Source organism: Prionailurus bengalensis, chromosome D4 (genome assembly GCF_016509475.1).
Source record: "Prionailurus bengalensis isolate Pbe53 chromosome D4, Fcat_Pben_1.1_paternal_pri, whole genome shotgun sequence".
In the NCBI taxonomy this organism is placed as follows: domain Eukaryota; kingdom Metazoa; phylum Chordata; class Mammalia; order Carnivora; family Felidae; genus Prionailurus; species Prionailurus bengalensis.
The window spans coordinates 24,105,294-24,249,472 of NC_057359.1; the positions used below are offsets into that span (position 1 = coordinate 24,105,294).

At 40.7% G+C, this 144,179-nt stretch overlaps 1 protein-coding gene across 2 annotated transcripts; it reads right to left on the reverse strand.

Annotated features, from left to right (window-relative positions):
• Positions 1 to 14,931: 14,931 nt before the first annotated feature.
• RASEF (RAS and EF-hand domain containing) lies at positions 14,932 to 95,120 on the reverse strand. Of its 2 annotated transcripts, XM_043565262.1 has the most exons (17): positions 94,397 to 95,119; positions 61,293 to 61,439; positions 58,042 to 58,132; positions 52,667 to 52,762; positions 48,892 to 48,969; positions 46,228 to 46,343; positions 44,097 to 44,165; positions 41,926 to 42,010; positions 40,435 to 40,523; positions 36,949 to 37,183; positions 36,508 to 36,645; positions 36,244 to 36,391; positions 34,868 to 34,949; positions 32,334 to 32,448; positions 27,410 to 27,529; positions 24,750 to 24,826; positions 14,932 to 18,203 (listed from the first exon to the last, which is right to left on the reverse strand). In XM_043565262.1, exons 1-17 carry the CDS (start codon positions 94,825 to 94,827, stop codon positions 18,098 to 18,100), a joined length of 2,223 nt encoding a protein of 740 aa, XP_043421197.1. In that variant the 5' UTR covers positions 94,828 to 95,119; the 3' UTR covers positions 14,932 to 18,097. The 2 variants fall into 2 exon arrangements, with proteins under 2 accessions (XP_043421197.1, XP_043421198.1); XM_043565263.1 differs by lacking the exon at positions 44,097 to 44,165 and having other exon boundaries at positions 94,397 to 95,120.
• Between the last annotated feature and the right edge of the window lie 49,059 nt (positions 95,121 to 144,179).

The window sequence follows — 144,179 nt, forward strand, 5'->3', positions numbered from 1 at the left end:
CAAGGAAAAGATAATTCAGGCAGGCTTTGGGAAAGAAAATGATTTAGTCAAATTATTAATGATACTTTCAATACAAGAGGAGCAGAAATCTGAGACCAATCATTCAAGAGCTCAGGGATTTTCAGCTGCAACCTCTTGGGGACATTTTAAGCCAATGACGATGGGCTCCTCTTCGAATTTAAGGAGCATATGTACATTCAGTAACACACTCTGGGGACTACAGACCACATGCTATCTTCATTTGCATCATTTGAGATTTAAAAAAAAAAAGGATGTGAAAAGCCCAACAAAGACAAGTGACAAAAAGGGGGAAAATGTATTTTGCAGCACAAAAGTCTTATTACCCTTACAAAAACAAAATTCAAAACTAGGCAAATTAGTAATTCTACTCATTGGAAGACATGGTCATTTTCAGAAGGCTACAATTAAAATAACTCTTTCCATTTTTGAATACTTGCTAGGATTCCTTTACTATCTTAGTAATTTACTCAGTTAGTCCTCAGACAACCCTAATGTGCTGGGTACTATCATATCCCCATTTTATAGATGAAGACAGTGAGGTCTAGAGAGGTTAAGCAAACTTACAGGGAGAGCCTGAATCCAAACCCAGGTAATTAGTCTGCCTTCAGATGCTGTACTCTTAAATACCATGCTATTAAACTATCTCATTAAAGAACACTTTCTAGTGGACAGGCAACTCAAGAAACCTGCTTTTTTGCTGTGGGGTTGTTCAAGATGGTGCCTCCTGAGGACCATTCCTGCTGCCACTCTGTAGATGTCCTTTACTGCTTGGATGACCATTCAGGTCAGAACGCCTCACTGATCACAGGAGCTATAAGCCCTATCAGTATTCTAGAACCTAATGACTTTTTCTCCTGGATCCTTCTCTGGTTGGAGCTGAGCCAGCCCATTCTTCAGTCACCCCACAAAGAATTTCCCTTTCCTGCCCAGTGTTCATGCAAGCCTTCCCCTTCCCAGGCCTTGGGCAAAGGTGACTTTTCTGAAGTCAATCAGTATACCCTGTCTGAGGTAGATGTTCAATAAATATTTGAATAGAATCAATGGAGGTATTTCCGAAGCTTAATCAAGCCAGAGGCATTTTCAATATTGATGGAGTTCCTGGCAGCATTTCTAACCTCACTCAAGATCCCTGGTGGCTGAAGATGGAAAATGGTCAATTGCCTGCAGGCATTCATTGTTCTCCCTAAGATGCCCTCTGGGAGAATTGGAACACTAAAAAGACTCAATAATAAGAATTTTACTGGTTAAAAAAAAAAAGAAATAAAAAAAATCAGCCAAGGGAAATAAGGCTCATCTGCAAATGTCATTAAACTAAATGCCTCTTTGTTGTACCTTTTAGATCCTTTCTGGTGAGGGTGAAAGAGAGGTCATTTGATTGTGATTCCCAGAAGCTGCCACTCTGCGTACAACATGTTCAGTTGGTTTAATTATTAAATCTCATGCTATCAGGACATAATAAAATCTAACTTATCCATGGGGTTGGGGAAAAGGAAAGTAGAGGGCTATGAAATCTCCTGGCACACCCCTCATATTATCTACCTGGTTCAGAAGTACTGAATAAACAAAAGAATGAACAAAAGAACACACAAATCAGCCAATGGAGAAACAAGTTAATGAAGGAACCAAAATATTCTGGGCCAACTAAAGGTGGAATGCCATTAGAGGCAGCCCCACTACTTCCTATATACAATGGACACCCATGTAGACCATTCTCTTTTTGTACCTAGGCAGTGTCTGCAGCCAGGTGCATGCTGTCTAGTGACCTGGCTAGCCTGGCCGGGAGTTGGCAGGCTCCAGCACATTGAGCTGCAGAGAGCAGGAGAGCATCCATGGCATCATGCCCAAGAGAAGAGCCAGAGATGGAAGCCAGAGGAGCCTGTCTAAAGTGGGTTGTCAGAACAAAGGAGGCTGGTGGTGACTATTGGGAGTCAAGAGAGAGCCAAGGTGAGGATCCAAAAGGCCAGCAAGCCAGAGAAGGTGAGCCAAGCAGATTGGAATAGATGGGCAGAAGGGCCATTTTTGCCAGCATCGAGACCACAAGCATTTTGCTTGGCTGGGTTTTCTTCTGCTTTGTGATTTTTTTTAATGGGTAATACATGTACATGAAGCAAACCTCAAAGTGTTCCAAAGGGTATACTGAGTGGTAACTTCATTCTCATCCTTGTCTCCTATTTCCCCAGTTTTCTTCCCCTGATTATCTTCTGGATACTCTCAGAGGTAGCCTGGACCTGATAGATACATAACCATATACAGATCTACAACCTTTACAACCTTTATGTCACAAGCCATATCATATTATATGTATCAGTCTGTATCTTTCTTTTTCACTTAACAATATGTTTTAGAAATGGTTCCATATCAATATATATACAGCTGGGTCATTCTTCTTGATGGCTACATAATATTCCATTGTACAGAAACACCATAATTTATTTAACCCATGTTTAAATGATATTTAATTCCCACTCCAAACTTTGCTATATCAGATAATGTTGTGATGGTATGCATTTTAGATGTGTGTGAATATATCTATAAAAGGGAAACTTCTGGGTGAAAGGATAGATAGGTGTATGTAGGTCTTTGAGAGCTAATGGTCTCTGTACCATATTCCCCTCAAATCCTCACTAGAAGCATTTCAGTCAGAACTTTCCTATCTTCTCCTGTTTTATTTATTCAGCTCTATCCGTCTTTGCTAAGGATCCTAAATAATCCAAAACAGAACCCTAAATATTACCATTGTTCTTTTAACAATTTAAAATTTTTGGTTTTCAGTTCTCTGAAGCCAACCTAAATTATTGCCTGGCTCTAAAGACTTATTCACATTTCCTCTCCTCACAGTTTTGCCTATGATCAATCTCCTTCATTGAAAGTATAACACAGAGATGTCACCATAGATGTCACCTATCCTTGACTGTCATTTAAAGTGAAGGGGCGCCTGGGTGGCGCAGTCGGTTAAGCGTCCGACTTCAGCCAGGTCACGATCTCGCAGTCCGTGAGTTTGAGCCCCGCATCAGGCTCTGGGCTGATGGCTCGGAGCCTGGAGCCTGTTTCCGATTCTGTGTCTCCCTCTCTCTCTGCCCCTCCCCCATTCATCCTCTGTCTCTCTCTGTCCCAAAAATAAATAAAAACATTGAAAAAAAAATTAAATAAATAAATAAATAAATAAATAAATAAAGTGGATATGCCTGTGGGTGGGATGGGGGAAATCACTAAGGTTTCTAACATAACTGCTAGACTGTGATTTCCTAGAGGGTAAAAAATTGTATCATATTCTCCTGTTAGGTTCTCTCCTCCCCACCTCATCCCCTACTCAATGCTCCTGGCTACAGCAGGAATTCTGAAATGTTTAGTGACTACATTATTTTCCTAGGGCAACTGTAACACATTACCATGAAGTAGGTGACTTTAAACAACATGGATTTATTCTTTCACAATTATGGAGTCCTACAAATCAAGGAATTGTAGGGGCATGTTGCCTCTAAAGGCTTAAGAGGGGAATTTGTTCTAGACCTTTCTCTTAGCTTCTGATCCTGCTGGCAATCCTTAGAGTTCCCTGGCTTGTAGACACATCTCTCTAATCTCAGACTCCATCATTACATGAAGTTCTTCCTGAGTGTCTGTCTTCTCTTCTTATAAGGACACCAGTCACAATGGATTAAGGACCATCCTAGCCAAGTATGACCTCATCTTAATCTGAGAACATCTGCAAAGACCTATTTCCAAGTAAGGTCACATTCACTGATGTCAATGTTTATGATTTCAACATATACATTAGGGAGCTACAACTCAATCCACAGTGGTGACTTAATGGGAAAAAATAAGCAATTAACTAATTGCATACTTCACAGGAAGAAGAAAAGAAGGAAGGAAATTAAAAAGGAAGGAAGGAGGGAAAGAAAAAACTGTATTTTTCATAAAACTTGAAGTATCATATCAGGAGAAAAAAGCCATGTCAAGTAGGTTTTCTGAATTGATGTTCTGGTGAGTTACTCTACGATTTGTATTCTTTCATATAACTGGCTCACATGAAGTTCTTTCCCCCTAAGACAAGGGGTTTATTTCCTAAGTCTTTGCCTATTCAAGGCTTTTTTAAAAAATTATCTGATGGTAAGTACTTTGCATTAAATACCCAGAGTATAGTAGGTTAGGATCCTGTTTACTTGTTTGCTTTTGAGGAAAAGAATTTTTTACTTCTATGCCAACAAGGGTGTCACCAGTGACCAGACCACATGCCTCTAGTTGTCATTCTCTCCCACCCCTCGTGACCTCACCTCTGTATGCAACAGAGGAAGGAAGGAAGGAAGGAAGGAAGGAAGGAAGGAAGGAAGGAAGGAAGAAGAGGAGGAGGAGGAGGAGGAGGGAGGGAGGGAGGGAGGAAGGAAGGAAGGAAGGAAGGAAGGAAGGAAGGAAGGAAGGAAGGAATTCTCAGGTTCCATTCCTAAAAAGCAGGAACAAGTGTGGCATCTTGAGCTGTTGGCCTGAAGATGGGAGACCTGGGCTCTGGGTCCAGCTCTGAGACCACACAGATAATCACAGGCTGTCCCTGAACACCAGTTACCTCACCAATTAAAAACAAAGTGTCACCAGCTAGACCCCAAGACCCAACCTCTACTGCTCACCTGCTTGTATTCACTGACCTTCTTCCCACATTTTTCCTTAAGCTCTTCTTTCCAGCTTATCTCTTAACTAAGGCAAGTGGAAAATGAAACCACTGCTTGCGATAGCAACTGCCCTGACAAGAAAGACCTCCAGCCGGCCCAGACCTGCGCAGGTGGACCATGGAGTGACCTCTAGAAGGACCCTACAACTACCTATAAGTCATTATAATACTGAAATCCACCCAAAGAGGAGCACAAGCCTCATTTACATAACATACAATGTGTGTATAGGCTTTGTTTCCCTAAGGCACATGCACCACCTATGCCTGCCTGTACATACAAGGACAAGGCTTCTCTATCTAAATATTCATCATAACTCTAAATAAAAGGAAACCATCCATCCTTGCTTGGGGAATCATGGCTTTGGAAGTCATTTCCCTTTCCCTGTAATCTCCTTACTTGCTGCAAATAAAGTTTTCTTTGTGTGACAGCTCAACTTGGTGCAGTTTCTGACTCACCAAGGAGGGAACTCACAGTGGTTTGGTTACAAAAGTGCATAGAATGGATATTCTTTACACATCTGCTCAGCACTGACATTAATTCTATCCTGGATGTCCACTCACTGGATTAGGTCCACAGAAGGATAGTGTTTATTTTGCTCAGTATCCAGTTGGGAAATCAAGAAACAGTTCTTAGGAGAACTTGAAAGCTTCCAATGCTTGAGACTGAGGGAGAAAAACCCATTACAAACCATCCCCATTCTAAAATAAGAACCCTAAGAGTCCTGGCCTGCCACAGGGAAAAAGCCATTCAATTGGCTTCTTGGATTTGAATTAGAACATTAGCCACAGTACAATGTTATCTAGTCCTTCTGGGCACTTCAACTCAGTAAGTCAAGACAATAGAAAGAAAAGATGTTTCCTGTTCTTTCTCTTTCTTTCTTTCTTTCTTTCTTTCTTTCTTTCTTTCTTTCTTTCTTTCTTCTTTCTCTCTCTCTCTTTCTTTCTTGTGAGATATTTTTTTTCTCCAAGACTTTTTAGACTCAATAAATTTGGGTAACCTTTAAGACTTACACTATCTGAGATAGGGAGCCATACTGGACTCAAACAGACCTGGGTTGGAATCCCAGCTCTGCCACTTAGGCCCTGAACCTGTTTCCGCATCTGTTAAAATAGGAATTACTGCAAGGATAACATAAGAAAACATGAGAAAGCTTGTAGGACACAGTAAACACTTAGAAAATATGAGTTTTCCTATTGACAATAAGGAATATACATTCTCTCTCTAACTTGCCCAAATCTGAGCTGACCACGTGTCTGGTTGATGCTCCATTGGTACCCTCAGGTAGATATCTAGCACTCTTTAGGATAGACCATCTGTACAAGGTCAGTTATACATGCTATGATGTATGTTTTTAGTAATTCATCTGTGGACTTGTTCACTGTTCCCACTGAAATTCCATCAAGTCTACAATCTCAGGAGTTATAAACTCCTCAAAGGGCCATATCTGTTTACACCCATTTGAACAGCCTCTCAAATGGTAACAGGGACATAGTACACATCAACCCAGTGGCTGATGGAGAAACCCACAGGAATGCACATTCTGCCTTTCTACACAGCTGGGATTTTTCAATGGTTCCCTTTTCTCTAGTTGGTGATGAAATGGCCTCTTTTGTGATCTTGTCAACTAAATGATATGTTCTTCAGGAAGAGGGAGTGTACCTTTGTTTTGTTTTTCTTCTGCCAAGGCTTCCAGAGAGTACTCCCCCTAACAGGTGCTGTATCAATGTTTAATTAGCCAACTCTATGTCAAGTTGTGGCCATTTAGACAAACTTAATGTTCAAAGTGATAAATGCTCATTTCCTGTTTTCAAAGAGCAGTTAGGAATCTTTTTTTAAATTGCCAACACACATCATGTTTTTTAAAAAGTGAAAATTTGGGGTTGTGTACTTATTTAGGTTTTCAAAATTAAAAGGTTAAAGGGCAAACTATTCAAGAGTAAAGCATTCTTTTTAAAAATTTACGTCATGTAATAACTTGCAGACTGTGAAAAGAAAAAGATAATACGACAAAATTATTGTGGATGTTGCAATAGACAGAATAATAGCCGATCAAAGCACTAATTCACAGAACCTGTAAATATGTCACCTTATTGACAAAAGGGTCTTTGTAGATGTGATTAGCGATCTTGAGATGGAGAGAGTATCCTGGATTATTCAAGTCATCTCAGTGTAATCACAGGGTTCTTATAAGGGAAAGAGCAGGGGAGGACAGTCAGAACCAGAGAAAAGAAAAAGCTAAAATGATGTCATTGCTGGAGGGGATGGGGGAATGATGTCATTCCATTAGCCAAGGAATGCAAGCAGCCTGTAGGACCTGGAAAAGACAAGGAGTGGATCCTCCCCTACAGCCTCTTGAGGGAATGACATCCCGTGCACACCTTGAGTTTTGCCCATAAAACCCAGTTTTGTAATTCTGGCTTCCAGAACTATAAAATAAGTTAGTATTATTTTAAGTCATAAAGTTAATGGTAGTTTGTCAGGTCAAGTAGAGAAAACCAGACATAATACATATAACAAACTAATTATGTTGGAGTTTGAGATCAAAATTAAGAGATGTCATATGTAAGCAAACTAGAAAGACCGATGGATTAATTGCATTTTATATTCTTTTTTTTTAATTTTTGAACCTTAGCACAAAATGATGTTATCCAAAGGCTATGGGAAACACAGAATTAAGAAGGCACAAGAACCCAGTGTGGGTTATAGATGATAAGCAGAAACCAAGGGAAGCTAGGCCCTGGGAAGTACAGCCATGTCCCAAAGGGTCTAGAGTCCATCACTGTGGTTTCTTAACTGCCTTCAGGTCTGTGTCATTCCTTTACAGCACAATGATGGGTGGGAAGGCAGGGATAAGGTAAGTCTATATTATATACCTAGGTTTTAGGGGATGGTGGGAGGGAATATTTGTTCCTTTCAGCTTCTCTCAGGATCCACAAAGTTTTGCTTCTCACTAACATTCACATGGTGTAGGATAAAGAAGGGTGTTCAGATGGCTGGTAGGAAAGAAAATGGCAAATGTCTACCACTGGTTCTGATCATCTGAATTATCCAGCACAGCATTGAATCAAGAAATTTAAGATACTGTCATGAAGACCCATTCATCTGTAGTTATAAAAAACATAAATAATTTAATCTCAAGTAAATTAGAGAATGTTTGCAAATTCTGTTCCATGTAAAGTGTTCCACTTTCCTCTTTTTGTCCCTCCTTCCTTCTTACCTTCTCTTCCCTGCTTCTGGGTATATGATTTGAAAATCTGGCACGTTAGTCTCTGGAAACAGTATTTACCCAAAATTGGCAATCTGGGAGGATCTAGTGTGAGCTGGGTACTGGATGTCTGCAGCAATATAGGCAGCGAGAGTGTGCAGCTTTCTTCCTCTCTCTCCCTCTCTCTCTCCCCCTGTCCCCCCTCCCTTTTATTTTCTAGTTCCCCATGTCCTCCCACCACCTCCGCGGAAAGGTAAAAACAGAATACTCCTATGGGGTAGAATGAGCAGCTAATCCAAGCAGCAGGGCATGAAGAAGCAAGCAGAAACTTCACCAGCACAGGGCAAGGACAGGAGAGCATAGATGTGGATCAGGGCCAGGCTTACCCTGCCATTCTGTCCTCAGATAAAAAGATGATGTACTTTGTGGTGAACGGCACTTTGTGGTGACAGCTCTCAAGTCACACTGTTCTAATATGGACCAGTATCCTCTGCAACAGGTAAAGTCTCTCGGCCTGGGCTCTTCCTTCACTGTCTGTTGCCCTGGGATTGGACATTCCTGTGCTGAATGTCTTACTTTCTGTATTCCATGTCACTTACTCTTCCTTTGTTGTAGCAAGTCCTCCTCAAGCTTCTTTAGAAAGGGTATATAGAAAGAGTATGAGAGATAAGGTTTTGAGACCCTGACTGTCTTGAAATGTCATTATTATTGACATTTTATCAATGGTTTAGTTAGGTATAGAATTACAGGTTGAAAATAATTTTCCTTTGGAAATTTAAAGGCATTGCTTCATTGTTATTTTGCTTCTGTATTTCTGTTGAAAGATGCATAGCCATTCTAATTCCCGTTTCTTAATTTCTTTTTTCCTCTCTGCAAACTTGGAGAACTTTTTCACTGGGCAATGGGCCCAAATGACAATATGCTTTATTTCCATTCATTCTTCTGAATTTGTTAATGTTTATTTTTGAGAGAGAGAGTATGAGCGGGGGGGGGGGGGTGGTGGTGCAAAGAGAGAGGGGGACAGAGGATCAGAAGCAGGCTCTGTGCTGACAGCAGAGAGCCCAATGCCAGGCTCAAACCCATGACCTGAGCTGAAGCTGGGTGCTTAACTGACTGAACCACCCAAGCTTCTGGGTTTTAGATAAGCTTTTTCAATCTAGCAACTCATGCCTTTCAGTTCTAGAAATTTGTCTTATTTGGCTATGTAGTCCTGTTTTCTCTGATGTCTCCTTGTGGAATAGCTATTTTTGGATGTTGGACTTCCTTCTGATTTCTCTTTATGTGTTCCTGAAAGACTCCTCGAATTTGTCTTCCAAACTCTATGTTGTTTACTTTTTTTATACTTCTCCCATGTTTTTAATTTCTAAGAGCTTACTTTTGCTCTTTAAATGCTCCTTATTGACAGTAACTTGTTCTTGTTTCATGGCTGCAATAGTTTTGTCTATCTCTCTAAATATATTCATGATAATTTTTTTTCTTTTCTCTGCATGAGCTCTATCTCCCCCAACTTGATATTTTTGTTTTAGTTGGTCTCCATCTTCCATGCTAGAGACTTTCCACAAATATCCAGTGATCCTTGGATTATTCAGAGGAGCTAAAATCCTGATGGAAAGTGTGGGGCGTGACTTGCCAACTTTGAACTTTACTGTAGGATGATGGTATGGAGGTTATATTTGTTGGGAAGATGTCTGATGTTAGTGTCTTAAGGTCTTCCCTCTTGGCTGGTCATACTCCAGGGAAAAGTCTTTGAATCTCAGAAAGATAAAGGTGTCCGTGTCCTATAAGCTGAATGAGGAATATTGGCTTTTAGCACCAAGCACCCAGAATGTATATTGTCACTTAATTCCCCCATTTGTTGTTGTTGTTGTTTTTTTGAATAGTACCAACACTCAACTATGCCTGGCACCCATCCCCCAATTTAGCAGCCCTCTGTTTTATTCCAGAAAATACATCTCCAGATGTTGGTCTGGGTAGTAGTGGCATAGCATTGAAGAACAATACTTTAGGATAGAACTGCTTCTCAAACTTTCATCCCACCTTTCATCGAAACACCAGTTACAGAGGTATCTGCTTCCCTAGTTCCTCAGCTTTTTGGGAAATTCACAGTGTAAATCTAGATTATTCTCAGCTTTCTCCCACTACTGGTTTGGGATTCAACTTCCTAGAGTGCCTAGGTGGCTCAGTCGGTTAAGCGTCCAACTCTTGATTTCAGCTCAGGTCATGATTTCATGGTTTGTGGGTTCTAGCCCTGCATCAGGCTCTGGGCTGACAGTGTGGAGCCTGCTTGGGATTCTCTGTCTCCCTCTCTCTCTGCCCTCCCCTGCTCACTCTCTATCCCTATCAAAAATAAATAAACATTAAAAAAAAAAAAAGGATTCAGCTTCCTTAGGTTGTTCATTCAGTTCCCAAATTTCCATCTACTTTGCAGCTTCACAATTTTGTTGTAACTGTCTTCTGTCCTTGTGGGTCTAACTATCTTTAAAAGAAAATCTATAGGACTCTAGTTTTAACGGGATTTTAGAGGAGATAATTTATATGCTCTCTCACCCCTGAAAACATTCAGTATTTCTGATTCCTAACCGAGTCTTATCCTCAGTCTTATGTACCATGTGCCAATTTGTGGAGGTTTTGCTGTCAATTTGCTTTATTTTTGCTTTTATTTTGAGGGCGTTAGGCCTTCCTTACTTCCTTAGCATTCATGGCCAAAAGAGGAATCATGAAAGCAGGCTAGTTTCACAGCTGCAGTTATGAGGCAGAAGGTGGGCTCCAACACACTTCTGCAAGGGGCATATTTTATCCTTCAATGTCAGCACACTGGATGGTCAAGAACGGCAGGCCACGTGCCTTCTTTTTCTTTCATGAGGTCTATCTTGCTAACATGTGAAGCAGTATCCATGTTGTAAGCACCATGCTTCCCTTCCCTGGATCTTACGGGGAGTGATTCTGTGGTAAGTAGTACATCAGGGATGCGGAACAGACAAGGGCCATGGAGCCCCTTCCCATGTCAGGCTTCAGGCTGAAGCAAGCCTGAGCTGGAACAGAGAGAAAACTAACACCACTAAGGCGAACTTAGAGTTCTGATTACGTTAAGGGAATTCTCATCTGGATATACCTTCTCATCAAGGGCCTGAGCTTCCTACTTGGAGCAATGGATCCATTGCCTCCACAGATAGAAACCCATCTAACTTGAATGGGACAAAAATTACACGTTTATTTTCACTAAACTCTAACTGAAATTTAGCATGTCAGTTCATATAAAATGCTGGCAATGAAATGCAGTAGTATTATTGGTACCTGTGACCACCCTGTCCACAAAATCAGATATTCATAATTTACTCTAGATTAATGCAGATGTCTCAACACACGGTTTACTCTCATGACTACATCACAAGTATGGGGACTCTTGGATCCATCACCAGATCTTGCACTAGATCTTGTGCCAATAAAACAGCATAAATACCATATTATCACATTGTTTAAGTATCTTGGTAATAGTCTTTCAATAGCATTAGCTTCCTTTACAATCCTCTGTATTTTGTTTTATTCATTTAAAAACATTATTCCTAGGGGTTCCTGGGCTTCAAAGGAGTCCATGGCATAAGAAAGTTGAGACACTGATCCAGAAGAGCCACGAACCTGCTGAAGTGTACATTCAGGGTGGAGGAAGCTTACTTCCACTCAGTCACGTTTAAAGGGCTGCAGGAGGTAGAAATCATCCAGCGTGCCAGGTGCACAGGTCAGCTGATCATGGCAACCACTGATGAAGGGCTGCGATGGGCACTGCAGGGAGACATCACGGAGAGGAGGCTCTGGCTCAGACCTGAGTGTCAGGCATAGCTGCCAGGAGGAACTGAGACGAGCAGTGCGGACAGGAACTGGGTAGGGCAAATGGACATGAGCATATGGTTCTCCAGGCAGAAAGCAGAGCCTGAGTAAAGGGTGGGGGTGAGAGGGCTGGCATATCTGAGGACAGATGTTTCTGTGCCCAAAGGTAGACTTTGGAGTAGAGAGAGGTGAGGAAGAAGCAGAACATGGATCTTCTTTATTTGTCTGCACATGTTTCATCAAGCCCCACCAGAATGTAATCTGCTTGGGAGTCTATTTTATTCACCCTGTATCTCCAGTGTCTAGAATCGTAGCAAATGTACAGGTAGGAGTCAGATCACAGAGAGCCACAGAGATCATATAAAGTTTTTAGATTTTATCTAAGAGATAAAAACATCTGTTTCTGGAATGACTGATCAAGAAAAGAAGGTAGGTGTGGTGAATTAAAAAAACTCCTGAGGCACCTGAGTGGCTCAGATGGTTAAGTGTCCAATTCTTGATACACACTCAGGTCATGATCTTGTGGTCATAAGATCAAGCCTTGCATCAGGCTCCATGCTGAGTATGAGCCTGTTTGGGATTCTCTCTCTCCGTCTCTCTCTGCCCCTCCTCCATTCACACAGGCTCTGTAAAAAACAAACAAACAAAAAAACAAAACAAAAAAACAAAAACAGAAAACCCCACAAAACTCCTAAACCCACACTGGAATTATTCATAAGATATGCCCTGAAGGGATCTTTGTCCAGCTCTTGAGTTCTGCCTTGCTGCACAGCAATGGGAAGATGTGCCAGAAAACCTGCATGGAAAAATTTCCAGAAAGCCAAAATCCTAAGGACAGTGAGAAACTCTACTAAAGTGTATGTCAAATGCTATGAAATGTGGTTTGTGAACTGCCAGCCTGAAAGGCCACAAGTTAAAGGACCTTGCACCTAAATCCCCATTCTACAGAAATTTAAGAAATATAAATTCACAAATAAACCTGATATGCAGATGCAGAAAAAAATAAAGGAAACTGGGTAACTATTTCTAGGATTTCTCATTTGAAAATTTGCCTTACCCTGCAATTTTAAGTTGAGGCATTTTTGCCTGTTTTCCATTTTCAGCTATGAAAACGAAGCGTAACATCTAGATCTGGAAAGAAAAGATGTTACTTTTACTTTAAAGCTTGTAAAACAATATGCTTTCCTAAGGATTAATTCCCATCTTGTGGACATTTGCATATATCCATCAGAGATCCTTCTCAACAGGCTACCTGTCATGGTATAAACATAAAGGTTACTCTCTAATTAGTTTGAGAACATCATTAACCACCACCATTGTCTACTGTCTTTTATTTATTTATTTATTTATTTATTTATTTATTTATTTTTCAACGTTTATTTATTTTTGGGACAGAGAGAGACAGAGCATGAACGGGGGAGGGGCAGAGAGAGAGAGGGAGACACAGAATCGGAAACAGGCTCCAGGCTCTGAGCCATCAGCCCAGAGCCCGACGCGGGGCTCGAACTCACGGACCGCGAGATCGTGACCTGGCTGAAGTCGGACGCTTAACCGACTGCGCCACCCAGGCGCCCCGTCTACTGTCTTTTAGATTCACACTCTCAATCACAGCTCTGGTTTTCTCCATCCCTTTAACTATTTGATACAATTAGACTTTAATAAATGGAGGTTCCACACCTATAAGGACTCCATTCATAATTTTCCATTTTAATTTTCAGACCTTCGTTTTTCTCTCCATGATTTCCCCCTCTTTTAATTCATCTACACAATAGCCTATCCCCTGTGATACCCAACTTCATGTCCATCGAAATACCAAAAACATATATGGGAAGTAATCAATGAACTTATGTCAAAGTGAGTCCTCTACAATGCCCTATCCCCCAGGTAATCTGGTAAATTTTTTTAAGGTTTAATTTTGAAAGAGAGCGAGAGAAAGGAGAGAGAACACTAGTGGGGGAGGGGCAGAGAGAGAAGGAGACAGAAAATCTCAAACAGTGCGCAGAGCCTGACACGGGGCTCCACCTCATGAACCTGTGAGATCCTGACCTAAGCCAAAATGGAGTCAGACACTTAACCGACTAAGCCACCAAGGCGCCCCTTAAAACTTTCAAAGTGAGGGTGATAAAAGTGCCAGGTAGTATTCCAAGCCCTTTAAATACACTAACTCATTTAGTCTTCATAAACTTTCTGTGAGGATAGTACTTTTATCACTATTTTATCAAAGAAACAGCTCGGGTCCACAGAGGTTAAGCCCCTTGTTCATAGTTACCCCACTAGTAGGTATATGAGGCTGGGTTCATCCCCAAGCAGCCTGGCTGCAGAGCTCAGACCTATGGCCATTGACATATGTTGTCTTGGGGCTCCTAGGTGGCTCCGTAGGATGAGCATATGACTCTTGATTTTGGCTCAGGTCATGATGCCAGGATTGTGGGATGGAGCCCTGCATCCGGCTCCATGCTGAGCGTGGAGCCTGCTTAATATTCTCCCTCTCTCCCTCTGCCCCTCTAGCCAGTTCGTGCTCTCTCTTTCTTGAAATAAATAAAAAATAAAATATGCTGCCTCTTGATTACACTGTCCATGACTATTGTGTACGTGCATCTGTGTATGTCTGCAGAAACCCTTTGCAAAGCCTGCCTTATTTAAAGTTAGTTATTTGCTCCCCTATTTAAGCACTGCATGCAGCAGAAGGGAGGCAGCAGCAAAGGGCTCAGAGCATGTGTCTAGTTAAACAAGTATACGGGCAATAAGGATGCCAATCAGTTCCAACGGATGCTACACAAGTGAGGGCAGGAAGCCTCATCCTATTTTAGGGGGTTGAGAGGGAAGACTCCTGAAGAAAGTGACATTTCTGCTAAAACCCAAGGACAAGCAGGAGTTGGCTAGGCAGTGTGGGGAACGGAAGGAGCAGAATGAGTGTCGGAGAAAGGCACTAACCCCTGAGGTCATGAGGATGGCCAGAACATGCCCTGAAATTTTCCTGCAAAGCCTCCCAATTCCTGGCTGTCACATCCCAAGCTGGTTGACGTGCTGCCCCACTGGCCAAGGTGACATGGCTGTACCGTAGCACCAAATAAACCATGTGTTCATTCGTTTCTCTAGCCAGCTGCTGTCCAGGCCAGATAAGGCAAGTGTTTTAGAGGCATGATTTCATGTAGGCACATCCTAGAATTAAAGTTATTTAGGGATGCCTGCAGGAAAGCTGAAGGAAACACCCCAAAGGCCAACAGAAGCGTGCTTTACTGAATTTACAATGCAGAAAATATTTGTAGTTCCTTAGACATTTGCATTGCTATAAAAATTACACTTTATGGTATAATTATTAATGGTTTGAAGAGAAATAAACAGTATAAACGAAATATGGCCAATACTATGAAAATGTAAACCATATAAATCAAAATCATGAAACAATTATTCAATACCCAGAGGCCTACTTAATATATACATATGAAATTTCTTACACACATATACAATAAAAGCCCACAAAAGCCTTCACTCTGAAGCCGATCACTGTACAAATATGAAAATAAATCTTTATCTTTTAACCTCAATTTTATCTTCAGCAAGAGGGTTGTATGACTTGGGTTTATGCAAATCACATTTGGTATTAAATAATCAAATGTCACATATGTCATATAAAGCAGCAAGTGGAAAAACTAAATTATGAAAATGCATGAGGCTAAAAGTTAACAGTGAAAAATGTCTCCTTATCCAACATTCTTTTCCATGATGAAATTAAAATATTATCCAATGTGTCAGGATGCATAAAAAAAAGGAGCATAATAGAATTGTGATTTTAAAAGCTCTCAAAGGAAAAATTGAGTCAAGATGAGTTAGCTGCACAGGAGTATGCAAATATGTCACAATAAGTCTAAGTTAAAAACATTAAATATTTTTTTCTTACCAAAAATACACTGTAACTTTGAGAACACCTTCATGAAATCATATGTGAGTAATAATTATGATTTCCCACTAATGCAACTGAAAGAACTTTCAAGTAGCTTTTCTTTAAACAAGATTGCTAACCAAAGCTGTAAGTCTCTAATTTGGATTTTATTGCCAAAATATTTATCTAGGTTCAAATAAAGATGATTGCTTTGTCTATTAAAGGTGCCTTTGTAATCTCCGAATCTATGGGTGTACTAACCATACAATTCAGAGGCAAAAGCGAAGATAATACTTCTGTATCAAAGGTATACTCTACGTACAGACCGTCATACAAACACAGAGAGACACTTTGGGGGAAAATAAATAAAGGCAACACAACATGTATATTAACACAGTTTTGTGCAACTGCACCAGACACCTGAACATGTGTCCCCTATGTCAACACGGAAGATCCTTTCTAACCTGGGCTCCAAAAGGTGCCACAGAGACAAACAGCAGTGGCCAAATCTGCATCTCACCATAGTCCCAAAATAACCACCTCCCTGCCCTGTTCCATTTGACAAGCAAGGCATTCTTTTCAGTCAAAAATATAAACTTCTTTTTCTGCAACCAAAACCACACAACAGAAATGCATGGTAGAGTTGCTGGGGGTAGATCAAACTTTCCAGTGGGGGGAGGGGGGAGGGGGGCTAGATGTCAATAGAGAAAAGGCAAGCTTTTCAAAGCTAAAGGATGCTGTGGTTATTTATAACCTGTGTGTGTAACATATCTGGTCAGTTTTCATTTAAAAAAAAAATGAAGCTAGGGAATTTAAGGTTTGATCATAAAAATCATAAACAGGAGAAAACTGCTACATGGGATTCTTTTAATTCAACAAAAAGGAACGTTATTAGCTCACGTAATACCATAAATAACCACTATTCTTTAAGTTTTTTCAGCAGACTGCTTGGAACCTGGACCTAACCTATACGAACCAAGGTAAGTTCAAACGTCTGGTTGGAAATAACTTAATTGGTTCAAGACCACTGAAAACCAAACACCAAAAACCAGGCTTCTCTCTAGGGTCAGGTGTCGACTCTCTCAGCTGCTAGCGACATTTCAGTGGAGAAATCTGGGAGGCACTGCAGGTTCTAGAAGAGCAAGGCCAACCAAGCTGTTGGTGAGCAGGAGTCACTAGTCACATTCAACAAAGGACTTGGACTTCCCATTCCTAAGGACAATTCCTCTTTTGAAGAGTTGAGTTTCCAAAACCACACATTTCTATCACTGTTCATTATTTCAGGAAGCAAATGTTGGCAACTAGGGAGTTGAGGGATTTGCACTGTATTGGAGATTATGTTTGTAAACCATGGGAAGGTAGAAGTCAAGCATGCACATTTTCATTTGGCAAAATGTTAAATTGTTTCTACTGGTAGTGTTTTCTTTTTTTTTTAATGAGGTATAATTCACATGCCATAAACTTCAGCCATTTTAAAGTATATAATTCAGTGTTATTTTGTATATTCACAGTTGTACAACCATTATCACAATGTAATTCCAGAAAATTCTCATCCCCCAAAGAAACCACATACCCATTAGCAGTCACTCCCAGTTCCTGTGTGTCCCCAACCCATGGTCATGACTTACTGGTATATATTTTTAAGTAAAGAGTGACAACTTTCCTGGGCATTGCATTTTTAGTAGTATGTGGCCTCCTAAGTTTTCATTAGAATTTTTAACATTGACTCTAAACCATGGATTTTGTAAGTATTCTGAGATTACAGTACCATTTTTTCCAACTCTTTGTCACAAAAAATGTTTTTTTCTTTATATATATAAAAAAATAGATTTTTCTGTCTCCACTGGAGCCTAACACATTACCATGTTTTTTCTCAAGTTCTGTTGTTTCAGAAATGAGAAAAGTCAATATCCCCAATATTTAAAAAGTACAACCAACCAGAGTCCTTATTAACTGTGGGCCAGCAGGGGCTCCTTACCGCTCCTTACAGCGCACAAAATCTGAGAGGTCAAGGCCCGCAAGGCCAAGATGCTTGTTTCACAGATGAGGAAACAGATCTAATGTGGGTTGCTGACAGATCTCAGGCCACAGGCTAGTTAGCAGTAAAGCTAGGATGGTAACCCCTTTTTACTAATATTCTATTATCCAATATTTGAAATAAAATTTTGTCATGGATTATCTACAAAGTTAGCTACACATGAATCTAATTATGTCAGTTTCTTCTACAGCTTTGATCTGAGCAGGTGACTTTTTCTTTTTTTATCACTTTTTACACATTATCTTGGAGACTCTGCAAGGACAAGTATATTTAACCAGGGGGCCCAAATCATTCACTCAAACATAGCAAAAAGCCAGAGCTACAGAGAGATCTAGAGCACGATTCAGACTCCCACACTGTAACTTCCCACAGGCAGTGTCTGTAGGATGTACCACTCTGCAAGAAGAAAACAGGTCATGGAAACTTAGCACTCTGGGACTTGAGAGGCCAAGGATGTGTGGGATTTAACTACTGCAACAGTTCTTCATCTGGGTTGACTTTTTGGAAATGGTCCCGCTCAGATTGGTAATGGATTTGCTGTCATCCTCATCGGTTCTTTTTTTCACTTCCCTGGGGGAAGGGGGAAAGGGAGGAGGGAGATAGGAAGAGAGAAAGAAAGAGAGAGAGAATGAATTATCGAGGTACAAAACCGAACCACAAATGGCTTTGTGGAAATAAAAACAACACTGCTGAGCATTTGCTGTGTGCCACCCAGACCTTGTGGTAAATGCTTTATAGGTATTGACTGTCTTAATCCTCACCAGGACCATATGAATTTGTTGTGCCCCATTTGATATATGATGAAACCAAGGCAAAAAAAAAAAAGGTTAAGAAATTTCCCTTTGGTCAGGCAGCTGGAGGAGACACAGAGCTGTGCTCTGAGCACCAGGCCACACTCACACGTGCACAAGGCAGGCACACACACATGTGCATAGGTACACACACACACACACACACACACACACACACACGCACAGCCTACTCTTGCTCTCTCTGGTGGTTTCATATACTTTATTGTCTCCTGCATGCACAGCTCACTCCTTAATACTCTGGAACCTGGCTTCCATCCCTGACTCATGCTCGCTGACCTTCATGAAAACAACGATAACTTTATAACCATTCTTTAATTATACATGATCATGGATGTCGTGATGAATGTTTAAGTTAAAATCCAGAAAAAGAAAAATCTTCCTAAATTTCTCTTAGAATTAACAACTAGAGGCAACAATGACAAAAGATCTGTAAAATCTTGCAAAAGTCTCCTAGGGAAAGATCCTTCCATGTGTATTCCTTGGGATGCTCATGAAACATGCAGGGACCCTGAAGTCCCACCTGAAACTACTAAGGACTGGCATATTCCTAGTACAGCAATATATTTCAGCAGAAATAGAATATAATCCACATATGCAATTTTAAATTTATCAGAGACCACATCAAAAAATGTAAAAACAAACATGCAAATTTAATTTTATTAATATATTTGATTTAAATGAGTATAGCAAATATATTGTCATTTCAGCATTTATTATCAATAAAAACAGTAATGAAGTATTTTATAATTTTTATACTGTCTTCAAAATCCAGCATATACTTAATACCTACAGCACATCTTAATTTGGGTTAGCCACACTTCTGGAATGTCCGAATTGGTCAGCACAACTCCAAAAGGTGCTCATTTGTGCTAATAACTTTTGAAAACCACTATACTGTGAATTCGAAAGAAGATGCCACAGTGGAAGAAAAAAAGAGAGAGAAATTAATTCTTGCTGAAGGCCAGCTAATAAATGCTAGGCTTTACGTTTTTATATTTTTCTTATTTAATGCACACTCACATGCACACAACATAAACACACATGCAACCCTGACAGGTTGACAGGTGAGTACTATTATCCTCTCTCCACAGGTAAGGAAACAAAGACTCAGGATAAGAAGGAAGAAACACGAGCCAACCTAGAACAGCCCACGAGACTCATTTCAGACTTCTGACCACCAGAAGCGGAACATGATAAATTTGTACTGCTTAAGGGACTACGTTCGTGGGAGTTCATCACAGCAACAACAGGAAAGTGATACAACTTCCAACTGCATCATCTCAGACATTTGGTCATTCAACAAACTCTGGGACCCTCTCTGTGAGCTTTGAGGGGAAGAAAGTCTAAACAAACCATTACAAGGCCCTGAGAGAGCTGCTAATACCCATACACAGTGTGATGTGGGAATACAAAGGGTATACCACAGTCGTGCTGGCCTGCAGGAAAGGAAGGCTTTATGGAGACAGCTTCATGGAGACTTTGACAATGGAGGGATCTCTTAAAAGGACAGGGATTGAAGGGTTCCTGGGTGGCTCAGTTGGTTAAGCGTCCGACTTCGGCTCAGGTCATGATCTCAGTTTGTGAGTTTGAGCCCCATGTCAGGCTCTGTGCTGACAGCTCGGAGCCTGGAGCCTGCTTCGGATTCTGTGTCTCCTTCTCTCTCTGCGCCACCCGACCTGTGCTCTGTCTCTCTCTCAAAATTAAATAAATGTAAAAAAAATTGTTTTTTAATTAAAAAAAAAAAAGGACAGGGATTGGCCTTCAGTTAATGAGGAAAGGAGAGTCCAGGTGCAGAAAACAGCACGCATAAAGGCAAGGAAACATAAAAGAGCCTGGCCACAACTAGAAATAAAGTTTGACTGTGTCCACAGATTATCACTCCTTTGGGAAGCAAGGTAAGAGATGCCACCAGAAAGGTAGGTGAGGCCAGGCTGTGAGCGTTTAGACATGTTGGATACAGTCATGCCTTCAGAATTTCTACTTGTTGATGGGTTGGGGATGTGGTTTTGGAATTTTAAAAAGAAGTGGAGGTTAAAAATACAGAAAGTGGAAGTCACCAGCTAGAGACAGTTCTAGAAACACTGGGGACAGAAGGCATTAGGTGGAGAGAGAGTAAAGAAGAGAATGTGGAATGCAATCCTGAGACTGCCAACACTGAAGTGACAAGCCTACGCTTCAGATTCACGTGACAAGTCCCAATGATGCCACTTAGTGGCTGTGTCACTTTGAGCAAGTTGATCAAGCACTCTAGTTCTCCATTTTCTGATCTGTAGAATGGGTATAATAATCATAGCACCTTCACAAGACAACTCATGTCTCTCCTTCTGGGGGTTCCAATGGCCTCTATCAGCTACAATCATCTGGCTGCCTGGTCATATGTTTCTTCTTTTCCTCTCATGTTATTATTTTTTTGTTTTCAGAGACAGGGAGAGAGAGAAAGAGAAAGAGAGAGAGAGGGAGAGAGAGAGACAGTGTGAGCAGGGGAGGGGCAAAGAGACAGAGAGACACAGAATCTGAAGCAGGCTCTAGGCTCCGAGCTATCAGCACAGAGCCTGATGTAGGGCTTGAACTCATGAACCGCGGGATCATGACCTGAGCTGAAGTCGGACGCTCAATCGACTGAGCCACCCAGGCGCCCCTCTTCCTCTCATGTTAAATTGCATGGCCTGTCTCATATTTATTTCCTCGGTATCTTTACTGAATCATGTATGGGGCCTCCATGGGCTGAATGCTCACATAATGCAGACATTATAGAACCTGAAAACAAATATTAAGGAGGAAAAACATGTACCCACATTTTTCATCTGGCCTTCGGGTTTCTTTAATCCATCATAAATGCAGGCATGTCCCACTTTAAGGAAATCAACAGTGTTAAGGCTGGGAAAACTAGACTATCCCTCCAAAAACTACCACATGCCTAACAGCTGCATTTTAGGTGAGTCAGTCTCATGGATGGATTTACACCCACAGGCTCAGCTCCTCGGCTGAACTGATAATATCAACCTAAGCATTTTTTGTGTTTTTTGTTTTTTTTTTTCAATTTTCAGGCCATTGATCAATTAAATGCCCCTGGAACTTGAATCTAGTGCAAAATGCTTAAAGCTTGTGGTCCTGGTATGGCAAATTCACCTGCCAAGGGATGATGATTGTGACAGATGTCCCGTCAGCATTACAAGGAAACTGCATTTCTAGGAGAAACTTTTCCTGGGATTGAGAGGTTTCCAGAAAAAGCAGTATTAGTAGTTGCAGGTGTTAACCAGACATTTATGGCCTCCTTTCAAAACAGAATTCTGTCTCAGACAGTGCAAATTCATAAACTCTTATAGTACACGTTTTAAGATGTAACACAGTGTGAAAGGGGCCACAACAGGAATTATCTTGTGAGATCCAAATCGAAAATGTGACATGCTTTGGATGATGCATAGCTTTCTGAAGGATGAAAAACTTTTAAAAATGATAATTTCACCTGTGGTGACTCTGCCATTTCAAGACATAGGTACTTTGACAAGCAAATCTGAAGGCAGGATAGAAAGCAAATTCAAGCATTTACATGTTTGCCCTACTTGTAATTTTCACATTTAACACATCGCTAACGTAACTAAACCAGAGGCCTTGCACCAGGCCACAATGCAATAACAACAATAAAAGAACTCCTTGATAAGTGATTCACGAGAAGTGACCTCGTTATCAAAATGCCTCTGCACACAGGTGTTCTAAGGAAAGAAGCACATGGCTGTGCGGATGCTGCATGGTAAACAGGGCGCCGGGCGGGAGCAGATGGGGAAAAGGCACAGGCGGCTCACAGCCTCTCCCATCTTTACAATACAATAAAGGGAATCGATTCTGTGCTCTGGGTGTGACTGTGGCAATTTGGAGTCATTTAACTTTAATATGACCCCGTGAAGACAATTCAGCATTAAACAGTGATTATGGGATTCAGTGGACTACTGGCTATTATACACAGAACCATGGGCTGTCAGAACCGGAAGGACCTTGGGGGTCGTTTCCTCCAGGCTCCTTCCTCATTTTACAGATTAGAGAGGCCGAGAGGAGACTCCATGGCTGTGCGAGGGCAGCTTTAAGATTGGACTTTGAGCCTCCTGACACTACAGTCTTCCAATAAGCTAGGCAGCAAACGACAGCCTCACAGGGGGCCGGACAAACAGCATCCTTTTCTCCCCACTGCCAAAGCTAAGGCTCCCTCCACCTCCCCTGGGGTTCCAGGTCAGCCTCGGGCCCTGCAATGTTCTGCAGACCTGCAGGCAGGCCCTTCCCACACCCATCGAGCCCAGCAAGTGTATCACCTCCACCCTGGAATCCCCGGGTATACTGCAATGAAACACCGTATGACCACCTGGAAAAGTGTAAACATCTAATAGTTCAGCAATGAATCCATCTTTCGTTCATTTCGCTGAATCTCTCACCACCTCTACTGAGTGAGCCTTCCTTGGTCAAAATGGCTGGAGGCCCCTATGCACACAGAGGTGCACGAAGTCACTTATTTCACCCAACTTAAAAGGTTTTACTTGGGTTCTTGTTTGACAAATACAATACTAGCCCATGATTCTCCCTGCGAATCACAGGCAGAAAACCAAGTAATTCCCCTGAATCTACAAATGTTTAATGTTTACCTTTTTTCTACCTGTTCTAGGTCACACTCAAAGTTAGCACTGCTTTTGCTTTAAACAAAGATGATTTCCAGTGTGGTGGGGAAAGGTGGTTCTCTATCTTGGACTGATAGCAAAGGAGATAATTTTTAAAGACAGGCCATTTAAAGTCCTGGGCTAATTTCCTGGGGCAGCTGAGTGGCTCAGTCAGTTAAGCATCTGACCCTTGATTTTTGGCTCAGGTCATGATCTCATGGTTCATGAGATCGAGCCCCACCAGGCTCTATGCTGACAGTGTGGCACCTGTTTGGAATTCTCTCTCTCTCTGTCTCTCTCTCTCTCTCTGTGTGTCTCTCTCTCCTTTCTCTGCCTCTCCCCACCCCCAACCTCACCCCATGTGTGTGCCTGCGCACTCTCTCTCAAAATAAATAAATAGTCTTTAAAAAAAAGTCCTGGGGCCCATTTCCTGATTCTCTCAATTGAGGGCAAGGATCTTGCCCAAGGCCCCAGTCGAAGCAGCTAGTAAGCACGAGAAACACCAAGTCATCAATATAAAAGCAGCACTTAAAACACTGCAAGGTATTTTATTTGTCAATGTATATTAGCAAGCCAACTATCCTTCTAAAATTAAGATTCTTGTAGGGGTGCCTGGATGGCTCAACCGGTTGGGCATCCGACTTCAGCTCAGGTTATGATTTCACAGTCGGTAGGTTTGAGCCCCACGTCAGGCTCTGAGCTGACAGCTCAGAGCCTGGAGCCTGCTTCAGATTGTGTGTCTCCCTCTCTCTTTGCCCCTCCCTGGCTTTTGCTCTGTCTCTGTGTCTCAAAAATAATAAATAAAAACATTTAAAATTTTTTTAAAAAATATTCTTGTAAAACCTCACAAATGACCAGGAAAAAAAAACCTACACAAATTACAATAAAATTATGGCTTTGTCAGCAATTAAAGATCACTGGCCTGAATCTTGTTAATGTACACTTTCTTTTCTTTTTTCCCTTTCCTTTCCTTCCTATTTTCTTTTGGATATTTAATTCCTTTAGGCCAGTAAAGAATCATCTTTTCATTTGTGGCAGAAAACTAGGCAAAAAAGAGAGATCTAACAGATAATATTGTTATTTCCTAAAAATTAAATTTACTCCAAGGATTAAAACACTCACATTTATATTCAAGTTCCTCAATGATATAATTTTCATTCTAATCTATATCCCAAAGTGTTATTTATTATTAACACCATTACCTTAGCTTAGTAATTACCTGACTAATAATTTTAACAAGGTGCTTCCAACTGGCATGATATACAATTTGCTTTGTTGAGGTTTTTTTTTTCCCTTTACCCAGGAAAATGTCATAATAGATAATTTCATAATAGTCTCTTGTGTTTAAAATCTGGTTCCTGGAAATGATTCATACAAGTCAACTATTAGCTTTGCAGTGACATTTTGCAGAAATGTCAACGACACCTCAGATGCACCTGTTTTGTTTGGCAGTAAAGGTACTTTGCCAACATTCACAGTGCAGAGGCAGCATTACCAGTTTTTATAAAATCTGTGCTCAATTGTTTCGCTCACCACTACTAAATACAAGACTGTGTTTTCGAATGTATATTCATGTTATGGTCAAGAAATTTGATATATGCACCAACTACACGAAAATTCAATCCTACTTCCAGTTTTCCAAATATGAGGCAACACTTTACCGAGCGAGATGGAGAACAGCTTCCACTACATTCGAGCCATCTTTGGCGCTGGTTTCACAGAATAATGCCCCATACGTCTGTAGAAAAGAAATACACACAATTAAATGAAGAATTCTCTCTCTCTCTCTCAGGTCTCTTTCTTAGGTCTCCCGGAATTTTAGCTTTTAAAACCAACAGATAAAATAAAAATACTCTTCTGTTGAGGATGCTAATAGCCAAGAAACTGGATTCAGAGTTTCAATGCTTTAAGAAAGAGTGAATCTGAATCTAGTTATGCCAGAAACAGTTTCTAGTCAGAGGAATTTTATTTTGCCTTAAAAGTAAGCACTGTACACAATTTCATGTTTTAAGGTTCTTCCCACAGTCCTATCGCAGTTGCTACAAATGTTCTCTAAAAGATCATCTGAGAGAAGTAAAAATGATAGCTTAAGGTAACCACTCACGAATTAAACGTCCATCAAAAGTATGTGTCCTTTGGGCCAGCAGCTAACACACATCCCTTCACACTATCATCTTTTCCTATCAAGATTCAGCAACCTCCATGTTGCTAAAACCAATGGACATCTTCTAGGCCTCTATTATTCAACCTCCCAGCAGTTATGTATATGATCACTGATCATATTCTCCTGCTTCAAACCTTTCAATGCTTCTCATTCCTCCTCAAGTAACGCTCAAGTGCTTCACCACGGCTGACAATGCAGTCTCAGCCCACCCCCCAGCTTTACCTGCCATCATCTCCCCTCACTCACAATGCTCCAATTACCCTGACCTTCCCTCCGTTTCTCCAATGTTCTAAATTCCCTCCTACCTCGGGACCTGTGCACCTGCTGTTTCCCTTACCTGGGTCATGCCCTTCCCCCATCAAACCCCTTCTGCAGGCTGACTCCTACCACCCTTTGGGGTTTTCAGGTAATCCTCCCCGGAGGTTAAGATTCAGTGTTGTCTCACCCTGACAAGTTGCTGCACAGCCCTGTGTGGTTTTCCTGCATTGCACTTGCCACAAGTGTAATGGATGAAGTTACTTTTGTGTCTTTGCCTGGAGACAATTTCCCTCAGGAAAGGCCTGGGTGTGGGCAACACTGTCCATGTGGGACAAGGGGAGGATGTAATGACTGCTCTGGAGCATGGAGAGAGAGAACGACACAATGGGGAAAGATTCCACTCCACAGTGGGACCTTCACCCATGAGCCCCTGTGGATTCCACAGAAAATGCATAAAAATCACAAAATTCTAGTGGAAATGGGTAGCGCTGCTGCTGAGTTCTAGAGCTAGGATGTCAGGGGGTGAAACAGAGATTGCCTCCACAGATGCACAGGGGTAGGGGTCACAAGACACACAGGTAAACAAACCTTGGGAACTCAGAAATCGTGAGATGGGAATAAACCTGGCATATGGCCAGGAATGATGTGCTCTCAAGGGGGTGTGTGGGACAATGTGGCATGCGGATTATGTAAGTTTTACATAGATCTCCCCCAGAAATAAACTACATGAAGACAAGGACTGTCTGCTTTGTGCTCTAGTCTCTGCTCAGCACACAATGAAGTGGATACAATGAAGCGTGTGTTGAATGAATCCCCTCTGTATTTCACTGCCTGGTTCTGATGTTTAGCATGTTAGGCTCACAATTCCAAGATTTAAATCAAGAAAGATTTTCCAACTGAAAATAGTGACACTGAAACTCATTGTTCAAGCCCGCATGTCCATGCTACAGGGCAGCCCTTCCATGGTGCTGATGACAGACAACAATGACCACAGTATCAGATCAGACTGTTAGGGCATGAATTTATCCGACCCAAGTACCTCTGATTCCTTGTTGGGGAAGGACAGGTCGTGAGAGGGCCCTGGAGCATTCTCACACACTGGTAATAATGGCAGAATAAACACTTCCCATGGTAATAGGCTGGATAGACATGGGCTTCATCCTCTATTCAAGTGCATAACCAAATTTAGACTATTCAACTAAGCACAAATCTTAGAGAAAACAACAACAACAAGTTTCCCAATGCTCTTCCACCCAAGTGACACACTGCCCTTTGGCACAGTAAACCTCTGGAACTCAACCATGTTTTCTAAACAGGAAACCCTTCTTTTTCCTTGACATTGATTCCAGAACTACAGGAGTCCAGGAACTGGTAGAGAGTGGGGAGGAAGGCAGGATAATTCTGGCTACTCTTTGTCAATGTTCTCCACTGGAGGATGACCAAGTGGTCATTTTACTTCCATGAGAGGTTTAAATCCTTGGTACAACTACATCCATTAAAGGGAGGTGAGCGGAGTTCTGCCTGAATAAGGACAGGAGACCCATCAAAAAGGATGGAGGTTGGGGTGCCTGGGGGGCTCAGTTGGTTAAGCATCTGACTTTGGCTCAGGTCATGATCTCACCTTTCATGGGTTCGAGCTCCACATTGGGCTCCGTGCTGACAGCTCAGAGCCTGGAGCCTGCTTCGGAGTCTGTGTTTCCCTCTCTCTACCTGTCCCCCACTCCCACTCTGTATCTCTCTCTCTCAAAAATAAATAAACGTTTAAAAAAAAGTTTTAAAAAAGGATGGAGGTTTGCCAAAATACCTCTTAAAGTGAATGTAGACAAAAGTAAAGGGCCATAAACTACAAAGCTCATGAACTGCTAAGGTCTATCCCAATAGACCCACTTTTACCCTTACCATGGCTAGCTTTTCTCCAAAGTATCCTGGAACACACTTTTGTCCCTCTGCTGCAGCAGCGTCACGAAGATCAGCCTTGTTTCCCACCAACATGATAGGAATGCTCTCCTGGGTTGCATCCTGCCATAAAGAATAAAATTGTGTGTTCATCAAACACCGAACAAGTTCCACTGACAAGAGCAGCAATACCAACCGCAGCTTCCATTCTCCAAATGCCCCTCGGGTGCCAAGTGACATAGAGGGACGATCTTTAAGCCTCAAAATATCTCTGAAAAGAGTCAGACTTCTTCCCATTGCCAAGTGAGAACACTGAAATTCAGAGAGGCCAAATAAGAACTTGTAAAGGCCCAGGCCACGGTCCAAATGCACTCCATCCCCCCTGCCACCGTACAAACCAATATAAACTCAAGAGGCATGACCACAGAATTATATTTGGCTGTGGTGCCCACAGCATTTTCTGCAGCTTTCACTCCAAAGAGCGGTGATGACCAGTCAACTTCGTTATCTCAGGTACAAAACACACAGGAAATCCCTCAGCCATAATGGGATAAAAACAGAGCCTGAGGGCTCCACATGCACTGCTGTCTGGTTTACAACAAAAGCAAAATACGAAGGTTCTAAAGGGTTCATTTTTCTTACAAGAGTTAATTACCAATCATTCAAAGGAATCAATTGTAAGGATAATGCTCCTAAATCAACTTACACAAACTGTACCACCATCTGGGACCACACGAGCTGGCAGAGCATGAAATGAGAGAAGCACAGCTGAGTTTGAGGCCCCCCCACTCCCATCACCGGGCTGCCGGTGTGGGTGTGTGAAATCAGGCAAATCTCTTCATGTTTCTGCCTCAGTTTCCCCACTTGTAAAATGAACGAGTTAGTAAGAGCACATGTGACCTCAAAAGGTGCTGATGAGAACAGAGGAAGATGACCTGACCAGCACAGAAAAACAGGGTTCTGGTTCCTAAGCACGAGAAGCAGGAGCCCCGACTAAGGCACATGGGACGTGCCCTTTGCGGTGTCTAAGATACAAGGTGTTCTTTCAGTTTGGTGCCCTACCTGTCACGAGATCAAGAAATAAGCATTAAAAATGATGACATTATACCTGACTTCCTTTCTCTTCAGACCATTTTCCTTGCACCAGAGTGCGATAACAGCAAAGGGGGAAAGGAAATAAAAGGCCGTCCCAGAAACCAGGCACTCCATCCACTAACATGTTAATTAATTGTGCTTCTTGGGCAAACTGCTCAGGTTCCAAGGGGGCACCATTTGGAAGCCATTAAACAAATATTCACTTAAGTAAGCCAAGAACCCAAGCATCCAAATGACTTCCCAAAGTCATTCCAGTAAAGACTGGCAGTTCCTTCAGGTCTTGACTCAAACTTCACCTTCCAGGGAGGCCACGCTGACCACACCACCTGCAGTCCAGTGCCTCATCATCAGGCCCCTTCCCCTGCCCTCTTCTTGTTGCTACAAGATTTGTTATTTTCTACCATTCTATTTATTTTACATATTTATTGCTAGTTATGTTTCCCCTACTAGAGCACAAGCTCCATAAGGATAGGGCTCTCCGTTTATTAATGGATACACTGCAGGCTCTAGAATAGTACGTGCACAAAGGAGGCACTCCCAAAACGCTCTTGAACGTGTAAAAGTCAGGAAGAGATCCCACATCTCAAGTGTCTCCTCCCTTCAACTTTCACCCAATTATTCAATCAATACATTATTCACGACAGGTGAGTAAATGGCCAAAATTTAACTTTATCCCTAATTTTGTTGCACGATTTTGTAACCCACTGGTTTTTATCAAAGTGTATTCATTAATAATTCAGAGGGTCTGTTCACCGCTGAAGTTCTACTACAACCCTCTGGCTTACGCCAACAATCATAATCTGAGTTTCTACCCATATTTATAGTGGCCATATACACTGTCCCTACAGGGGATGCCTGGGTGGCTCAGTCAGTTAAGTGGCCAACTTCAGCTCAGGTCACAATCTCATGGTTCCTGAGTTCGAGCCCCACATCAGACACTCTGCTATCAGTGCAGAGGCCGCTTCCTATCCACTTTGGATTCTCTGTCTCTCTCTGCCCCTCCCCGCTCTTGCTCGCTCTCTCTCTCTCCCTCTCAAAAATAAACATTTAAATAAATAAATAAATAAATAAATAAATAAATAAATAAACTGTCCCTGTAGAATTTCCTCAAATTAGAGTGAGCCATGGCAAAGGTTTATCACGCTTTGTTTTTTTCTGAAGGTGAAAGTCTAATGCCAACTGGTATCTAATTTTTCCCGATTGCAAATTCAATCATTCATCTTCAATACAGTTTTCATCCTTTTCAGACCCTGTGAAAGGTGATCCAAAGAGCTAAAAAGGTCACTTATCATGTGTTGGTGATTAGCAAATCACGGCAAATTATGAGGTCCTGGTACATGCTGTGGCTGGTCACTAAGGGCCGTTTCAACATGGGCTGACCTTGCCTTTAGGCCTCCTTTCCTTGAGGATAAATCTAAAGACTTAAAACAAAGACTAAGTCTAAAAACAACAACAACAATTAAAAAACCAAACAAACAAAAAACAAAGACTAAGTCTGATAGTTTTAACATAAAGTTTTGCTATAGATTTTGAATTTCTGTGGGGTATGAGTTTGCTGGGATTATGTCATTCTGGACTCATCGCTCTGTCCCAGGGAGGTCTGTCTGTTCCCTTGAGCACCTGCTTTTCCTCTGTTCACTGATGGTACCTTGGAATTCCTTTCTGGACCTCAAAAGCTTTTCTCAACCCACTGCTTACTCTGGCGCTTTATCCCAGTAGCAACCAGGGTTGAATCAGGAGAGCCAATTCCCCATTCAACTCCTAACCTCTATATAACCACAAGCCATTGTCCTGTTCTTTCTCTACCTCAAGTTTCACATAAAAAAGTGAGAAAAACATTACACTTTTTACTTCTTTTCTCAGATACATTACAGAGATGAATATAACATGTGGAAAGTTTTGTGAAATAAAAATCCTACATAAATGTCAACACACTTTCATCGTTATTTATAACAAATTTAAGCCATGATATTTCAGTAGAACAAAATGCACATTTCTTTGTCATTTCTCACATCACTTCTTTAGTTAGAAAGAGATCACTAATTCTATTTTTGATAGGGTATTAAATAGGCCCAACTGAAGAATCTAGAGGCTAACCTGGTATCACACAGCAATCAGTTCTGTGTTTAGCCACCACTGTACTATTTCATGCCTGTTAAAAATTATAGATAATGGACTTAATTGAAAAATTATATTAGCCACTATTTTTTTTTAATTTTATTTTTTCTAAAAGAGTATATTGAGTGGTGCCTGGGTGGCTCCGTTGGTTGGGCGACCGACTTTGGCTCAGGTCATGATCTCTCGGTTTGTGAGTTCGAGCCCCGTGTCAGGCTCTGTGCTGACAGCTCAGAGCTTGGAGCCTACTTATGATTCTGTGTTTCCCTCTCTCTGCCCCTCCCCTGCTCACGCTCTGTGTTTGTCTCTCAATAATAAATAAACGTTAAAAAAAAATTAAAAGAGTATATTGAACCATAGCTTGTAGTTTTATGTTGATTAATAACTGCTGGGGGCTCCTGGGTGGCTCAGTCAGTTAAGCGACTGACTTTGGCTCAGGTCATGATCTCATGGTTCGTGAATTTGAGCCCCACGTCGGGCTCTGTGCTGACAGCTCAGAGCCTGGAGCCTGCTTTGGATTCTGTGTCTCCCTCTCCCTTTCTGCCCTTTCCCCATTCATGCTCTGTCTCTCAAAAATAATAAATAAACATTAAGAAAAATTAAAAAAAAATAAACGCTGACAGCAAGACACCTGGGTGGCTCAGTCGGTTAAGCATTTCACTTTTGATTTTGTTTCAGGTCATGATCTCGTCATGGTTCTGGGATCGAGCCCCACATGAAGCTCTGTACTGACAGCATGGAGCCTGCTTAGGATTCTCTCTCTCTCAAAATAAATAAACATTTAAAAAAATAAATAAAACTTAAAAAAAATAACCTCTGGCAGCACACTATGGTCAAAATCATTTCCTACTTTCAGAAATTATTCACCATGAAATCAAAGATAAGAAAGGTCCTCAGATGAAAGGCATCATCTCATTTAACAAACAAACAAAAAAGAGCACAGATGTTACCACGTATGTTTAAAATAACAACTGGAGGGGCACCCAGGTGGCTCAGTTGGTTGAGCGTCCAACTTCGGCTCAGGTCACAATCTCACAGCTCGTGAGTTCGAGCCCTGCATCAGGCTCTGTGCTGACAGCTCGGAGCCCTGGAGCCTGCTTCAGATTCTGTGCCTCCCTCTCTCTCTGCCCCAACCCACTTGCATTCTGTCTCTATCTCTCTCAAAAATAAACAAACATTTAAAAAAAATTAAAAAGTAAATAAATAAATAAAATACCAACTGGTATTTCAGTGATACCCAAATTACTGCCACCACAAGGCTGAGAACGCAGGTGCCACAGAACTGGGCCGTGCACATGCTCACATCCGTGATGCGACACCTACACATCCGGCATGCATGGAAGGCCCTGTGCAACACCCAGTCATGCTACACACTACCCCATGTGTAAAAGCAGCTTCTTCTCAGGCTGCCTGCATGTGCATTTACTTCCAAAAGGGTTCTGATTTCATCTGTAAGAACACCCCCAAGTTTCATTCCCAGAAGCTCCCTTCAGTGGTATCCATGGTTCTGTGGAAACCTACCCAGCTACTGAGGAAGAGACCAATACTGCCAAGTGTCACTGGAAACTCCCTCTAACACCCAGTCCTTTCTGTGACAGCCTGGACCAATGGTCTCTACCGGTGTGCACTTCAACCAAGAAAAGAAATCGCACATTCCAAGACGGCCTATGACTCTCTTGTGTAATTTTTGGTTTGTTTCTCTGTGTTGAGGTCTTACCTCAATCATATCTACCCACTCTCGTACATTAAGAAAGGATTTCTCGCACGTCACATCATACAGCAACAGAACGCCATCTGCTCTCCTGAAGTAAGACTTGGCAATACTTCTGAATCTGGCAAAGAGAAAAGCATGTTAAATAATGGTTCTAATCAGTCCACTGGGCAGGAGCTGCCCCTTCATCTCTTTTATGCTTTTTTTCTCATCTTCTAGAATAAGCCTCCCCTGAGAAGACTCTAACGGCAACCGTCACTGTGAAAACAGCCACCTCCAAGGACTGGGATGTCTCAGCAGAAGGTAACTGAACAACAATCTGGGGTGCTAATCTACAAGAGCCAATCAATTTCTCCATCAAACTACCACAAGAATGTCTGCAAACCGCAAAACATAACCAGGACAAGGTTGAAGCATAATTTCTTAAAAATTTCAGCCTTGGCAACAAGCTCCTGAACCTACATGTGGGACACAGAGGAGGGAGGGAGATGCACAAGAGAGAAAATCTCTGTTTTGGTGGGGGAGGGGGGGGGTCACATGAAAGAACAACGGCTGCAACAGGCCAGAAACTGTATACACAGGGTGAGGGGCAGCTCGTGAGGGGAAGAGCATATACCTCAACGTGTATGTCCCAACTCTAAGCCAACTGCCATATTTTAATTAATTAATTAATTTGTTTATTTATTTTTATTTTTTCAATATATGAAATTTATTGTCAAATTGGTTTCCATACAACACCCAGTGCTCATCCCAAAAGGTACCCTCCTCAATACCCATCACCCACCCTCCCCTCCCTCCCACCCCCCATCAACCCTCAGTTTGTTCTCAGTTTCCAACAGTCTCTTATGCTTTGGCTCTCTCCCACTCTAACCTCTTTTTTTTTTTTCCTTCCCCTCCCCCATGGGTTTCTGTTAAGTTTCTCAGGATCCACATAAGAGTGAAAACATATGATATCTTTCTCTGTATGGCTTATTTCACTTAGCGTCACACTCTCCAGTTCCATCCACGTTGCTACAAAGGGCCATATTTCGTTCTTTCTCATTGCCCTGTAGTACTCCATTGTGTATACAAACCACAATTTCTTTATCCATTCATCAGTTGATGGACATTTAGGCTCTTTCCATAATTTGGCTATTGTTGAGAGTGCTGCTATAAACATTGGGGTACAAGTGCCCCTATGCATCAGTCCTCCTGTATCCCTTGGGTAAATTCCTAGCAGTGCTATTGCTGGGTCATAGGGTAGGTCTATTTTTAACTTTCTGGGGAACCTCCACACTGTTTTCCAGAGTGGCTGCACCAATTTGCATTCCTACCAACAGTGCAAGAGGGTTCCCGTTTCTCCACATCCTCTCCACCATCTATAGTCTCCTGATTTGTTCATTTTGGCCACTCTGACTGCCAACTGCCCTATTTTATATTATCTTCAGTAAGGCCACATCAACCGTGAGTGTTTTTATTCCTTTTTTTAAAAAATATTTTTTAAATGTTTATTTATTTTAGAGGGCAGGGGCAGAGAGATGGGGACAGAGGATCTGAAGCAGGCTCCGTGCCGACAGCAGAGAGCCCGATGCAGGGCTTGAACTCACAAACTGTGAGATCATGACCTGAGTTGAAGCTTAACCGACTGAGCCACCCAGGCATCCCAACCACAAATATTTTTTTGTTTTTTTTAATTAATTTTTTAATGTTTATTTATATTTGAGAGAGAGAAAGCGAGAGAGAGAGAAAGAGAGAGAGAGAGAAAGAGAGACAGAGAGTGCATGAGTAGGAGGGATAGAGAGAGACGAAAACAGAGAAACTGAAGCAGGCTCCAGGTTCTGAGCTGCCAGCACAGAGCCTGACGTGGGGTTCGAACCCACAAACTGCGAGATCATGACCTGAGCCGAAGTCGGGTGCTTAACTGACTGAGCCACCCAGGCGCCCCATGAATGTTTTTTAAACGTTGAAACTCAGCCTGCTCCAGAATATGAGCTCCGGGTGAACAGCTTTTACATATCTCTGTCTGTTCCCTGCTGAATCTTAGCAGCCTGAGTAGTGCCTGGTACACAGGCAGGCAGCACCCAAACTTAGTTGAACAACTGGAGAGATTCTATTTCCAAAGAGTTAGACAAGATTAAAACCTGTGCTTAATACTTATGGTCATTGGCAATGAATGCAAGATAAGGCAATGCCACCCAACATGAGTCTTCTATTTAGTTTGTGCCTCTGCCCTTGAACTGAAGGAAGCGGACAGATTCTCTTTTCCATCACTTACTGTACCCGACTAAGTATCTGCCCCCACTGACACTGCATTTGGACTGCTGGGTCACCTAAATTCCCTTGTTCTCTTTTTCCCAAGTGAACACAGGCTCAGAGGAAGCCTAAAGATCTCCACGGACAACTGACAGGTAAGTGAAGGAGGGAAGAATGTGGCAAAAAGTGCGCATTCCTGAAATTGTAATATAATTATATGATCACGAGCAGAAAAAAACACGAAGCACCTTAGGAGGCTTGTCTAGGCAAACCTAAGCAGAGCCCGAAGCACCAAACAAAGCACTTGCCTCTCCTGACCGGCTGTATCCCAGAGCTGCAGGACCGTTCGCTCTCCATCCACAATGAGAGTTTTCATTTGAAAATCAACTCCTAAGAAGGAATTATAAGAGAACATGATGTAAATAATTCTATTGTTCTTTTACTCTCAAGCACTACTGGGATAAGACAAAAGCCAATAAGCCAAGCTCAGTGAGGTAAACAGGAATGAATGTGGCCTTCAAGGAGACTGACCTTCAGATACTAATTACAAGTCAGACCACACGTGTGCACACAGATGTACCATCTGCAGGTTGGCTGACTTGGGGAAGGATTTAATCTATGGACAAAAGGAAAATCTATGTTCTATTTGCCTGGGTAATCAGACGAACTCAGTTATGTCTCTGTGTTTGTGTGTGTGCATGTGTATGTGCTTGTGTGCACATAAACGTGCATATGTGTATGTATGTGCATGTGTATGAGTGTGTATACGGGTAAAACACACATACGTGCCATGCTCTTTAGCAACTGAACAAAACACTGCAGTCTTTTTATGAATCAAATTACAGTGAACTTTCAGCTTTGTTATCTTGAAGGGTATGTAACAAAGGACCATAAATTTACAAAGACACCCAACTGTGAAGAGGGTAATCAATCTGTTCTAATATTTCTAGTTATCAAAATAAGAACTCTTAGATGAAGAACAAAAGTGAATGATAATTTGCGTATCTTCAACCCTATTTACTGATTATTATGCAAATCTGGGAAATCAGGACACTTCTTTTCTTGTTCTCAGAAGTATTTGCTCATGTATTCCATTGTAAAGGAGGGAGGGATCATACACCTGCCTATGATTTTGACCATGACAAACTGGCCATTAATAATGTCACTTTATCAACAAGTGATATCTTATCAGAAAAGCTTTCCCTGGCCACCCTGTGTGAGATTTCGCCTCTCTCCAAACCTCATATTTTTTTATTTGTTTTTCACCGACTCCCGTCCTTTGGGATGTAGCTTCCTTCGAGGCTGAGTTTTAGTTGACTGTTCATTGTGTGCCCTCAGCACCTACAACTGCATTTGGCTCACAGCAGAACCCAGGAAATGTATGCTGAACAAATGAATCTCCAGCTCTGAACTTGGTTCAGTTTTTCTGACCGGCTAAGTAGATTATCTTTGTCCTTTGTCAGTCTTCTTTTCCTAAAGTTGGGCCTTCACTCAAACAGAAGAGGACCATTCTACAGACAAGGAGACACACACACACACACACACACACACACACACACACACACACACACGCATGTATGTATACAGAGAGAGATCTGTATATCTGTGTATCTAATCTCTAAAGAAAATAAACTCAAGCTAAACAAGGTCATCTCCCCATTATCAACTGAAGAAGGAACCATACCCAAAGTGGCACTTGTATTTCCTCGAAATTCATTCTTGCAAAGTCTCATGAGGAAACTAGACTTCCCCACTGCAGCATCTCCAGCAAGCACAATCTTGTAAGCCTTCTGTGAGCTGGAAGATTTATGGTTACCATCCACCATGTCTGTCTAGGGGACAAAAGCCACAGTGGGTGATAAAGGTCATGCCAGTTTTCTTCCTAAAAAGTTATATGACACCGAAAATTCACAGTGTTCATGAATAAAATACCTCAGCAACTACCTACCGGTGGTGACAGTGCCGAGATGGGCTTTCTCGAAGAACTGACAATGCTGCCTTCGCTAGAGGGCCCCTGGGGCTTCCAGTCCAAGATGGAAGCCACGCCTTCTGCACCAAACGTCTCTTCATCTCTTATATCAGGAACCTAATTTTTTTTTTTAAGGCAGCGATTAAAAAACAAAGTCTCTCATTACACATATACATCATGGATTAGAGAGAAGAAAAATAAGTAGCTGAATCTATAGTCAGTGCTGTTAGGGAACAGAGTAGCCCCGAATGGCAATCTGTGAGAATTTCTTCTCAACTTGGTGGAGGGAAAAACCATTCGGCTGACTATGTTTCATATTTATAACCGTTAAGTCGTATTCCCATGACGGATACAAGTCAAATCGGGTGACAGATTTCTATCAAAGGTAAGGCCCAGGAGACCATGATTTCTGGGGCTTACGTCTGTGTCTGAAGCATCGCCTGCAAAGCTCTCCTGCGTGCCGTGTGACCTCTGAAGTCCCCTCTGGTGCTTGTACTCCACCTCTGAGTCGTACTCATTGGAGTCTCTCAGGGTAGACAAGCCGCTGTCGAAGCAGCTCTCAGGCAGGCTGTCAACCTCACAATTCATTCTCTGCATTGGATCACAGAGGGCCAATGAGTCACAGTCCTCATCCACATAGGAAGAGCGGGATGACCTGGTGACAAAGGGGAAGAGAGATTTACCGGAGAGCTCACAAAGCTCAGGACCACACAGCAGTGGACTCCAGAAGATCAACACTCTAGCTTTGGCCAAGAAACACAATGTATTCCATGATTATGCATCAGGGGAAACAAAATGTTCAAAGCAATATCAGTTCATTCCATGCAACAATCAGTTAACATAAAGATACTCAAATCAAACATTTAACAAAAATGAAGCTGTTTTTAAAATCACTATTTCCTGATACAAAAGGAATTACAGTGTCCAGGGCATAAATGCAATCTCAAGTTGAGTTAAGAAAAATGTATGCAGAACATGTGAACCTTTTTACTCTGATGTGTTTGGAATATATTCCAAACAGCTTGTCCATTTCTGGATAACTCTCTACTTAAAAGAGATGCTGAGAACCTGGACAGCGAAGGCATCTATGGTGACGTGAGACTCAGATACAAGAAATAGTTCTGTGAACTCAGCTTAAGTCTCGTGAACTCAGCTTAAGTCTTAACAGTTTCTCTCCTCAAATACTCAAAGAGCAACACACAATGAAGAAGAATACATTCTCTCAAGTTGCACAAGACAAAATAAGGGCCAACTGATAAACTTTTCCAGGAGTCATACTTCTAAACAACATGGTGAAAAATGACAGGCAATTAGAAAGGTATGGTACTGGAATATGACCTGGGAGTTTTCTGCCAGTAGGTGTTGATACAGAGTCTAGAAAGACTCCTATAGGAAAGGTACTTGGATAAAGGCTAGATCCCCTGACTTCTATGGATGTTTCCATTTATCAAACTCTCTAACATCTTATAAGTGAGGCAGAAATTAACATCAAACAGGAGAATCAAAAGAAACCACATTATTTCCCTATATACTTTTGCTTTTCCATTTGATTTTCACAAAAACCTAAGTTTATGTTGAAATAAAAGCAAGGGCTATAACTCATTTAGTCACTACTACACTCTGGGGACGATTCTGGCCACTTGGCATAGACCATCTCATCAGAATGGAGAAATGGCCAGGGTATATAAGTGTACAGAGATAAAAATATTAAGAAATTAATATGCTTAGAAAACAGAAGGTGATCTCAAATATAAGTAAATATAAGCCATATAAATCTGAGAACTCAAAAATATTTTGGTGCCATTAGCAAATGTGTCAAATTAATTAAAAAGGTAATAACTTAAACCACCAAACTCTCCCTAAATATGTTGCTCATATCCTGGGGCATGTATTCACACCATATCTGTAGCTAGCTATCTGTGTGTGTGTGTGTGTGTGTGTGTGTGTGTGTGTACATTTTCTTGTGGTTTTATAATTTATGAAACTCTCCTTCCAAAACTGATTTAGGTAACACTATAAGGAAACTAAGAAAACCATACTCATAATATAGTGCCAACTACTTCAGCTCCATGTAATTATTGATCAGAACTTTTTTAAAAAACTTATTCAGATTTTTGATAAGGAATGAAGAAGTGAAATCCCGAATTGAGAAATCACTTCCATGAATATCCAGACTGCAAATTAAAAATATAGGTACAGATCAGACTTTCTCAAAATCAAGTTCTAGACATACTCTTTTAAAAGTAAACTATTCTTACTTCCCCAAAGAATATTTTCATCATAATTAAATATGTACAAATATAGAACAAGTCATATTTTTGTTACAGATCTTAGAGAAAACAAAAAACTAAAACAAATAGACAAGTTAAAACCCAGTAAGGCCACAAAAGCAATAAAATTCACAATGTGCTTTTGAGTTTTTATATTACCATCAAAAAGTAAATTTAAATGTTGATTTCTTACATCAAATTAATGACCCTCCAAAGGGGACATCAGTCCAGACCCTACTGGCCCACTGGTTCTTATTCAGGGTGATGAGCACCTGAGTGCTATGCTCTTATCTCTCTGAGCCACAGGCGTGTGATGACTTTGTCCCTTAGAACCTACTGTTGAGGAGTTCTTAGTCCAGTACTATTCAGTCTTACCCATAGTGTGTAATCTTTTCCAGAATGAACTATGGTAAAATTTCTGAAATAATTTTCAGTTATGTATCTTTTCCCTTATGTGCTTAGAATTGATCTTAAATATCAGTCCAGAAAAAGCACATTGCACCCACACATTGTTAAAAAGAAGGAGCCTGGGTGGCTCAGTCGGTTAAGCTGTGCTGACAGCTCACAGCCTGGAGCCTGCTTCAGATTCTCCCTCTCTCTGCCCCTCCCTTGCTCTCTCTCTCTCTCTCTCTCAAAAAATGAACATTTAAAAAAAATTTAAATAAAGATAAAAAATGTCTACTGCTTAGTAACAGAGCAACCAAGTTGCCTACAAGTCTATAAACCATCCACATTTATTATTTCACAAATCAGTGAGCAACAAAACTTCTGATACCTGGATAGAATTTTCCTAAAAGTGACCACCAATAAGCCTTGGTAACAGACCTTTCTGAAAGGGGACCTGACCATCTTGCTATCTCCATGATAGTAAGTACATTATTCTTGAGAACAAAAGTTCTCAAATGCAAAGGGAATGAACATGAATTGGAGGGTTGCACTGGAAATGGAGAGCTGGAAACCTAGAGTTTATGTGCTCACTTCTATTTACAAACTTTGATACACTCCAAAGTTAACTTTTTAAGTACAACAAAGGACATATGTGTTTGTACACACATGTATACATACATGTAACCTTTCTGTCCTTATCACTAGATCTCAAGCTAGGACCAATATTTCACTTCATATGATTCAGAATAGAGGTAAATTCTCACTTCAGCTTCAATACAATAGCTCACCAACACCTACTAGTCATATTTCTATTTGTTTTTAAAGTTTCCCTGCCCTTGAACACAGCTTACATATTATGCTGAGCTATTAAACATTTACAGATCACGCCAAGAGTCTCAAAATCATATACCACACGTACATCAACATCCTACACTGTAATTCCATTTATTTCCCTGAAACAGCACTCAGAGTCCATTTCTTAGGAACACGACGTGATGAGGGATGAGGTAATGGGGAGCACATGTAAAATCAAGTCATGATAACATCTTAAGGAAACTACTTTGCCCTCTCTGGGACATTTCTACTTGGAATTTTTACAGGTTTCAGAAATTTACAATAACATAGCAGAAAATAGAAATTTGTGCCCAAAGTAGATTCTACTATTTTATTAATTCACCTTTAAGGAAATTCACTTTCCTTTTAACTTTGATCCAGAATTCAAACAAAAAGTAAGTAGGTGTTAACGTACCTGTCATAGCCCAGAGGTTGAGGGGAATTACCATTAAATTTGGGACTGCTTCTAGAAATTGTATTCCCTGGTGATATATTATTTATGCGCTGCAATACAAAAAATATATAAGCAATTTTTTGTTATGCCAGGTACATATAGTACATATACATATACACATATGTACAACACACTAGTTAACTTCCACTGTAATTCAAATCTTGGTATCCTACATGAGTAAGTGTTGAGTACGGACGCTGAGGTAAAAACTTCAACAAGGCACCTGCACACAGTACCCTTCCTTGCCTCATTGTGTCTTCAGTCCAAGCCTTACTGCATAAGCGATAAAGGGGTATCCCAGTTCCCCACATCTGCCAGGACCCTGCAATACCAACTTCTTTGGATTTCTCTCTTCTCAAACCATAATTTGGCCGAGTGACTGACCTGTCCATATGTAAAGCTACTGCATAGGAACCCCAAACTGGAAGCTGACCTCCAAAAGTGGGAGAGGAGGATTTCTGGCATGCACCCTCTGGGGAAGTTCCTCAAATTTCCAAGAAGGGCTTAGCTTGTTTCCACAGCAGGGTTTTAAAACTAATGCCTCCACTGTGATAATCTTACCACCATAGAAAATACTTACTGTGTCTAAATGCATGCCTCAGTCAGAAGTGCATTCTCCCTCCTCAGAAATGAGCAGTATTTTCTTTGTACTTCTATAAGATTTCCCACTTTTTCTTATATTATTGCCATCCATGCACATCTTAACTCCCCACTACATTATAAACTCTTCTGGGACCCAGGTCACACTTTATACATCTTTCTCTGGTTTCCCTGAACATCTAACAGAGAGTCAGTTAACATCTAGGTATTTATGTCTACAGAGGGGTGGCATATTTTTTAATTTGGGAAAATGTTGCTTCTTCTCATTAAATGGAATAGTTTCTCATTATTGTAAGTTCCCCTTTAAGAAAAGACATGATTTGTGGGGTGCCTGGGCAGCTAAGTCCATTAAGCAAGTCTGACTCTTGGTCTTGGCTCAGGTCATGACCTCACTGTTCATGAGTCCAAGCCCCACGTCGGGTTCGGTCCTGCCAGTGGGGTCCTGCTTGAGATTCTCTCTCTTCCTCTCTCTCTACCCCTCCCCTGTTCATGCTTGCTCTCTTTCTCTCAAAACAAACAAACAAACAAAATACTTTAAAAAGAAAATATATTATTTTCATCAAAATATCCCACTATAAGAAGGAACAAAATGTATTCTAAAATTCTACTTGCGGGGCTCCTGGGTGGCTCAGTCAGTTAAGCATCTGACTTCAGCTCTGGTCATGATCTTACGGTTCGTGAGTTCAAGCCCCACATCAGGCTCTGTGCTGACAGCCCCGAGTCTGGGGCCTGCTTCAGATTCTGTGTCTCCCTCTCTCTCTGCCCCTCCCCCACTCACACTCTCTCTCTGTCTCTCAAAGATACATAAATGTTAAAATTAAAAAAAAATAAAATAAAATTCTACTTGCATACCAAAGATCTGTTGAACTTGCTGTAACTGTTTTCAAGGGCACTCCTCAGGCCGTCATTACTGTCATGCAGTTTCCGGTTAGCTGTTCTACAAAGCAGATAAATTAAATAGATAGATAAGGAAAGTGGGGGTGAAAATCACTGCCTTTGCAGGCTCTCATGTTCATTCTATGGAATTACTTACCACCTGTTGCAACTTTGTGCCACTCCCCTTCAAACCTCATCAATTGAGATCATAATTCATTACTAGAACTACAACTTGGTGAATCACCTCTCTTTTAAAGGTTTGGAGGCATTTAAGGAAGGAATTAGCTATGCTGTGGAATCCCCTCCCTCAGGTAGGTTCACAGTGTGAGTAGGTTTCCTGCAGGTCTCTGTTTTCCCTAAGTGCCTGGACCCAGCTGGCCCCCTGCGCGTGTCCCAGCCAGGTGTGGATGCGATGTGTTTTATCACACTTCTTTCTCCTCCTGGCTATTCCCACATCCTACTCATGGCCTGCCACCGCCCAGGTACCAGTTAAGGTTCCAGTATTGACTGTGGATTCAAATCCCAACACAGGCATGTACTTTCCATATAATTTATAGGAGTCATTTAAGCTGTCAAAGCCTCGGCAACCTCTTCTAAAAAATGAGGACAATAACAGAGCCCCTGCCTGAGAGCAGCCAATCTTTTCCTACTGAAGGCTTATCCATCCTTCAGATCTCAGCTCAACTGCTGCACCTGCCACAACACTTTCTGGACCTTCCTGGTTAGGAGGAAGCTCTGTCCTGTATGCCCCTGGGGGACACGTCCCTTTCCTCTGTCCCACCTCCCCTGCAGCACTTTATGTTTGTTTCTATAATTATTGATCAGTTTCCATTCTCTTTCCCTAGATGAGCCCCATATCTAGAGAGACTTTTTTTTTTCTTTTCTTTTTACTTGTACTCCATCCTCAGCTCCTGGAACACCTGACCCATAAAAGGTAATGAATGTAAATCTGCTGAATGAATGAATAAATGAATGAACAGAGTTACTATGTCAACCCTGTACCTGCTACAGGTGAGAATTAATAAGCATTGTAAATGGTGAAAAAAACAAAACAAAACAAAACAACAGGGGCGCTTGGGTGGCTCAGTGAGTTAGGCATCTGACATCGGCTCAGGTCACGATCTCAACATTCGTGAGTTTGAGCCCTGCATTGGGCTCTGTGCTGACAGTTCAGAGCCTGGAGCCCGCTTCAGAGTCTGTGTCTCCCTCTCTCTCTGCCCCTCCCTCACTCACACCCTCTCTCTCACTCTCAAAAATAAACATTAAAACAATTTAAAAACAAACAAACAAACAAACAAACAAACAACAACAACAACAAAACTTGACAAGCCTGACCTTACTTCCTTTGGGAAGACAAACCAGAAGAAAATACCTGGATATTGAAAAGAGAGCAGGGTGGAGGAGGAGAAGGTTTTGTGGAGAAGGCCCTCACAGGCTAGAATTACAGTAACTCAGGAGGAAAGTTGACAGGGTGGGTATAATATTTCCAGTAGGGTTTAAAAAAAAAAAAAACTAAGAAAAATAGCCATGTCACCAAGAACAATACACTGGGAAAGAATGATCCTGTGTACCTGGTGCTGTGGCATGAGCTAACAGGACTCCTGACAACCTCTGCTGGGCTGCAGAGGAAACCTCTCAGGTCACAGCCCTTAGTCTTTTTTTTTTTTTTTTTTAACATTTATTTATTTTTGGGACAGAGAGAGACAGAGCATGAACGGGGGAGGGGCAGAGAGAGAGGGAGACACAGAATCGGAAGCAGGCTCCAGGCTCTGAACCATCAGCCCAGAGCCCAACGTGGGGCTCGAACTCACGGACTGCGAGATCGTGACCTGAGCTGAAGTCGGACGCTTAACCGACTGAGCCACCCAGGTGCCCCAGGCCTTAGTCTTTACAGAGGTATTATAACATACCACCTGACTTGCGAGGGTTTTTAGAAAATTATACTCTAGCCTCTGGATTTGAATAGTTTACTTAGGATTAAAAGCATGAGAAAACCAAGTGGATGTGCTGGAGGCAGCATGGCGAGAAGAAATGAGCACATATCCGCAAACCCAGTATATGGCAACTTGTGTCAGATGTGGCACGGCTCTTATTAACAAAACATTAGGAAAATGTAGATGTAATGAGCATTTTATATGAGAACTTACTGGAGTATTTCGATTTGCCTCTCAAGACTATTTCGATCTTCTGTGTACTCTTGGATTATTTGCAGATCCCTGTAAAATCATATTTTATGTTTGAACAAGAATTTGGTATTCAGTCCTGCCTCACCTGTACCTATCTTCCCAGACCCCCTTTCTCAAAGATGTGTCCCTGGCCCTGGTTTTCTAGCTCCCTGCGCTTCCCATGCTCCTGCTCAGTTCCTCTGTGCCGTCAGCACATCCCCTCTGCTTCCTGTGCAAGTTTCTGGCTGTGTTCCTCCCAGAACATCATGACCCCTCCCCTTCTGCTAAGTCCACTCTCCCCAGGCACTCATTACCAGTCCCTTCGATCCAGCCTGCTCTCTCACCTCTGACCCTTCCCTGCTTATTCCCTGCCTTACACAATCCCAACCCAGCTACCTTCTCCTGCCTTATGATTCCTTCTCCTCTCCTTGCCTGGGCCTCCCCTCCTCACCCTGGACCGCAGAGGAGTCCGCAGGACCAGGCTTTCTCCGTCTGTTATAAACCTATGCTCAGAGATTCCTGTTGCTTTATTACAAAGCCCTGGCTGCCTTCCCATAACGTCCACTGAAAACAGCCACTCACCACCAGCCCATATTCTACCCCCATTCCTAAGTGGACAAATCCCTAAGCTTCCAAAGACTCTGAGGCTGTCAACTTTTGTTCACAATAACCTGTCTGCTGACTCTCTTGATGATAAAGCTCAAAGTTTCCCAATGGACTATAGGAATTTAAGTTCCTTAGTCAACAATTCTGGGCCCTTACATCATAGCCTTAAATTAGCTTTTAAAATTTTTAATTTTGTTTAACTTTTATCCTTCCATTCAAAATATCTTTTTCTGTCCAAACGTCTGAGCACTGTTCCCCAAACAGTCTTATCTGTCCCTATGTTTGTGCCTCTGCCTTGGTTACTGCCTCACCTGGAACATCTCTGAGACTCTCTTTTTCCATCTGTGAAATAGGAATACTAAAAGTCCCTATCTCATAGGATATTCTATGGACTGAAAGAGTTAATACTAGTAAAGTACTAAGTACAGGGCCCGGCAGACGGTAATGCTACTTTTGTTACTTGCTGATGTTTCCCCTTCAGCCAACACAAACCAACTCCTTTCAACCTCAATGTCTCCTCTTTAATAAAGTTTTCACTTCTTCTGAATAAAAAGTACATTTTGCCTACCATCACATGGCAGTGAACCCCACCTGTAACACTGCTGCTGGTATTGTTTCTGACACTGCTTAGCTCTCACGTTAACTCTGTCATCTTTTGGCTTTGAATCTTTCTCAACAACATTTGATGTTCTCACAGAGCAGAGACCATATCTTTGCTTTTTTATGTATTCTACACTCATAACTCCTTATTTAGTTTAGGAGCCTGTGTACAGTAAGTACTTGCTTCGCTGCTTTTCATTACAGGACTTTAATTCTGATTAAAGTTTGCAAGCAAATAAAACAAAAAGCAAGATAGTTTTCCCAAGTGTACATGTTTTATATATGTGAGTGTGCATATGAATGTATGTGTATGTGTATACACATACGTACATGTATGTATTCTGTGCATATATCCATATATGCATTCACATGCAAGTGTGTGTATACAAATACATGCATTATACATTTGCACACCTTTACCTATATAAATATACAAATATATATAAATGCATGTGTTTGTGTGTGTGTGTGTGTTAGGTCTTGTGTTATTAACACCATACTAATAAAACTAAAGCATATCAAAAGGAAATGACTTACTAATAAGATGCTACTTTTTCCCCTTTCATATGTTGAAGGGCCAGGATTCCCACCTTCAAATCACTTTAATTAGCACTGACTCCTGACACTTCATATTCTTCTGGTCTCAATAATTTAAGTATTTATTAAGTCCTGCACTGTCCTAAGCACTCAATAACTAAACTAATATGTTTGTTAAAAAAATTAAAACACAAAAATCACCAGGAAACATGACACTGAAAGTGAAAGCTTTAGAAAGAACATATCAGCAAAAGTTAATAAATAACTCTTTATTTATTTCAGTTATTACGCAGCTCAGCTTCATTCACATGAATGGTCATCAAAACAAACATTCCACTCAAACTAAAGAATAAAATGGAGAGTTTCATACCTTTCTGAATTCAGACTCTGATCGGCATAATCACTTTTCAAAGCATCTAATTCACTCTGAAGAAAGGCTATGTTTGTCTGTGCTTCTAAAAGATCTTTCTTAACTTTCTGATTTTCCTGGAGAAGAGGAACAGCATGGGCAGTTAGATTCAGGAGTGTCTTCCACCTGAGAGAGTCAAGTGCAGGGGAACCTCGCGCACCAACCTTACCCCTCCACCGTTCTTCCAATCTTGGTATTCCAACAAACTACCAATTCAAGGTGATTTAAAATTATTATAAAGTATTAAAATCTCAAAGAACTAAATACTTGAAGCTGTTCTTTTTTTTTTTTTAATGCTTGACATTTGGTGCCAAACAATAGTCAAGACCTGATCATGAGGTCCTTTAACATGTTATTGGCAAATAAACTCCAATCAAATACTTAAACATCTGTTTTACTCAATGAGAGCTACAAAAATGCTGACAAATATTCTGTGAAATTACTAGTACCTGTTACCAAGTAGACTGCCTTGTTTTTATAATAAATCCTATCACCTAATGTTTGTAAGTTTTGCACTTAAAAATAAACTAGTGTGGTTTAAAAAATGTCCATATTTTTCAAAAAAAAAAAAACCATTGGGCCTTCTGGTTCAAAATGATGGACTGAGCACTATTCTTTCCCTTTTGAGACCCCATTAACATGAAATACCAAATAACATGAAATAAACCAATACAAATTAAAAGAACGGAGGAGGGGTCCCTCAACCATTCAGTGAATTAAATACATTTTTGGAAAATGGAAACTGGATGGAAATATGCTAAAGGAAAGAGAACAGGAGCAAAGGAGGTACAGAAGAGGCAGAGTTGAAGGTTCTGCTATAGAACAAAGGAGGAGGCAAAGGAGAAGACAGTCGGAGCTAAAAACAGAGATTACATTTTTATATTAAGGCACACCCCCCCCAAGGCCATCCCCTTTATACTAGCAAATAATAGCAGATAGTTGATTCCCAAGGCAGTAATACAGGGCATGTCTTTTAAAAAATAACTGGAAGACCCTGATACTGTTAGCTACAGCTTCTCGATTATCCATACCCCACTCATTCCGGTAATCAGGGGTCCCACAGTCTGACAGTCAGCTTCACACACAGAGCTCCTAGGAAGACTCTCTTTCAGGGAAGAGGCCTTGAGGTAAACAGATCTATTTACCTAGCTGCACAGGAATCCTACACCAGCGACCTTTTAAAATGCTCAGAAATTACAGGATGACATAAGGGGAGCAAGTTTGAAAAACAATCACTCCAATAAGAACTGAAACTTTGTGGACTCCAAAATTAATATTTTCAAGGAGAAAAAACAAACTCCATGCATGGGGAACAATAAATAAGAACCTGTAAGGCATCAGTGGATGATATCATGAAGATGCCAGAGTTGGGGTTTTGTTTGTTTGTTTGTTTTACAAGAAACCAAAAACTCAACCAGAAAATCCAAGAAAAACAAGCAATTCCACAAGAAAGTCATGATCCAAGTACAAAGCCAACTAAGATGTGGCAAAATTTGGAACTGCTGGTGCATTCCACTTTGACCACAAAGCTGGGAGCTTCCCTTCTGAACGGTACGGAGTAATGACTACAGAGAAAGAAAGGCACTTCTGCACAGCCAGCTCACTTCTGGCTCTGCAATGAGAATATTTAGACTCATAATAAAGGAAATGCTCACTACTGGTTTTCAAGAGTCCACCTAAAAACAAAGACAATTTTAAGGATGGTAACAAAACAGATGCAAATGCTGTCAACTGTGGCAACAGAAAGAGCAAAGGTATGGTCAGCAAAAGATGGGAAAGGGACAAAAAGAGGAACGCTGGAGGAAGAGAAGGGCAAGAACAGTCATCCTACAAAGCCAGGGACACAGACGGAGCTGAAGTTGTAAGAATACAGGGTTAACAATTTCGAGTTCAAGGGCAATGCCATTACTGCTTTGAATTAAAAAATAAGTAAAAGCATTCACAATAGGGGGCACCTGGGTGGCTCAGTCACTTAAGCGTCTGACTTTGACTCAGGTCATGATCTCACAGGTTCGATTTGTGAGTTCCATTCAGAGTTCGAGCCTGGGGCCATGTGGGGCTCTGCACTGACAGCTCAGAGCCTGCTGCCCCTCCCCCGCTCTGGTGCACACGTGTGCACATACTCTTTCTCTCTCAAAATTAAATAAAAAATATTTTTTAAAAATCCAGAGGAATGGGGGTGCATGGGGGCTCAGTCAGTTAAGTGTCTGACTTTGGCTCAGGTCATGATATCATGGTTCATGAGTTTGAGCCCCACATCAGGCTCTGTGCTGACAGCCCAGAGCCTGGAGCCTGCTTCAGATTCTGTATCTCCCTCTCTCTCTGCCCCTCCCCTGCTCGTGCTCTGTCTCTCAAAAATTTTAAATGTTAAGAAAAATTTTTTTAAAGTCCAAGGCAATGCTTTATACTTAAAAAAAAAAACATTCACAATAGTTGGGGTATCACTGAGGATAAAAGTCTGAGTAACACCCTTGGTCAAAGGTATGTCAAAGACTTTCTCTAACTGCGGTATTAATTTCTCTCTATGCTTCCATCCCTGGAACACTGAAATAACAGCAATGATTATGTCTAGGAAACAGTCATCTAAGAGAAAATGTATTTCTGTAAGTGAAAGTTGATTCTTACCATTGATAAATCATAAATTTGCTTTTTTAATGCAGCCACATCTTCCTTTTGACTTATGTGTTTTGACTGTTCTTCTAGCTGAAAAAGCAAATAAAAGTTGTGCATTTTGCAAACTCGCTTTGAATTGCTTCAGTTAAGTTTCTGAATATCCATAAGTGTAGATACAGGAATTCTGAAAGTCTTCAATTTTCAACTTTATCAGTCATTAAACTACACATAACTCATGAGGATTTGAAAATTTGCTTTAAATAATTTAAATAATTTCAAGTTCCTGAACTTGAAAAAGGGGTTTTATCGTTTAATGAACTTCCTTCGAAACAACTGAAAAGTCCTTTTGGGAAACCTTTCAAATATTCAGCAACCTACCTTCGCTTTTTCAGTTATGCTACATAGGAGTCTGGACCTTTATATTCCCCAAGAACTTTTATCTGTACTTTTTATCTATCCTCTATTATGATTATTTATGAAGGCCTTAATTCTACCAGAGTCTAAGATTTTTAAAAGAGGGTTAGTGTCAGATTCAACTGTTTTCTTCACAGCGATTTCAGTAAATGCTTATTAAAATAACTGAAATCATGGGGCGCCTGGGTGGCGCAGTCGGTTAAGCGTCCGACTTCAGCCAGGTCACGATCTCGCGGTCCGTGAGTTCGAGCCCCGCATCAGGCTCTGGGCTGATGGCTCAGAGCCTGGAGCCTGCTTCCGATTCTGTGTCTCCCTCTCTCTCTGCCCCTCCCCCGTTCATGCTCTGTCTCTCTCTGTCCCAAAAATAAATAAACGTTGAAAAAAAAAATTTTTTTTAAATAACTGAAATCAATAAAATGTAAGTATGACATAAGGCTAATGAATACATACTTGAGCTCTGCTTTCTGGCTGACTTATTGGTATATGAATACATACACAAACTACATGAATACATACACGATCTTTGCTTTCTTGTTGACTTGTTAGTATTACCAGACTAAACTGGCTCGGGAGCATCTCTAACATGGACAACAAAAAAATATCTTCCCTACAAACAGCTTACTTACCTGGAACCTTAGGGATTTGTGGGTTTCCATTAATTGAATAGTTAGGTACTGAGCAAAAGGAATGCTGTATTTCATCAAGTCTAAGTCAAAGGCTAAGTAATCTGATGCTGGACTTTCTTCATCTTGCCAGACATCATCAACTAAAGATTTTCACACAACTATGCCGTGACTGCCACATGGCAGACCATACGACTGTAACTAAGAAGAGCTCTTGATTTTATAAGAGGGATGTCAACTTCAGAGAAGAAAAATTGTGTGTGTGTGTGTGTGACGGGGGGGGGGGGTAGGATCTAGCTCCTCAGCATCAATGGCATAAGGTAATGGCAACTGTAACCAATTTGTGAACGTTTCCATAGTTCTTTAAATCCTTTAATGTTCTTACCCTATGACCCAGCAATGACACTACTAGGTATTTATCCAAGGGGTATAGGAGTGCTGTTTTGAAGGGACACATGCACCCCAATGTTTATAGCAGCACTATCGACAACAAAGTATGGAAAGAGCCCAAATGTCCATCAACAGATGAATGGATAAAGAAGACATGGTATGTATCTGTATGTATGTGTGTGTGTGTGTGTGTACACACACACACACACACACACACACACACACACAATGGAGTATTACTCGGCAATCAAAAAGAATGAAATCTTGCCATTTGCAACTACGTGGATGGAACTAAAGGGTATTATGCTACGTGAAATTAGCCAATCAAAGAAAAACAAATATCATATGACTTCACTCATAGGAGAAATTTAAGATACAAAACAGATGAACATAAGGGAAGGGAAGCAAAAATAATATAAGCGAGGAGGGGGACAAAACATAAGACACTCAAATATAGAGAACAAACTGAGGGTTGTTGGAGAGGTTGTGGATGGGGGGGATGGGCTAAATGTGCAAGGGGCATTAGGAAAACACTTGGGATGAGCACTGGGTTCATATGTAGGGGATGAATCACTGCAATCTACTCCTGAAATCATCATAGCACTATATGCTTAGATGTAAATCAGAAAATAAAAAAAATAAAAATAAAAATAAATAAATCCTTTAATGTTCCCTCACATAAATCATTGCTTGCTCTCTTGCAGAACAACCCTCAAGCATGCAAGAAGTCTGGTGTGAGAAAGCACAAACTGTGTACCAAGACCACTCCCTTGCTTATTGGCTCTGTGACTCTGGACAAGTTACTTCACTTCACAAGGAACTCAGCGTCCTTACCTGTGAAAGTGGGAGATTTACCTATCCTCAGAGAAAGTTTGAGAATTAGATTTAAAAATTATGAAAAGGAGCTTAGTAAATCATGAAGTCAAAAAAGTATTGGTTATTACGGTTAGGCAAGACGGCCAATGATTAACCCCATACTATGGATGAGAAACTAAAGATAAGATAAAGAAGCCAATTGTCCCAGGTGTTACAGGCAGAAAGTGGCATAGTCTTGATAAGAACTCAGGTCCCAGGCTTCTGACTCATGCTCTTTGCTGACTATTTGGTCCTCATCATATGCCTTATCATGGTAAGAAATTTTGTGTCTTTCTTGTGTAACTTTCTCTTAGCCTAAAGATTTGGAAAGGCATGAGGATAACTGAGGACAGGGGCTAGGAGAATCTGTGATTCTGGCATAAACAAAGGATTGGTCCATTCAAATTCTGTAATGCAAGCATTATGTATGGTCTAACGACCTTTGGAAATCAGAGAAAAAGGCTGACATCAATAATAATTTCCTAAGAAGGCTATTGGGGAAAATTTTTAATAATTCCAGAGGTTTGAACTGCAATAGCCCATAAAATACAGTTAACTGTCCCTTAATCTCATGAATATAAACATTGGAAAGAGCTTGAAAGGTTATCATATCAACAACCAGAGAAGCAAAGTGATGTGCCAGAATCCACGATGCTACTTTCAGGGATGATTATTTTTTAAGTATCCATTTGCCTTTTAGCCAAGATATTTCCACTAGTTATGGAGACAATCCACATGCAAGAAGTGGATCCCGTACCGTGCTGCAGACAACCGGTACCCGCAGGTGAGAGCCTGTTTTAAGCATCTCTTGCAAACTCTGCACCCAGTGATTTGAAACTATTAATGGTGGGAATACGCACAGCACAGAAACTGGCAAATGTTTCAGACTCCTCCCTTTCCCCCTTCTGCCTCCAGAACCAGTTGTTAAGTATCTACCAGCACACCACTCGGTGACATGTAACCTACTCATTAGAAACCAAACACAGCAAAGGCCAAAACCAATCACACCTTTGCTCACATTTCAACAAATTCTCTCCCACCTCCTACTGATCTGGGGTCTCCTAGATCTGGAACTTTCTACGTAGAAGAAAGTATTTACTTCATTTAATGTTCACTGAATACTGACTGTGTACCTTGCAGTAAGCTGGGGATAGGGATACAGGAATACGTGACGAGTAAAGACAGTACCCCTCCTGTCATGAGCAGAGTCCACTGAACGTGTGGGAATTGAGGGCACCTGAGGAAGGAAAACTGGGACTTGATGGACAACTGTTCAAGGGATCAGAAATATTTATTAGATCTGTGTGCAGAAGATAGGTTCCCCTTGGAAACAGAAAAGGAAATCAGGGATCTTCAAAAAAAACATCTTTCCAGAGAGTGCAGTTTGACTCTGAAATCTGATTCCAACTGCTGCTTTAATATGATTCCAAATGTTTTTGTTGCCAGTAATTAAACACACCGATATACTGAGACTATTCCTAGAAGCCTCACTGCCACAAACCTACCTTTCTGAGTTTCTTTATTGTCACCTGTAGATCCCCTACTTCTGTTTCATACTGACGTCTGAGGTCACTGAGGGCTTCCTCAGCTTTACGTTTTTCCTAAAAAAAAAAAAAAAATTATTGATTTAAAAAAATTTTGTTAACATTTATTCATTTTTCAGAGACAGAGACAAAGCGTGAGCGGGTGAAGAGCAGACAGAGAGGGAGACACAGAATCCGAAGCAGGCTCCAGGCTCTGAGCTGACAGCACAGAGCCCAACGTGGGGCTCAAACTCATGAACCATGAGATTACAACCTGAGTGAAGTCAGATGCTTAACTGACTGAGCCATCCAGGTGCCCAAAAATTATTGATTTAAATAGGTTCTTCAACACCTCATAAAGCAGGAAATGTTTTGTGTCAAACTAAGGCTGACCCCAAGTCTCCCACACAGGGAGTGTGAGAAGGGATGGAAGAAATAAATCAAATGACTCTTCTGGAACTAGAACCTGCAGGAGTGAAAGAAGAATGGAACACTAGAGCCTACGTGCACACATCAGCTGAAGAGACACCTCTATGACTATTACCCACATTGTGATGGAAGGCCATAGCACATCAATTAACTAGCTAAATTAATTGTTGCTGTTATTAATTAAAAGATATGGCAACAGCCAAGGGTCCAAGTGCTTGCCTGAACCCTAGCATGTCATCAGGGCCTAGGAAGGTTTGGTGGGTTTGTCCTTTTTCCAAGAGCTCACACATTACCTGAATTCAAATCACATCACCTACACATTGCTATGCTAAGTGCTTCCACATGGGCTCATACTTCCCAAACGTGTCCTATCTGTGTCAGAGAGTGGCAAGGGGCACCCCAGGAGGTCAGCTCCTACCAAGAGCCCAGGTATCTTCAGATTTCCTTTTTCTCTTAACAAAGTATGTAACTTTATATCCTATGTTTAGTATTCAAATCAAGTTTTATGTTAATAACCAGTGAAATTGAGTGTACAAATATCCACTGATAGCCTACTATATACCAACAGTCCTGGGCACAGAGGAACAAAGCAGGAGCAATGCAGACAAACATGCATCCTGGTGGGGGAAGCCAGGAAACAAAGATGACCTCCGGAAGTACTACTAAGGAGAAGCTAACGATGAGATGTGACAGGAAGTGAGTTAGATGGGGGTAAGGTAGGGCGCTCTCTGCATAGGAGACCTGACCCCATGTCTAAACACCCGCCTGAGATCCAGGGTCTTGCTGCCCACTTACTGGCTGTCTAGCTGGGACAAGTTACTTGGTGCCTCCACTTCCTTACTGGATTAAAGGGAGGACTGTATTAAATTATCCAAGTAAATTAAATAACCCATATAAATTAAACAACCCACATAAATTAAATATTCTATGCTTAGGAGAAAATATATAGGAGAAGAGCAACATTTTCACTCATCATAACCTTTGCCTGACTAAGCCTCCCGACTTTATCCAGCTTTACAGGTGAGGCAGCCAGTGTCGCCACTTCATGGGTGGGATGAAGATGTGCAGACTCCCAGTGAGGCGCCAGCTTGGACAGCCTTCCTGCCATCAAAATGGACCCAGATGTCACTAGGCAAGTCTCCTCACTAAATCCAGGGCCACGACCCCAAACATAACAAGTTTTACAGTTTAAAAATATTTCATCCAGAGCTCAATACAGGAAATTATCACTGTGTAGCTCTCTCTATTCTCAACCTGTCACAGGTAGATGTCAAGAGATCAGATAGGAGGTCATCGCAGCAACCTACATGAGACATGGCGGTGGTTTGGACCAACTCATCACAAATTTCCAGGAAACTGAAGGGAAGGGAAGCCTTCCCAACTCATTCTATGAGACCACCATTAGACACATCAAACACATCAAAAGAAACCTATAAACCAATATCTTTTATGAGCATGGATGCAAAAATTATAAACAAAATTTAGCAAAAGGAATTCAACAAGATATGAAAACAAAAATACATCATAACTGAGGTTTATCCCCAGAGTGCAAGTGTGTTTTAATACTCGAAAATCAATGTGATTCACCACACTGATATTCTAAAAATGAGAAAAACCATGGTCATTTCAATAGAGACAGAAAAAGCATTTGCCGAAATCCAACCTTCCATTCCTGATTGGCACAACAACTCTTAGCCAACCAGGAACCTGCTCAATTCGGTAAAGGGCATCTATGAACAACATGGACAAGGATGGCTGTCTCACCACTTTTCTTCTTCTAACCACTGCAAGTAAGGAGAGAAAAATCAATAAAGTGATTATTCACATCAGAAGTAAAGAGAAGTAAAACTGTCTTTATTCATAGATTACATAACCATCTACCTAGAAATTCTGATGGAATCTACCAAACAAGCTACTGAGTGTGAACAAGGTAAACAAAGGCTCCAGGGTACAAGATCTACATGGAAAACTCAAATGTGCTTCTGTAGATTCACAGTCAGAAATGGAAATTTTCAACAACACCGTGTAGAGTAGCATTAAAATATCAAATACATAGGAATAAATCTGAGGAAAGATTTATAAGATCTTTATACTGAATACTACAAAACATTGCTAAGAGAAATTAAAGAAGACCTAAGTAAATGGAAAACGCATCAGGCTTACGGACCAAATTATTCATTATTGTTTAGATGCCATTTCTCTCCAAATTGATCTATGGATGCAATGAAGTCCAACCAAACCCCCAGCAGATTTTTGTTTTGTTTTTTAGAAATTGACAAGCTGATTCTATGGAAATTAAAGGATCTAAAATTGCCAAGACAAGACAACTTTGAAAAACTAACATTACCTGACTTTGACACTTATTATAAAGCAATAATGTAATATTGGCCTAAGGCAATCAATGGGGAAAATCAGCAGGCCCAGAAATAAACCCACACAAATACAGTAAACCAATTTTGGACAAAGTGCAAAGGCAATTCAGTGGAAAACAATCTTTTCAACAAATGACACAGGAACAACTGGATATCTACCTGCAAAAAAAACCATGAACTTTGATCCACACCTTGCAAAATGGATCCTAAATGTAGAACATAAAACACACACAAAAAAAGTACAGAAGAAAACATAGCAGAAAATCTTTGTGACCTTGGGGTAGGTGAAGATTTCTTAGATGCTAAAAGCATGATCCATTAAAGAGAAACTGAAAAATTGGACTTCATCAAAATGAAAATTTTCGACTCTTCAAAATACACTGTTAGGAGAGTGAAAAGACAAGTCCCAGTGTGGGAGAGAATGTTAAAATCAGAATATATAAGAACTCTCAAAGCTTCAAAACAAGAAAACAACCTAATTTTAAAAGTGAGAAAAAGACTTTAACAGCTATTTCACCGAAGAAGATACACAGCAGTGGCCTGGCAAGGAGGGCAGAGGAGGGAGGAAGGGGCGTGAGGAAACCCACAAGATGGACGGATACACCCCATTATCTTGACTGTGGTGATGGTTTCAGAGTATACAGATATACCCACTATTATTGTATTCTATGCTTTAAATACGTGCAGCTTCTTGTATATCAATTATACTGCAAGGAAGCCATGACACTAAAAACATTTAACTGAAGCAATGAATACCACTATACATACAACAGGAGCTAAGGTCAGGAAGAGTGGAATACAGGCCAGAGGACTGGGAGAGAGCATCAAGGAGAAGAGGAGACTTTCCCTGAACTTTGCCAAGTTCAGGAAAAGGGGAAGGAGTGGGGCAACGGTTACCCAGGCAAAGAAAAGAGCTAGAGCAAAGCCGGACCAGAGCTGTGTGGTGAAGAATCACAGGGAGCTGAGCTGAGCCAGATGTTATAATTAACCAAACCTGATGCTATAAGGGGTGGGGGCCATGGTAAGGTCTCCAATACCAACAACAAATATGTCTGTTCCGTACTTAGCTGGAAGAAGCAGGGAGACTGGCAGCAGAATAGCATATGTGCTCAATAAGTGTGCGATGCAGGAGTGAGCACACAGATTAACGGACGGAGGGAAAAAAGGAAAAGAATTTACGATTTTTCTGTTTCTAGACTACAACAAATGAAGTGCTAACAGAAGAAAGGGATCCCCACTGCACTGAAGCTGGGCCTGTGGATTCTGAGCCATTCACTCAGTTGACTATGACTTCCCAGTAGTTATTAAATATGTCATTAAGAAATAAGACAACAAAGAGACCTGAAGTCATGCATGTGAGAGAGCAGTTTTAGGCAAAGAATATGAAAAAAGGCAAAGTACGCAAAGCAACAGGAAAGAGCGGGTAGGCCCCAGGTGCGATGTGCCCACCATACCTCAGGCACGGTGCTAGGCACATAGCCAGATCATCAGGCTTAACCTCCACAAAGCAGGTAGGTGACATTACCCCATTCTAAGATGGAACCACAACCATCAGAGGGCAGGTTATTTTCCCAGGGCTACCTACCCCAGGCAGGAAGCACACTAAGGCCTGTCAGATGCCAGTGCTCAGGACTTCTTACTACCCCCTGCTGCCTCTCAGTGGTAACAGAGCAAATGAGTGGAAAAGAAAATAGAATGTTCAATTGAACGTTAGCCTCAAAGATATATCATATCTATTTTCTGTTTTCAGTAAACATTAATCACCTAACTATATTACATAAGGAAAAAAGACAATTATTGTGTCTCCGGGAATCACTGAAGGTGTAGCAACTTTCAACCACAAGAGTGCCTATGATGAATAAAAAGTACATCCCATTAGGGGTAGCCTGGGTGGCTCAGTCAGTTGAACGTCCAACTCTTGATTTCAGCTCAGGTTATGATCCCAGGGTTGTGGGATCGAGCCCCATGCCAGGCTCCACACTGAGCATGGAGGCTGCTTAAGATTCTCCCTCTTTCCCTCTGCCCCCTCCCCTGCTCACACACTTTCTCTCTCGCTCTCTAAGAAAATAAGTAAATAATAAATAAATAAAATTTTTTAAAAAGTATATTCCATTATAAAACACTGAAGTCTGCAGAAAGAATTTTAATTTCCCCACAACCTACATTTAAAGTTGGCAGTGGACATGGTCAGTGACAACGGTATAAAAGCTGAGCTACCTTCCTCTACCAAAGAGGGTTCTGCCTTCGTCCTCAGGCCTCAGCTCTCACATCGCCTCTACAAAGAGGCTGCTGGCCTCCCCGCCTCCTTTCCCCATTGCGGTCTACCACACTTGCTTTTCACTGCACTTGTTGTGCTTGAAATCATCTGCCTTATTTGATTACTTATTATCTCTCTCTCTCTCCTTACTCTCCCCACAAAGCCACCACCACCAAAAATTGCCCTCACTGAGAGCCCCCCGGAGCCTGGACTTGCTGCACCACCTTGCCTGGTGCCCAGTCTACAAAAGGTGCTCCCTCAAGATTCGTGGAAAGAAGGGGCCGATCCCACACACTCACATCTTTCCGTGTCTTGTGCTCTGCCGCCTGAATCCTCTGGTCCATTTCCTCCTCCAGCTCACTCAACTGCATGGCTGCCTTGTCCTGGGCTCTGAAATTCAAGAGGATGCACGCCTTGTCACCGCAACATGCAGAGAAAACTTCAACCTCCGCTATTTCAACCCCTATTTTTACAGATGAGGAGAAACCCGCCGTTTAAAGTAATATTCCCTGTTCCTTCCACGTAATAAAACGAGATTGGCAATTTGACCATTTGGGTGTAAAATGACATTAAAACTAGACATTAAATAAATGGTATAAATTAGATAGAACAGTATTAAACTAGATTGTGGCAAAGTACAGATAAAGATAGCAAATCACTGGGAAGCTGTCAATAAATTCTGAAAATCCTTTTTACTGCCATGACTGAGTGACAACTCTGGACAAAAAAAGAACCCCATGGCAAACAGATCATTAGATATAACTTTGAAATTTTATTCTATGAAACACACAGTACTACAGTTAGAAGGGGGAAAAAAAAGGAATCTCAACAACTATTTCTAACCAGTTACCAAAGTTCTAGAATACAGATATATGGTCTTTACATTGTAGAAAAATTCTGTTTCTTTTATTAATGTCATCACTAAATCACCTCTCTCTAGAGGCAGAGCACACGGATTTGCCAAAAAGTCAGAAATGGGAACATTTCATTGAAAAGAGTTCTGGGATAGTTTTCTTGAGCAACTGTCTAGTATGGAGACATCTGCCACTTTACAATGGTTGAGGCTTCAGATTAAACCCTAGAAAAAGTATCATTTGTTCTCTCTCTGCTGCAGGTCTGATTATCTAAATTTTATCCTGCATGAGCCTTGCCTACTCAACTAGATTACAAGAGACTTGAAAGCAGCCACGTGAGATTTAGACAATCAATCACATGCTGTTAATAAAAAGTAGAGACCAGGACCTAAATATAAGACCTCCCATCTTCCAGTTTGAAGGCTTCTGCCATACCATCCTACCTGCTTTCCACTTACTTACTCCTTGTTAACAGTCTGTTCATGCTATAGTTTAATTTCTATATCAAGTTCCAAATGAACACTGAGGGGTTGGGAGAAGGGCCCAGAATAAAATTTGTCATGATTTCCTACTACTTCCTGCTTGTGTTTTCTTCATCCTTACCTTACAGCTTGTCCAAAGGTATGTTAACCTGGTTTAGAAAGTCAGCTATTTCTGGTTCGTTTATAAATACTTACTGCCTGAAATCTAGGAATTACATATCACCAGAGCAACTTTGGTTTGATTTGGTCAACTCTGGGAATGTAAACAGCCAAGCCACATATCCCTTCTCCCTCTATGACCATTTTTCCAACTGCCCCTTCTAGATATCCAGATGCTCCTTCTAAACATCTGGGCATCTGAGACTGCTCTGAATGTGTTCTTTCTGCCTCCTCATTTCTGAGCAACTTTTTTTTTTTTTTGGTAAATTGGGGTACTCTATAATGACACAGTGTTTGCCTCCAGCAATTCCTAAGTCCTAGTGAAGTGTCTAATGAGATGAAGACTGGCCACTCTAACCTAGTCCAGGGCTCCCATCCAGACACTAGGACCCTTCTTCAGGTCCAAGTGCAGGGCGAAAAGATGGAGACCCTCCCCCAACCAAAAAGCCCAGGTGAGGACAGATGGCCCTCAGGTAAGAACATAAGATAACTGCACAGTTGTCATGGAAGCCCTTCAGCGAGGTCTCAGACAGCTAGGGCAGAGCCTGACTTTGGATTCCACCCAGACAACATAGAAGCAGGAAGGAGAGAAGCACTAACACAGCTCAACACACATGACACACTCACTCCACAGGAGCAGAGCAGCCTGGCTGGTGATGAGAACATTAAGAATCCCATTCTTTTTTCCCTGATGGGTTTACATGGTAACATCCTTAAAGGTCACGTGTAAATGTGTATGTGTGTGTGTGTTCCACATGGTTTTGTGTGAGTCTGTGTGTGTATATGTGTGTGTGTGTGTACAGGGAAGTTAGTCTGTTTTAAGATGTATTCACTGGATACTCTAAAATCTCAACACATGTGTCTGTGAATCACCCCCAGCTCCATAATGCTCTACAGAATTTGGAATGCAGAGGACCACCCTCCTATCCTACTGAAAGCCCCTAGCAGGCAAACTTGAGGGAGAAGTTCAGGGTCAGGAACTGAAAATTTTCTAAGAAACCCCCTGTGAATGGTACAACTCTTGCATGACCCCAGCACTATACAAAGTCCTACTTAGCATCAATGTTTTAAAACATTACTCTTCTATACGTTAATTCCCTTCACTTACTGCAGAGAGTCAACTAGATAGTTTGATCATCATTTTGAAGGAAAGAATAAAGAGACAGAGGAATAGCCCTCTCCTGCCTCCATGCACATGGGGCACATCCTATCAAAGAGGCTGTCACAAGTTCTGGCAGAGACCAGCAGGACGTGCTGCACGCTCGGAGATGTCGGTAAAACAGATGGCAGCAACGAGCATCTGTGGGGCAGAACACCCAGGAATTAGGGCAAACAACATGCCCTCTTTCCCACTACTGCCAAAGGACTGTGGTCCTTCCGGGGGGCAAAAAGGCTGATGTTTGGATTGTAACATATCTAAGCTCTTTCTCTGCACTGGGCTGCTGGTAAAACCAATAAGATGAATGGCTTACACAAACTGTCTGCATGACAGTATGCGATTAAAGCTTTTTGGCTTTCAGTTCAGGCTGGGCGGGGAGGGCCGGAGAGAGGAAGAGTCCCACCACTAAGCCCACGCCAGGGGCTCCAGCCATGACATCATCGATTGCATCTCAACACCCTGAGAAGGTGAATATTTATCGTTTCATTCTGCAGATGCAGAAACCTGCCCAAAGTCACACACCTGTCAGTGACGAGGCCAGGCTTCAAATGGGAGTCCTGTCTGCCTCTCTGGATGAAAAGTTTCCCGTACGTTTCAAGTGGCTGGATAGAAGATAACAAATCTCTCTGAACTGGTCTGTATGGAATCATTGGCCTTGAAAAGTTCATATGACAGGGTCACAGCGACCTACTGATGGGCTGCTGGCCGCCCCTACAAAGTACTGCCCGACACAGCTGCCCTCATAGCTGGCTGAGTTTAGGCAGCTCCAGATTCCTGAGGCTCAGGAAGCCCACCCACAACATGATGCGACAGTGCAGTTCAGTCCACGTGCCACCTGGTCAGAGAGCCAGTTAAAGGACCCCCGCGTGCTACAGAGAAAGGAAAGGTTCTAATACCTCTTCACTGCAATGGCCAGGCTTTCCATTTCTGTGCTTTGCAGTTTGATCTCGCGGATGAAGTTCCTTATAACGTGTTCGTATGGCTGAATTAGTCTTGGCTCCACAAGGTTGATGTTTAGATACAAGGTACTGACTTGCTCTTTTCTGCCAAAAAAAAAAAAAAAAAAAAAAAAATTTTAATTAAAATTAAAAACTAAATTAAACCAAGTAAGAAATAAAAAGGCAAATTTTCACAATACTTTGAGGAATAAGATACGTAAGAACCAAGGAAGAAAAAAGCAACAATAGAAGGACCGGAAGAGAGGGAAGAGATGCCGTTGCCTTATTCTCCGTATTATTTTTCAAGTGGAACAGCAAGCTCATTTTTTCCTGGATTTATTGAGGGATGACTGGATAAATAAAAACTGTATATATTTAGTTTTATAAGGTCATGACTTAGTGTTAGAAGATGTAGACCAGTGCATAGGGAGGGAACGATAGGGAGTTACTGCTGTTTTTCTTTTTTTTCCTTTAACAGAAAGGTAAAAAATAGATGTACAGAAAAAAAGTGAGGTAACCATTAAACCGATTAATAATGTGTTCCACCAATCTCTAATAAGACATATTTCAGCATTTATGATCAGAAGAGTGAGTATACCTGTTATTTGATAGTCCATTAAAAATTACTTCATATAAATTCATATATACTTATATGTGACAATTCTATTTGTCATTAACTTTTATTAAAAGACAAATACTCCAGAGTCATTTCAAAAGAAAAACTGATGCGCCTTGGCAGCCTGCCTGCTGGAGGATAAAGGAGTGAGTCAGGGGGGCTCGCGGTGCCCCTGACTCAAGTTCAGGACCTGGTGCGTGAAGGAAGGAAGAAGACCCTGTGAAGACACAGAAAGGTGACCATCTAAAAGCCCAGGAGATAGGCCTCAGAAAGAACTAACCCCGCTAACGCCGTGACCTGGGACTTCTAGCCTCCAAAAATGTGAGAAATCTTGGTTGTTGAAGCCACCCAGTCTGGTATTTGTTACTAGAGATACCTAGGCAACCAGAACCAACGATAAAAAGTCCCTGAGTGACTGAGTGACAGAGCTGGGATTCCACCCCAGTCTGAGGCTGAAGACCACATGATCCACCATAACACTATTTTGCTTCCCAATTGTGTTAGACATCTGAACCTTGCAGAAGAAACAGGATTCAAAATTAATCCACTGAACTATGAAACAGTGAAAAATCTGAGGTATATATTAACCTAGAAGCTTAGTTAAGCATGGCCTCAAGGGGTGCCCATGTGGCTATAAAATCCCCTAGGTCTTAAATAAACTGTTCAATCTGTGTAGATGCCAATTATGATTCAAAAGAACTGCTCAAGTGAAATGTTATTAATAAACCTGCAGGATGAAGTCACTTTATTTGATATAAGACAGAAAGCAGTCATCACCGTTCCCATCAGAGCGGAGTACAAATGCTAGTTGCAATAGTGAGCTGTACTTACTAGAGCAGGAAACAAAACAAAAAATACTCTTATATTGTCCCATGCAACCTCAGTGCATAACTGGATCATTAACTTCTTTGCCTTTTGTCATTTACGGATCACCAGCAGAATACAAAACATAAAAACTTTCTCCTTAATAGGGACCTGCCTGTCAGAGATGGCCATTAAGATACTGTCACCTAGAGTCCTTGTTTAGTGGCTAACAGCAGAATAAAATGTTCAGAAGCAGAGATCAGATTTCCCAACTTTCTGCAAATTTCAAAAATAAGAAAGACACATAATGATTTCTAAATCTTCTCAAGTCCTTTGCTGGTCTTGAGATTATAAAGAATTTCGGATGGTTTACAGTGAAGTATACAAACAGATCAATTCTAGAAAATATCTGCCATCATCAGAAGATAGGTTCTGTAGTTAACCATCATGCTACAGACTACTGGAATGCTCATCTGTCCTGCTTCTTCTTACCAGGCACACAGGGAGAAGCCACTTCCCAGAACCGCAGGCAAGTACACCGGAACCATGTGACTAGTTCTGATCAATGGAGTGGGAAGAGAAATGGTGTGTTTGCCACTTCATGGCTTATTCCCTAAAATCCTTCATAAAATCCTCAGCTTATACTCATTTTTGTCTGTCTCTCTCTGTGTCTCTCCTTCCATCCCCTTTCCCTCTCCCTCTCTTCCCACTCCTCTACCTATTTCCATCTCTCTTCCTCATCCTCATAGTTTAAGTGGAGAACTCTAATATGGCAAAGACACAGGATAGAGTGCGCTGGGATTCTGGAGTCCCCACACTGAGGTCACCTGCCCTGCAGGGCTGCCTGACCACTTTAATCTGAATGACACGCGAGAAAGAAATAAGTTTGTATTTTGCAAGTTTGTTCCAAGCCACTATGACTTGGAACTTGTTACAGTCAGTTTGAACTTAAAAAGTTGGCACTGTAGTTTCCTATGCTGTTTTTTAATCATCCTCTTCCAGATTAAATTACTTCCTCATCCTCTTCCGTGCTAGCTTTGCATTTATTATGTAAAAGCTTCTATGACCAGGGTTAAGTCTTTACCACCACCACCACCCACTCTCTTTCAAGGAAACAAAAGACTCTTCTGAAGCATTCATATACTGAAGCAGATACTTACTAAGCACCTTCCATATGTAGTCCAGGCAGTGATTTAGCATTTATTATGTACTAGTCACTCAACCCTCCTGGCAACCCTATAAAGAAGTTACCACTAGTATTCTGTTTACCGAAGAGGAAACTGAGGCAGAGACAGACAGGTAAGCATTGTCCTGATAGCAAAGCCAGGATTCCATCTCAGCCCATCTGGCTCGAGTCCAGCTCCCCATGGAGAAACTAGCTCTTCGTGCCAAGAGTAGACGTTGAGCTGGTCTTTAGGGGTCCCAAGGGCATGAAGAAGATTTAACATACCAAGATTTTTAAAAACCTACTTTGCAGAAGGATGTATATTATCGCTGCAGGGATTGTCCACATCACAAAGAGACTCCTTTAAAGAAGGAAGGCATGACTAAGATTAAAATGAGATAATCTCATAAAATTTGGTTTGCCTAAAGCTATTTGGGGAAAGCACATTAGGAGACAATAAGGCTTCCGACCTTCCCCCACCCCCCATATTCCTGTGTGCTTCATTTGGTCTCTATCTGTGAAACCAGAGAACCACCTGGATTATGCTGAGACAGCCACCAGAAAGTACCTGGCAATTCTGACACCTCATGGAAAAAAACAAAGACAAAAAACGTCTTATTGTAACAAGAGATGATACCTGGTCCCTCTATGCAAGCTTTCAATGCCGTGCCCCGTGCACAGGCAGCTAAACACATGTGGGTTCTTCAGCTCAGCAGACTTGGTGCCACTATTTGGTGCCAAGACGATCTTTATTCTGCTAAGAGTGCTGCAGTCACCGGCCTCCCCAGTGTCCTTGCTCCTGCCATCAAAGGTTAAACAAGCAGAGGATGCACAATGCCACACACACAGATCTGGTTTTTTCTGGCCCAACCCAGGGTGGCACAGGTGGGTGCTGAGGGTGGTGCCCGGTGGTGACAAGCCTGAGGCTCTTTTAATTCATTAAGTCCAGGGACTCATCTCAGGCAATTACGTTTGGATTCACAAGTACCACGTACACCTGTTTATAGGTGTGCTTGACAAATACTGGGTAATAACAGAGGGTCGAATCATATGCTTTAGTCAGCCAAGACAAAACATGCTCTCTGCACTTCAGTGCTGGGAGAGCCCCTAACACTAAAAGTAATCTATGTCTGAAGTAAAGAGATCAAATGAAAGGCTGAGAAAGACATCAGATCGGAGAAAAACACGCACTGAATTGTCAACCAGCTTTAGATGTTTAAAACTTGAGCCTACTCATCTTCTTGTCTGATAAACTACAAGATCATTTGTTTAAAAAAAAAAAAAAAAGGACAGCGGTGATGGCTAATTACTGATGAAAAATTCACAACTTAGAATTTTTTTTTTTTAACGTTCATTTATTTTTGAGACAGAGAGAAACACAGCATGAACGGGGGAGGGGCAGAGAGAGAGGGAGACACAGAATCGGAAGCAGGCTCCAGGCTCTTAGCCATCAGCCCAGAGCCCGACGCGGGGCTCGAACTCGTGGACCGCGAAATCGTGACCTGAGCTGAAGTCGGACGCTCAACCGACTGAGCCATCCAGGCGCCCCACAACTTAGAATTTTAAAATTGTCCCTGGGAAAATAAAAAATAAAAACCAAAATAAAATTATCCTGGGAAATATGCATTTTAAATCACAAATATTCCCACTGAAGCTGAAAGGGCTATTACATGAACTTGGAAGAAAAACAGGTATGCTTAAGATGTGCAAAAATTTTTAAAGGGTCACATATTTTCACAGGATTAACACTTTACTTAGAAGAGCACGTCTATATCTACCTTTATGTGTATGTAATGTAGTAGAGCTGGTATTTAGAATGCCTGCACACCTCTGGTCTAAGGACACCTCTGGGGGCCACCTGGGCAGCTCAGGTGGTTGCCGGCTCAGGTCACAGTCTGTTTGTGAGTTCAAGCCACTTGTGGGGCTCTGTGCTGACAGCTTAGAGCCTGAAGCCTGCTTCAGATTCTGTTTCCCTCTCCCAATCTCTCTCTCTCTCTCCCCCTCCCCTGCTTGTGTGCTCACTCACTCTCTCTCTCTCAAAAATAAATAAACATTAAAAAAAAAATAATAAGGGCACCTCTGGGAACAGCTAAGTACAGACAACACCACTCCGCACGAAGGAACACAGTGATCCAATAAGGTTGTTAGGAAAAGACTCCATTAGATTCCAAGTCTTGCTCCCTTAAGCATTAAAATAGGGAGCTATTCATTCAAACTATAAGTTAAATAGATCTAAAGCCCAAACTATAAGTTAAATAGATCTAAAGCTATGAACAAAAGCTAACAGCATTAAGTACCAATGTCTGCATCATTGTACACTAGCGACTGCCATAAGAAAACTGACATTATGACACTAATATATGAGCGTGGGAAATTAAAACATCCATGCCATGCAAGGGGCACCATGCTACATCCTAAAAGTAAAATGCTAAAAAACAGACTGAGTTCCTTCCCTCATTTGAAGGTTAAGTACAAGATGCTCTGGCAACATAGACAGGTGAACATGACCAGCCTTTAGGGGATTACTTGAGAGATGAGTAGATCTCAATTAGGCAGAAAGTAGGAAAGAAGTGAGGGAATGGTGGCCTGTCCCAGGCACCTGTAACCATAAGCTGAAGAGGTGGGGGCAGGGAGCAGGTAACTAGAAGAAGCTGTTGGGACTGGACAGCTCAGAGTGGGGGAGGGACAGCAGCAGCATCAGATGTGGATGTGGCCTGAGAAGTTAGCAGGAGCCAGAGGACCTCACAGGGCCTGAAAGCACAGCAGAGACACGGTGGGGGTGCAGGGCAGTTACTGAGAGAGAAGGAATCCAGCGGAAGTGTTAAAATGAAGTGATAACTTAATCAAGCATGCATCTTTACTATTCCCATCTTCACAACGTTTTGGCTGAAGCAGGTAATTAAGCAAAGGACTTTGAAATAAGTTTGTAGAGATAAAGGTAAATCTAAGTCCATTGTCATTGAATCCAGAAATGTACAACTTCAGAAGTTTTCATGAACTTCTACTTTCCTTTGCCATAGAATGTGTAAAATTATAGACAAGTAAAATCTGATCAGATAGACCAACAGATCACAAGAACAGAACAGAGAGCCCATAAAGAGACCCAGATGAATATAGTCAATGGATATTTGACAAAAGAGCAAAGGTAATATACAATGGAGCAAAGAGAGTCTTTGCAACCAACGGTGCTAGAACTGGGCTTCCTCTTACAAAAGAACCAACAGAGACACAGAATTTATACCCTTCACCAAAATGAATTCAAAATGGATCACAGACCTAAATGTAAAATGCCAAACTATAAAGCTTCTAGAAGATAAGAAAGGAGAAAACCTAGATGACCATGGGTATGGCAACAAAGTTTTAGATACAACACCAAAGGCATAATCCATTAAAGAAAGAACTGAGAAGCTGGACTCCACTAAAATTAAAAACTGCTTTGTGAAAGTGCCAAGAAAATGAGAAGCCACAGACTGCAGAAAATATCTGCAAAAGGTACATCTGATAATGTAGTGTCATCCAAAATATACCCCTCAAAAACCCTTAAAACTCAGTAAGAAAACAACCTGACTTAAAAAATGAGTCAAAGACCTTAACAGACACCTCACCAAGGAAGATATACAGATGATAAATAAACATATGAAGAACTGCTCCACATCATTTGGCATCAGGGAAATGCAAATGAAAACAAAAGATACCATGACAACACCTATTAGAATGGTCAAAATCCAGAACACTGACAACATCAAATCCCGGTGAGGATGTGGATCAACAGGAACTCTCATTCATTGCTGGCAGGAATGCAAAATGGTATTCACTTGGGAAGACAGTTTGACAGTTACTTAGAAAACTAAATGTACTCTTAACCATACAATCTAGCAATTTACCTAAAGGAGTTGAAAACTTATGTCCACACAAAACCCTGCATATGAATCCATATAGCCACTTCAGTCATAATTACCAAAACTGGGAAGCAACCCAGATAGATGTTCTTGGGTAGGTGAGTGGATAAACTCGGGTGCATCCAGATAACAAAATAGTGCCCAACACTAAAAAACTGACCCGTGAAGCCATGAGAAGAATTGAGGAACTTTAGATGCATATTACTACATGAAACAAACCAATCTGAAGAGATTACATATTAATTCCAATTCTATGACATTCTGGAAAAGGTAAAACCTGGAGACAGTATTTCATTAGGGCAATGAAAATACTCTGTACCATAATAATGGGTATATGTCACAGTACCTTTGCCCACATAATGTACACAAGTGAACCCTAATGTAAAATAAGGAATCTGGGTGACTATGATGTATAAAGGTAGGTTCATCAATTGTAACAAATGTATCATTCTGATGGGAGTTCTGGAAAATGGAGGAAGTTGGCAAGTGTGTGGCCAGGGGGTATATGGGAGATCTCTGCACATTCCTCTTAATTTTTCCATGGACCTAAATCGCTCTAAAAACTAAATCTTTTTTTAAAAAATCTGATAGTTTCAGGGTGCCTGTGTGGCTCAGTCAGTTGAGCATCTGACTCTTGATTTCGGCTCAGGTCATGATCCCAGGGTCATGGGATGGAGCCCCATGTCAGGCTCCACACTGGGCATGGTGCCTGCTTGAGATTCTCTGCCTCTGCCCCTCTATCCCACTTGCTCTCTCTCTTTCTCTCTCTAAAATAAAAAATAAATAAAAAATAATTTAAAAATCAGATAGTTTTATTTCTCTTTGGGGGTAATAAAAATGGGTATATTCCTATTCAGGTGACACCAGCTGATCTCTCTGGATGCCCTGAACCACCCATACTGTCATTTGGTCAGTAAGTGGAAAGGCTTATCCTTTTATCCCCACACAAGTTAGGTAAAAGGTACTGACTTCAAAACGTACTCTTATTACATAGTACATCATATTTCAGAATAAACCCCAAATGACTAGAAAATAAATTCCAACAGCCAAATCCAGCTCTGGCCCTAAGGCAGCATTAGCTCTCTCTGTGAAGTTCATGTCTCTCTCTCCAGACAAGGGTGTGCCTCTCGGCCCACTAACCGCCTGAAGCCGGCCGCCTCTGACTGGAAGTGATTCCCGCTGGTGTTCTCACAAAAGGTGAGAACATTAACTCAGTTACAAAATTATTTCCGGCTCTCCCTTCCAGAGGGGAAAAAAAAAATAATGATCTCTTCAACTCGGTCCCACCATCCCACAGACAGAAAGACAAGCCAGTCCACTGGCCTGGCCTTTCCTTGGCTCTGCTTTGCTACTGCTCAGGCAGAGGATGATGTAGTCTGGGTGTTCAACCACCAGTGCCTCATCCAGGCCCCCTCCCAAATACATCTCCCACGGATAAAATTCCTTCAGGACTCCCATCACCCTGACGAGTATTTTACTTCCCTAAGCACTTATATGGGTAACATTCCAGCAAAGATTTTAAAATGGAAACTCCCTGGGAGATGATTCAAAGTCTAGAAACATTTCAAATTGTAAATTGCTTCCTATTTGAAATCACTGACATTTAGTTACTGGGAGTTTACCAATGGAGGGAGGAAGACAAACAGCAAGAGGCACTGTGCTAAAGGTTTAGGGAGGGCACGCTCCCAACAGCTGAGGCCTGCCTCAGTCATGAATGAATAGTGCGTGGGGGAAGTGTAATGGCCTGGCTAAATCAAATGCTTCCTCACCACATCTGGCTTCGTGACCCAGGGCAAAACGCTTAACCTCCTGAGCTTCAGTTTCCTCAGACATAAAGCGAGGACAGTAATGGAACCTACCACATAATGCGACCATTAACTCCTACTGAAGCACACACAACTGTACCAGGCACACTGCAGGGAATCCATAAATGTTGGTCATTATTATGGTCTGTTATTGCTCTTGACTCCTCTACCCCAATGCATTAGAAAGAACTAGGGGTTATCTCCTGTGTGCTTCTGGGTTGTGTTTTGGGAAGGGGCCCAAAGGGAAAAAGTGGTGCGATGTGGACCACATCAGGTCACAGACAGAACTGCTGTCTTATGGGTGCCAGTGCCGAAGAAACTAAAAAATGAGAACTGGGTCATGCCCAAGGTCAGTCTGCAAAGCTTATGGTCCAGGTGTGTGATATAATGATTCATAAGAAATATATATTTGGTCACTCGGGTGACCAAAATACATTTCTTAGATAGATTTGGTATTCATCCACAGTTCCTGAAAAGCTGCAGCGCCATAAAGGTGAAATGGGAGTCTTTTTATTAACGAAGGTGACTTTTGGATCCCATCCTAGGGCAGTGATTGGTTGCCGGGAAGACCAACCATAGGATGAAAGAGTTGAAACTTTCAGCCCCACCCACCCCACACCATGACCTCCAGGGAGAGGAGACGCGCCAATGGCCAACAATTTAGCCAATCATGACTGTGTAATGAACCCTCCATAAAAACCCAAGAGAACATCTTTTTGCTCCTTTTCAGAGAGTTTCCATGTTTGGGGAAAACGAGAACACTTCCATGTGCCACCGAGGTGGGCCCCAAGCTCCATGAGGACAGAATCTCCTTTGGTTAGGACCTCATCCTAGGTATCTCTTCATGTGGCTGATACATATTATGTCATACCCTTTAATAAACTGGTAAATGTTAAGTAGGTGTCTCCCCGAGTTCTGTGAGCCTCTCTAGTGAATTAATTGAAACCCAATCAGTCAGAAGCACAGGTAACAGCCTGGGGCTTGTGACTGGCATCTGCAGTGGGGATGGGGGATGAACCCTTAACCTATGGCATCTGATGTTATCTCCAACTGTCAGAATTGAGTTGAATTCTTGAACACCCTGCTGGTGTTCAAGGATTGCTTGGTTTTGGTGGGGGAGGGGGTGCAGAGGTCAGCCCCCACCCATGCTGGAATTGGGTCCAAGTGCTCCAAAAGAAAGAGTCAGTAAAAGTCTTCTGTAAAGCACCAGTCAGAAAGCATTTACGATTTCTGTTGCAAATACTCCACCTTGCCATTGTAGCATGAAAACAGGCATAGACAAACCATAAATGAATGAGCTTGGCTATGCTCCAATAAAACCTTATTTACACAAACAGGCCGAGGGCCAATGGACCTTCCTTTGATCCCTGTTATAAGTCTATTAACAGAAGGCCCTGAGCACAGTAATGAACATGGGGCAATGCAGGCCTAGCTTTCTATACACAAGGGAATGGGCGGGCCTTCGTTCACATCTTGCCCCTAGGTGCAGAACAGTTTTTTTTATATATGGATATCACATTGTCAGCGTGCTCTACATGTGTGCAGGTGTATGTGAGAATACATACCTCTTTACTTAAGAGTACTGACCTTGCACGTTCATACCCCCAGTATTTCTCTTCTATCAATTTACCTGGCATCAAGTTAAATGTAGGCATAATCCAGTAATGTTAGTGCAAGCTGGTGTATTTTCACTGAAAATCTCTTTGTTTTGGTAAGAAAGATGGGAGTTAGGGAGAAAATAAAAGAGTGCCACATCAGTTCCTATTCAAAATTTTCCTTTAGAAGACATCTGTCACCTTCCCAGGTTTGCCTGATAATCTCAGTTTATCCTGTTGTCCTGTATTCTGTCTTGACTTAAAAAAAAGGAAAATTCTGGATAAATGCTAATCAAAAAGCTACATTAACAGTAGGTAACTATTACTAAACTATGTACTAACTATGCACCGAAGTTATTAACAGCTGCATTACAATAAGCCAGGGTGAGCTGTGGATCTGTACCCTTTTACCTCTTGCTGTCACCTAGTGGTGTGTGACATACCCCACTCATGCAGTGGAGAAACTTCTCACCAACAGGTGGCTAAATCAGAAGACAATCAGTGATAAGCCCATCTCTCCTTTCCTGATCCTTTTCAGACACAGTGTAACTAAGCCTTTCCTTTCAGGACTAAGGAACAGAATGCTCGTTGATAAGACACATTAGGCTCAGACAACAGAAGCTGTAGACAGGTAACTCTTGTGGATCTCAGATGGTGGTGGAGAAAGGCTGGGGACGGCTGCCCTGCTGGCCATCCGGGCAACCAGCCTATTGTGCCACTACCTGCAAGATGCACAGGGCAGCCAGGCAGCTGTGTGGCCAAATCAATGGGAAATTAGGAAATTAAAGGCACAGTGTACATGAAATTGGTACATAAAACAGAAGTCGGACCACCCTGCCCCACAGCAACAGAAAGTAACTAGAATGCTCTTGTTATTGTAACTGAACCATTTTAGTAAAACTTACATGTATAACTACTTATTTTATTGAATAGTAATGCCTTTACATTTTGCAATAAACCCTTCTAGCAGCAATGACTTCAAAGAACAAAGGTTCATGCTTTAAAAAGGTAAGTACCAAATCTCCTTTCTACAAAAATGATGGTGATAAATGTGTAACTTGATCATCATGTTCGCCACCTGTCACAGCCAAGAGGAACTGATGCAGATATAACAACTAAACGGAATGTGGTGTCCTGGATGGGATGCTGGAACACAAAAGTCCACTGGGGAGAAACTGAGGAAATATTAATGAAGTATGGACTTAATAAGAATGTACCAGGATCAGTTCACTAATTGTTAACAAGTGTACTATACCAACACAAGATGTTAATCCTGGGGGAAAGTGGATACAAGTTATAAGGAAACTCTGTACTATCTTCACAATTTTTCTGTAAATCTAAAAACATTCTAAACAAAAGAAGTTTTTGTAAAAAAAAAAAAAGTTTGTCAACATTTAGCCTCCACCATGGTGGACCAGACTGATACCATTAACCGCAAGAAATTCAAAAGATAATAAATAACAAATCTCCTAAAAGCATCTACGTCTTTTAAAATTTTTTTTTTAATATTTATTTGTTTTTGAGAAAAACAGAGAGACAGAGCATGAGTAGGGGGAGGGGCAGAGAGAGAGGGAGACACAGAATTTGAAACAGACTCCAGGCTCTGAGCTGTCAGCATAGAGCCAGATGCGGGGCTCAAACTCACAAACCGTGAGATATGACCTGAGCCGAAGTCTGACGCTTAACCGACTGAGCCACCCAGGCGCCCCGCATCTACATCTTTTAAGAAAACTGTTCAGGGTCTACAATTCATTCATGCAGCTGTAGAATGAAAGCATGCAAAGCATGACCCTTCCCTTAGATCAAAAGACTATCTTTCTAAATTGATTCTGTGTATTTTCACTTCCAAGTTTTCTTGTACAAATGCACATGGTGACGCAACAAGTGTTTATGTGTCTCTGGTTAGCAGAAAAAGAACTCTGCAGAGATAAATGAGGCCAGTTTTATATCAGTGTCATCAATGCTTCTAAAAGAAAATCAGTGGAGTTAATTACAATAATGGTTTGATTTTGTTTTTTCCATCCACTTCATACAGAGTAAAGCTTTTGGAAGTTCATTTTGTTGAAGGTAAAACATCCAAACTCATTACAAATGTGACTATAAATTCAGTGCAATATAAAACGAAAGCACTTTTAGTAAAAATCTTTTAGTTAAAAATTAAATTTTTACTAAATTAAGAAATGTATGGAGTAGAAATACATGTGGAACTGTCAGTGGTGCATATGACTGCACCCAAACAGGCTTTGATATTCTTACCAACTGAAAGAGAAGCTGTAGCTATCAGAATTTCAAATATATTCACACATATCATCACAGCATCTAAACATTATTGTGGAGATTACTTTTTTTCGTGGCTTATCATCATTCAAGTTTTGGAAGCATTTGAACCTTTCGAGAACTACTTAACAAATCATCCTATGTTTTTTTTGTAAACCTGTCCCCTAAGTTGGCATTACATTTTGTTCAAAAGCTGCTGGAAAACTTTTATCAAATTAGTCAACAATGGGAGCTACAAAAACTACCTTCAGCTTCTGTAGCTGTTAGAGGTTGGAATTCACTGAAAAATAAGCCTGAAAACAGGAAGGCACTGATGAACTAAACAGATTAAGAGCTCAAATGTTGCACAAATTAAATTCTAAAATTCCGTAATTATGATTTGGAATATCTCCACCTCCTATTTTTACTTGATTAAATTTATACTCTGTACCAAAATAAAATGAAATTGAAAAGGCTTACAATTCTGGAGCATCTCAGTACTGAAAAACATTCCTAAGAATCATAATAGGAGACAACTCATCTGACAAGTCTTATCTTGTAAAACTTAAGAAATCTGTCAAAGTATTTGTCAAAGAAAGTACTTTGAAAGTACTTTGAAGACAGAAAGCATAGAACTTGTGACCATCAAGGGTGGAAATATTTACGTATGTCAATATTTACACTTCTCCATACTAAAACTAAATACAATTGAGAATATCTGCCATTTATCAGAATTTGCTCTAAGCTTACGGCAGAATTTTCTCTATGACTGTACCTCAGCACTTAGAGAATGTTTTCTCAGTTAAAAACATGATGACCTTCAAAGAAGCCTTAATGCTGATGTCAATAATTTCAAATTTAATAATCATAAAATGGAACTCTAAAGAAGATCACAAACAATTTTATGGCGCAGAAAAAGCATAAAAGACCACAATGAAGAAAGATATATTCTTCGTGGAAGTACTAGAAGTAGTAGTATGAATAAGATGAATAAGTAACTGATTAAAGTGCTGAAGTATTTTCCAAAACTAACTATTCCACTTACACAATTTTTTTAACAGTCACAAGATTGATCAAAAGATTTTCTTTGCCTTAATGTATATACAATGTGTGTATGTTTTAGAAATAACCTTATTTTTAAAACTTTTTGAGTAGAACTATTTCAAGGACCACATATATAATAAAAGCAATTTGTCAGACAATAAAACACAATTCCAAGAAAGTTAGATAATCTCAAGCATATTAGTTTCTCTCATTTTATTCACAGGAAAATTCTGGGTTTGAGGATCAATTCTATGACCACTCTACTTCCTACTTCATTTCCTTCAACCTGCTCATATTCTAAGCATTCTTAGGTGCTCACTGTCCTCAAATATTTTCGACAGTGCTCAACATGTAATACATAAATTTTCAACAAAGGAGACAATGTTCAGATAAAATACGTCACTTTGGTTGATTTCACATCATCCCATTCCTTAACCATTTTTTTCAAATTTTAAGACTGAAAAAGGGTTTGGAAACACATGCATCCCTTCCTGGTCAAAGTGTACTTTGATATTGCTCTCTGATCAAATCAAAACCCTTTGTATTTCCTATCTAGAAAGTAAACCCTGGGGCACCTGGGTAGCTCAGCTGGTTGAATGTCCAAGTCTTGGTTTTGGCTCTGGTCATGATCTCACAGTTCATGGGAATGAGCCCCACACTGGGCTCTGCTGATGGCATGAAGCCTGCTTGGGATTCCTCTCTCTCCCTCTCTCTCCCTGCTGCTCTTCTGCTTGCGTGCTCTCTCTCTTTCTCTCTCACAAAAAAATAAATTTCAAAACAAACAAATAAATAAAAAGCTCTTTCAGAAAGTGAACCCTGCATATCAGTCAAGGCTCTCCCAAAAGTTGCCTCCTCCATGAAGCCTGCCCTGTTTCAACCACAAGAAATCTTCCCCTTCAGATCCCCTGCCACACTTCATCTGAAGCTCTGTGGACTGTTTTCTGTGAACGTTTACCTTCCCTGTTACCATATCAGCCTCCATATCCCTTGCAGCACCAGAGAGCTGACCTGACATAGATCTTGCATCAATGAATAAAGGAGGCCAGAGCCTAGAGAAGGAGGACTCAGTGGGAGCTGAAGAGGAGAAGAGAATATGGATTTCCTTGCTGGATCTGAGGTTGGCTGAGGAAGTCCATGCTGAGGAGGGAGCAGATGAACCTTGCTGGTCACAGAGTCAGAGATGAGACTAACTAAGGGAAATCGAACTGCCAAGGAAGAAGGGCCAATCCCCTCCTGAACGCTGTGAGAAAGCAGGGCTTTCCAGAAAGCACATCTCAACCCTACAGGCAAGAGCGTACAGTTACTCTAAACCCACTGCTGCCTTTCATTTATTTTTCCCTTTTCTCATTTTGCATTGTTTCTAACAGGGGACGTGCCCAATACTTACCATATAATACTAGGAAAGAGTCCAAAATTGTCTACTCCAGAAACTGTCTGTCCTGCAGAGGTTTTTCACTAATATCTCTAATAGGCACAGGTGCCTTTGTTGTCCATCCACCTCAGATCTGCCTTTCTGTGTTCTGAGGTTGCTGAAATCAGAACTCCAGCTGAATGGCTGAACTAATGTTGTGAATCCTAACTGTATTTTCTCATTAATAAACAAGGATGCAGGGGCGCCTGGGTAGCGCAGTCGGTTAAGCGTCCGACTTCAGCCAGGTCACGATCTTGCACTCTGTGAGTTCGAGCCCCGCGTCAGGCTCTGGGCTGATGGCTCAGAGCCTGGAGCCTGTTTCCGATTCTGTGTCTCCCTCTCTCTCTGCCCCTCCCCCGTTCATGCTCTGTCTCTCTCTGTCCCAAAAATAAATAAACGTTGAAAAAAAAATTAAAAAAAAAATAAACAAGGATGCATTTGTAACAAACGAACATGTACATTTTCGTTTCAGAATCATGAGTACCACTAAAGAGCACATTTTTTCTCTCCTAAAATTAGCATATTCTGGAATATAAGTGCATCCTACCTGTTCACTCAGCAGCAAACATATTTCTTGAATTTGTATTTAGTATATGTTAAAAACCTACTACTGATTATTCATATAATGCTAAATTATTATTGACATCATGGAAAGATAACTGGTGCCAAAGCTATAGTCACATTTTCTTGAACAGTTAAATCTTGACCTTATGCCGGTGTAGGGATGATATGGGCAAGAAATTTTGTTGTACATCATATACAACCCGCTCTGGCCTTCTTAAAAACCTCTCTCAAGGGTTACTACAGTTTTCTCTGAAAGATCATGTAATTAAATAAGAAAGTTTTTTCTACGGCATCCTTGAACTACCTTAAAACTATTTGTATACATGGCAATGTTTGTTTAGTTACTGTATGAAAAGCATAGCAAAGAATTTTTTAATCTACTTCTTTTAAAGTAACATTGATTTTTACCTACATACCTTCTTACCTAACCACCAAACATAAAGATAAATCAATAATGGCTTTCCAGTCTCTCTGTTTTACACGAAGAGGTGGATCCAAAATATTAAACTAAAGTTAAATTCGCTGTAGAGGTTTCCTCATAATGTTTTTGAACACATTTCCCTTTTAAAGTAAAATGCTGCTGATACCATTAATCTGACATTTCAACAGCTAAGACCTTTTGAGAGACCACTGGTCTCATTCAGTGGTGCCTGGGGCGTGTTTTCCACAAGGGAGAAGCTTCCCGAGATACACTCCACTGCTCATCAACTGTCCATTTCAATGCTTTCCAAGTATCCTGCAGGAAAGTTTAATTACTTTTTCATTTGATTTTCTCAACACCCAAAGGGTGATTTTCTGGAATGTGATTAAAAAAAAAAAAAAAAAAAAAAAGAAAGCAGCCAAAAATCCTATCAAAATCTGACTTTTTCACATTATACCAGGATCAGTTGTCCTGAAAACAAATCCACTTAGGAGTTTCCAGAGCCGCAGCCCACTAGCAAACAACCTTCAGATTTGCAAACACTATCTACTGAGGGAATCTGACCTCAGCCCCTCAGGAGAGCCAAGAAAAGAACAACTGGTCTCTTAATTGAGTCATCATCTTAACTCACTGGTTCATCAGATTTTAAAAAAAGAAGGCAATCTCAGTGAGCTGTGTATTTACATTTATCTCAGTTTATATTTTTCGTCCCAAACCTTTACTCTTCCCTGGTTTGTAGCTCTGGTTCCCTGTGGTATGAGCTGCCCTCTGCTCTCATGTGCGTGGAAAACATCCCCTCTGGGCAATACAACTGGCCCAAACGCTACTAAATAAAATGGAAATAGATGTCGAATGGTTGCTTTCAATCCAAGTACTAAAGAAGGGGCTTAATAAAATTAAATAAGCAATAAAATTATTATAAAAATTCATATGAGTGGATAAAGAGAATGCACAAAGCTGTAGTAGGTGTTTACCTCCATGGATAGTTTTTGTAGCATTTCCCCAAGACTCATAAAAAAGAGCATTAAAGGGGTGACTGGGTGGCTCAGTCAGTTGAGCGTCCAACTCTTGATTTTGGATCAGATCATGATTTCACAGTTCTTGAGATCAAGCCCTACACCTGGCTCTGTGCTAACAGCACGGAGCCTGCTTGGGATTTTCTCTCTCCCCTCTCAGCCTCTCTCTCTCTCAAAATAAATAAATAAACTTCAAAAAAAAAGAGCATGAAAAATAATTTCAGTGACCAGCTATTGGCCTGGAGGCCCATGACACAGGTGAAAGCCCCCACACCTGGCCAGACTCCCCATGGGCTCATCCAAGCATATGCCCACTCCTACTCTTGACTAGACACCTATTTCTCACATGTATTCATAATAATAAAATTGAATGTTTGTGCTTATCCAAGTATCATCATTTCTACAAAGATACTTTAGAACTATCAGGTCTACTTTGCAGAACTTTCAAAATGAACATGGGAAAAGGAGCTAACTGGAATAAAAATTAAGACTGCAAATAATAATCATAATCATAATCATAATCATAATCATAATCATAATTTCAAAATGACAACAAAACTCCAGCCACCTAAAATTCAGGGATCTGGCACCAAGAAGAATCCAAAGAAGGTTGAAAGCCAAGAAAGAATAAAAAACAGCCTCTACGATACCCCTGCTCAGTACAGGAATAACCTGCATTCAAACAGAGGTTTGAAAACACAATTCTAATCATTTGCTTTGTGAATCTTCAGCAGATGGAGGTACCCAGGAAGGAAGAACTGACAGTCATGAAGTGTCACTGCGTAGCCTGACAGCTAGAAGAGAAAATGTATATAGGAACTCAGAAAGCCACGCTGAACTACTATCTCCGCAAATCCTGGGGATATCACTATACTACAGCCCAGGATGAAACCAGACTTCATGATGATGTCCCTGAGTTAGCAAGGAAATCTTAAATCATTTTCCAGTTATTAAGAGCAATGCATTGTATGTGTCCATGTGTTTACCAAAGACATGTGACAGACTGCTCATTGTACAGTAACAGCCACAAAGCAGAAATTTCCCAAATGGATAAGTAAATCCATTTATTTATGGGATACTCTACACACAGGGATACTCTATAGCAATGGAAATGACAGATGTACAACTCCAAGCTCATGAACGCAATGTGGAGCACAGGAAGGAAGATACGCTGTTTGGGGCCCTGTATGTAAATTAAAACAAAAAACAAAAAACAAAAAAACCCTGGCGGGGCGCCTGGGTGGCTCAGTCGGTTGGGCGTCCGACTTAAGCTCAGGTCATGATTTCACGGTTTGTGGGTTCGAGCCCCATGTCGGGCTCTGTGCTGACAGCTCAGAGCCTGGAGCCTGCTTCGGATTCTGTGTCTCTTTCTCTCTCTGCCCCTCCCCCACTTGTGCTCTGTCTCTCTCTGTCTCTCAAAAATAAATAGATGTTAAAAAAAAAAAAGGCAAAGGATAATGACTGTTCTGGGGCTGAGGACAACAGGGATTGAAAGGGAGCACTGGGGACTTCGGAAAAATTGGTAAAATGTTCAGGTTCTTGATCTGGATGCCGATTACGTGAGCATTCCATCTGGGAAGATCAAGGAAGATTAAGCTCTGTGAACTGTTCTGTATGCGTACGTCTTTGAAGAATACATTCACAAAATACACAATATATTCAGTGAAGTATCAATTACTTATCTTCATGGTAAATTCTGTCAGGAACACTTCACAATTCAGATTTCAGACAACCAGGGCAACCCTGGACGCTTAACGGACTGAGCCACCCAGGTGCTCCTCCCTAACAGAGTTTAAAATGTGCACAAATCACCCAGGGACCCTCTTATAATGCAAGTGCTTCAGCAGGTTCATGGTGGGGCTTCAGAGTCTGCGGTTCTAGAACCACTACCAGGTGCTGCCAGTGCTGCTGGTCTGCACTGCTGAGTAGCAGTGCCTGAGAAAAGGTGTGATTTAAAAGAAGCGTCTGCTGGGGTGCCTGGGTGACTCAGATGGTTAAGCGACCGACTCCTGATTTTTGGCTCAGGGCACAATCTCACAATTTGTGGGTTCAAGCCCCGAATCAGGCTCCATGCCAGCAGCCTGCTCGGGATATTCTCTCTCTCTCAAAATAAATAAACTTTAAAAAAGTAAAAAAAAATAATAACGAAAGCAGTGTCTGTTGAGCTCCTGGGAACTGAAAAATGAGCATGCAACTAGCAGCTTTCTTATGGCTGAATTTTAGGACTTTTATCTGGTGGAACACTTCTGGGATTCCCTATGCCTCTCAAATTGCATCCTTGTTAGGAGCTACCAATTCAGGGACTAAAACTAGTAGTTGGGGACAGTAGAGGAAGAACCTTCCCTACTCTAAGGAACTTCATAATGTTTCTCATTATCTTTGGACTTCGTGGCATAATGACTTTTCCACAGCATCTGCAAGAGGGAAGGAGGGAAAGAAAGGGAAGGATGGAAAGAAAGCGAAGGAGGAGAAGGAAGACATAAGCAGGCAAGCAGATGGTTTGCCCGGGAAAGGGCAACAGTGTGGAATGCTGGCGTGGCTTGATGCAGCCAAGGCTGCTTCAATCCAAAATGCCTCTTCTGTCAGGTGCTTGGTTCAGACTCACGGATACTGTGATGAAGAGTGGGACTGCAGGGTAAGGATGGAGCGATACAGAGGAAGCCCATTTCCCCCCAGGGGGCATTTCAGAGCCATAAACACATGCAGGGCAAGCCTTTTCTTGGCAGATAGAAAAATAACAGGAACCACAGAAAGCTGCCACAGAAATTTGGAATGTTGTTTTGGACTGTTTAGGCATTTGGAAGGGGCGCGGGAGGAATATAACATACGTACCGGGGTTTTTTTCCAGATTCAAGTAAATATCCACAAGTTTTCTGCTATATATTTTATAACCTAGATGCATTTTAAAATGGTCTCTGATCTTTTCAAAACTGATTCCCAAGACATCGGGAATCTCAGAAACTGGGAACATCTGAAAAAGTTTCTTAGTGGCTGTGGTTAATATTATGTGTCAACTTGGTGAGGCTACTGTACTCAAACACTTGGTCATACACGTCTGGATGTTGCTGTGAAGGCATTTTGTAAATGACACTAACATTTAAATCAGTAGGCTCTGAGTAAAGCACATTCCCCTCCATGATGCAGGCAGGCCTCATTCGATTAGCTGAAGACCTTAAGATAAAAGACTGACCTCCCTGGAGGAAGAAGGCATTCTGCCTGTCCCTCTGCCTGCAATGACTCTTCCTGGGGTCTCCAGCCTCCTGGTCTACCTCCGCAGACTCTGGACTTGCCAGCCTACACAATCTAAGAACCAATTCCTTAAAATAAATTCCTTTCTCTCTCTTATACACACACACACACACACACACACACACACACACACACACACACTTTATAGTTTCTGTTTCTCTAGGGAACCCTAAATAATATGGTAGTTTACATCATTGCACTTTGGGGCTAATCACACATAAACAAACATATACCAGCTTCACAGCATATACAAGCTAGCACTGCCTAAAAGAGCTGAATAAGATTATTCAACTTACTCAGTTGAATAAATTGAATTCAATAAGAACTGAATTATTTTTCAGTTGGCAAATACGAACTTTAAGTGTCATTCGATGGAGTAGGTCACTTTTTAAGGGCTCCAAATGCTCAGCTATATCGTAACATTTTAATTGTCACAGGGCTCATTAGGATTGTAATAACCTGTCTGAAAAAGCTTCAGACTTTTGGGGACTGATGGATTTTTATTGGCCTAAAGACAGCTTATTCACTATAATCTATTAGCAGCAAGGCAATGCATTATCCGCTTAGACCAGTACAAAGCCTCTGAATCTGTACACACAGAACCAACCTCCCACTCAGCGCTGGCTTTGTGCCTGGCCCTGCCCCCTCATGAATTTGTACTGAAGACCAGGACTGCTCCACCACAATGTGTGTTCCTATAGCATCAACCAGCTTGTTTCCTAGGTCAACAGGTGAGTGATGCTGAAGTGGAAGCTGTGTTTCCCAGCATATTAAGGCTCTGTGCCCCCAAGTAACAGCCACCAAATGCAAGTCCATTCCCCAAGCTGCAGCGGCAGCTGAGGTAAATACAGGGCCGACACAATGCCCACTCGGCCGGGGGCCTTCCTCTTGGCACAGATGGTCCACATGCTTTGTCCTGGTTCTCTCAGAGCTTTGTGCATTTTGTCCTTGTCCCTATAACTCAGCAGCCACAACCTATATACCTCCTCCATCAAGCTACCTTAATCTTCAAAAAAAAATTAAACTGTAATATCCTATACTTTTGTTTTTTAAAACATGTGCAGGTATTCCTGGGCTGTTGTATTTCCATGTCTATGTCTCTAACATGACTGAGGCTCCTGGGTGGCTCAGTCAGTTAAGCGTCTGACTTCGGCTCAGGTCATGATCTCATGGTTCATGAGTTCAAGCCCCACATTGGGCTCTGTGTTGATAGCTAGGAGCTGGGAGCCTGCTTCAGATTCTGTGTCTCCCTCTCTCTCTGCCCCTCCCCTGCTCACACTCTGTCTCTCTATCTCTCTCTCAAAAATAAATAAACATTAAAATTTTTTTTTAATCTAACATGGCTTTTTTTTTTTATTGTGCTGGTATCTTATTAGAGCTGTTACTGGGTTTTTTTTTCCAGTGTTCTGGTTACAAAGGTGTATAATATTGAGTGGTTGGCCCTATCCTATCCTTCTTCATATGTCCTATGTGTTTGCAGAATATTATGTCTTTCTGGAATGCATACACCATGGTAGAGCAGAATGCCGGTACTGTAATTCATTCATTAACATCCCCAAGCTAACCATTTCTGCCAGACTGTGAAGTACATGCTGTGCCATGGATCCCCAAGGAGGAAAAGAAAAAATATTTTGCATCACAAACACCAACACTGGTTTATAGCATTTCAGTCAGAAAGCATGACATATGAACATCCTAAAACATGGATTTTCAAAGCAAATGTCGATGGACTCTCCCAGAATTCTTCCACCCCAGCCCAGAGCAGACTATAACTCTGTTCTACGGAAGCAAGAATTACGAAGTGATCGTGTCACGTCAAGGGATGAAATGGCACAGCCGCCATGCCCCGTAGATGAGCCACAAGTCAGTGGATGTGCCACTAGCTCCCGTGAGCCCTTTCACCTCTGCCAGCAGGTGATACTCTCACCACTGCATTCGGATTTCAAAATGAATAACTCATTTGCACATGTTTGCTTTATATCCAGACATTTAAAAAATATTCCTGGTCAAAAATATTATGACAAAATGGCCACCTGAACATGCTCCATAATTTTATAATTGTAAATAATCACAATGGGGTATTGTGGTTGAACATTCTCATAAAATGTCCCAAAACTATTTAAAAAAAAATTGAAATTGAATAGTGACTGCCCTTGGTGTATGTGTGTGGTGAGAGAGTGCTCTTAGAATGTGTCATTACCTCAAGTGTTTCCGCCTGCTTGCCTAAAAACAGCCAGTATGAGTACATTCAAGGGGCAAAGCTTCACAGACCCTGTATTTGGGATGGCTCAGAAACAAATGACACAAACAGAAATCAAGGCACAGAGCTTTGATAACTCTTCAAATTTCTTATCTGTCTGAAAAAAATTCATATTTCTTTAACTTTTTTTATCATGGTAAGAAACATACATGAAATCTACCTTCTTAACAAAATTTTAAGTGGACAGTCCTGTACTGCACATTATTGTAGAGCAAATCTCCAGAATGATTTCATCTTGAATGACTGACAGGCTATACCCATCAAACAGGAACTCTCCATTGTCGCTCCCCCCACCCCCCCACCCCCCCCCCCCCGCCCCTACAACCACCATTCTACTTTCTCCTTCCAGGAGTCTACTTAAGATACTTAAGATATAAGTGGAATCATGCAGTCTTTGTCCTTCTGTGACTAGCTTGTTTCACTTAGTGTAATTCCTTAAGGTTCATGTACGGTGTCCCACACTGTGGGAATTCCTTATTTTTTTTAAAGCTAAATGATATTCCATTGTATTATATACATATTCTTCATCCATTCGTCTGTCAGTGGACACTTAGATTATTTCCACCTCTTGGCTATTGTGAATAATGCTACAATGATTGTGAGAGTGCAGATATCTCTTTAAGATCCTCATTTTAATCAATTCTCTTGTATACATACCCAGAAGTGTATACATACCCAGAAGCTGGATCATATGCTAGTTCTGGGTTTTTTTTTTAATGTTTATTTATTTATTTTGAGAGAGAGGATGAGTGTGCTTGCGTGTTGGGGAGGGACAGAAAGGGGGAGAGAGAGAGAGACAGAGAAAAAGAAAAAGAAAGAGAGAGAATCCCAGTGCTGTCAGCACAGAGCCCGACATGGGGCTTGATCTCATAACCATGAGATCATGACCTGAGCGGAAATCAAGAGTTGGACATTTAACTAACTGGGCCAACCAGGCACCCCATATGGTAGTTCTATTTTTAATTTTTTGAGAAACCTCCATGTTATTTTCCATAGTGGCTACACCATTTTATATTCCCACCAACAGTGTACCAGGGTTCCATTTCTCCACATCCTCACTAGGATTTGTTACTTTCTGGTTTTTTGATAATAGCCATCCTAACAGCTGTGAGACGGTATTGCATTGTGGTTTTGATTTGCATTTCCCTGATGATTAGTATTGTTGAGCATCTTTTCATCTGTGAAAAATTTTCTGTCTGAAGGACAAAGTATTCCAACAGTAAAAGATAATACCACTGCAGTACCTCTTATACCCAAATTCCTTTATTTTTAATCAGAAGTCATTCCATTCTGATTGACTTTGTTACAAGTCTTAAAAATTAAGATATGCTTAAAAACTGTGACATGCCTTAAATGTTGTTCTAGCTTCAAATGAAGAGAAAGACATTAGGGTAAAAGGGGTTCTGGACATCCCAATGCATTCAGAACTCAGCTCTCCTCCCCCAAGGACGCACCTATCAGGGCAGCAAAACCTGGAGGCAGAAAATATCGTACAAGCAACATCTGTTAAGCCTGAACAAGGTGACTCCGAAAAGTACAACAATATCCAGGAGAAAAAAAAACAGTGGTAGAGAGAGAGACTCTCTTTGGGTCAAAAAATACTACCCACAAACTTGGGAAGTGGAAGCAGCAGCCCAAGTCCTAATTTAGGGTACCGTGCAATCACATGCTCACATCAACATGGATTCTCAAAGCAAAACTATGCCTGACACTTGAATTTACCAGGGTACCTTCTCAGGTAGGAAACAAAGGATGTGCAAACTAGAAATGGTAGCTTTCCCAACTCTGTGCTTTGACCATCAGAGTATGAAAAATTGGAATTCCCACTTCAAATCTGAATTTTTCACCATCTTTTATAAGCTGGTATCATTCACAGCACTGAGCCTACATCCAGCATGACAGTTCAGAGAGGCTGGTTTTGGGCCCGGACTCTTCTCCACCAGCTCAGTGTTACTCATCTGGCCCCAGACCCCTGAGTTTGTGACCCCCACCTCCATGACATCAGTCACGACCCACAGGATGGTAAGAGAAGGGAACCTGGAGGTCATCTGACAGGTGCCTAGAGTCCCTCAATGGAACTGTAACACCATCATAGGAGCTAGAAGGATACGACTTCTGTATCGAAGACAGGAAGAAACTCTGAATTTTAGTTTACCTGTTTGATTTCTGACCACCAGTAAGAGCTGAACTCAGACCATCCACCCATGATTCTTCCCATTCTATAACCTCACTGATGCTATCACCTCTGGATAGAGACAAACTGGCCAAGAAACTCTGATTTCTAACAGGATACTATTTAAAAAAATTTTTTTAATGTTTATTTATTTTTGAGAGAGACAGAGACAGAGCTTGAGCAGGGGAGGGGCAGAGAAAGAGGGAGACACAGAATCGGAACCAGGCTGCAGGCTCTGAGCTGTCCGCACAGAGCCTGACGCGGGGCTCGAACCCATGGACCGTGAGATTATGACCTGAGCCAAAGTTGGACGCCCAACTGACTGAGCCACCCAGGCGCCCCTGACAGGGTACTATTTTAAAACACCCTGGGGCGCCTGGGTGGCACAGTCGGTTAAGCGTCCGACTTCAGCCAGGTCATGATCTCGCGGTCCGTGAGTTCGAGCCCCGCGTCGGGCTCTGGGCTGATGGCTCAGAGCCTGGAGCCTGTTTCCGATTCTGTGTCTCCCTCTCTCTCTGCCCCTCCCCCGTTCATGCTCTGTCTCTCTCTGTCCCAAAAATAAATAAACGTTGAAAAAAAAAATTAAAAAAAAAAAAATAAAACACCCAGTATCTAGCCCAGTCCCAGGCACATGTGGATATAAAAACATGTTATAGGAAGGAAGGAAGGATGGGTGGAAGGAAGGAAGGAGAAGGGAGGGAGGAAGGATGGACAGAGAAAAAGGTAAGTTTCTTCTGTTGGATTAAATGACAAGATTGGGAACCATTCAAGATGAACTTCTTCAACAGTATTATGCCCTCAAGTTAGAAGATGGACAAGACTGGGGTGCCTGGGTGGCTTAGTCGGTTAAGCATCTGACAGGCTCAGGTCATGATCTCACAGTTTGTGAGTTCAAGCCCCACGTCAGGCTCTTTGCTGACAGCTCAGAGCCTGGAGCCTGCTTCAGATTCTGTGTCTCCCTCTCTCTCTGCCCCTCCCCCACTTGCAGTCTCTCTCTCTCTCTCTCTCTCTCTCTCTCTCTCTCTCTCTCAAAAATAAATAAACATTTAAAAAAATTTAAAAAAGAGAGATAGACAAGATTGATAAGCAATGATAAATAAACTAACATTTCCAATCCTACATTGTTCTTGAGAATTTCAAGTCTTTTTTTTTTTATTTCTTCAACGTTTTTTTTGTTTTTGTTTTTTTTTTGGGGGGGACAGAGAGAGACAGAGCATGAACGGGGGAGGGGCAGAGAGAGAGGGAGACACAGAATCGGAAACAGGCTCCAGGCTCTGAGCCATCAGCCCAGAGCCCGACGCGGGGCTCGAACTCACGGACCACGAGATCGTGACCTGGCTGAAGTCGGACGCTTAACCGACTGCGCCACCCAGGCGCCCCTCAAGTCTTTTTTAGAACAGTGTATCTCACACTTGATTACATGCAGACCTTACTTAAAAATATCTCCTATGAGTTCCAGGGTTGACATAAATATTGTTTTTACCATGTTGCTTAACCAGGAACAAACATAAACCATATATAAACTTCCTATACTTATAGCTCCAAAACACTTAGAAGACCAACATGCATTTACAAAATCAATGAAGTCAGAATTAGCAACATTCATCTAACCTGACAGGGGATACACTTCCGTCTGAAACTAAATCACCGTAGCCAACATCAATATGGTAGCAGAGCTTGCACGTGGCTCTTTGGAGCACATTGACACAACCAAAACCCCACTCTCCCATCACTTTCTACAGAGACCACAGACAATCCAACAGTTTGGACAGTTCATGAGTGAACTGTCATGCTGGATGTAGACTCAGTGCTGTGAGTGATGCCAGCTTATAAAAGATGGTGAAAAATTCAGATTTGAAGTGGAAATTCCAATTTTTCATACTCTGAAGGTCAAACCACAGAGTTGGGAAAGCTACCATTTCTAGTGTGCGCATCCTTTGTTTCCTACCTGAGAAGGTACCCTGGTAAATTCAAGTGTCAGGCATAGTTTTGCTTTGTGTTGTCAGCCACTTGACATGAACATATCACCATGCACTGTTCTGCCTATGAATGCAGTGCTGGGGATGCCACACAATCTTAACCACAAAGACAGGCTTTGAAACAGAGCGGCCAAATCTCTGACGTAGGAGTCATCCAGGTGATTCCAAACGTGTGCAAATCAGTTTGTGTTATATTTCATCGAAATGAAAACAAAAACATTTAGGATTCTAAGACTCCCAGGTACACATGGAAAGACCTCAAAGGGTCTGATTTCAGAAACACTCTTGACATGAAATGTCCACAGCATAGGGTATGTGCCAAGAGGTATTTTTTCAGATTATACCTCATCCCAGGTCCTTCAGGTATCAGAAACTCCTATGTATTTAAGGTGGGACAATAAGCTCTTTGAAGGTCAGGGTCAAGTCTACAAAGTCTCTCTAGTGTGCCTAGGACACTGGGAGGCACACTGAGTGAATGAGAGAAAGAATTACAGAAACATGTTTGAGTTACTGCATCTGTCTATCTTTTTATAAGACATACAAACTAAGTCCTTAAAGGTCACAATTCACTCTTCTCCTTTTATAACTGCTCTGACAAAAGTAATTATAATTTGGAAAATCCTGGATATTTACAAGTTGAAGCAATGGAATTTTTTTGAGGAACTAACTCCAAGAAAATCATGTGTCATACATATATTCCCCCGTTACAACTTCCCTGTAGAAAGCAGTGTTTACTTTCCATTTTACAACCTGATAGAAGACTAATGTCATCAAACAGAAGCAGCCTGAATGCCCACGATAAAGAATCTCTTCCTGCTTCTTCCTTCCAACTACACACTGCAGTCAGGAGCTGCCTCAGCTTTAACAAGTTACACATGAACCAAGAATGTGTACTGCATACACCATCTTAGGAGGAAAAACCCAGGCATTTGAACGCCCATGGTGCTCCGATCTCTCCCATCACCTACAGGGTCCCGTTTCTGCTGTCAGCCTCCAAATCTCCATTCAAGGCAGATCAGTGCAATGGCGCTACTTCCATTTTTCAAGTGAAATAATTGTGTAACCCGGGTGGAAATGAAGAAACAGGTAAAGATTTCTTTTTTTTTTCTTTTTTATTTTTGAGAGAGAGAGAGAGAGAGAGAGAGAGAGAGAAAGTGCATGCAGGGGAGGGGCAAAGTGGAGGTGACAGAGGATGTGAAGTGGGCTCCACATGAACAGCAGAGCCTGATGCAGGGCTCCAACTCACAAACCGTGAGATCATGACCTGAGCCAAAGTCGGACACTTAACTGACTGAGCCACCCAGGTGCCCCCAGAAACAGGTAAAGATATCTATATGTACAGTGATAGGAGTAGTATGACCCTGAATCTGAACAGTGATTTGGGAGAGGAGTAAATCAAAATTTCAGGTTAAAAGCCAAGCTAAGAGAACAGTCTATGGTTCTTGGAGTGCAGTCTTCCCAAGGACACCCCAGTTTAAGCCTTTTTCTTTATGCCCACCTCATAAGGGCGGGATAAATCATCTCTTATCAAAACCTGAGAATAAAGACCTGAACAATCAGTGAGATCTCACAATCTGAGCAGGCCACTAACCACATGGCCAGAACAGATAGTCTTCCAAGGACAGGAAGGCCAGAATACATTTCTGGGGCCAGGAGACCTAAATGAAACTATCACCTTGAGATGAAATTCAACTATCAAAACCAGAAGGGACCATCATCAAGTAGAGTCCATAAAAGCCAAGCCACCGGCAGACCCCTACAAAGCCCAGGAGCAAGTCTTGGAAGGTTCGAGGCTGAGCTGCGGTTTTCTTAACAGACACATTTCTCCCGCTCAGCAGCAGGGAAATGACACACTGAATTACAACAGAAGATGTACTGAAGAGGAGAAAACAAAAAGCAAAAGACCAGCAACAGTTAGAAAATAAATATACATATAAACACCCCACTTCTGAACCCAGAAAAGGCAGAGAATTCTGGAAAGCCTGTGGCTACTACACTGATAGATCCCAAAGCCAGCCCCAGAAGTAAATATCAGACACAGGCAAAATCACCCTTAATCCTTTTCCAGGACTGGGATCCAACCCACTGTCATGTCTCAAGGCTAGAACAAATCTTTATCTCCCCGGATGAGCACCAGATATATTCCTGGCCACATGAGTAGAAAACATATACTTATCTACAAACACACAGTCCAAAGCACCAAGATACCCACATTTTGGAGACACTCAAGAGCTAAAATTAGATTGAGCAAAGCTGATTTGCCTCTTCCGTCTCAAGGTGGCTCATGGCCTCTTCAGTGGAAAGAGAGGGGAAACTGAGGCACTATCCAATCTGTCCATCTATCTATTGATCTCTTTCCTCTCCCCTCACCTGTACCCTCTCTTGCTCCAAGTCTCCAGCCCTCTTTCTGAGTTTTTCTTTCTCTGCCTTTATCTCTCTTCTGCCTCCCCATCTTGTGATCTTGTACCAGACCATGGAAAGGAAGGGGCTGCATGAAACAACCATGCTATTTTAAAAGAAGACAACCACGGAGAGCCTGGGTGGCTCAGTCCATTAGGCATCTGACTTCAGCTCAGGTCATGATCTCACGGTTTATGAGTTTGAGCCCTGTATCAGGCTCTGTGCTGACAGCTTAGAGCCTGGAGCCTGCCTCAGGTTCTGTATCTCCCTCTCTCGGCCCCTCCCCAGCTGTGCGTGCGTGCTCTCTCTCAAAAATAAATAAATAAATAAATAAATAAATAAATAAATAAATAAATAAATAAATATAAATAAATAAATAAATAAATAAATAAATAAATAAATAAATAAATGCAACCAGACTGGAAAGGGCTAACGTGGAACCCAAGAAGGGGAAATGTAAAAGAAACCCTGAGCAGTAGGGAAACTATACTTCAGCCTACTTGTAGCTACATGTTTTAAAAATGTCCTGCTTAAATGGGATTGGTGTTCAGCCATGGATCTTTCTCTCGATTTCCATAATCATCCCTACAATTATATGGAGATGCTAAAGTACACTGTTTTTGACACCCCATACACAACTCACAGGTCGGTAGTTTCAGTTCTTCTCAATTAAATTTATTCTTTCTAAATTGTCAATATAAAAGTCTCCCCTTCAACACCGTGTGTGTACAAAGGTCACAAACCATAAGAAACCACACAGGACTGATTTGGGTGCCTGAACAAATGGCATCCTTGTCCTGCCTAGTGGGTCACCAATCACACTAACACCTGTTACCTTACAAGCACCACCTTGGGTCTGTCCCTAATCTGGCCATTGTAGTACCTGTGCCCATGCACAAATCCATTGTGGTTTTGGTGGCAGCTGGATCCTCATGTTTCTGTTTGTGAAAACATGGGGCTCAAAACTGATTTATCAAAGTGAAATCAAATCACAACACAATTCGCAGCAAATGGAGTTAAGGAAGCTCTGAAAAGCTTCAGCTCCAACTAGAGGAAAGAGTTCTGCCATCCCCCCACCCCTGGTCAAATGCTCAATGCACCCACAGGCACATGCATGTAGACACACACACACACACACACACACACACACACACCCTATTTCTCTCTTTCTTTGCTGATCTTAGAACACCATAAACAGCTCACACCAGAGTATTAAAAAAAAAAAAAAAAGGAAGGAATCAACAAAACAAATGAAGAAAGTGCACATAACATGAACTAACTGCATTCTCAATATATGAACCAAGGAATCAAAGAACAGAGGTTTATTCCATTCGTTTTTGCAAACATTTAGTGAGCACATTTATTACGTACTAGGTACAAAACTCTCTTTCATAACACACCTGGCACAAGAAATTGGCCAGGCTAGGTTATTACAAGCCTGTTCTCTATCTCTCACCCAACCTTCTCTTCCCGCTTCGTGGAGTTTTCTTGGCCCTGTACAATCTTCCCTTACTGAATTCTCTTATATAACCACATGGCCATGCCCATTCTGGTTTCACCTGCTGGCTGACCTAATTCTAGGAATTCTAGGAATTCCTAATTCTAGGAAGTGGTGATGGCCATCCTGACCCTGAAGACCATTTACACCTGCCCAGTTCAGGTTAACAGGTCACTTGACTACTCTGGACAGTCCCCTTTAATCTGCTAAGTAATTTGTGAGTGTGCTGACACACATCCCAGAGACCATTTTCATCCTTTCAGACAGTGCAACATTATTTCTTCTCTAAGATCACAATTACTGACGACTGGGGAGTTTAACCCAAACTTGCTTAATATTTTACACTAGGAGCTTGAATGGTCTTACAAATGGGAAACTCTGTCAACACTACTACATTGTACCTTTAAAGGAGCCCAACATTCTTACATCTATATGTGTTCTTCTCAAACTAGGCATGAAAACCCCTTGGATAAGCATGGGATAAAGCCACCAGGCAAAATGGCACATCCTCCTACAGAAACAATGTTCCCACTGGAGGAAAATATAGTATTTTATATTAAAATAAGCCCTAATGTATTATGGGGAAAAATGAACAAATACATGACCTTTTTTATTGTTTCTTTATTTTTGAGAGAGAAAGAGAAAGCACGTGCAGCCACTAACTGGGGACAGGGACAGAGAGGGGGAGAGACAGAAACAACTCCACACTCAGTGCAGAGCCCAATGACGGGCTTGATCCCATGATCCTGGGACCATGACCTGAGCCAAAATCAAGAGTCAGATGCTCTGACCACCCAGGCACCACCCAGGCGCCCCCATGACTTTTTAAAAATAAAAACTCAAGACTTCAAAGAAAGCTCCCGGTTATAGTAGTCCGTTGGACTGTCCTCTATGTATGGAATTTCTTGCAAAAAAACCCTCTCACCTTTAAATGTTCTTTCATGAATTTTTTGAGAAATGTTTCACCTGCACTATAAATTTCCTGAAGTCATGAACTACATTCCATACTTCTCTTTGTCCCCAGGGACCTAGGACAGTACCTAAGACAGTGCCTGGCACAAAATAAGCACTCAATAATGTTTGCAGAATTAATTTGGCTGAAATAATGCTGATGGCATTATCAATAACAAAAGAGTGTTATCACATTTGGATTAGAGGAACGGAAGGTGAACAGCTGTATGAGGAAAGTGAAATGGAAGCAATTCAATTTACCAAAAACAGTTAATGGCTGCCATGGTAACAATCAGATGCAGCAGCTCAGTTTAGTTCTTTTCCACTTGAACAAGTACAGGAAGACAAATATTGTACTTGTTAATCTCCAATCAGAAGGGGGTGGGGCTTAAAACAAGTCTACTGGTGACCCTGGTGCCCATAAAATTTAATAACCTTTGAAGAGTTTGGAAATGATAATAACAATATCACCAATATTAAATCCTGGTTTGTATACTGATTCTAAGAAGATCATTCTAAATCACTTAATGGTTAAGTGTCATATATTTGCTGCTGAGAGTTCACAACTGTGAAAAGTAGATCCGCGTGTGGATAGAAAGCATGGCATGGGTTCACCTTTCCTTATTCCTAAAGTTGTTACTTTTCATTAGGCAGACCTAAACCAAGTTACAGATAAGAGATAACACAAAGAATACTGTTTATAGCAATGTTTACATTTTTCTACTTTCCTGGTAGAGCCACTGCATTTTAACTCATTTGTAAATAACAGAAAAATGGGTATCACACCCACTTTCTCTACACATCTGTCTCATACTGCACTGAGTCACTCTCCATGCCTCACTTTCCAAACTGGAGGGAGGAGCTGGGCAGAGGAGGAAGTGGAACCCAGGTCTCCAGGTCTGCAGGTCCACGCTGTGAATGAGTGAGCCAGACCACTGTCCCCTCCCAGGGCTACTTGCTTCTCTGAGTCTTCAGTCTAAGATATGTGAATTGTCAGCCAGAATGACACCTTTCAGTTATTAATAATGACAGTCAGAGCTCCATAAGCTTTCAACCAAAAATCCAAACAGAGAGCAGAAATACACTTTTTACAGCATTCACGTGTTTGTAGTGCCAGAGGAAGAAGTGAAACTGGCAGCTCAAGACATACCATGGCAGGAAAGCAGGGACACATGCAAATTACTCTTGCATAAAACCTGAGTATCTTTCTTTCCCTGCCCTGCCCCTGCAGGCATTCCCTTAACCCCTAAGAAGTAAGTTAGTAACTTGATATTATTTCTGTCGGAGCCATAGGAGTAGAGAATTAATTGTATGATTTTACCATTTGATTCCATTGTATAAAACCAGTTTTTCAGTTCAACAATATCTAGGATCAAATCCCTGCTCTTTTATTAACTAGTCAAGTCCCTTAATGTCTTACAGGTCTAAATTTCTGAGTCTTTAAGTTTCTCCAACAATCAGAAATAAGAAAACCCACTTCCCAGGGTTGTTGCAACAATTAAATGAACGAACTCTGTAAAATGCCTAGAACACAGTACGCATCAATGAATATGCGAATCCAGGAATATAAATGCCCAACATGTTTGATCTTCTATGTAGTTGTAAGAAAACAACAAATACAAAAACTACTTGTAGAGTATGCCGATCGCAGCGACGCTCCGGGGTGCAGCCTGGAGGCCTTGGTAAAAAGTGCGATTAAATGTAGGGAGCGCTCCCAAACCCTTGCCTGGGAAGAAACTCTAGACCCTGCGGAATTCACTGTGACCCAGGTAATTAACAAAGTGCCCTGTGCAGGACTCAGAAATGAGCAAGCAAAACTTTCTCCCCAAACCCGAACTCTGAACGCACTCCCGTTCTTCAACTCTAGGGGGTCTCGACTTGAAAAAGTTAGAGTCCGTGGACCCGGAATACAGGAAACACCATCCTCACCTTCGGCCCTCCAACCCACACACGCACCTGGGGATGAACTTGGCCTCTTCCCCGAGTCGCGCCTGGAAGTCCTGCCAAGCCTGGACCGGGCTCGCGCGACCCCAGGGTGCTGCCAGCGTCTCCGCAGCGTCCTCGTCGCCCTCGTCCTCCTCGCCGTCCTCGCGGTCGGGCTCCACCTGGCCCGCGGTGGACGCGGGCTCCCGAGGCCCCCAGCCCCGGTGCCGCCCCCCGCGGCGGGCCCCGCGGAAGCCGCGCGCGAATTCCTGGAAGGTGATGGCGCCGTCCCGGTCGGCGTCTAGACGCTGGAACACGGCCTCGGCGTCTGCCGGCCGCACGCGCAGCTCCGCGCACAGCGCGCCGAACTCCTCGCGCTCTAGGCGCCCCGAGCGGTTCGCGTCGCAGGCAGCGAAGACGGAGCGCAAGCGGGCCAGCTCCTCCTGGTCCCCGTCCGCTTCCATCCCGCCTGGCGGGGACAGCCCAGACAGCTCCGGGGCGCGACGGGGCGCGCTGCCCGCCGGGGCTGAGGTGACGGCAGGAACTCCGGGGCCACCTGCTGTCGCCGGGAACCGCGGAGAGCCGGGCTCGTCCGGCTGGTTCGGCCACTTGCAGGAATGTCCGGACGGGGCGAGGCTCCTGGGCGGGCTGGGGGCGGCGCGCTTCGACGCTGGTCCCACGCGCTGCCCCTACCGGCCCAGGAGCAGTGTTAAGTGCGCCCCCCCGACTCCGCGCACCGCGCAGCCCCGTCCGCCCGCAACTGAGCGCCGGGGACCGGCGGCCTTCACTTTCCGGGCCGGCCGGCTCCGCCCAGCCAGGTAGGAGGAGCGCACGGCTCCGGTTCCCACGCCTCCGGAACCCGCTCTGCTTTCCGCGCCGAGCTCCAGTCGGGGGCACCTGGGTTGGGGGGCTCTTGGGTTTAGGGGCCCGGCCGGAACCCTGGCACTAGAGTCCCCAGGCCCTTCCGCGTAAACACTGCTCAGGAAAGCCAAGAGCTGGCAGAGGTGTGCAAAGCTAACCGGACAAAAAGAGAAAACGAAGATAGGTGTAGGATTCCAAGTTGGTGAACGTTATGTGTATTTTTATTCTCTTGTAATTCCGGAAAATTGGTAAACTTCTGCATATACAAGTTTTTTGACAAAGTAAACTAGACGATTTACAGAAGACCCCGTTCTCTGTTTTTACCGGCTTTCCTTAACCCAGGTCCTTCCAACATTAAGGTACAACTGGTTAATACACACTAGAAATCACATAGATCTTCCAGATACCCACATCCAAGTAATTTTTTCTCAGTCCTTGTTTCCTCAACCTGAGAAAAAAGTAAAAACTGGGGCGTCTAGATGGCTCAGTCGGTTATGCATCCAACTTCTGCTCAAGTCCTTATCTCACCCTCAGTGAGTTCAAGCCTGTGTGGGGCTCAGTGCTGATAGCTCAGAGCCTGGAGCCTGCTTCAGATCCTGTGACCCCCCCCCCCCCCCGCCCCGGCCCGTCCCTCCCCTGCTAATGCTCTCTTTCTCTCTCTCTCAAAAAAAAAAAAAAAAAAAAAAAAAAAAAAAGATTTAATAACCCAAATACTTTGGCAGGCAGCAGCATTTAAACAAAGACTGGGGTTGCTTTTTTCCTTTTTTTAAACAAATCTTATGGGAACTCTATATCCAAATGCATGTTACCCTTTGATCTTAAACACTTATTTCAACAATACTATTGTTTCTTTAATATTGACTGTTTAATGGGTACAAGATCTTTAAAATTCTGTCATTTTGATTTTTTTTAAAAATCTTGTCCTGTTTCCAAGAGACCCTCACTGTCTTATATGACTTATGCATATGTTCCCTTTGGTGATTCTAATAGCCTGTGAAAATGCATTTTGGTTATTCCTACTTTACTTACTTTGTCCATTCCCTCCATGCTTTACACGTTCTTTTATTTACTGCCAGTTCTTTTAGTTATGAGTCTGTATTTCCATTTTATCTCATTATGGATTTTCTTTATTGCTTATTACTTTGATTTTTTTATATGATTAAAATAAAGTAGGGGATTTGACTGACATTCCCTCAGGCTGGTGTTCTTAAACATAAAGCTAAGCGCTAACCCTCTGAGAAACTGTTAATTCTTGAATAGTACAATAAACAGGGTCAACACTCAGCATCTATCAAGCCGTAAATACCACTGATAATCGCCATCTGTAAATTCAACTGGTAAATTATGAGAGGCATTCTATTAGAGGCCCCGGTCTTAGCAATCTAATTGCTAAGTGAATAGAGTTCCATACAAGTGGACAGCTAATACATTGAAATGAATTTTATCATCAGTGCAATATAAATTGTTATTGATTTTGAGTTTATGTGCTTTCCTGTTTAGTCTAAAGATTGATTTTTCCATATAAAGTAAAAAGTGGCTAGCTTGGTAATGCTTTTAAAGCTTTAGAAATATATGTATTAAACTGAATCTTTGAAGTATTATTATGATTATACTGTTAGCAATTACTAAATAGCTGTAGTTTTCAAAATAGATGAGTTAATATTCATAACTGCTTAGATAGAAGTGCTTTCTTGGAAACTCTTCATGCAACTTCATTCCTGAATTCCCTTGACCTTTGCACTCGGTTTATAAACACTTATATTTTTTGACCTGCTCTGCCCTTTTACTGAGTCTCTTCACTGAAGAATCATCAAGAAATACGGATTCTTCCAAATGCCTTGTGTACACATATTTTCATTTCCAGTGATAGTGATCTACTCCAGACCTTACTACAAGTTATCTATCACTGCATAACAACACAACAGACACTTAGTGATTTAAAACAGCTACCATTTCATTTGTTCATAATTTCATTGTCATCAGCTTGGTCAGGGCTCAGGTAAATACTTTTTCTGCTGGCTTTCCTGGGATCATGCAGTCATGGTGGCTTCACTGTGGCTGCGTGGTGTTAGAAAGCCTCACTCCTGTCTGGCTGGAAGTTGGTGCTGGCTCTTAGCTGGACCATGTGTCTTCAGGAGGCTAGCATGGGCTTTGTTACATGGTGGCAGTGTTCCGAGAGAATAAGTCCCAACGCACAAATGCCTTTCCAGTCTCGGTTTGTGTCATGGTTGCTGATGTTACCTTGATCAAGGCAAGTCACATGGCAAGCCCTACATCAGTGTGGGAGGGGACTCTGCAAGGGCAGGGATACAGGGAGATGTGCTTTATTAGAGGCCCTTTACTATTACAATATACCATAGCTAGGGGACTGGGACAGCATTAATACATTTTCTCAGGTTCTTGTCCTGGTGTCCTTCTGTCCATTCTACATAGCCACAACTGGATAGTCCTTTTAAAATGCCAATTATTCTGTCATTCTAGAGCTCAGTTGTTTTCAAACTATGATAATTTTGTTGCCCAGGAGACATTGGGCAATGTCTGGAGACATTTTTTGGTTGTCACAATTGTAAAGGGGGAGATGATACTAGCATCTAGTAGGTAGAGGCCACAGATACTGCTAAGCATCCTGTGATCCACAGGGCTAGCTTCCCATGATGAAGAATTATCTGGCCAAAAATATCAATACGGATAAGAAAGTCTGCACACTCCCTCCAAAAAAAAGAAACCTAGCTCATAAACTCCCAGAGGTTCCCCAGTAAAAAGAGACCCAAGGGTAAATTCTTCATCTGGTCATTCATAGTCCTCTATCTACCTTTAATCTCTCACCAGGGCTCCTACAATCCCCAAATATGCCACCCTTGATTACATAACTAATGTTAATAGTGTCTTATTGTCATCACAAAATGTAAATATCAAACACCCTTTAGCTTTCCTCTCTTTGGTCTACCAAACCATTTCCCAGACTGAGTGGAAGAGTTGAATCTTGCTTTTCCTACCAAAGTTTCCACAATTTCACTGTGACCTGTCACAAGGACATTGCTTAGTTTGTATTATGTCAGCTCAAATATGGTTTTATTTTTCAAGTTAAAATTGTAATCCATCTGGAATTTAATTTGGGTCAGGTGTGAGTGATTTGTAGATTTAACTTCACTATTGTTCTGGATTTCTACCTAGTGTCTCAACTCTCACTATCTCTTCCCCATGGATTGAAATGTCACTTTTAGCATATACTTAATTCTTCTATTTGGGTTTCTTTCTGGACTTTCTAGTCTGTTCTATCAAGAATCACTCACATTTTGAAAGGACTCTTCAGCTTACAAAAATATTCCTAAAGTTCCTGTTGGATCGTCTTTTGTATTTTTAAGTGTTTGTTTATACATCAGTAAGTACATGGCAGAGAAGATCATGGAAAAGAGAAGGAGGCAGTGAAGCTTAGGACTTATCTGTGAGGCACAAGCACAAATTGATAATACATCTGAAACTGTCATGTAAATCAGTGAGAAAAAAAGTTGATGTATGGAAAGAGTAAGGAACCTCCTATGTATCTAAAATGTGAGATGCCTCTGCAAAGCCACTCAACAAGTTACTGAGGAATGCTTTTGAATATACCAGCAATATACTCAGGGGAAGGCCAGGGTTATATAATCTGTCTCTAATTTTTCAAGAAAGAGAGGGAAGAAAGAAATAGGAAGCATTTCTTTTCTATTTTAGTATCCAGAAACAGCTAGTGAGAAATTGGAGATAACAGAGCAACCTTTGAGAGCCAGTGAATCAGTAGGTAAAGAGAGCTTGCCTGTATTTATCAGCATGACTTTGAGATAGATCGGCTTGCTCGGTGTCTGCTCAAGGATTTTAAAAATCAGAGATAATCTTGTTAGACTGTGTTTCTCAAAACAGTGAAAAGATATTGTGAGCAAATACATTTCTAAAATACACACCAAAAAAATTGGAAAAGAATCCTATATCCATTCTTGGATGAGATAAAGAAAGCTGTTTATACTTGTTTAATCTAAAATTTCCTAAATGTATTTGACTATGGAAGTAAGGTTTTTGGTTTTGTTTTGGTTCTGTTTCAATTTCTGAGGGCTCTCCACCAAGTTATCGATCTTGAGAACATACTTTGGGAAACCTCTCAATAGACAATGACCAGGGTGATGAATCATGAGAAATTCTCCCTTGCCACAGTATCAAAATTGGCCCAATTTCCTATAATGGGGAATGAGCCCCACCCCTTAACCTCCTCTTCACCCAGTAAATGGGAGAGGTTTTTAATGAAAGCCTGTTGTTATCTATCCTATAGGATTTCCTTCAGGTACAAGAGCGTTCCTCAAAGTCACTTAACACTGCAGTTACTCTCAGAAAGATCCAGTAAGCCTGTTAAGATGGAACTAGATATCCAAGTAATGGCATACCACTGAGGGACCAATTAGTAGGTTCAGACAGTCTCTCAAACATATGCACCCTGCGAGACCTTGAGTCTTCGTTCTCTCATGAATACTTGCCATGGCTTGCTGTTCCAAAGGAAGTTACAGGAAATTCTTGAAGATTTTACAAAAAAGAATGTGTCAGCAAATTTACATCGTAGTGACTTAATTAATCGTTATGTAAACTTGAAAAAAAAGAAAAGAATAATGTAACACCCATATACCAAGAAATTGCAAATGTGAACATTTTATCAGATCTATTTTTGTTTTTAGAAAATATAGCATTACAGAACCAGTTGAACGTCTTCTTTGATTGTATATTATTTCTGTAATCAGTATACAGCATTGTTGTGTGTGTGTATGTGGCAGTTAACAGGCTTTGGTAGGTCTTTCATTATAAAAAAATTAAATATCTCTATAATGCTCTAAATAGTATAAACATATTTCACAAACCAGAGCAAGGTAGACCATTCGGTACTAGAATTGGGTGAGAAGTGTTGAGTTTCAAACTTCTGATCCCATTTTTTGATGACCAAGCAAAGCTCATATGTCATTTTCCCACATTAAAAAAAACTGTCTCATACGTACATCTTGTTTCACTCAGTCGAGACAAAAATTTGCATTTTATATTATACATCCAGGTAATGGAAAGAGAAATTCAGTGCAGTGAAAATACATCCATCTCAGTTCAAATTTTGGACAGTAAGAAAAAAAAAGGCCAACTGTGATAAACAGAACTGTCCAACAGCCCCCAAATTCCCATTCACTGCTGTATATGTTCCATATAATCCCTTCTTTTTCACAGTGAGCAGATCTTATGAATATGATAGGATAATCACCCTTGTGATTACATTATGTTATATAAGACTGGGCAGTCTAGAGTGAGATTCTCCTGCTCATATTGAAGAAGTAGCCGCCATGTCGTGACAGGACTCCATGGCTAGGACCTCAGAGATTAGATTTAAGGTGATTAGTCTTTTCTAGAGTTTCATGTAAATAGAATCATTCAGCATGTACTCTAACATGCCTGGCTTCTTTTGCTCAGCATAATTATTTTAGGTTCATCCATATTGTTTCATATTTCAGTAATTCATTCCTTTCTGGTAATGCATAGGATTGCATTATACAAATACACCACATTGTATTTTATCCATTATTTTGATGATTGATATTTGGGATAGTTCCAGATTTTGACTATTATGAATAAAGCTGCTGTAACTATCCCTGTACAAATCTTTGTAAGAAGAAACATAGGTGTCCATTTCCCTTGGGTAAATTCCTAGGAGTGAGATTTCTGGATCACGTGGTAGGTTTATATTGAACTTTACAAGCAACTGACTAAGTGTTTTCCAAAGTGATTGGAATTTTACATTCCTACCAGCAGTATAAGAGAGTTCTATTTGCTCCATATTCTTGCCAACCCTTAATGCTATCAGTCTTTTCAAATTTAGCCGTTCTATGGGATGTGTACTGGTATCCCATTGTGCTTTTAATTTGGATTTCTCGGGGCACCTGGTTGGCTCAGTCAGTTAAGCAGCTGACTTCAGCTGAGGTCATGAGCTCACAGCTTGTGGGTTCAAGCCCCTGTCGGGCTCTGTGCTGACAGCTCAGAGCCTGGAGCCTGCTTTGGCTTCTGTGTCTCCCTCTCTCTCTCTGCCCCTCTCCCACTCACACTCTGTCTCTCTCTCTCAAAAATAAACGTTGAAAAAGCATTTTTTAAATTTGTGTTTCTCTGATGACTGTGATATTGCATAACTTTTCATATGCTTATCACCCATTCTTGTATCTTCTTTAATGAAATGTCTGTTCAGATCATGTGCCCATTTTTTATTAGGTTGCCATCTTACTGAGTTGTACATGTTCTTTCTGTGTTCTGGAAACAAGTCCTCTGTCATTTAAATGTACTTTGAAAATCTTCTCCCATTCTGTGCTTTGCCTTTTCATTTTCTTGATGGTGTCTTTTGAAGGGCAGATGGTTTTAGTTTTGATAAAATCCAATGTATCAATATTGTATTTTGTATTTATATTTTTGTGACCCATCCAACAAACCTCTATCTACCTGGAGTTGCAAACATATTTATGTTTCCTTCTAGAAATATAGATTTCTCATTTACTGTTGCATCTATGATCCATTTCAAGTTAATTTTGTGTACGGGATGAGTTTAAAGTTGAAGTTTATTTCTTCCTATATGGACATCCAGGTCTTCCAGCACTACTTTTTGAAAAAAGTATCCTCTCCCCATTGAATCACCTTTGTCAGAAATCAAATGACCATACACGTATGGGTCTATTTCTGGACTTTTTATCCTATCCTATTGGTTTGTACATTTACCCTTTCACCAATACCATATGGTCTTGATCACATTGCAAGTCTCAAAATCAAGTAGTATAAGTCCTCTGGCTTTGTTATTCTTTTTCAAAATTGTTTTGGATATTCCTGGTCTTAGGGATTTCTATATAAATTTTAAGATCAGTTTTTCAATTTATACATATATATCTGGCATTGTGATTGTGTTTGAATCTTGTAAGTCAATTTTAGGATAACTGATATCTGAATATTAAGTCTTCCTATCAGAGAATATGATATATCTCTTGTTTATTTGTTGCCAGCGTATAAAATGCAATTGATTTTGGAATTATCACAAACTTGTATTCTGAGACCTTGCTAAATTCACTAATTAGTTCTGGTCGCTGTTTGGTAGAATTCTTAGCATTTTCTCCATATGCTATGCTTCTTCTATGGGAATAAGAGGATAGTTTTACTTCTTCATTTCCAATTTGTATGTGTTTTTTTTCCTTACTTTATTGCACTGGTTTGTACTTCTAGTACAATGTAGAATTACAGTAGTAAGAACAGATCTCATTGCTTTGTACCTAATCACAGGGGGGAATCATTCACTCTTCCACTGTTAATTATAATGTTAACTGTAGGGTTTTTTTTTTTTTTCTGTAGATGTTCTTTATAGGGCTTAGGAATTTTTCCTCTATTTCTACATTGCTGAAAATATTTATCATGGGTGGATTTTACATTTTGTTAGATGCATCCAGCATCTACTTAGATGATAGTGGTTTTTTGTTCTGCTTTATCTTATTAATGTGATGTCTTATATTGATGAATTTTCCAATTCTAACCCAACTTTTACTTTCATAGGGTTTCAGGGACTCTTCACATGGTCTCTCCCTCAAGATAGTTGGACTTCTTACATGGTACCTCAGGACTCCCAAGAATGAGCGTTCAAAGAGTCTTGGGCCAAAGCTGCAAGCCTTCTTTCATCTAGCCTTAGAAGTCTTAGAATGTTAGTTCAGCCACCTTCTATTCACCAAGCTAATCACTAAGGCCAACCCAGACTCAAAGGAAAGGTAAGTAGTCCTCATCTCGCAATAAGAGTCCTCACCATGCAATCATATTTCATCCTTTACATATCCTTCACGAGGTTAGACTTCCAAATTTTAGAGACAAGAAAATTAAATCTCAGACAAAGTGATCACAGGACTAAAATCACACAGCTACTAAAACTAGCATTCAAACCCAGATCATCTTATTCAAGTTTGCTGCATGTTTCCCCCCCATAGTGCAAGTAGCAAATGCTATCTTGCTCTGCCCCATCCCCTTAGATTCCCCTGGGCATGTTCACAGCCAGCCCCTGTGTCACATATTGGAGGACTGCCCTCAGGCTGCTAGAGTTTGCTTGGCTTGTGTGTGTAGAGAGCTGTAGGTGCCTGGGAAATTTGTATCTTCTCTGAAAGTAGTGGTGTTCAAGGCCCCTCACTCTCTATGTAGAACAGCTCCGAGTTGACCTGCACAACCTTCAGCATTGGGACGGAGACAAAGTCACCCACTGGGTGACACTGCTTGGTGTCAGTGTTGCACTGTTGCTTATCCTCCTTCCCTTCACAGTTCTACCCACCCCACTTCCCTCAACTTCCACATGCACATGAATCCTCATCCCAGGGTCGAGGTAACCCAGCCAAAGCCATGCACAACTACTTCCCTGGCATGAAATACTCTCTATAGAGATTCAAGTCAAAGGGCATGGCCTTGTCTAGAGTTTGTGAAAGGATCCTGTGGGATACATGGGCTCCTCGGAAGCCACCACAACGCCCTGACACAAGTCCTAAAGAAATCAACACATTTGGCATTGCTGTATTACATATAAAACAATGGTGCATACAATTAAATATGTATGAGATATGAAAAAGAAAATATCCCTCCCAGAAGGTTGGGATTGCAATTAATTAAATACATCATAAATTATAATTATACATTATAAATGAATAATACAAGCAAGAAAAATACCAATATTTAAAATTTTGTACTTTTTTACTTTATTATTATGGGGGGTATATTTGTGTGGCATGCAAAAGTGTATTATTTTTGATGAGATGCCCGCACTTCACATGGAATTATTCCTTGATTATCTATCTCCACCTTAGCTCAAAAATAATTTATATCTCACTTTAAGTGGGAAAGTTTTCTGGTCATATTTTACTTCAAATATTTTCATTGACTATTGCTAGAAATTCTATTTTCCTGAAAACATTAGCATGTAAGGGCAGAAGTGTCATGAAATACTTTGACTCTTTTGTAAGCCTCTTTTATTTTACACAGGTCAGAAGTGATGGTGCAGCCATAAAGATGGAGAATTTTCAACCTAAAAAAAGGAAAAGACAAGACCCCAGATTATGTGGAGTGAATAAGTGGAGCCTATATCCTAAGCATGGTAAGCACATGAAAAGTCTTTAAAATAACCTTGACTGGTACTTTATGTTTCTCAACGGGAAAGATAGCATCAAATTTGAGAATAACAAGTACATTTAAAAAATCTGTCACATTAGTGAGGAATAGTAAGAATATCTGAAGTTGAAGACCAGCTGCATTCTGAAGGAAAGGGTGTGTTCAGTTCTACTGGGACACTTACTGTCCATAAATAAAGTTTTATTGGAACACAGTCATGCCTGTTCACTTTCATGCTTCAAGGGCACAGCTGAGGAGTTGCAACAAACACATATGACCTGCAAAGCCCAAAATATTTATTCTCTTGCCCTTTACAGAAAAATGTTTCCAACCCTGCTCTACATGAAGAAGTGAGGGAAGGACACGTTTCACGTATTCTCATAGCACAAGTTAACATAATGCACTGGCAAAGAAGCTCCTTCTTGTCAAACTACTCCTCTACCTTTATGCCTCTAAAAATTCCTCAGATCCAATAAAAACATATTTCAACAGACAGGAAAAGAAGTGTAGTCATCACAAGGGAACAGTGATAGCATGAAGGAAGAATGGAAATTCTATTGATGGTGACTTACTTAAAATTTTTTATTAAATTTTTTTAATGTTTATTTTTGAGAGAGAGAGAGAGACAGAGACAGAGCACAAGCAGGAAGGGGCAGAGAGAGAGGCAGACACAGAATCCAAAGCAGGCTTCAGCCTCTGAGCTGTCATCACAGAGCCAACAGAGGGCTTGAACCCATGAATCATGAGATCATGACCTGAGCCGAAGTTGGACGCTTAACTGACTGAGCCACCCAGGTGCCCCTACATTTTTTTTTATTAGAAAGAGTGAGAAAGAGAACACGAGCAGGAGAGAGGGGCAGAAGGAGAGAGAGAGACAGAGAGAGAGAAAGAGAGAATCCCAAGCAGGGTCAGTGCTCAGCACAGAGCCCGACACAAGGTTCGATCCCATGACCGTAGGATCATGACCTGAGCCAAAATGGAGTCTGACACTCAACTGACTGAGCCACCCAGGTGCCCCTAACATTTTTTTAACATTTTTTAAAATAAAGGAACACAGACCAACCAGAATCTTGTGCCATTGTCTGGTTTGTCTCATTGTTAAGGTTTTCAGTTTCTCAGTATTTTAGAAGAATCCTATGATAGATTCTTCTTAGAATTACCAGGCATCATTTTAGAAGGCAAAAGGGCCATATTTTATGGTGCTTTCCATTTTTCCTTCCCTGCCAGAAATTCCAGCTTAACATTTAGTGTTAAACTGTGGCACTCACCTTAACCTCAGTTCCATTTCTCCTTTTTCTCCACCTGGTTTCTGATCATTTTTTAATATAATTTTGAATTGTTGAGAGGTGTGCTTGTGTGTGCACATGTGTATGTGTATGTGTGCACTTAGCTATAAAAAAAGTCTCAAAGCCTTTTGGAAAGTAGGCAGGACTTAAAATTAGGAATAATTAGGAATAATTATAAACACCTATTAGGCAGTTGTGTGCATTTTAATGTTGGCAATATTGGAATGATAATCATGTCAATATTTCCTTTAATTTACCACTTGTTTTAGAGCTGCTTAGGACAGGCTTAACTTTTCCCCAAACTTGTATTCTAACAAAAGACAGATCATGTCCTAAGACCACAATGGATTTCTTCCTAAGAAAGCCTATGAATTTGATCTCAAATGCTCAAAAATTACTTTTAGCTCCAGGGAATGCAATGTGTGATTGTTAGATCAGAGATACATTTACATTCATCCAAAATAATGGAGAAATGTACATTTCTATATGATATGAAAGTAGTTCCCGATTTTATAATACAAGATGTTAAAATATTAATCTTTTTTTAGACTAAGAAAGATTAAAGCTCCTGTTCCCAAAAGTACAAAGTGAGACAAACTAGATCAGTCAGATAGAGATCTATAAAATTCTAAAACCATTGCTATTCCTTTGGAAAGCATTATGTAATTCAGTATTCAAACGATGAGATACTCAAATAAAGGCTCTTTTCACCAATACCCTGGAGTCTCGGCTTAGCAGTGAACTAGGACACTAATTTTTTTACTAATGTAGTAATTGGAAATACAGAATCAGGATTTGTAACGTTGTTACATGTATTCTTTAATTTGAAAATCTTTAATATTAAAGAAGATGGGTGAATAAAGTAAAAAGTAAGAGGTCACATTTGCAATGAGATAGTGGAAGAAAACAGAATTCTTTGCCAACCAACATATTTGTTGAGAATACCATTTCTTTAGAGATGATTTATTAAAATAATGTAGATTCCATTATATCTTTTAAGGTCCCAACTCACATTTCCTACTAATAAATTAGTTAATATTTTATAAGATATTACAATCCGCACACCAGATTTCCTCAGGCTGTTCCATTATTTTGTTTGTTTCAAAACCTGAAAAGTTCCAGGGCTCCATAAAGAAATATTTGTTCTAGGGATTCCCCCATTTGTTCTATGGATTCCTCTATTTCCTGAAAGATTAATTCCTTACAAAAAATCTTAGATTTCATTCAAAAAGCTCAGATTGCATGGACTAGACTATGATTAACCAAATAGTTCTTGAAATATGGGACATATGAAATGGTAATTTCAACTCTGATAACTCCTCGAATATTTTTCTTTCCCTGGCTTGTATATCGTTCTGGTAAATGGTGTTCCAAGGACAGAGGCCAACATAACTGAAAGGTATCTAAGTTTTTCTAAGTATTTTTTCCTGAGCTTTTTAATGACTACTAAAGTACAAAGGAACTAATATAATTTTTGCAATAAGAGAGGTCATGAAAACTTGGTTTAGTCTTAAATAAAGTTACCAGAAGCTATTTTCTGGGAAATATTTAATGATTGCTAGAACTCTGTGTCAATAAAATGATAACAACCCTGGGGATTTATAAATAAGCATAAACCAGTGCACAGCTCATATCAAGTTTCCTCCTTATTTTATGATGACATTTAAGACTGAAAGAGACACAGTGGGCAAAAATCAATAGTCTCTTACCGTCTACAGTTTTTGCAAAGTTTTTTAACCACATCCAGGGTGACATTCTTGCAGAAACTGAGTTTCACACATTCCAAACTAATGTGACAATAATTAGCCAATGAACAAACTCTGGAAAGGAAAAAGAGAATAAAAAGTTATTAGAATAGATAGTTAAATGCACTTTTTACAAAGTTTTCAAAAATTCAGCCCTCAAATTTACCTTGGCCCTGCAAGTCCACTAACCCTACCCTATCCCTCCTCACCTCCTGGTCCTGCCCTCCCAACCAGGCTGAGACTCCAAAAAGAACTCCCTGAAAAAAGTACACACAATGAACACACCTAATAAAATTTCCAGACCAAAACCAAACAAAAACAGTAAAGATGACAGGAACAAAGATCTAAAGATGTAGATTTTACTTTGAGATTCTTAGAGAAATGGTACTAGTAGATAAGTCCAGAGAGTGTTATCATTTTGATGCGTATTTAATAATAATGAAGTAAAAGTAATTACTGTGTTAACATCTGACACCAGAATTACTCCCAGAAGGGAACCATCTTTGGGATAATGTTAGACTTGTCGAGGAAAGAATCTGCAGGACAGCACATGATAGTTCTGCCACTTTTCAGGGACAGGGATGGGCTTTTCTTCCCCCTGATATGTGGGTAAAGAAGACCATTGAGGGGAGAGAGATAGAAGGTAGAAAAACAGAGAGAAGGGCTGTTGCTGAGACCCTTGAGGATTAGTGAAAGTGATGTAGGCCCTTCTTAGGGTTCCCTGAAACATTTCTCCTGACTTTGGCTCACAGATGAGCTCAAAGAAGAGGCTGAGTTACTGTTGTCCATGTGAGAGGGAGCAGGACCCCAAAAGGCAACACAAGAGGGAACGTGAGGGTATAAGTCTCCCCCAGAATTTGTCAAAATCATGTGCATAGAATTTTGACAACCTCAAGATGTTTACCTAGATCTTGGGAGTAAAAAGGCCTCTTCTAGGACAAGGGATCCCTGTATACCATAAATCACTAGTTCTCAAAGGATGGCTCCTAGACCAGCAGCATCAGCATCACCTAGGTGCCTGGATGGCTCAGTCAGTTGAGCGTCTGACTTCGGCTTAGGTCATGACCTCACGGTTCATGGGTTTGAGCCCCACATCGGGCTCTGTGCTAACAGCTCAGATCCTGGAGACTGCTTGGGATTCTGTGTCTCCCTCTCTCTCTCTGCCACTCTCCTGTTTGCACTCTGTCTCTCTCTCTCGAAAATAAATAAACATTTAAAAAATAAAAAATAAAAGAAATTCGGGTGGGGAGTGGCACAAGGGCTTCACTCCTGACCCACTGAGTCAGAAACTATAGGGGTGGGGCTCCCAGTCTGTGTTTTAACAAGTCTTCCCGGTGATCCTGATGCACATAAACATTGAGAATCACTGACCTTCGTTGAACAATGGTTCACAGCCTTGGCCACATATCAGATGCATCTTTGACATGATTAGCAAATGCTGATGCCAGGGAATCATTCTCAGTGATTCTACCAACCTAAACAAATTATACTTCTAAGAAACAAACTGTTGAGAATAAGTCTATAAAGTCAAAAATCTCTGGTAAGCAGCACTTTTAATTGACCTTATCACCGGGTTTCCTAAAAATAGTAATTATGATTTAATAGAATCCATGTTCAGTATTTATGGCCTCCAAAAGCATTAATTCTTCTTTCCATTTCAACCTTTCCTGTTAGTCCAGTTACCAGGTTTTCATAGAAAAATTGGGTGGGGGGTGGCAACTGTAGGAAGGCAGGTAAGAGCAGAGAATAGCAAGAAGGAAGGCAAGTTAGGGCAAGTAGGTTGTAGCAAACATATTTCCACTTACCCAGAACTATTGCACAAATGGGACAATCATCAATGTCAGAAACAGAAGATGGTCTCGTATAGATATGGCCATGCCAACATTAAAGACAAAGTAAATTTAAAACTTAAATCCTAAGTGTTATCATCTTTGCTCTCCAGATATAGACCCGGATGGTATGTGTGGCCTATATGCACTATCAAAGATGACGTGGGTTGGAGATTGTGAGTGTTTCACATAGCACACCATGGAGAGTGCTCCTGATGTTAACAAGGGCAAGGAAAAGCTTCTGTAGACTGTCCTTGAAATATTTCTCCAGGTTTCATAATGGTGAGAGCAATATACATATAAAACCTCTAATTTCTGTCCTTGCATTTAAAATGGACTTTTCTCTAGTTTCCAATTAATAACAAAACTTGGAGGACTTTAAATGTCATGATGATATCCATAAATACTGAAATTCTGATATCTCTTTGGATTCCACTGAGTGATTAGACCAGTGCTATCGAAGAACTAAGTCTCCCCTATAATAATTATGAAAATTCAAAATTCTTCATAGTGGGTTTATTCAAATTGAGTAATGATAATTTTTGCTTTCTTTTTAATAATACACTATTGAGAGAAAAAATAAACACCCCAAATAAGGAACATGAGTTTAGGTCTAGTGAATAATACTTATTATTTGAATGAAGAAAATTTTAATGGTATTTATAAACAAATAATAGTGTCTAACACAGAGTGCTTTTCATGTGCCAGGCCCCTAAATCTTTTCCTGTGTTAACTCACTTAATCCCCACAAGGCTCCTGAGACAGGAGCCATTATTTTTATCTTCATGTTACTGATGAGGAAACTGAGGCACAAAGAGGTTTAAGTGTTGTACCCAGCCAATAAAAGAGCTGGGGTTTAGGCCACAGAATTGGGCTCCAAAGTCCATGCTATATCAATCTTACCTCTGCAATGAAAGAAAAGATTCAGACTGCTTTCACAAGAATTAAATGGGTGTTTTCCTGAACACTTCGGTGAAAAATCTTATTGCTTCACAGGAAAAAAGCAATCTGCCTCTCATTCTTGATAGTCTATTTGTGAATGAGTGGGCAAGACTCTGATAATTGTTCCTAATCGTTTCTGGCCCAAACCTTGAGGATAATATAAAACCCCCACGATTGCACCCCAGGATACAGACACAGGTTTCTGTTGAGTGTTTTCATGAGCACAAGAATGGTGTCCCACATCTTCTTCTAAGAAAACAAATTCACTTATGTGAGGAAGGCAATGTATGGACAGGTTTTATATTGCTGGAAATGTTTCTTTCTCAAATTCTTCAACCACCATTGGAAGTACCCATCGCTTTTAGAGTAGATCATTCTTTTCTCTTATAATTGAATAAATCCTGCTAAAATAGGCTCTACTGTAGAGGTACCCATGCTCTAAGAGTTGCAGTAAAACAATGAGACACAGAGTGTCTAGGTGCCTGTCATATATTTACTTACTTGATCACTGCTCTATAAATTAAGCTACTGAAGTACTGGCTTGGGTGCAACAAAGAATGCAATGTAACTGGTTTTGAATTCACATTTGAATTAATTGAATAGTTTATTTAAGATGTGGAAGTAAAATATAAAAGGAACGTACTGAGGAGGCATGAAACAGATAATCCTGTAAGAGTGCCAGGAGAGCCAACAAAAATGGGGATGTTGCCATAGTTACCAAGAAACACACACACACACACACACACACACACACACACAGCCTACAATCTCCATGTCAGTAAGATATTGAAAATAAGCAAAATAAGCTCTTAAATCTGGGGTCATTCTCTCCTTTGTACTTTAATTAGTACGATCTTGGCCTTTGGAGACACGCTAGAATGAAAAAAATGTCTTCAATTCTGCCTGTTAGTAAGTTTCATCCTTATGAAACTCACTCTGAAGCCTCTGTTGCATATTAGTGTAATTAGAGACATAGTATCCTTCTAAAATGAAGATAGTCTCCTAATTAGGGCATTGACCAGAGCTGTCTATCATTCATGTAGGCCCACCACCAGAGGTAAGACAGGAGAGACTATGGTTCTAGCTGAATCACCCTTTTGTTAGTCCCACATCACAAAGGAGCTACTTTTGTCTCATAAACAAAAATCAGTAGAAGTGTGACAGTGGCTTATCATTAGCTCCACCATACCATATATTCACTTTTTTCTTCATTATGTCTCAGTCAGACATTTGTAAGTGAAATTCAAACACGTACAGTAAGCTGATCAATGGGATGATGAGCCCAGTCTTTATCCAGGTATTTCTAGGTGAAAGACAAATGAAAGAAAGGCAGAGAGAGAGAGGCAATTTCCATCTGTAACTTGGCTTAATCATAAATAACAAATGGGGCCTAAAGGAAAAGTAGGCTTCAAGGCTATAATGAAGTAAATTCATGATGTCTTCCTTTCTATTTGCTTTGACTGATTTTTCTCATAGAAAAATCTGTAGGACTCTGACAAGTGTCCTCTGTCAACCAACTGCTGCAAAGTATGAAGTAGATCATGGATAGAAGTGTAATTAGAAAGAGGGATAATATTCATGAAGTTGCAAAGAGGAGAGGAAGCATGTCAGTGCTGTAAATCTTTTCTTTTTTAAGTGCTTATTTAAATTTTAGTTAACCTACAGTGCAGGAGTAGAATTGGTTTCAGGAGTAGAATTCAGTGATTCCTCACTTACATACAACACCCAGTGCTCATCACAACAAGTGCCTTCCTTAGTATCCATCACCCATCTAGGCCATCTCCCCCCACCCCCCCCCGCCCACCTCCCTCCATCAACCCTCAGTTTGTTCTTACTATTAAGAGTCTCTTGGGGGCGCCTGGGTGGCTCAGTCAGTTGAGCGTCTGACTTCGGCTCAGGTCATGATCTCACGGTCTGTGAGTTCGAGCCTCGCGTCGGGCTCTGTGCTGACAGCTCAGAACCTGGATCCTGCTTCAGATTCTGTGTCCCCTCTCTCTCTGACCCTCCCCCATTCATGCTCTGTCTCTGTCTCAAAAATAAATAAACCTTAAAAAAAATTTTTTTTAAAAAGAGTCTCTTATGGTTTGCTTCCCTCTCTCTTTTTCTCCCCCTTCCCCTACGTTCATCTATTTTGTTTCTTAAATTCCATGTATGAGTGAAATTATATGGTATTTGTCTTTCTCTGCCTGACTAAATCACTTAGAAGTTCTGTAAATTTAATGGAAGTGTGTGGACCCAGTGATCTGCAAGTAAACAGACATATATCTGTATGTACTACAGATAATACATCTGTAGTAAATGAATGAAAAATTCCTGGGTAGTTTGAATTCTGTCTATTCCATATGACCCTATTTTTTCCATTCAGACCCATTTATATATATATATATGTGTGTGTGTGTGTGTGTGTGTGTGTATGCAGGTTCACAGGAAGAAACCAAGTATAATCTTTATATTTCTTCCAGAACATCAATGAGCCACACCCTAAAACACCACCTTAGAACAAGTGAGTTCCATAAAAAGGGCTTTGTGTGACTTTCCCAGATTGATACATGATCGTTTCATATATTATCTTTAATCAGAGATTTTCAAGTTTAACAGATGTTGGGGGCACCTGGGTGGCTTAGTCAGTTAAGTGTCCGACTTCGGCTCAGGTCATGGTCTCACGATTCATGAGTTCAAGCCCCACATGGGCTGTGCTGATAGCTCAGAGCCTGGAGGCTGCTTCAGATTCTGTGTCTCCTCTCTCTCTGCTCCTCCCTCACTCACATTCTCTCTCTCTCTCTCTCTCTCTCAAAAATAAATATACGCTAAAAATAAAAATAAAGTAAAAATAAAAATAAAATTTAAAAAACAAATTTTGACCAGACTTATTGTGGAGATAATTTTGCAATATATACAAATATTGAATCATTATGCTGTATGCCTGAAACTAATATACTGTTATTTATCAATGATATCTCAATAAAAAATTTAATAATAAGAGTGCCTGAGGTGGCTCAATCAGTTGAGCATCCAACTTCAGCTTGGGTCATGATCTCGCAGTTTGTGGGTTCAAGCCCTGCATCAGGCTCTGTGTTGACAGCTCAGAGCCTGGAGCCTGCTTTGGATTCTGTGTCTCCCTCTCTCTCTGACCCTCTCCTGCTTATGCTCTGTGTTTCTCTCTCTCAAAAATAAATAAACATTTTTTAAAAATTTTTAAAAATTAATAATAAATAACTCAAGCAGTTTAGCTCTAGAAAAATAGAACTGTATGTGTTTATTATTGTAACATATTGTAAAGTATGTATATTTTGTACATATTCATGTATTCTACTTTAAAATGTATGCAATATATCAGGAAAACCTAAGAGAATCAACTGGAAAGCTTTTCATAAAATGGTATACTTGGACAAATTCCCACAAAATTTTTTAAAAACCAAGCATTAATACCATAATATCTATAAAGATTTATTATACATCTATGAAGCAAGATATATGTTTCAATAGTAAAGAGGGGCAAAAAAAACCCCCACACATACACACACACAAAAATAAAAAATACATCAAGAAATGCAAAATGCCATTATGAATATTAATAAAAACTTAATGTCAAGAATCAGCAGCAAAACAAATCAAAATAATATACGCCCTCCATAATTTGGCTATGTATGTGACGGAGCACTGAGGTTTCCAGTGGTGCTGCAAAACAGGCACTTCTATATGTTGCTATTGGAAGAATATACTGTACAGTGTTTTGGAGAGCAATTCAGAATATTCACTAGAAAGCCTTAAAAATGTTAATTTCATAACTTTTTGAACTAGCAATTCTACCAATGAAATAATCAAAGATGCAAATATTTGGGTATAACGATATTTTTACTGTGTTATTTTTCATAAGTAAAATTAGAAGCAATCTATATGCCCAATAATAAGATAATATTTAAATTAATTATATCACATTTATGTAAGGGGATATCAAGCAAACATCAGAATAGGGTTTTTGGAAAGATGATGGTTAATTAGAAGATGGCATAACTTTACATGGAAATGCAACAGACACAAGACTGTATTTATGAGATGATTCATATTTAAGTGTATTGTAATAGTGACATATCTTGATTTTACTATGATAAACTAAAAATGTTTTATTTTGAAGATCCTAAGACAGTGGTTAGAATACTTTTCTCTTAAGGGGCAGATAGTAAATATTTGAGGTTTTGCAGGTTTTAATTTGTAGTTAATCACAGGCTAACAAGTAAAATCAAAGATATCATATAGGCTTTTTATATAAGCATTTAAAATATAACTATTTAAAGTTGTAAAAAAAACATTTTTAGCTTGCAGGTCATTAAAAAAAAACAACAACAGGCAGCTGGCTACAGTTTTTCAAGCCCCCTCTTATATTAACAAACTTGCAAAGTTCTTCTTAAGTTCTTTCTGGCTTACTATGTCTTATTCAGCAAGTGGAACTATTAACAACACCTGCCCTAAGCACATTGCTGGATTGTGGTATCTGATTTGTAGGGAAGCTTTTGGCAAATATAACCTGTTTTTTAAAAAATCACAATATGGAAGAACTTGTTCTCTCCTGGACTTCCTTTTCCTCCCTTCTGCCCACCTAAATCCTCCCAATGCTTCAAGGATTATCCAAAGTATTATTTTCCAGAAGTCACCCCACTCTTAAGGCTACAGAAATCTCTTCTTCAAAGGATGTGTATGCCATTTATTTTTTCTCAAAATTAGGTGAGAAGTACCTTGGAGGAGATACTTGTCTTGGATACTGTTTGCTATCCCTCACTGCAAACAGCTCACCTAATTATTTTGAATTTATTATATATTTAAAATGATCCGTTAAACTAAATGACAGGAACTGCATTGTTGCATCTATTCCAGGAATATTCAGCTTTGTGATTCTAGGGAATGAAGACTTAACCACAAAGCAATCTTTTACTTGACAAATTTTAAAGATATGTACCAGTAATGGCAAATAGGTACAAGAACATTATTTGATTTTACCAGGAAAGTAAAATTGCTTCCAGTAAAGGCACAGCTATCACTATGCCCTCCTGCTTCACTACAAACTGAGAATAGTAATAGTAGTCATATCTAGAAGCTGGAGAATCCATTGACTTCTTATAATCATTAGGAAGTTGATTCTCTATAAGTTTGCTTATTCTGAACTGTTATTATTTTATAGATATAAAATATCAGTTTTCATGATATTAAATAATTTAAGCATCATTTAAAATGTTGCAGAACTTCCAACAGTAATTATTGGTGTGCATGTGACCCTTCACATTGCATACATTCCAAACCAATACCCCCTCTATGTTTATTTCAACATTTTTATTTTTTAAAATATTTTCAGGTATCTTTGGCAAACAAGATGCTTTAAGCAACCAGGTGGGTAGAGCTTACCCACTAATGACCTTGTGGCATACTAAATGTACTAGGTGTTATGAGGGATGTAAAGAAGTAGAATCCATCTCTTAAAATCATATTTTTACAAGATGACCATTCAGAGCTCAAGAACATCTTTGTTAAAATACACATCCACAAAAGTGACCAGACGTGATGTGTGGGCTTGGGCAGCAACTGTCCAGAGGTCGCCAGTGTCCTACTTAGTAAGTGGAAATAATAATACCAGCCCTGAACACTTGCCATGTGTGTTAGTTGTATGATGCATCATAAATTACTCCCAAACTTAGAAGCTTAAAATAATAACCATGTATTATCTCTGTTTCTCTGGGCCAGGAATCCAAGTGCAGCTTAGTTGAGTGGTTCTGGCTTAAGGTGCCTCATGAGATTGTAGTCAAGCTGTTGGGAGGGCTATAGTCTCATCTAAAGGCTTGGCTGAGGGAACATTTGCTTCCAAGCTCATTCACATTGGTTGTTGGCACATTGCTGTTGTTCCCTTCTGGCTATTGACCAGAGAATTTAGTTCTTCACCATGTGGACTTCTCCCTAGATTGCCTGAGTGTCCTTATGATATGACAGCTGGCTTTCCGCACAAGAAATAATAAGAGAGGGAAAGAGACAGAAAAACAGAGAGAAAGCTGCCCCAGATAGAAGTCTCAGTCTTTTATCACCTATTCTCAGATGTGAGATGCTATCACCTCTGCTGTGTTCTGTTGATCTCGCAGACCAATGCTAATACAGTGTTGGAAGGGACTACTTAGGGCATGAATTCCAGGAGCTGGGAATCATTGGGGGCTACCTTGGGAGCTGGCTACTACAATGGTAGAATATGATCTATCTAATATTAACTGTGATCGAATATTAAGTGTCACTAATACAGGTATTTTGTTACATCCCTTGACTTGTTTGGGGCCCAGAAATGCAGTAAGAAACAGTAGATATATCTGACCAATAAGGGGCAGGCATTGCAGTAGAAGCAAAATTACAGAGAGAAACATTGAAGACAAAAATGAAAAAAAGGCACCCTACTATGGACTGAATCATAACCGCCCACCCAATTCATATATTGAATCACTACTCCCAATGAGATGGTATTTAGAGACGGGCCTTTGGGAGGTAAATAGGTTCAGATTAGGTCATGAGGATGAGGCCTTCATGATAGGATTAGTGCTCTTATAAGAAGAGACTCCAGAGAGCTTGCTTGCTCTCCCCCCACCTCATCATATGAGAATACAGCACACAGGCAGGCATCTGCAAGCCAGGAAGAGAGAGTTCTCAGCAGAACCCAATTCTGCTACACTGATCTTGAACTTTCCAGCCTCTAAGACTGTGAAAAATAAAATTAGGTTGTTCAAGCCACCCAATCTATGGTATTTTGTTATGGTAGCCCAAGCAAACTATGCACACCCTAAGTTAGCAGTAGGTTAGCCTATGCTAAGCTATACTATAAGGCCAGAGTGTCATAAGGGAGCAGTGGTTCTGAATATACCATTTATATATGTGCATGTGTGTGTGTGTAGATAGATAGATACATAATATATTACATATATTACATATGTTGTACATTGACTTTATTCAACATTAGTGAAGGTAACCCCACACCATGGCATAAGTGAGACTCTCCCTCAGGTTGGTAAATGTTGGGACCCTTGGAATATAGCCTCCATTGGAAGACTGGTCTGTGAGTTCCAGTATTCTGGGGAAGGGTAATTATGATTCAAGAGTTTAAGAGGAAATGCTGACTGGGGAGAAAAGAAAGGTGGCAATTCAGGAACTATGAGTTGACGGGTGTCAGGACCAGTTGTAATCAGTAAAATAATTCCCTGGGAGGTAGCTGTGCAAAGGAATTGAAGGAACTAAACACCAACAGGAAAATATTGAGATCTCAGTCTTGGGGCACACTGCTTAGAATTGAGGTATTGAGATCATTCTCCCTCAAAGATTACTCAGTTGGCCTCAGCAGTGGAGATCTGGAATCATAAGCATCACTGCAGTAGAGGACACTGGAATCCACTGAACATCTTCAGCATCATCCCTTGTGGCAGCAGGAGGCAATGGCCATAGTGGGCTCATTGGCTTCCGGTCTCTTCACCTGCGTGAAGCTGGATAAACTCCCTCCTCTTTTGATTATATAAGCCTTCAGGGTTCCAGGATAATTAGTGAGGAGGCCAACCAAAGAAGAAGAAAATATATTTCTTATCAATGAGGCAGGGATTGCTTAAACAAGAAATTAATTAGAATTGGGGCACCTGGGTGGCTCAGTTGGTTAAGCGACCTACAGTTGGTTTTGGCTCAGGTCATGATCTCACAGTTGTGAGATCAAGCCCCGCTTGGGGCTCTGAGCTGAGTGTGGAACCTGCTTAGGGTTCTCTCTCCTTCTCTCTCTGCCCCTATCCCACTCACACGCTCGTGCTCTCTATCTCTCTCTCAAAATAAATAAACTTTAAAATGTTTAAAAAGAAATGTAAATAATTACGACCATATTTTTAATTCAAAGTTTGTGAAGTAGTTCATACCAGACTATACATATCGTTTGTATATATCCCTCTTGGGAAACAACTCTTCTGTCAGTTGATTGGATAAATCTCTTCTATTCATATTTTCATCTATCATGGATTTTCTCTTACAAGAATCTATAGAGATTCCTTTTGGCCTAGCATATCATAGTCTACATTGTAGACTCACAGGTACCCTTAAAATGATGAACTGAAATGGACAATTAATTCATGATTCATTTTCTTAAAGCAACGGGATAAAAAAAGAATCTGCAAATTCCTTACCCTCTTTTGCTTATTCCTGTAGAGCTCAGGTCTAGATATTTGAGCTGGTGGCAGCCTCTTGCCAATGCATGGATTCCTGCATTGGTTATCTGCCGGCATCCACTCACATCAAGATACCTGTAGAGTTTAAATAAAAAGGATTTAGTAGGGGCTTTTCATAAATTGGCACCCTCAGTTTCCCCTCTCCTAACTAGCAGGTTAAGAGTTGGTGTTTCTATATGGAGAAATATTAGCTTCGTATTTATGTAGCTGAGAGAAGACACTTCAATGGAATTTGTTGTTTTATAAAGAAAACACATAACAAAGCAATTTAAATCACATTGTTCTTTACCCAAGTCTTACTTTCCTAGATATAGAATTCTGTCTACTATGCCCCCCATATCTACTCGGTTAAGTACCATGAGCTCTAAGTATCTAAACAAGTTAAGTCTTACCTAGAATTTCATAGACTGTTCTGATCATGAGAGTTATTTTAAGAGGCATTAAAGATAATATAAACAGTTTCCAGGACCAGAGTTCAAATAAGGATCAGATGTCTTTGCTGCTTTCATTTAAGTGTTTTTAAGTATCAAAATCAAGAAAAAGAATAGTTTTCTAAATGAAAAACTATTTGAGAAATCATTGTCGAATTTTTGCAAGAGCAAAAACAGCTTCAGCTTTCATAATAGAGAAGGGCTTGTAATAGAAATGTCTACACAGATATAATAACAACTATATTTTAACTTATTATTTACATTATTTGTATTCTATGTTATTAATCTCTTAATTTAATCTCTAAGTCACCTTGGAGAGTCAGTTTATAACTCTTCAAGCCTATGAGACAAAAATCACCCCCAAGGTCTTCTTTTCTAGAGTCTTTCCAGAAATCACCATACGGTACCTGTCTTGCTTCTCCAAGGAAGCAAATAAACAATTCTGAACGCCTCTGCCGGGCTTGCCTGGAAGCCATCAGTAGGAGCCTATAACAAGGGGTGCATTTATGGCAGCAGGAATGGCATTGCTTGCCTTTACCCCCTTTTCCTTCTTCTAAAGGAAAGCAGACATTCTTAAGAAATGGAAAACCCACTAGACAGATTCAGGTGCTGGAGTAAAAAATGCTGGTTTCATGCCCTTGTCCTCTGATGCATTCGTTTGTCCTTACAAGGCAAACTTCCATCAAATTAGGGTACCCCTATCTATTTATGTTGCATATTAAAGATTAAAACAGTTCTCCTGATGGGGAAAATATAGCACAGATGTACAGCCAGATGACTTGGTGTGGAGGCCTACATTGCCATTTACTGATTAGGCAAATGTGGACAAGTTACTCAATTCCTTTGAGCCCCAGTTCCCCTTGGGGGAAAAATGGGAATAACTTTATCATTTAGAGTTATTATGGTGGTTAAATATATGTGTCTGTGAAAGTGCCCATCAGATAGAAGGCAATATTATTATTTTTTTAATGTTTATTTATTTTTGAGAGAGGCAGTGTGTGTGAGCCGGGAGAGGCAGAGAGAGGGAGATAAAGGATCTGAAGCAGGCTCTGAGCTGCCAGCACAGAGCCCAAAGTGGGGCTCAAACTCACGAACCACAGGATCATGACCCGAGCCAAAGTTGAATGCTTAATCAACTGAGCCACCTAGGCACCCCTGGAAGGCAATATTGTTAAAGAGGTGGCATATTGATGGATTTCCCAACTGTTACTCTGTCCCCCATGTTTTCACTAGTGGTGGCAGTCACTATTTTGTGAAACCTTTGATGCTGCTGCTGGTGTCATTTGTCATTCCAAAGTTCTCTTCTGTCAGAGAGAGTTGTTTGTAGTGAATGTTGCTCAGTTGTTAATACTCATTCAGTCTGATAGAGCACTTGTTGGTCAGATCCCCTGGGATCTGATCTCAGCCCTACCAGTGCCCAGCTGTGTGAACTTGGACAAGTCACAGCACCTCTCTGGACCTTGATGATACCCTTGTTACATAAACAAGTGTTTGGATTAGGGGATCTTTAAGGTTTTCTTCAGTCCAAAAATTCTAAGTCTATATATAATTAATTTAGAAGTTATATGACAAGGTATTGGTATTTCTTTAGGTTCCTCAACTATAGAATGGGCAGTGGCCATTTTTTTAATAGCCATAAAAGTTTTTTTGACATTTGTCCACTGAGAGACAAGATCTACGTGCCCTCTCCTATAGAACGGGGCACACCTGTTAACTGCTTCAGTCAATAGAGTACAGAGGAAATGATACGATATGAATTCCAAGGCTAGTTCATACAAAGTGATGCAGCTTCCTCCTCATTTCCCGGGACACTCATGCTAGAGCCCTGAGCTGCTGTGGAGGACGTTTCATTGTCCTGTGGCTGCCACTCTATGGGGAAGCCCACACCATAGGGAAGGCCACGTGTAAGTTCTTCAGTTGACACCATCAGCTGAGTACACAGCTCAAGTCATCCCTGTCCAGATGCCAAACATGTGAGTAAAAGAGCCTCCAGATGATTCTAGACCCTTTCAGTCTTCCCAGCTGAGGCCCCAGACACTGTAGAACAGAGATGAGCTGTCATTCCTATGCACTGTCCAAATTCACAAACCACAGAATCTGTGAATCTGATAAAAGGGTCATTTTATGTGACTCAATTCCAGGGTGGTTTGTTATACAGCAAACTGGAACAGAGGCCAACAATGCCAGAGTATTAAAGACATGAAGTTATCCTCCATGTATTTCACAGCTCTGTAATTCTGAGTTCAAAGAAAGTAGAGAAAATGGTAAGGAGCACATTAAGTAAATGGTCCTGTGGCTCAGACCCTTTAGAACATCACCTCTCAGGCCATGCCTTTTTCTGGTGAATACTTGTGGGTCAGTGGGCTTCTGTCATGGAGGGCATTTTCTCTATGCCTGCTCTTCCTTCCCCTTACCTCTTCTTACCATCCCCACTCTTGCTTACATTTGATGGGGAAGGATAAAGACGTTAAAGCCATTTACTGGTATTGTAAGGCAGGCCCATTAGGAATATAGAATGGTCGCTGTGCTGAAATATTATCCTGAATTTGCCCTTCGAAAAAATCTTTGGTCAGACAAAATCTCACACATCCCCAAACTGTGCATCTGTTCCTTTCTGTTTCATCCTATTCCAGTCAGTGTTGATGGGTCAGGTCACTTCACAGAATAATGTTGGCTGTTCTACCAAGACACAAAAATGTATCAGGCAGAACCCTGGCTTCTAATTCATCCATCCACAAGAATGTATGGGTTATTTCAGTGATTTTTTTAAAAAAGAAAAATACACAGGGGCGCCTGGGTGGCGCAGTCGGTTGAGCGTCCGACTTCAGCCAGGTCATGATCTCGCGGTCCCGGAGTTCGAGCCCCGCGTCAGGCTCTGGGCTGATGGCTCAGAGTCTGGAGCCTGTTTCCGATTCTCTGTCTCCCTCTCTCTCTGCCCCTCCTCCGTTCATGCTCTGTCTCTCTCTGTCCCCAAAATAAATTAAAACGTTAAAAAAAAAAAAAGAAAAATACACAGATCAAAGTCAGATTTCTAAAGAACAATGGGACCACTTTGCTGGGGTCTGGTTATGATGCTTACAGAGGGGAGATTACCTGAGGGTTCGCAGATAGGTGCTGATTTCCACCAAGCTCACATCTGTTACCTGAGAGCAAGAGCTGAGGACCAAACTGTCCAGTTTAGGACACTGTGTCACAATGCAATGGACAATCCGATCCCTCAGCTACAGGAGGAAACAAACCAGAATTATTTTCAAGCACAGGGCTCTCTGCACAGAAAAGACAGGACGATGAATTGTGTGTGTTAACGATAAAAATGTGCATTTTTCCCAGATGCATTATCATTATTATCATCATCATCATATTAGTAATTCTCTTTTGAGGAGTGCTTAAGGTGTATCAAATCTTGAGCTAGTCACTTCATATACACCAGCTCTAATCCTTGCAATGGTCCTACAAAATAGACATCAATACCCCCACTTTACAAGAAGGAAATTGTGCGCCTGGGAGTTAAATTGCTGAGGCTGCCCCTGAGTAAATGGAAAGCATACAGTCAAATCTAGAACTGACGGCCCCAAAGCCAGTATTTTTCCAAGGTACTTTCAGTGAAGAACTAAACTAGTAAGAGTCAGTCATCTGATGCAAGCACTGAGGCTCATTATTAATATAATTGGTAACTAAGAGAGACCTTGATAAATTAATGATATAAAACGGAATTAGTTGTAAGATTCTAAAATGAATGTCAAATTTAGGCTTAGTAGGTTCTGTTTTAGGTTATTATTAGAATAAAATGAGTTACGAAACACTAAGAAACTGAGGTGGTATGAAGGATCAGAATGCACCAGACAAGAAAATCAGATCTAACTTGTGATTAACTGCATTGTTTTCTGATTTTTCTGCTTATTTTAATCACTGTTCACTATGTTTTTTCACCATAATGTTAATAGCTACTGAGCACTGTCTTAGTAGAAAGATTTTATTCATCTACCTAAAATTATTATCGTAATAAGTAACTAATAATCACTTAATTGCAACTAGGATGGTGCTAGGCACTGAATGAACACAGACTCAGATTTTCCTTCTCATAATTTATAATAGGAAAGGATCTTAGAAGCCCTGTCCCTTTATATACATATAGGTGTAGGCACCTATAGAGAAGGGGAAATCAACTCCTCAAGCCCTCATCCACCCTTACATCTTTATCTGTCCATCTCTATGTCTTTACATAGATTTATATCTATCCATGTTCTGTCATCCATCCATTTATTTTTTAGGTTTTATAATTATGCTATAAGAATTATTGCCTTTACCCCATATAGTCTGGTTTAAGTGCACATTTACATTTATGCTCTCTTACGTGAGTGAGTCCGAGCCCACTTTTCAAACCTTGAGCTCTGTCTGGACCACAAAGCCTATGGTTTCAAGAGCAAAGAGACCTGTCCTTCTTCCATGGTGACTCTCAAGTCCTTGCTGAAAAGCTTGGCATTTAGAGATCATAAAGGGTCTTTGACTTTCTGGGACATAAGAAGATGGAAAATCACAAGAGAGATCCTGTCCAGGATATCATGCTGTGCTAAGTGATTTTCTCATACACTCAGGTGACCCACACTTTAAGAAAACCTTAAGTAAGAGAAAGTCAAACTTAAACAGTAGGCAAATTAGGCAATACCTATTCATTTAAAAATAATTCCAGACAAAGTTCTTAAATAGAACAAGCCTTCCCTATGCATTCAAAATGAGACCTGACTCACAATATTTCAATCAACACATAATTTACTGTGATATAGCCTTCACAGCCTGGTCTCAGCCCAATCATTAAGTTAACACAAATTTACGTAGCACTGACTGTATTATAGCAACTGTGCCTTGTTCGTGATCAACACTCAGGGCCCCAAGACCTTTTGGGGCTCGGCTCCAAATCTGTGATCTCATATGGCTGTTTTAGTGCCAGAATCTATAGAATTCCCATTTGGTTATATAAATCAGAATGTCATAGAGGTGCTTTGTCCCATATTGTACTTAGATTAACTAAGGAGCCTCAAATACTATAGTGATACAGCATTTCTTAAACTAGGCTCACAATTTAAGTAATGGGCTCTGCCTATCTCATTCAGGATATCAAGTAATCCAACATGGCATACATAATGCTAATTTGGGAGCTCTTCATATGTTAGAAGCGAATGCCAAACATGAAGTAAGATTAAGCTATTGTTACTGTGCAAGTTTGCTGTTTTGAGTAAAAAGAGACGAAGAATTTTGAGTTTGTGAAAAGACTTTCCCAAACATATCTAAATACATCATCAAGCAAGCTAAGAGCAGACTGTCGACTTTTCAGTGGAGAATGCTTTTCAAGGACATGACATTTTGATTAAAAGAAAAAGAAATGCAGTATTGTTCTTCTCTCATTACTTCATTCAGAGTGGTGTTCAAGGCAAGAACACTTCAGAGCTCAAGATGAGACTATAAAAGAGAAAACTGAGCACAAAAAAAAATTTTAATTCAACTGCTTACAGCAGCTGACCCTTTCACTGGCTTCCAGTCAACCAGTACCAAAAAACACGAGGATGTTCTGAGCCAGAAGTACCATCCACTCAAAGTTCACAGAATTGCAGTTCATATTCAGTTTGTGAAGATCAGCCTGCCCTATGGTCATGTCACCTTTTGGCTCATCTGGTGTGGAGGGAAAAGTCAGCCTGCCTTGTCCTTCCACATACGGGTAGAAACCGGTGGATATGGGGTGGGGGGTGGGGGGGACAGCACACCTGGGTCCAGGCTTACTAGCTTTGTGACCTGAACCATATCTCTTTCAACCCTCAGAACTTCAATGACTCCATCTGATAATTGGGGATAATGTTGCTTCTCCCACAGGGAGGATGGGATGCAAATGAAATAATACATGTAACAAGTGCCTTGTACAGTTCCTGGAATATGGGAGGGGCTCAATAAATGATAGCTATTATCATTATCTCTTATTTGTTCAATAGTTTTATTGAATTACGGTAAATATTAGTTCAGTTGCAAAAGTGGTAAAAGATCCAGTTAATGGGTCGACTTTTAAATCTATCACCTGATCCATAACTATATAGCATTGTTTCCTTAGGGAGATCGTATTTGCTCCTCTAGTTTAAAGTATTTTGAGTGGAAAAAATAATCCAATGTCCAAACCCTTTCTATCCAGGTACTATGGGATTCTTTGCCTTCTGTAAATGCACATTACTTCATGATGAGGCTGGAAAGCCACAGAAACATTATTAGTTTTGGGTTCTGGAAATGTAGGAATGTGGAGACCTCGTTAAAAGTCTGCAGACCAAGAAGTCTCACCATTTTGAGGCCAGCGACATTAAGTGCAGTTACTTCTCGTAAGTTCTCCAGGATCCTGACCAGGCAGGCCTCAGAAACCTTGGTGACTCTCCCGATGTTCAGGGTCCACAGGTGTGGACATTGCACGGCCAGGGAACCTACACTCTTGGCAGTGAGAGCAAGGCAGCCAAATACTTCTATTTTGTGGAGACTAAGGAAGGAAAAAAAAATTAGCAAAATATATGGTGCTTCCTGATCCACTGCACATGAGAAGATCCCTAAAGTCACCTGAGTGACATTTTTACTTTTTCATGGTGGAAGGAAGGCCTGTATTTTAATGTCATACTTGAGGCATAAACATATAGTGCTGATAACATGAAATGAGTTGGTAAATTTCATCAACAGATGAATAAAATTCACTAAGTGTGGTATTCTCAGCAAAGACAAGTCTTGATTCTCCTTATTCCTGATAGCTATGTTCTATAAAGCTGCTGCAAATACTGGATGCGTGAATATGTAACCATTGTTTCTAAGGGAAATACAAGGTTAGGTTCCCACAAGCCTTTGGTCTTAACATTTTTGTCAACTGATCAATACATAACCTTGTTTTATGTGTGTTCTTGCTTAAAGACACTTATTTTAATATATATTATTGATTCATTAGCATTGAACATGGCCAACACTGTAACTCCTACCTAAATAAATTAAGCTGACACATATAGACACTTTACAACCTTCTTGCCCTTAGGAATACTACACAGCACTTCAGTACAATGCTTGGGGGCCATTTTAAGCAGCAAAATCACCAACAAAAAAGCACAAAAATGTGAAAAACACAGCATTCAATAGACTGCATAAAAAATACACTATGAGAACTGAAACAAGAAGACAGAGCCTCGCCCTGTTGGATCTCAGCTGAGAATACGCACTTTGGGCAACTCAAATTTGTTACTGCTCTATGCATGTCCACAAATGGCCAGGAAAGCTCCTCGAGTGTTGATTTGGGGGTTACAGATAAATTTTAGTAAGTAGGCAAGTTCACAAATATGGAATCCACAAATAATGCGCATCTTCAATATCAGTACACTAAATTCAGCAATAGTATATACGATTAAAGGCAGCTTCTAAGAGGAAGAACAACCTTAGCTTATATTAGCGGCACCTGAATTACAGGGTAGCTGTGCTCACTGGCAGTGCAGGTTTATCAAAAATATTTTCACATTTCTTACAAATTGATATTACACGGGAAGATGGAACCATCCCTCACCTCAAACTAATTACAGGACTTGTAAAACCTGTCTGCTTTAAAGCACTGATAAGGCTTGCAAATCTGAAGTATCGTTTTTTTTTTAACTATTTTAATTTATTTATTGAGAGAGAAAGAGCAGGAGAGGGGCAGAGGAAGAGAGAGAGAATCCCAAGCAGGCTCCACTCTCAGCACAGAGCCTGACACAGAGCTTGATCCCACAACCGTGGGATCATGACCTGAGCCAAAATCAAAAGTTGGACGCCAGACCGACTGAGCCACTCAGGTGTCCCTGAGGTACCTATTCTTGTAGCTGGTGCTGTGGTGTATTTTTCACACATATTTGCCTGATCTGGGTTACTTCTTGCTGTGTTTTAGGAGCCTCCTCTTAGAGAATCTCCATTCAGAGTAGAAGCATGGGGAAGGATTAACGGTGTCTCCGTGGTATGAGGCTACAAGTTCAAGAGTCAGCTCTGAAGGAATCAGGAAGTTCCCACCAGCTCCTCCTGGTAGCAGCTCTCCAAATGTGCTTCCTGAACCAGTAGAACCTTGTTAGAAATGCAGATGGCTGGGGCCTCCCCAGATCTATGGTATCAGAAGCTCTGAGAGTGGAGCCCAACAATCTGTGGCTGAGCCAGCCTCAGGAATTTTCTTCATCCTATCCAGGTCACTTTAGTACTTAGCACAGGCACATGGGTCCTGGATCCATGTTTACGTCTCGGATATGTAAGTTCACTAGTGCATAATGAAGCTTTAATTATTTCCCAGAACCAGTACAAAATAATAAGCTACCTTAAGTGATAGCCTGCTTTTAGGGCATGATTTCAAAATCAATCCATATGATAATTAATGAGTTATTGTCAAGTATTTTAACAGATAGCCTGTTAATTTATTGCCCCATCCATCTAGACAGGTTAATTTGAGTCAAGGAACTTCTTTAAGAGAGCAAAAGGAGAGTGAGTTTTCAGGTGTGGGGGTGTTTATGTTGTGTGTTAGTGGATGTTTGTGAGTATTTGTGCATACATAAGCAACAGTCAGAAAGAAAAATCTGGCATATTACAATAACAGAATTATAATGAAATATGACATAAATTGTTATTAGGACATTTTTTCACAAGAAAGTAATTTCCTGGGGTGCCTGTGTGGCTCAGTCAGTTGGGTTTCCGACTCTTGGTTTCAGTTCAGGTCATGATCTTACGGTTTATGGGGTTGAGCCCCACTTTCATTGCAGAGGCTGCTTCGGATTCTCTCTCTCCCTCTATCCTTCCCCTGCTTGCTTGTGTGTGCGTGCCCACATGTGCGTGTACTCTCTCTCTCTCTCAATAACAAACTTAAAAAAAAAAGGTCATTTCCCAGTTGTCTAAATAAATATTTATTATACTGATTGTGCTATGGCCAACTATAGTAGTCCACTAGAACTTGTTATTGTGAAACATGATCTAGATTGAATAAAAGTCAGATTTTACTGAAAATTATCAGTGTAGTAAGAGAATATGTCCTTTAGTGTCAAAGACCTCCGCCTTTTTTGCAGCCTGTGTTCTTAGGACCAGTCCTTTACCTCTCTGAGGGTCGGTTTCCTCATCTGTAAAATGAGAATATTAGATTTAGAGAAGTCTATGGTGCCTGATCTGAGATTCTACCTAAGGTGGACACTGAGCTGGATATGCAAGCATTAGCTTGAGAACTAGAGTCTCAGAGAAGAGGAAACACTTGAGGTAGAGTCAGGTACTGAAAGCCTCAGTTTCAGTCCTTCTCTGTTGACTATTATAAGATTGCAAGGGATATGCAGCACCAACAGGAATGGTAGCCTGAGGGAAGAAATACTGGGGAGGCACCAACATCAAGTGCAAGGGAATGCTGCTTCCTAGTCCTCAGGGAATGTATCTGAGATGACATTCATACCTAAGAAAAATTATAATTGCCCCTGGAATTCAACCCACCTCGGGAAGCCAGCAAGGTAATGATTGCCTATTGCCACTCAATTATGATGTTGTTCACGTGCTATTTACCTCATTTCCTTTGTCCCCATTGCTCTTCTTTTATAGAGTTTGATCTCCAACCTGATTACCTGACCCTGGACCCTCAACCAGCTTCCAAATAAGCTTGTCTCACCTTAGAAAGGCCTTGATATTAGTCTCAAGAGATTTTACTCAGCTTTTACCATCTTGTTTTATTTTTTAATTTTTTTAATGTTTATTCATTTTTGAGAGAGACAGAGCATGAGCAGGGGGAGGGTCAGAGAGAGAGAGGAAGACACAGAATCCGAAGCAGGCTCCAGGCTCTGAGCCGTCAGCACAGGGCCTGACACGAGGCTCGAACCCACAAACTGTGAGATCATGACTGGAGCCGAAGTCAGACACTCAACTGACCAAGCCACCCAGGTGCCCCACCATCTTGTTTTTAAATGTAGGTTTTATTATTATCCAAGTATAGTGAGACCAACAGATCAATAGTTCCTAAGAGAAGGGGCATGCAACACAACAGTGTGCCACATGGGGAAGCAACAGAGGGAAGTGAAGGGAAAATATGGGCAAGAGTCTTTATTGTGCTTTCCATGGGAAGGAATGAGTGAGGCAGGGTAAGCAGGTTTAGGATTAGTTGGTTTGAATAATTTTGATGGGCTTTAGGGCACAGGGGCTGTCGCTGGTTGTCTGGTACCTGGCCCTGTGGTGATTAGGACAGATAGATAGTGGCCTGGGGTATAACAGCTAGGTAAAGAAGGTGGTTAGGGGATATGGGCTTTGGATTGGTTGGCTTGCATATGAAAACCATACTTGCAAGTGAGTCCTTTACTCTCTCTAGGAACTGGAGCCCTGGGAACAGCAGTGTCTCCAACATCAGCAAGGCCCCAGATGTCAAAACATCAGAATAAAAATGCTTAATACACATCTCCAATGACCACTTTCCTCTGGCTACCCTCAGCATCCTTTAGTTCGTTCTCAGGTATCACAAGACTGAAAGAAGGGAGCCTCTGCACAAAACAGATGAAGTCAAATACTCAAAGAATAGCCTTTTATTTGATATGGTCATATATACTGCAAGTGCAAAACTTAGCTAAGTATTTGTAGGGGACCCAAGTTCAAAACCCACTGTCACTATTCAGTAGCCCCTGAAAATGTCATTAACAATCAAAACCTCTGGGTTTGTTTTTTTTTATATGCTAAATAGTAATAGAGTAATATATAACAAATGATTGTGATAACTTCATGAGATAAGGCACTTTAAAACTGTAAATCGCTATGTAGGTTTTAACATTTAGAATGATTTTAACATAAAATAGATTGACAGAGGCAAATACTGAAGTGTTTATGGGTAAAATAATATATCTGGGATTTGCTTTAAACACCTCCTTCCCCCCAAAACAAACAGAAAAGTAGAGGGGATTGATGACACAAGATTGACAAAATACTGGTACTTATTGAGACTGAATGATGGGTACATGGGAATTCTTCACACAATTTTGTGTATTTCTGAATATCTTCATAACAAAAATTAAAAATTTTTTTAATGTTTATTTATTTTTGAGAGACAGCGTGAGCGGGGGAGGGGCAGAGAGAGGGGGAGACACAGAATCTGAAGCAAGCTGTCAGCACAGATCTGTCAGCACAGAGCCCGAGGCGGGGCTCCAACTCTGAAAGGTGAGATCATGATCTAAGTGGAAGTCAGATGCTCAACCGACTAAGCCACCCAGGAGCCCCTCATAACAAAAATTTTAAATACAAGTTGAGAGACATAGAGAAAAGAAGCATTAGACTTTACAATCTTTGGAAGTTTGCTATTCTATAAAAACGCAAATTCTACCATACAATATTTATTTTTGCCTACATGAATCAGAGGCCCTTCCTCTTTTCTTGGACTTCTGTATTGCTAAGGCGACTGGATCTTATCAATGGTTCCAAGTACCTCTAGGCTAAAATTGACGGAGGTTAATCAAATTCTTGTTATAATCCATTTGTGTTAAGCAACGGAATTCCTAATGGTAAAACTATAATCAACATGTTATGACTGGTTTATGATGAGAGGTCCTATCCAATTAGAAAATTTCCCTAATCAAAGGCTCTTCACTCTCAAGAGAGCTTCACTGAATAGTGGTGGAGGTTGCTTAATTAGTAAGGTTAAAACATCCTTCAGAAACAAGGTCAAGATGACATTTCTATCTGTGCCAAGTTGATGAAAGAATCCTCCAAAGACAGCACTGAGAAATCTTGATGTGAAAATTCCTAGAAGACTTAGCAAGAGAAGGAAACGTAAAATACATTGATATTAATAATATCAATGGACTTTTCTCTAAGCACATTCTAGGCAATGGATTTACATAAGCATTTCCTTAATCTTTCCATAAAAGTGACCAACTTTTTGGCTTCAGAAAACTCTTTCCCCAAATGTATTATTATTGTTTTAAAAAATAAAAATCCTTAAAATAACAAAAAGCCCTCAAAACCAGAAAACCATAAACCACAACTCTGACCCAATCAACAGAGGAAATTAAAAAAAGAGGCAATTCTCATAGAGTCTTCTTTTCATGATATCTATAAGGCCACTGAAAGAGATTGCAAGAATCACTGAGTCAGTCTGTGCAATAAAAGGAGAAGAATAACATAAGACTCTTTAATCAAAATGCTGTATGCAATGACAAAGAAGTTGATAATCAATGTCAACTAAACAAAAGCTCAGTGACAAATCCTGATTTTTTTTTTCTTCATCTGACCAGACAATTCTGCTTCCCAAACAATTACATTTTTGGTAGATGGCATCAGCTTTCAAACCCTCATTTAACTCCGTGTACTTTAATATAGCCTACAATGATATTAAAATGTTATCTGCTCTCTAAAAACATTTAGCTATTCAAATTAGTAACAGGACACCCAGATAGTATAAAATAAAACAGGTCCCATTACGTAACACTTGCTCACTATCAAGGCTGGCTTGCCTCAGACGGAAGACACCCTTTCTACACTTTCAAACTTCACTTTAGTGCCAAGTGTAGACACTAGTTCAGCTAAAAGGAAGAAATGAAAGTCTCACCTTTATGGAACAGTCTACCTTGTTCCAGGTAAATGAGTTTTATAACTTTCATTGTTAATAGGGAGGAAAATGGGGTTCGGGAGCAATTATGTAGCTGACTCAAGCTTGAGCACCTGTAAGAAGGTAAGTTTCTACACTTCATGCTTGTTTTTTTGTCTTTTGTTTTTGTTTTTGTTTTTGTTTTTGCTCCTTCTGAGGCCAAACTGAGCTTTACATTACGAACCAAATATTCAGCTACTTCCCTCCCGATCGTGAAGAGTCACAAAGCTAAATGAGAGAATACAGACTCCTGCCCTGAGGACCATTATTTAAAAAGTGAAAAGGGGCGTCTGGGTGGCTCAGTCGGTTAATTGTTAATCGTCTGACTTTGGCTCAGGTCATGATCTCGCGGTTCATGAGTTCGAGCCCTGCGTCGGGCTCTGTGCCGACAGCTCAGAGCTTGCAGCCTGCTTCAGATTCTGTGTCTCCTCCTCTCTCTGCCCCTCCCATGCTCATGCTCTGTCTCTCTCTGCTCTCAATAATAAATAAATGTTAAAAAAAAAAAGAGTGAAAAAGAGTGGAAGTCATCATCAAGTCTGGGGAACAACCTGAAGACTCACCTGCTAAAATTAACTTCAATTTGACCATTCAGGGTCTCTGAAAACTGACAAGAGATATACCTCGTCTTTAACTCCTCAAGCTTATTTTTCAAATCTTAATCCCCTCAATGTGTTTTTTTCATTTCCACGTGAGAAAACAATTCATTTAACTGAAATTATTAACCCAATATAAAATTTTCTTTTCTCAGCCTGAGTTTTCCCATAATTGTGGATAAACCACAAGACAAAAGCTTTGTGTTTATAAAAAGAAAATGCAAGGCATTATTTGGGATCATGTGCTTGAAAGTACCTTGAAAACTGGTTCCAAAGCCTGGAAATACTATGAAAGTATATGATTGCATGATTATAGATCCCAGCCAATTTATGGCAAACAAGTATGATGCCAGAATATAGCAGCTAACCTCATCATAGCCAGGAATTTTGATTACAAGACTGAATAACAGTAAAGGTTTTATACCATCTCATGCCTTAGTTGTAGGGTTGCAAGTGACTTGACCGAAGGCCAAGTGACTGCAGAAATTGCAGCTGCTGGGACCAGTATCATCTAAGAGAAATCATCTGGACATGGGCCCATTGCCCACTGTCCTCAAAAAGATTAGCTGAAAACCCACTATGCATTTTCACCAGGAATACCCAAAGTATGAGGCTCTGGCCATCCATTCTCTCCTCCACCCTCACCCCCTCTGTCATACTTCTGGGCCCTTGACCCAGCCCATCCCTCCCCTACCCCATCTAAACCCTTGAGCTCAGCTCTATGGAAGTACCATCCCATACACTAAAATCTTCTATGAAGTTATCGGTTTCTTTGCTTAATCTCTCTACCTTTCCTTAAGGGAGTCCCCTCCTCCTCCATGCAGTTACTTTCCCACATCCTTCACAAGTTGATACTGTTCATTCTCTCACTGTTATGTAGCTCAAAATCTGGATGGAGAGATTTTGTCCTCTGTGTTCCCCACCATCACTTGCCAGCAATTATCACCTCCTCTCACATCATGTGTGACCAACTGACCACCTCTCCCCTTCCTCTTAGCTGTCACTTACCACCCTTGCGTACATATCAACTTCCCATATCCCTCAATCACTACCATTTCTGAAAGACTTACCACGGGCACAGTCTTCCTTCCCACCCAACTCCTGCCAGTATCCTGGGCAACTTTAGTAGCCAAGTGGATGACCTATCTGACACCTTGACCTTGGGTTCTTGACCTCCTTATCTCTTACAGTCTTCTCCTCTGCACAGCATCAGCCACCCATTCCATCAGTATGGCCTTAGACTTCATCATACCGTGAAGTTACTAACTAGGGCATCCCTTATTTAGATCTTGACTTCTTTTCCTTCCAGCTAACAACTACTTTCAAGCTACCATGGCCATTCTTCCGCTTCATCAGGGTCTCCAAATAACTGTCCAGATGCAAGGGATTTTTCTTTTTTTTTTTTTTTAATTTTTTTTTTCCAACGTTTATTTATTTTTGGGACAGAGAGAGACAGAGCATGAACGGGGGAGGGGCAGAGAGAGGGAGACACAGAATCGGAAACAGGCTCCAGGCTCTGAGCCATCAGCCCAGAGCCTGATGCGGGGCTTGAACTCCCGGACCGCGAGATCATGACCTGGCTGAAGTCGGACGCTTAACCGACTGCGCCACCCAGGCGCCCCGCAAGGGATTTTTCAAACATACACATTTTTCTTAAAAAGATAAAAGTAAGAAAGACTTTGTAATGGAAATGCTGTTTATGCGAGCATCTAAAAACAGAGTTCTGGAATTAGGGAGAAGGGTAGGAAGGGTATCATAGGAAAAAGTATAGTACAACCTGCTGCTACTAATTTAGTCTGTGCTCGTTACAAAATATGGGGTAATCAAACTCATTGTGTAAATGAAGTCCTTAAATGAACAATATGTGTGTGTTTGGGGGCTCAGTGGAGAGAGGTAACTCATGCACGAACATGAGCTGATGTGAACAGTAGTTCCTGAAGATGATCATGAGTCAGCTGAAGCAAAAGACTAAAATCAACAAAACCAGAAAACATCTGCCTATTGTAGGAGGGTCTAAAAATGTTTCTGTAATAAAGTAAAACTTAACAAAGACGGCAGTGGAAGATGTGATGGACATGAGTCCATTTGAAGTTTATAAGCCCTAAATGTGTTAACAATCTAAAAGCATATGTTATGTCAATATTTAATACATAAAAGCAGAGATGGTCGGGTAGCCTCAAGAGAACAAGTTAGGCAAATACCATGATATGGAGAACACAGGACTTCCTGGAGAAAAAATCCACAATAAAACCAGTAGAGGAAGACAAAGCCACGTTCCCACCTTTAAAGTTTAAACATAGAAATAATGGAAAATAAATGTTGTTCCACCAGGAACCCAAATTCCTAAATTCCTATGGCTGCAAAAGACTCAGGGTCAGAAGTAGTCCAGAGATGGACTACAATCTGGAGAGTTACCCAGAGCTAGCACTGTTTGTCTAATTTCATAAAGTAGACCCCTGGGAATCACCCTTGGTATCTTCCATTCCTCCTGTACTATCCTAGTTTCTCAGCAACTTCTCTCCATTTTAACTTGTAAATATCCTACTTCTCTCTGAGTTTTCACTTCCACTGCCCTTGGATACCATTGTCTCTGGTCTAAACCACACCAATGATAATTACTAGAGGAGAGCCCTGCTACTCAAACATGATTCTCATGCAGGTGGCATCAGCACTATGTGGGAACTTGCCAGATATGCAGATTCCCAGGCCATACCCCCTGAATTATAACCTGAATTATAATCTGCATTTTAACAAGACTTCCAGGTAATTCATATGCACATAAAAGTCTGAGAAGCACTGAACCAAAGGACATGAAACTTCCTCGAAATTTCATGAGCCAATGGTAGTATAACACCAATTTGGTTTCTACATGGTCTTAATATGAGCCCTCACTTGTTAAGAACACACTTACGGGTGCCTGTGTGGCTTAGTCGGTTAAGTGTCTGACTTTGGCTTAGGTCATGATTTCATGGTTCGTGGGTTCGAGCCCCCAGTCAAGCTCTGTGCTGACAGCTCAGAGCCTGGAACCTGCTTTGGATTCTGTGTCCCTCTCTCTCTCTGCCCCTCCACACTCATTCTCTCTCTCTCTCTCAAAAATAAACATTAATTTTTTTTAAAGAATACATTTAAACCTTTAAATTCTTCAATGAGTAAAAAGTACTCAGTTCATGTTTCAATTTGTTGATGTTATTTGTAACTAAGAGTTCCTGAATTGCAATTTCTGTGTTTGTGATTTAACTCCAGGTGGTGGGAGGGTACAGACAGCAATTCTCCTGCATCTCCTTGTGGCCCCTAGTATAGCACTATAAACACCAAAAGGACCAACAAATTCCTGCTAGTTAAGCAACTGGGGTCTTCAGTAACAACAATATAAAGAACCAGGATATCTATAATAAAAATGTATGTGTTCAAAAACACAGGTGAGCCTCAAAAACAAACATGCTGAGGGAAAGAAGTCATATACACAAAAAATACACACTGCTCTATAATCTCATTTAAATGAAGTTCACCCGGGTGGATTGGTGTCTCAGTTGGTTAAGCATCAACATCAGCTCAGGTCATGATCTCACAGTTCGTGGGTTCGAGCCCCACGTTGGGCTCTGTGCTGACAGCTCAGAGCCTGGAGCCTGCTTCAGATTCTGTCTCCATCTCTCTCTGTCCCTACCCTGCTTGTGTTCGTGCTCTCTCTTTCCCTCTCTCTCTCTCTCTCAAAAATGAATAAACATTTTAAAAATATTTTAAAGGAAGTTCAAGAAAAGGTAAAACTAAGTAAACTAAGCTACAGTGATAGAAGAGTGAAGAATGATTACTTCCAGGGAGAGGGAGATTACAACTACAGAGGAACAATAGGGAACTTTCTGGAGTGATGAAAATAGTCTATATCTTGATGTGGGTGGTGGTTATACAGATGTATACACATGCAAAAATGCGTTAAGTTGTACTAAGATTTGATCATTTTACCCCACATAAATTATACTTCATGAAGACACAAAAAACAAAATAAATAAAATTCATATATTAAATATGATTTTCATAAAAGGGAAAACGTGGATATACTTACTTCAGCACAGTATTTTGAACATGAGTTCTTTTTGGTTTTGTTAAGTTTGTTTATTTTGAGAGTGCGAGCAGGGTAGGGGCAGAGAGAGAGCAAGAGAGAGAGAGAATCCCAAGCAGGTCCAGCACTGTCAGAGCAGAGCCGGATGCAGGGTTCGAACTCATGAACCTTGAGATCATGACTTGAGCCGAAATCAAGAGTTGGATGCTTAACTAACTAAGCAACCCAGGTGTCCCTCAGCATAGTATTTTGAAAGTTCATGCTACCAAATCATAGCCTAAGCCAGGCCACCATGTTTTTGTTTAAAAAAAAAATGTAGGGGTGCCTGGGTGGCGCAGTCGGTTAAGCGTCCGACTTCAGCCAGGTCACCATCTCGCGGTCCTCTCGTGGTCCGTGAGTTCGAGCCCCGCGTCAGGCTCTGGGCTGATGGCTCAGAGCCTGGAGCCTGTTTCCGATTCTGTGTCTCCCTCTCTCTCTGCCCCTCCCCCATTCATGCTCTGTCTCTCTCTGTCCCAAAAATAAATAAATGTTGAAAAAAAAATTTTTTTTTTAAATGTATTGGAACACAGCCACACCTATTTATTTACAGAGACTATATGTTCTTCTAAACCTAAAATATTTACTATCTGGTAAATACTATCTGGTCTCAGTTTTAGCCAGTCTTGTATCAATCCATTTATTTTGCTCTCCTTCTAGGTGACAGTCTATATACTAATTAGCTTTAGAAGTTTTTCTGAAAATGTCTAGAGTTGGTACCGGGGTAGACCAAGAACACCAGAAGTGACGAGCTGGTGTCCTTAGCCTCAATACTAGAGAAGAGCACAAAGCAATAGCTTACAGAGAAGTGAGCGGTCTCACATCACATATGAAGGATACTGACATGTTTATTTAATAGACCAAGAAAATAGAGGAAGCAAAAGCACGGGGACCAAACAGTGGAGTGTATGTGGATACTGTGAGCTCTTTCACAGCAGGGCTAGGCCCACGCATCTATTTAGCCCCTGCAGCGCCTTGCACGTTGTAAGAAACTAATAAGCAATAAAGAAATGGATAAATTAAACCAATTTATAAAAACAAAAGTCATTATTTTATTTAAGTGGTTCAGGCTTCCTGGGAGCAACATGATAGTTTGATTTATTTTGCATTACATAAAAAGACAATTATGAGTGGGGAACACTCCCTGTGTTTCTGTAATTCTGATTTCATATTAACGTGCTCACACAACATATATCAAAGGTCTAGTTGGTGGGAGGCCTGCCAACTTATTAGCACCATTTATTGTCCTGAAAGAAAGCACTCACAGAGTCATTTGAGGAGGACACGGCATGTTTGACCAATTCCTAGATAATTTTAAAAAAAGTTCACACAAAATAAAGACACCTCAGTCAGCATGATCTCTGATCTAATGCTAGTTGTACAATTTTCCATTACTGCCTTCCTAGCTGCTTTACAAACAGTGGGTGGCATTTTACAAAAGCTGATTAATGCTGGGATCTTAAATTGCCGAAAATTGAAGGAATGTGCCCATGCTGACAATTTGTTAACCAAAAAATTGTCATTTCTGTCATTGTGCAAGGCTTTAGCCCATCTTATTTTTTCTCAAATGCCATGTTACATATTCTCCCCTCGGTGAAACTGAATGCTTTTTTTCCCCAACAGTAAAAAGGTTTTATGGGTTCATCAAAAGGTTAAATCTTTCTAATTCCAATGAATCAACTACCAAAGTGGAAGGAATATATTTCTGAGTATATTTGCAATTTTTTGTATCAGTTTGATAACAATTCACAGATCTGTGGTGACACTGACCTCTTATAAGTTTATCAAAACAGCACTGTATTACTGATACAATTATATTTTTAAAGAAAATGAAATGTGCATATTCAGTTGTAGTAGGTAGCATTGTTAAGCCCTCAGAGCAACTGGCCTACATCAGCCTATGCAAAGTGGCCATCTCAATGTAGACAAATGATGACCATCAGAAAAACCATATTTAGGAGCCAGAGTGAACTCAAAAGAATATAAGCCACTAGTTCCTGTGGCTCCTGACCCACACTGTCCTAGTGGCTCTCACCATCCCTTCCCACTTGGCTTAAAGTCAAGGGGCACGTCCCTCTCTCATTAGAGTGTACTAGTAACTTATTCCTCAAAATCCCTTTTCCAGCGCTTTAACCTTTACTTCTCATACAGGCTGAGACTAAGCATTTGCCAATCCTGCAGAACTAACAATACGTTCCGTTAGCATATCCTGTATGGGTGGTCTAGCATCTTGATTTACAATGAAAATGGGAATATTGTCTCAAACCTTGTATTTTAAAGGCACCACAGAAGACAGGATGTAAACACCCTAGGGTATGTAGGAAGAGGGGAGTCAGAAGAGAAACGTGCACACAGAGCCAGGATTCTTAAATGTCTCTACCTTCAGGAAATAATAAATTGTCCTCACCCTAGAAAAGGAGACACTGCAGAAATTGCCCATCTCCCTGAATATTTATAATCATATTTATATTTATGTTTATAATCACACTGCTTTGTGGCCTAAATTTGTACCACCTGTTTGGTCTGAAAAGCCTGAAGTCCAGAATTTCTTCTAAGGTGATTCTGATTTAGCAGGGTTGCAGAACCAGGAAGAAGAAAAGGCAAATGCTTACCAGAGAAATGTACATTTACCCTGTTCTGCTGTTTCCAAAGGAGCTTGAAACACAAGCTGACATTAAAATCACAAGCCACAAGAGGAAACAAGGCACCATGAGCAACAATTGCCAGAAACAGGGGCGCCTGGGTGGCTCAATAGGTTAAGTGTCCAACTTGAGCTCAGGTCTTGATCTTGCAATCTGTGAGTTCAGGCCCCGTGTCGGGTTCTATGCTGTCAGCCTGGAGCCTGCTTTGGATTCTGTATCTCCCACTCTCTCTGCCCCTCTCCCACTCTCACTCTATCTCTCTCAAAAGTGAACATTAAAAAAGTTAAAAAAAAAAATTGCCAGAAACAATAAGTGGCAAAGTCAGATGCACAGAACCTGAAGATATTGTAATTTTTAGATGCAGAATATAAAATAAGAATATGTACTATATCTAAAGAAATAACAGAAAATATTGAAAGTACTGTATGTGCAATAACGAAAAACTATCACCTTCGTTAGGCTGATAAGAAAGGAAGGAAGGATGGAAGGAAGGAAAAGAAAAGAAATCCACCAGTAAATATGTAATAATTAAAATTTAAAACTCAATTGATGGATTAAATGGCAAATTGCATGCAATGCAGGAATTAATGAGGTAGGAATCAAGCTGAAGATTCTATGTAGAATGCAAGTGTTTACAAACTTGACAAGATACCGATTCTTCCAAGATAACTTAAAGTTTAAAAAAAATTAATAAGAAAATTTTAGAGAGAATTTTTGAAGGAAATTGATAAAAAATTTCTAAATATAGTCCAGAAAATGGAACAGGAAAGAATGGAGAATAAAATGTTTAAAAATAAAATGAAGAGCTTCTCCGTTTATAGATCAGAATATTTGATAAAAATATAATAGAAAAATGTGCTGTTAGCACAAGAATTGACAGACAAATTAATGTAATAGAATGGGTTGCCATTCTACATGTTCTGATGAGGAGGAAAGCTTACTATCTGTTAAAGAAAGCATTCTAAACCAATAAGATACTATTTAGAAATATTTCTATCTAGCAAATAGTATTAGGAGATTGGCCCAGCTTTCAGAACTTATGCCAAATCCTTACTTGACACTAAAATGAGTGAGAAGGGATCTTCAGGGTTGGAACTTCAACATTGACTCTCTTTTCCTAGTAGCCAATGGAATTAATGACCAAAACCTGAGAAAAGTGAAAACATTGCAAATTCTTCAATAACAACACAGAAAAGACAAAGATCATTGAATGTGATAAACTTTAAAAAAACTTTTGAAAGGAAATAAATGGATTCTGAAGCTGAGAGGGATCAGTGTGAGTCCCCCCAGCCCCACGCACCCCAGAATTCATGCTAACAACAAAATACCGAGAATTCTCAGCAGTTCCTACAAATATGTAGAGCAAAATGATTTTGTGCACAATGAGTTTATAAATCATAAGTATATGACTTTTTCCTTGAAGAGATAAGAAAAAGGAAGACTGAAAAATATTTAAATATTAATAGCAGATAATGTGTTAAGAATACATATAATTACATTTTCTTGGTAACATTTTTAGTTTCCAAAGAATAACATCTTAAGAGTTAACTGAGGGGCACCTGGGTGGCTCAGTTGGTTAAGTATCCAACTTCAGCTTGGGTCATGATCTCACGGTTAGTGAGTCGAGCCCCGCTTTGGGCTCTGTGCTGACAGCTCAGAGCCTGAAGCCTGCTTCAGATTCTGTATCCCCCTCTCTCTCTGCCCCTCCCCTGCTCGCTCTGTCTCTCTCACTTTCTCTCAAAAATAAATAAAACATTTAAAAAAATTTAAGAGTTAATTGAGAAAACACATTTTAAAATAGAAAAAGCAAATAATTAATTTCACAGGTTTCAAAGCCTTTTTTTAAACTAAACACAATGGAAGAAAACATAAAGGAGATTAATATAACTAAATAGTTTTTATAATTCTGAACATAGAAGTGTTTTTTAAATTTTTTTTAAATTTACATCCAAGTTAGTTAGCATATAGTGCAATAATGATTTCAGGAATAGAATCCAGTGATTCATCCACCCAATGCTCATCCCAAGTGTTCTCCTTAATGCCCCTTGCCCATTTAGCCCATCCCCCCACCTACAACCCCTCCAGCAACCCTCACTTTGTTCTCTGTATTTAAGAGTCTCTTATGTTTTGTCCCCCTCATTTTTATATTATTTTTGCTTCCCTTCCCTTATGTTCATCTGTTTTGCATCTTAAATTCCACATATGAGTGAAGTCATATGATATTTGCCTTTCTCTGACTAATTTTGCTTAGCACAATACACTCTAATTCCCTCCACGTTGTTGCAAACGGCAAGATTTCATTATTTTTGATTGCCAAGTAATACTCCATCGTGTGTGTGTGTGTGTGTGTGTGTGTGTGTGTGTGTGTGTGTATACCACATCTTCTTTATCCATTCATCAGTCAGTGGACATTTGGGCTCTTTCCATACTTTGGCTTTTGTAGATAGTGCTGCTATAAACATTGGGGGTGCATGTGTCCCTTTGAAACAGCATACCTGTATCCCTTGGAATACCTAGTAGTGCAATTAATTGCTGGGTCATAGGGTAGTTCTATTTTTAATTTTTTGAGGAAACTCCATACTGTTTTCCAGAGTGGCTATACCAGTTTGCATTCCCACCAGCAGTGTAAAAGGGCTCCTCTTTCTCTGCATCCTTGCCAACATATGTCATTGCCTGAATTGTCAATTTTAGCCATTCTGAAAGGTGTGAGGTGGTATCTCATTGTGCTTTTGATTTGTATTTCCCTGATGATGAGTGATTTTGAGCATTTTTCATGTGTCTGTTAGCCATCTGGATGTCTTCTTTGGAGAAGTATCTATTCATGTATTTTGCCCATTTCCTCACTGGGTTATTTGTTTTTTGAGTGTTGGGTTTGATAAATTCTTTATAGATTTTGGATACTAACCCTTTATCTAATATGTCATTTGTAGATATCTTCTCCCATTCTGTCAGTTGCCTTTTAGTTTCGCTGATTGTTTCCTTCACTGTCTTGATGAAGTCCCAGTAGTTCATTTTTGCTTTTGTTTCCCTTGCCTCTGGAGACGTGTTGAGTAAGAAGTTGCTGTGGCTGAGGTCAAAGAGGTTTTTGCCTGCTTTCTCCTCGAGGATTTTTGTGGCTTCCTGTGTTATGTTTAGGTCTTTCATCCATTTCCGGTTTATTTTTGGGTATGGTGTAAGAAAGTGGCCCAGGTTCATTCTTCTGCATGTCGCTGTCCAGTTTTCCCAGCACCATTTGCTGAGAGACTGTCTTTATTCCATTGGATATTCTTTCCTGCTTTGTCAAAGATTAGTTGGTCATATGTTTGTGGGTCCATTTCTGGGTTCTCTATTCTGAACATAGAAGTTTTTAAATGTAAATGCAAAACTGGAAAAATGCTTGCAGTAGCTATGATAGAAGGTTAATATCCTCTATATTGAGAGTTCTTAAAAAAGAAATAAAACCTCTGAAATATAAACATATATTTCACAGAAGAATAGAAACAAATAATAAACTTCTGATAAATGTTCTTTTTTTGGGAAACAAATGTTCTATTAAATGTTCAACTCTGCTATCAAAGAACAACAAAGTAAAATGATAAAGCATGACTTAATTATATAAAAGAAGCAAATATTTGTATTTAAAATTATAATAATGCTCAATGCCAGCAAAACAAGGTTAGAGCAACACTTCTACATTCTTCTGGAATATATACTATTACCACTTTCTGGAAAGCTATTTTGCAATACTTATGTTCAGTAATTTCATCTCTAAGTCTCCATCCTAAGATTTTTCATCATATCATATATAATAGCAAACATTCAGAAACCATTCAAATATGTTAGTGAATTTGTACATTAATATTATGCAACCATCAAAAATTATTCTTTCAAAGGATATTTAATGAATTGAGAATATTCTTTCAATGTAGTCAATGAAAATAAATAGTACAAAACTCTATCCTTGTGATCATGGTTTTGTGTAATTACTTTTTTAACAAACAGAAAAAAAGACTGAAAGAAATTGATCAGATGTGAACACCTCACTTGGTAGTAAAATTAAGGGCAATTTTTATTTTCTTCAATTCTGTATGTTTCAATTTAAGAAAAATGCTTTGTTTTTATATTTAAAAAATAACCATTGCATTTAAAATTCCCTATGGGTTTAAGAGTCAATTTTCAACAAATATATAAGAAATAAAATAAAATATAGATATAATTAATATCTAGAGAGAAAAGAGCTCTGTTATCTTAAAATAAATGGATATAATGTCTTTGTTACAAAAATCACTATGTCTTCCATAAAACTTGAATGGAAAATTTACAATTGAAGAAATGCATATAGCTAACATATGAATACAAAACCAAGCAAAGACAGGAGTATTAAAGTAAGCATGCAACATCTTTTTTTCCTTATTAAATCAGTGATGTTCACTTTGTCCCTGCCCCTCAATTCTATCCCACTCCAAGGAACAGTGACTGACAGGGGTATGATGAACAGGCATTCTATTCCACTGTTGATGGAGCATAAATTCAATCCTTGAAATCATCTGGATATGTGAATAAAGAATTTAAAAAAAATTTTTAAGTTTATTTATTTTGAGAGAGAGAGAGAGAGAGAGCATGAGCAGAGGAGGGGGCAGTGAGAGGGGGAGAGAGAGAGGAAATCCCAAGCAGGCTCCATGATGTCAGCACAGAGGCAGATGTGGGGCTTGAACTCATGAACTGTGAGACCATGACCTGAGCCGAGATGAAGAGTGGGAAGAAGCTTAACTGACTGAGCTACCCAGGTGCCCTGTGAATCAAGACTTTAAGGTATTTTCATGCAGTTAGACCTAGAAATCTCCCTGTACATATTCTAGCCTAAATTCATAGTCATAAAAGAGCTGTAGGAATCTCCATGCAGAAAGATGTATCGTTAGAGCAGTATTTACTTTCAAATATTAGAAACCTTTAACTGCTCAACACTTCAGAGATGGCTAATAAATTTTGCAAACATTAAACTGATGTTAATCGCAAGTTTTCAATAATGTAAGAAAGTATTTGCTAAAATGTTAAAGACAAAAAAAGCTACAACTATTAAAAAACAATGTATTCTGGGCGCCTGGGTGGTTCAGCTGGTTAGGCACCAACTTCAGCTCAGGCCATGATCTCACGGTTTGTGAGTTCGAGCCCCGTGTCAGGTTCTGTGCTGACAGCTCAGAGCCTGGAGCCTGCTTCAGATTCTGTGTCTCCCTCTCTCTCTGCCCTTCCCCCACTCATGCTCTCTCTCTCTCTCTCTCTCTCTCTCTCTCTCAAAAATAAATAAACATTAAAAAAAATTTTAAACAACTTATTAATAACACTTAAAAGCAAATGTATCCAAACAGTAATAGCTATAACAATGAAACAAGGACAATATACTGGAATTTTTCGAAACCAAATGATGAATAT

Bases quoted from the DNA above. Each gene is read 5' to 3' on its own strand.
- RASEF (XM_043565262.1), bottom strand. From the start codon at position 94,827: ATGGAAGCGGACGGGGACCAGGAGGAGCTGGCCCGCTTGCGCTCCGTC. The intron at 48,970-52,666 runs GTAGGTTTGTGG...TTGCTTTTTCAG, and splicing joins CAATAAAGAAACTCAGAAAG to CTAGAAGAACAGTCAAAACA. The intron at 34,950-36,243 runs GTATGGTTCCTT...ATTCCTTCTTAG, and splicing joins AAATACAAGTGCCACTTTGG to GAGTTGATTTTCAAATGAAA.